The sequence below is a fragment of the Porites lutea genome, chromosome 9 (genome assembly GCF_958299795.1).
Source record: "Porites lutea chromosome 9, jaPorLute2.1, whole genome shotgun sequence".
NCBI classification, from domain to species: domain Eukaryota; kingdom Metazoa; phylum Cnidaria; class Anthozoa; order Scleractinia; family Poritidae; genus Porites; species Porites lutea.
In genome coordinates, this window is record NC_133209.1 from 32,685,842 (window position 1) to 32,828,908 (window position 143,067).

At 38.7% G+C, this 143,067-nt stretch overlaps 8 protein-coding genes, 1 long non-coding RNA gene and 2 other non-coding genes across 12 annotated transcripts in view; 10 read left to right on the forward strand and 1 right to left on the reverse strand.

The window, feature by feature from the left end:
- The first annotated feature begins 3,395 nt into the window (after positions 1-3,395).
- On the forward strand, positions 3,396-6,560 carry LOC140948511 (uncharacterized). The gene is made up of 4 exons (XR_012167051.1): positions 3,396-3,684; positions 5,331-5,355; positions 5,528-5,696; positions 6,319-6,560. It is a non-coding gene; the product is annotated as an uncharacterized lncRNA (long non-coding RNA).
- Positions 6,561-22,289: 15,729 nt separating this feature from the next.
- Positions 22,290-24,496, forward strand: LOC140948509 (uncharacterized). The gene is made up of 2 exons (XM_073397755.1): positions 22,290-23,006; positions 24,286-24,496. The coding sequence occupies exons 1-2, from the start codon at positions 22,485-22,487 to the stop codon at positions 24,457-24,459; spliced, it is 696 nt and encodes a 231-aa protein (XP_073253856.1). The 5' UTR covers positions 22,290-22,484; the 3' UTR covers positions 24,460-24,496.
- A 2,711-nt stretch (positions 24,497-27,207) lies between these two features.
- LOC140949210 (uncharacterized) lies at positions 27,208-34,432 on the forward strand. The gene is made up of 7 exons (XM_073398438.1): positions 27,208-27,386; positions 31,013-31,141; positions 31,460-31,630; positions 32,201-32,231; positions 32,482-32,623; positions 33,296-33,385; positions 33,808-34,432. The coding sequence occupies exons 1-7, from the start codon at positions 27,323-27,325 to the stop codon at positions 34,009-34,011; spliced, it is 831 nt and encodes a 276-aa protein (XP_073254539.1). The 5' UTR covers positions 27,208-27,322; the 3' UTR covers positions 34,012-34,432.
- Positions 34,433-35,282: 850 nt separating this feature from the next.
- Positions 35,283-110,169, forward strand: LOC140948510 (uncharacterized). 2 transcript variants are annotated; one of them, XM_073397756.1, is made up of 5 exons: positions 35,283-35,426; positions 36,388-36,414; positions 38,506-38,533; positions 77,246-77,411; positions 108,864-110,169. In XM_073397756.1, the coding sequence occupies exons 1-5, from the start codon at positions 35,363-35,365 to the stop codon at positions 108,975-108,977; spliced, it is 399 nt and encodes a 132-aa protein (XP_073253857.1). In that variant the 5' UTR covers positions 35,283-35,362; the 3' UTR covers positions 108,978-110,169. The 2 variants fall into 2 exon arrangements, 1 of the variants encoding a protein (XP_073253857.1); XR_012167050.1 differs by lacking the exons at positions 38,506-38,533; positions 77,246-77,411; positions 108,864-110,169 and adding an exon at positions 37,542-37,676 and having other exon boundaries at positions 35,313-35,426.
- On the forward strand, positions 42,652-66,385 carry LOC140948070 (receptor-type tyrosine-protein phosphatase F-like). Its single transcript, XM_073397291.1, has 8 exons — positions 42,652-42,863; positions 52,120-52,146; positions 52,650-52,960; positions 56,640-56,781; positions 57,968-58,273; positions 59,089-59,382; positions 65,579-65,860; positions 66,084-66,385. Exons 1-8 carry the CDS (start codon positions 42,785-42,787, stop codon positions 66,383-66,385), a joined length of 1,743 nt encoding a protein of 580 aa, XP_073253392.1. The 5' UTR covers positions 42,652-42,784.
- Positions 68,993-75,148, forward strand: LOC140948071 (receptor-type tyrosine-protein phosphatase kappa-like). The gene is made up of 7 exons (XM_073397292.1): positions 68,993-69,280; positions 69,530-69,633; positions 71,170-71,371; positions 72,168-72,273; positions 73,065-73,335; positions 74,087-74,138; positions 75,000-75,148. Exons 1-7 carry the CDS (start codon positions 69,247-69,249, stop codon positions 75,146-75,148), a joined length of 918 nt encoding a protein of 305 aa, XP_073253393.1. The 5' UTR covers positions 68,993-69,246.
- Positions 79,858-103,071, forward strand: LOC140948508 (uncharacterized). The gene is made up of 7 exons (XM_073397754.1): positions 79,858-80,106; positions 81,834-82,217; positions 92,852-93,007; positions 94,456-94,599; positions 99,769-99,793; positions 100,349-100,514; positions 102,397-103,071. Exons 1-7 carry the CDS (start codon positions 80,040-80,042, stop codon positions 102,520-102,522), a joined length of 1,068 nt encoding a protein of 355 aa, XP_073253855.1. The 5' UTR covers positions 79,858-80,039; the 3' UTR covers positions 102,523-103,071.
- A 1,257-nt stretch (positions 110,170-111,426) lies between the features above and the next one.
- Positions 111,427-121,295, forward strand: LOC140947756 (uncharacterized). The gene is made up of 8 exons (XM_073396938.1): positions 111,427-111,568; positions 114,655-115,047; positions 117,023-117,172; positions 117,774-117,914; positions 118,721-118,748; positions 119,294-119,441; positions 119,917-120,000; positions 120,815-121,295. The coding sequence occupies exons 1-8, from the start codon at positions 111,505-111,507 to the stop codon at positions 120,998-121,000; spliced, it is 1,194 nt and encodes a 397-aa protein (XP_073253039.1). The 5' UTR covers positions 111,427-111,504; the 3' UTR covers positions 121,001-121,295.
- Positions 114,094-114,166, reverse strand: Trnaa-ggc (transfer RNA alanine (anticodon GGC)). The gene has a single exon. It is a non-coding gene; the product is annotated as a tRNA-Ala (tRNA).
- On the forward strand, positions 114,372-114,444 carry Trnaa-ggc (transfer RNA alanine (anticodon GGC)). Its single transcript has one exon. It is a non-coding gene; the product is annotated as a tRNA-Ala (tRNA).
- A 3,493-nt stretch (positions 121,296-124,788) lies between the features above and the next one.
- LOC140948072 (uncharacterized) overlaps positions 124,789-143,067 on the forward strand; it is a 39,521-nt gene continuing 21,242 nt past the window's right edge. The window contains exons 1-12 of the mRNA XM_073397293.1: positions 124,789-125,196; positions 129,155-129,181; positions 129,697-130,007; positions 131,182-131,323; positions 132,515-132,820; positions 133,358-133,651; positions 135,583-135,864; positions 136,085-136,381; positions 137,224-137,508; positions 138,141-138,434; positions 140,735-140,838; positions 142,653-142,854. Coding sequence (XP_073253394.1) covers positions 125,004-125,196; positions 129,155-129,181; positions 129,697-130,007; positions 131,182-131,323; positions 132,515-132,820; positions 133,358-133,651; positions 135,583-135,864; positions 136,085-136,381; positions 137,224-137,508; positions 138,141-138,434; positions 140,735-140,838; positions 142,653-142,854 — 2,737 coding nt within the window. The 5' untranslated portion in view covers positions 124,789-125,003. The remainder of the gene's footprint in view (positions 125,197-129,154; positions 129,182-129,696; positions 130,008-131,181; positions 131,324-132,514; positions 132,821-133,357; positions 133,652-135,582; positions 135,865-136,084; positions 136,382-137,223; positions 137,509-138,140; positions 138,435-140,734; positions 140,839-142,652; positions 142,855-143,067) is intronic.

Below are 143,067 nucleotides of genomic sequence, written 5' to 3' on the forward strand. Positions count from 1 at the left end.
CATTTCATAAGCTCAGTTGAAGACAAAACGAATGCACATACTCCGAAAAAACGAACAGTACTTTTATTTTTCCTTAACCCTAAAGATACAGAGATTTTTCCTAAGCTACTATTTTGAAGCGACTCTTGAGTAACAGCTCCTGTGTTCCACAATCGATTTCTTGTTATTAATTTATATTTGATGATAGTAGTGATCCATTCAAAATAGAGAATGGCCATCACTCAATAAATCTAACTGACGATGTTGTTCACCTTCAAAGCCTGTTTAAACGTAAGACAGGAAGTTTGTTAACGGGGTGCACATAATGCTGCTTCCTCAAAAAATAAATACTAAAGGACCCAAATGAGCTGGGATGCGACAACAAACATGACACAAATGGATGCATGAATTTGTCTGTTATTAATGTTTCTGTTGAGAGCTTTTTACTGTATCCAGATGAACCCCTTATGTAAGTTGTACATCATGGAAGAATCATCAAGTAGAAACTGATGCATTAAACAAGAATGTGGTTCAATACAGAGGAGAAGCTGGTCTCAGTCAACATTCTTCGTGAATGAAATGTCTCACAAATTAGCATATCAACAAATGTAGTATCCACAAAATGGTATCATTTAGGAATAAATGCGATTTTTTTGCAACAGAAGCCAGGGCTTATTTAAAAGGTATATTGAAAACGTTTCATTTCGTGCTATTTTGGGGTTGGGGAGTTAGGCTAGATTTTCTTTAAAACGTCAAAATGTTATCCCATTTGCATAATGAAATATAAACAAACAGTGTAACATCAAAATAAGGTGGAAAAAATCAGAATTCAAACCGATTGCTGTAATTCTTTTCCTTTGTATAACTAAATGATAGAATATTCTTATTTTCAAAACACAATCTTACTGGCATCATTATATTGATTTAAATTTATAGTTAAAGTGCGTGTATTTTATTTCTCAACGAAGACGCACCGGAGAAGAAAGTAAAAATTACTGCAGAAGGCGATTTTTCACAGCCTTCATTAAAGCGCCATTCATTTGTGGAAGTATTCTTAATTTCATTAATCATTAACTTAATCTGGGGAGAAAGGCAAGATTTCGAGATAAACAAGCCAGAGAAAGGGTGAAAAACAGTTTCACGGCAGAATGGTCACTTAATTAACCACTGTATTCCTGAAACGATTAAGTTCGATTTTAGAGTTATACTATTGAGAAGAATAAAGTATCTATAGGATAATTGTTTAATAAAAAACTATCATACTGACCTTTTCCTCCCGCTCAAAAAATGTGCGCGAAGTGTTAGTTGGTAAGAACATTCAGCCGCCATCTTGTCTTCGATGTACTGTTTTACGAAAGGAAAGACTATCCTCTCAAGGGCGACAGCGAGGCTACAATAAACTCATTTTCATCATAGAAGTACCTCAATACCTTGAAGAACACGTTTGTGGAACGTAGCACCCAATACACATCATTCAGCTCCAGAAAACCGCCTGCAAATGCTGGTACTGAACGTAAACAATTCACAGCAAATGCCTCTGTGGCACTTCAACGGCCCACATTGACGCATGCGCATACAAAATGCCCTCCTGTTAATCAAGATAAGGTCAGCCCGCGATCGAGCTTTGCGTGGCTTAATTAATTAATTGCATTGTTTTTCTTTCAGTTAAGCCAGATGGCGAGAAAGCTTGTTCTTGTTACACTTTTGAAAGTGATCAATCAATGATATGGCGACAAGCAAGGGCTTATTGTAAATACAATAAGAAAGATCTCGTGGCCATGGAAACCGAAAGAGAGTGGCAGTTTATCACGAATGAGCTCAAGAATCGGACAACAACAAAAAATCAGTGGCACATAGGGTTGTTTTGGAATCTAATAGTTAGTAACTGGACTTGGGTCAATGGTAAACCGCTGACTATAAAGAAATGGTTGGATTCTGAACCTAGTAGAAACAGTTACTACGCCCTTATTGCTAAAGAATGGCCCAGAGGTTCTTATGGAAAATTTGACAGCATAAGAGGGGACATAAAAAGAGCTTGGATATGCGAGGAGGAAACAGGTGTGAATATAATTTTTATTTTTTATTTTTAGATTGTTGTGGTCGAGTCAACTTCGCAAATCTATAAGTAATGCATTGAAAAAACAAAAACAAAGCCATACGTGATGATAGGGTAAAAGGTCAACTTTCCCACTACGAGGCTCGGATGAGTAGGGGTAAAGAGAGCATTATCTTCATTTACTGGTTCAATGCAGTGCTTCTGCAGGGGCCAATAGTCGGATCGATGATTTATTGCGTAACTGTTAAGCAAAAAACAACAACAACAAAAAAGAACTGGCTAACCTTATTGAAGGGTGACTGCCTTAATTATATGACAAACCGTCTGTCTAACTAATCAAATAAAATGTCGGTCTTGTTTGCTTGTCTGTCTGTCTGTCGGTTGGTCTGTCTGGCTGTCTGTGTTCCTGCCGGCTGTATGACTAACTGATCGATTGAGAGTCGCTTTTGCAGAATGTGACTCCTAATTCAATAAAGGTTGCTTTGGCAATGGATCATTGGCAATTGGGCAAAGGACATTTATTAATTATTTGGGCATGCAGAAGTGACCACAAAACAATCGCCTCATAGTGCACACTTTCCCAATACACTGCCCAAAGCATTACCTTCATAGAAACAGGTAAGCATATGCCCGCAATAAATCTTTTCAGGTTTAAAAGCAATTTTAAGACTTTTTGACAGACAGACATTTTTAGTACAATCAACATCAGTCCTGTCACTTAATAATACATTTGCAAGAATCACGCCCCACGCCTAACACAATTTCCATACACCATTCATCCCCCGATGGGAATGCGTAACTGACCAAGCGACTTTCTCTTTTTCTTTCTCTCTCTCTCTCTTTCTTTCTTTTTTCTTTCTTTTTTTTTAACGCCAGACACCTGTCAGGGGGTTTGTATGCGTCATTATCCGTCAGTAACAACGATAGTAACACCACAAGTAACCGCTGCCACTACGAAAGAAAGGACAAGTTTCAGCATAGAAGATCCTACTAATTTTTCTTTAGGTTTGCACGGTTATATATATATCTTAGAATCTTTTATTCGTTCAATTCGTTGCATGTCTGTCCAAGATTCATAAACACTTACTTCCAAATACGTGGCAAAAGCCTCTCGTGATAAAAACAGTAACAATTATAATAATAAAACAAAATAGATGGATGGATGAATGGATGGATGGATAGGTAAACAACGTCATACATAAAACAACTAAATAAATAGAACAAATAATTACCATAATTCAATTCACTAAAGTTAATCTGAAAACATTTCAATGTGCCGCCGAAGGTCGGTAGTGTTCATTGCTCTCAAGCCTTAACTCTAAAATCCGAACGAAACTCTTAAGTCAAGTCTCTGACGCTCTCTTGAGGTGATCACAGTTTTCTATTATGAGGTTTAATGCTGTAAATATAAGCCCTAGAAACCAACCAACTACTCAGACATTGACTATTCTGTTCTCCTCTTTCGACAGATTTTACGACTTTGGTCAGTCCGTCGAGTTTGAGTGAGCAAAAAACTGCCAAAAAAGACTTGACGTCCACACTTGTCATTGTAGCAGCGTCACTAGGAACAGCTCTATTCATCGCACTGATTGCACTTACATTTGCCCTTTTGGTTTTGTTAAGGCTAAGAAGGCAGCATAGTTCCAAAGGTACAAATGCTTTTCTCATAACATTTATTCTGTTTATAGGCTAAGCTAAACAGTGACAGCTCTCTACCACATTTTTCCATCGCGAAATAAACAGTCTCAATGTGTCGTGTTTTATTACTGAACTTTTTCCGAAATTTTTATTGGCCTTAATATCTCCTCACTTATAAATAGTCGCCGAATTCCAGATTCATAGTTGAAGGTCTATAGATCTTTTCTCAGCCCTACATTAAATCGCTCTACTCAGGCTCCAGTTGTACACTTGATTGCGTCAGAAAACTTTAAAAAATGTCTTTTTTTCACGACAAAGATAGAGATTTACTTTTTGGATTTGATGGAGACCTCTTAACCGTCGGACTTACACGCAAATTCATACCCCCAACGTGGGAAGAAGGAGGAGGGGGGGGGGGGGGGGTGGATGGAACCCCTGCCCGGAGTTTTTAATATGTTGCAGTATTTCGAAATGACTTTACCTTTTAAGTGGAAAGCCTTTGATGTTTTTTACAAGATGAGAGGTATATTTTATGGGTGGTGGCGCTGCTGGAGGCCTGTGACGTTAGCAACGATGGTCGCCATCTTGGATTTTACCAAGAATTAGAAATCAGGGGTCAATTAATTTAATAAGACTTCTACAAGTGTAATTTACAAGTGTTGTAGCTCAAAACAATGGCTACTCTTGTAAATTACACTTGATGTAAAAGTTTTATTAAATTGACCCCAGGTTAAAACCGCGAGAAATGATATCATTTTGTGCTTAACATGAAAAATAACACATAAATAAGCACTTTGCATGATTTAAGCCACAAGATTTACTTTTATTGTTGAAAGAATTTGAACAAATATGTATTTTCACCCAAAAATGGCTTGACCACCCTCTACTTATGTAGTCATATCTCGTAACCATAGCTACTGACGATCAATGAACTTGTCTTGTACGTCCGACGGTTAAATAAATGAGTGGTCTGAATTAGGCCATAAAAAATAAATACATAAAAATAAAAAATCTAAGACCACCGAAACTCGTTTATAAGGCTGCACTATTATCAACAGCTATTTACAGTTAAAACGGTTTAACCGGTTTAACTCTTGATACTGACTTGAAACCTTGCATCAATTCATATCTTGTATGTTATATGTTTCATGGCAGACGATGTAGGTAAGTTAACAATATTTACATCTTTACCTACTTTAATATCAATTAAACATCAGTCTGGTAACAAGAATTCAAATTTGGAGTCAAATCCTTTTAAATTCGAGTCTCAACTTAACCGGCTCTTTCCAGAGCAATATTATGAAATCGATTTAAAAGAACAACAATAACAAACAAACAAACAAAGAAGATCAAGTGAGTATTCAGACGACCGTTGTTCATAAAATTAAAAAAAAGAATAGAGGAAATTAAAAAAAAGAATAGAGCTGCTTTTTTTTTCATCTTATTTCAGCGACAAAAAAACAAAAGAGCCGTTGAAGCTGATTTTGTCTTGAGATGTTAGGTATAAAATGTCTTTTAAATGTAAGACAGACGAGCATCCCCGCCCCTTTCATATGGGAGTTCCCCCCCCCCCTCCCCCGGGGTTTTGACCACAATGTTTGCTCCTCTTTTGTGGAATAACATGCAGATGTCCCTGTTTTTTTTTTCTTTCCTGTAGATTCAAGTAGTGAAATTGCCGAAAGGTAGGCAAAGAACTGGTCAAAAATCATATTGCGTTGTTGATTTATAAAAGTGGGCTTACTGCACTCTCTTTGTCGTCATTTTGAGAAAAAATTGTTTACAAACAAATTTGTTTGTATAGTTTCACTATTATCGAGAAATTCCATGGACTAAAATGCTGCATTTTACGTTCAGGATTCAGCTTGAAAATCAGGGCAGATCTTTGAGTGCAGCACAGTATACAGCCATAGAATCCAGCAGGATGTCAGGTGAAAACGGAGATGGAAGACATGAATTTGAAGCAACCACGCGACAGCCTCGCCGGACGGATTGCGAACACACCATGTTGAGTCAGTGTACAATGGTAAGTCCAATTTCTCGTGCCGAGGATTTACAACATAAACGACAATACCACAGCATAAAGACGAAGGGTCTTTTAAGGTTATCGTTGTATCTTTTCTGAGTTAGACGACATGGTCATCATTCATTTAATTGTTATAGCATTTAACCCTACTCGGACTGAGCTTTTATTCTTACTTCTGGTCCTGCTGCCGGTAATGTGGGGGGAGGTGCGGGGAGCTTCGGAAGCCCTCCCTTTTTAACCTTAGACCCGTTCATAATAATGTGCTCGGCCTTTTAAACATTAAGGTAGAGTTTGATTGAGACAATAATGTATAATGTGCATGATGCCGTCATTAGGTTATATTGTTAAAGTTATTGGCAGAACCCAAATTACATTCAACTCCAAAGTTTGAGTATCTCAAAAATCGCGCCGGTCTGAATCCAAGTCGCGAATAATTCACCGCATACTAACTGGGTAGCAGTATGACGGCCGGCCGGTGTGTTTCTTTGGCGTTAGCTGACATACAGTATGTCTACCCTTTAACTGCTTTTTATTATTACTTCATCTGTTATTATTACATAAACTACACTTCATTTTTAACATTTCCTTTTGTACCTAATTTTTTCCTCCGTTAATTTTTCAGACACCAAGTGAAAGAGTCTACGCGTCTCTCACTGCTGCTAGTGAATCACCGATATACGTCAATCAAATAGGATGAGCTTTTCCCCTTGGTTTACAAAAACATAACACGGCTTAGTTTTTAACACCTATAAAAAAATAGATAATAATGTTGAACTTTCGTTGGCGTTTCAACCCGAAAAGAATGTATGGTGTGCAATTTGTAACGCGCGATTTAGTCAGGGAGTACACTCGTTTTTATAAGAACCTTTTTTTAGTAGAACGTTCAGGCTGAGTTAACAAAAAAAATATGTCATAGATAACTAGGAAAATATTCAGACTGAGAGTCAATTAAGAACGGGTATCTAAGTTTTTGCTGTATGCTTCTCTTTGTACCACTGGAAAGCTGTACGGAAAGGCAATAACAATTTTAAAAAGCGCACAAATATGATTTATGACTGATCGCTCTTTATTTCTCTACTTACCCCAGCAACTGATCTCCTTATTGACATACTGTTTTTTGCATCGCTCTTCTTTTTCACTAATAACGCTTTTCCAAATGACCCTTCGCCGATTTTCTTCACCCGTACGTACCGATCCATCACTTCCGCTTGTGAGGACGTCCAAACGTCTTCTTTCCTCCAGTGAGCACTAACCTTTCCTCCATGTCTATAATGATGGGCTGAAACTAGAGTTATGGTAGTTCCTCCGTTGGTAATACAACGTAACGATGGAAAAAGTTTGTAAAGTGGCGCCCGAAAAGAGAAATCTCGTTACTTTTGAGCCTGCGAGAAAGAAAGATTACACAGCGGCTTATTTCATTGAAAGTTGATTTTAAACTGGACTATTCAATCAAGGACGCTGGATTTGAAATTCTTATTGAAGTAGGTGTTAAGGGATTAGATGATGTATACACCCTAAAAAAATTACAATTCAATCGTTCTCCATTCGCGCTTCGTATTATCATAAAAGAGAAACGAATCCAAACTTTGCCTTAGACAAGATGAAAAAAAAAATCATTCGATAACAGTCAATCGTCTCTCACGTCACAACTTTAAAAGTCCGGGCAATATTGAGCCCAAGTCCCCAAGGACATCAATGATATTATTATTATTATTATTATTATTATTATTATTATTATTATTATTATTATTATTATTATTATTATCTCGCGGTATAAAACTTTGGAATGCTGTCCATACTATGAGTAGTATAGGGCGCATAACGTAACCTACACCATTTGAGAAGCTACACTTAGAAGTAAAAAAAGGGCGGTGCGAAACCTAATACAATCCTAATATACATAATGATATGAATCTCTCAACTTAAGAAGCCAATTTAGAATATTATTAAATTCTTATACTCTGTAAAACCGACGCAAAGACATGATGATATAATTATCTCTACTAGAAGCCTGTTTAGAAAAGTATTCAGTTTTTATACTCTCATTATCTCTTATATACCTAACAAGGCCATCATAATATGGTTATCGCTAGTAAAAGCCTACTTAGAATAATATCAAACTCTAGTACTCTAAAAAAATCCTAGTAAAAACATCAGCAAACTTGTGTTTCTGGATTTCTAGAGGAAAAAAAACCCCTAAAAACTGGAGTCCTTAGCGCCCTAACTAAGTATTTATCTTAAATGTTCTGGCAATGTTCAAAGTGTTTGAGATGACCGACTTCTGCATCCGCTCAAGTACGCCCCGTGCTCTCGCTCCAAGTAGCTACCTCACCGACTTCTCTAGGTGTTTAGAGTAACCACCCAGTACGTCAATTATTACGTTGTACTGTACAACCCTCTAACCAGTGTACCTCTGCTTCAGCTCCCATATCATGGGCCCATACTTGAGTGTCTTTTCCTCATCTTTCTTAGCTCTACTCTCAATCCATGGGCAGCTCATTTCAATTGATTTCAATTGAGCAGACTTCTTTCCTCTCGTGGCTGACAAGTCGCGCGTCGATCCGATTTGCTCTAACTTCGTTGCTTCGGTCGTTATTATTATTATTATTATTATTATTATTATTATTATTATTAGTGGAGGAGGAGGAGAATGAACGCATTTTTTTCCTGACATCTGTAGAGTGGTATGTTTGCTTCCTTTCATATAATTAATGACTTAAACGTAGGATAATTTCTTTTTCTCTCAAGGCCACGCGCTCCGTTACGGCTGTTCCCGGTACACATTTTATGCTACATCTCGACAGAACTCACTTGATTTTGATAACAGAAGAAGCGCGTGCAAAGTTTATAGAAGTGACCTTGTTTCGATTGAAAGTAACGAGGAGTGGAACTTTCTGAAAGACGCTGTAAACAACTTTCCACAGAATGGAACTGAATACTACATTGGTTTAACGAAAGGCAATGGCGGACGATGAGGTGGATCAGTAATAACAGCACAGTGAATGAAACTTATTGGGCACCATACGAACCCAAAAATAGAAATGATCAAAGGTGTGCTATAATGTGCAAGGATTACAACAAGAACTATGGTTTGTTTGATGCTTTGCGTTGCACAGCACTGAAGCATGGGTATATATGTGAAAGTGAGTATCATGTCATATGTTGAATATACACTAACAAACTATGGTATGGCTCAGAAACAATACTCTGTGTGATTAAAGTGTTGTCATACAGTTGGTGCATTTCCTATACGACAAATTAATTGTATAAACATAAGAAACAATTACTTCATTGTATTTTATTATCAATTCGGTGTAAATGTATTTTGCCACGATTGAAATTAAACTTTGAGGTATATTCAGTTCGATAATGCGTGGAAATACAACGAGCTATTAGTTTTGAAGCAAAAAACGACGAAAGCACAATGGAAAAAGTAATATGCCTTCTAGAATTAAATATTACTTTCTATTCACTCAAAGTATTCCTTATTTCTACGCCCTGTACATGTTTTCATGCCCTCGTTTCGCCATACCCTTTCCAGGTGTTCTTGAATCAGCAAACTGTTCAACTGATACTACAACTGCGCCATTTACAAAGACTCTAACAAAAACTTCAACGACAGCTAAGTTGTTTCTAACTTTTTTTCTACTCACGTCGATACTTTGTACTCAGTTTTATTCTGAATAAATAGATCATTACTTTGAATTCCGTTCTTTGACACAGTAACAAGTAAAAAGTTTCTCCACCGTAGTTTCTGAGTTATTATTTCAGGTTATACATTGCTCACAACGTCAACCCGGGCACTTGCTCTTCTCAGGCTTGACTCGTCTAACAGTGCAATTTTCCTTCCAGAGTCAGCAACGAGTAAGCCAACAACGCAACGCAACACTATAGCAATATAGAGTTCAAGCCTTCAGTGCAAGAATTATTCATTCTTTATCTTTCCTCTGTGATGCTTGTCAAACATGTAGGACACTTATTTCTGATCAGTTTTTAGAATGAAGTGCCTTCCAGTCAAGAAGAGTCTAAAGTGCCTTACAGCCTCTATTATGGCCTAAGCTTCTTTCTCTATGGACGCGTGCTTTAGCTCACTTCCTCAGAGTGTTCGCGAGAAGAACGCCACGGATCTTCCATTTTGGTTGAGCGTTGCTGCTAGCACTGCTTCTGATGCATCTGCTTCAACTTCAAATGGAATACTCTCGTCGACTGCGGTGACTACGGCATCTTCTTAAGACTTTCAAACGCTCCAATAGCTTGCTGTGTCAGTGGGATAGATTTGCATACAGTAATAGGCCTGATTCGATCTGAGAATTTTGGAATCAATTGGGAGTAATAGGAGAGCAATCCCAGACTCCTATTCACGGACATTGAGTGGTTTGGAAAAGGAAGCTCACGTAAGGGTCGTAGACGATCAGGAGCGGGGCAATGGTACTCCATCCTCGATGACATATCCAAAGATAGGGAGGCGCTGGGTTTAGAAAATACACTTGTCAGTGTTTTAGCAAATGTTCTTGCGTTTGGAATCTTCAAGAAAGTGTTCCATGTTTACGCCATTTTCCTTCTGGTCCTTTCCACGAATAGTAATGTTGTCAAAGTAAGGAAAGGCAGCCTCGAGATCATTTTCCTCTACAAACTTCACCATCTTTCTCTGAAAACAAGATACACCATTTGTGACGCCAAAGGACTGAGGCGAGTGAACTTATGAGGTTGTTCCGAGCTTCAATTAAGGTTGTATGGGGCTTGTCTTATGGTCTGTGAGTAATCAATAGCTAGCCTCTTCTTGTGATTCTCATCCGTAATTACTACGACCTGTGCCCGCGATGGTGAGCGACTTGGTTCTCTCATGCCTTCTCTTAGCAATCTTTTCACTTCGCCATTAATGAAGGCAGAACTGATCTTCTTCACTGTATCTCCGAGACTTACTAGCAATTTTATGGCAATCCGCGGTCAGGTTTACAAACAGTTCAGGGGGATCTACATTCAGTGTACTAAGCCCATCGACAGGCAGGGGTGGTTCGGAGCCACCATAATGAAAGACGACGCTTGAATGCTGCGATTGGAAATCAATTCCCAGGATGAGGTCAGCGCAAAGTTCAGGCAGAACAGACAGCTTGAAAGCCTGGTACTTAGGACGGATAAGACTCTCGCTACTACCACTGTCGAATAGAGCCTTGACTTGTATTTCTTCAATATCAACAGTTCCTGATGACTTTGAAAGAGATGTTGGAGTCCCTACAGGTACTGTAGCGAGTGTGGGCGCCCAGGCCGTCCCAGAAAATTCACATTTGTTGACGACCCTTCTACTGGCCTCTCGTCTGACACTTTAAGCAAATTACATGACGAGCTGGACACTTCGAACGGGGGTGCTTATTGTTTCCACAGCAGTAGCAACTAGAGGCTTCAGACGTCTATTGCAGCTAGCGTGTTGGGATCTGGCTGGTCCTGCTCTGCCGCGAGGGCAGGGGTGGGATGGAATGCTGCGTTCGCCGATGGTGAAGGAACCGTATACGGTTCAGATCTGAGAGCTTCGAACATGGTCTTCAAATCTCTCCAATAATCTCTGGTGGATTAAATGAGACTATAAGCCAGTAATAACAGCATCCCATGTACTCTCTTGGCGATATTGTGCAGCTGTGACCCTTTGGAAATTACAGTCCTTGTTGAGAGTTTCCAAAGAGAGAGCTTGAAGCCGATTCGTCAAGTGTTCAAATGAGGCTGCCGGCATCGTGTGTCAAGAATATGACGGGTAAATATCTCTTTTCTGCACTTCACAAAAAGAGCTTGTAACATTCCAACGACTGCTTCATATTTTGAAAGATCGCGGGAGACACGAAATTCGCCAATACCTCAAGCTTGTCGAGACCCTCTCGTGGTAAGACTGCCGACACAAAGTTATCGAAGGTTAATCGTTTCCAATGAAGTCATTCTTTCGCTGTTCGGATCAGTTTCCAGATAGCTGATTAATTTTTTTTTATGTAAAGAAGACGATTGCCCTTTAAACTTAAGGCTTTAATCAGCTAATCTCTTACTAACAAGGATACAAGAAAACATGGCGGCAAACTGCAACAAGCTAGGTTCTTTACATACGGTCACTGAAAAGTCACTGACTGAGATTGCGGGCTCAGAAGCACAGGTACCCAAAAGTAATTAAGAACGTCAGATCGAACAGTTCAAGGTCCGTCCGGTTACGGAGTACAACAATAATATACTACTAGAAATACCTGAATCGGCAGAATCCTTGCGAAGGACTTCTGGAGAACGGCAAGAAGTTGAAAGAAAAATAATAGGACAAATAGAGCAACAGGGAAGAAAATTTATAAACTTAAAAAAACTTAATTTAAAAAAAGAACTATATAACTAAAAAAAAGACCATACGTAAGGAAAAAGAAAGAAAAAAGCGAGAAAACTCAGGTGCGGCCTTGATTCGAACCCGGGACCTTCGCACACCAGGCCGTTTCTTTACCACTACTCCACGTTAAACACATTACGATGACGTTGATAATATTTTATTAAAAGCCTTTTAAGATTCTTGTATGCACTATTATGCTCAGACAACACCATCTACTCATAACGCAGAATAGTATAACCACAGCGACAAGTTCATCTGCAAAGAAGAACCTGGATGTATCAAGTAAAACAAACAAACAAACAAACAACCGTCTGTCCTCCGCCTTTCTGTCTCCTTTCAGTTCATTCATATATTGTTCTATTTTTCTCTAAATAGTTAGAGAGCTTGTTTTGTTTTCAAGTTTTGTTTCTTTCTCTACAGAACGTAACAAAATTCATACAGTACCACCTACGTCTGTTGATGATAGAAGATGTGGTAACGAAACTGATTCAGCGTCATGGATAATGACAGTCTTTATCGAAGGAGTAGTGCTTGTTATGGCATTTGGATCTATTGCAATCTTAGTTATAAAATTACGGTGCGTAACTCAGACCAGAGACTGATCTAGAGGCAAGTTCGTGGAATAATTAAGGAAAATCATGATTCAGCTAAATTCAATATCTATATCAAGTTACAATTTGATAATCAAATAGGTCCTTTTGGCAATTTACAAAGAAAAAGCAAGAAAGACAGAGATAAGTTTGCAGTTTGGTTATGAGAGAGAACTTTTAATACTCACGTAAACTCAGAATAACTGTAAAACTGAAATTAATAGAAGTGCGTTCCTGTCAAAACTGAGATAAAAATGTCCCAATACAGCAGAAGAACTTCGCCACAGTTACTATCCCATTCATCGTTACTTAAAGAGTACGTATCATCAAGTTTAGCACGTCGTTTATAATTATTTCTGTCTGCTCCTTTTATGTAGATGCAAGAGGTGAAGGTTCTGAAAGGTAGGCAAGGGACTGCCCAATGCACGCGTTGCACTATCTTCATTTTTATCGCCATGTCATTGTTAAGAAAGATTTTTACTTGCCTGTATAGTTCCACCGAACTCTGTAAAGAAAATTAATTATCAAGGAATTCATGCTATAAAATGCTGCATTTTTATCCAGGATTCAGCTTGAAAATCAGAGCAGCTCTTTGAATCCAGCACAGAGTGCAGAGGCCATACAACTCAGTGGGATGTCAGATGAAAACGGAGAGAGAAGACTCGACCTCGACACAACACAACATCCACGTAGGACGGATTGTGAATACACCATGTTGAATCAGTGCACAATGGTAAGTCCAACTTCTTATGTGAAGGATTTACAACTTAGAGGGTGTTGACATTTGATGCCCTACAACCAGTGCCTGGGTATTGGCACACCTTGAGTACCCGATATGTAACTGTGCGCAATTTTACTCCATTTCGCCCTGTCAGACGCCATTTTGAAACTTGAGCTTAGCAGGGAGTAAAAACAGTGGATTACCCTGGAGCCATCAAAAACGACGACGAGCATACAGGGACCTGGTGCCCACTAAATTAGTGCCAGAGTACAGTACGCACTCGGGAACCAGCACCGTGCCTGAATTTTGGCCTTGCTCCTTGAAAAAAAAAAGGTTCACATTTATCCTCATGGCGAGTACTGACTCCGGCACCAATTGTGAACGCTGCCTTAAATAACAGTGATTGTAAGAAGAAGAAGACGCTTCTAAGTTCACTTATCATAATATCTTTTCTCAGTTACACTATATACACTTCAATCATTTAATAGTTATAGCATTTAACCCTATACAGACGAGCTTTGAGCTCTGGTCTGAATTGGAGTCAGTGAATTCCGGGGTGTCTCTCTTTCTGGCGTCTGACGGCATGATTATTAATCCGGTAATTATTTCTTCATTTAGTTTCCTTTTCTAACAAATTCTTTCCACCATTTATTCCAGACACAAAGTGAAAGAGTCTACTCGTCTCTTACAGCTTGTGAATCAGTAAATTAAGTAACCGCAGTAGACCCTGCAATAAATCACCGATAAATGTCAGTCAAGGATTTCCTCCTGGTTTTCACGACAACTGATGTTTTGAGTCTTAAATCGATTTTAACCCTATTGGAATAAATATTAAATAAATAACCGTTGTTGAGCTTTAATTTTGTTTACGTTTCAACAAGAAATGAATTTATTGTGTGCAATTTATACCGTGCAATTTGTTTTTATATTTTATGTTTTTAATAAGGACCCCTTTTCACCGTTTAGGCAGAGATAAATGAGAATTTAAGAACATTACATTGAGAACATCGTAACTCAGGCTGAGAGTCACTTAAGGACGGATATCTATCTCTCTTCTTTGCAGTCCACTTTGAGCGACTGGAAAGGAAAGGAAGAAAGAACTAAAGAAGTGCGCAATGAGTTAATAATGGAAAGAAGCACTTTTTCCCTAGCCATTTTCTGCGCTTCATGGAGTGTGCATGACTTGAATTTCTAATTCTGCGAAAAGCAAGTACCAACAGATAGGCCTTTCCCGATTGTGCTTGTAAAATGCTAGAAAGTTGCTCACTGGAATGCAAAAAAGTTGCTACCTAAATTTCAAAAGTTGTCACCTAAATTTCTTGATCATATTTTTATTTCAACGTTAATTTAAAGCTTTATTTTTCGTTCTTCACAATAATTACTAACATCGGTCAAGAAAAAAAAAAAAGCAAAAAAAAGACAATTTAAAAATTTAAGTTTTCTATGAAATCGTTGACGTTTTCGTGCTTGATATGTGCTCTAAACCTATATTTTGCTCAAAAGTTCCTCAGAACTGCAAATTATATTTGCTCGAGGTTGCTAGAACCGCAAAAAGTTGCTCCAAACCCCAAAAGTTGCTCAAAAGTTGCCGTGCGCCATCGGGAAAGGCCTACCAACAGACTAACCCTCTTTGTGTATATCGCACTTTGTATCGCAAGGTATTGAAGTATTTCCTTTAGTTCTTTAGCGCCAAATGTGTTCCATAAATTATTGGCTAAGATCCATTTGTCAACGAAGGTACTTGCAAGGCTTGTTTGCCTGTGTCATTCATTTTGTTAATACTGACAACATAGCTAATAGGAAACCTGATACTACCATAACTACCCACAGAGATGCAATTGTCACCTAAACGTTACTATAGGAATCATGTCTTCTGTCCTTGTGTGCTTGTCGGGCTTGTTTTTCTTGCTTCAGTTTGTCATCGTTATATTAGTAGTTGAAAATAGCGCTTCTAACAAATGTCACAAGACGTAGTTCAGCACCATATTATAGGGGGAGCAAATTCACAACAGTTTCCTTTTTTTCTTTCTTAGAATCAACATCCTGGTTTGCTCAAGTTAAGATTATACTGAGCTCAAAATAACTTTTTGGTTTTACTTAAGATTGTGGATAATTCTCTTGTATAACTTCCTTCACGGTTTCAGCGCTGAAATTGAACCCAAGTTTAGTGTAAAATTTTCAAATAAGCTATACGTAACATTTCAGGTCTGAATAAACAACATCAGTTTAAACAGAGATGTAAGCGCAAGAGCTGAGTCACTGCCTTAAAATACTGAGACCGTCACGTTAGTAGGGTTATTTTACTTTCGATGTTGACTTATGGCGAACGAGCGTTTGTCCTCAATCTCGGGCTTTATACTTACAGTCCTGTGTCTTCAAGTGCCGGGTTTTACTGGCATCATAAGTAAGACAACCTTTTTTGTTCTTATTTTATCATTTTATTATTATCATTTTTTTTTCAAAATATTCACGTAGTTTTAGTTTTACTAGACGAAAGACACGTGCGATTTAATCGCCATAGCTCTCGCTGGTGGTAATTACATTTCAGCTACTAAAACAATTCTGCGCACCAATATATGTCTTTGGTTATCGATATCAGGCCCCGAGACTATGGAGTCTACAAAATTCAAATAATTTCAAAATTTAGCTCCTCACTCATAACGCGCATTATTGTTTGTTTCTCCCATAAAAACTTTTGTTACTCTGACGTGGCGTGGTTATTAAAAGCTACATGCAGATAATTATCAAGTCAAAGCAGCTCTTAGTTCGGTTATAGTGACGCAGCAGTATACAATTTGGGACAAATAAGACTGACTTTTCTTTTTTAGCTTCAACGTACTGTTTAATTTTACCTTTTTGGTTCTACTGGAATTTGCACATGTCTTATTTATTATAAGCTACAATACGAAAAGTTTCAGTGCTTAAATTGAACCCAATTAGCGTAATATTTAAAAATAAGCCATACGCAACCTATCGGTCTGGAAAGGTTACAACAGTGTTTCAGCGGAGGGGTAAGTGCAAGAGCTTAGGCACTGCCTTAAAATACTGAGGGGAACATCTTGATCGTGTTAAGTTGCTGTCGATGTTATTATGACGAGCAAACTTCTTCCAGTAGATTTACTCTTAACAATAATGGGCCTGTGTCTACAAGTACTGGCCAAAAATGGTAAGATAAGATAAATATGGTCAAACAATAAATTCCCTATGCAGTCGTTTCGAAAGCTCGTAGCTCAGCAGTAAGATGCCCAAACCGCCCGCCCGATAACTATGCGCCAACCCCATTTTCGGTAGTTTGACGATAATTTTTGAGTTTCTAAGACGGCTGTAAGGTGCAAGAAACCTTGCCGTAAACACAAAATTGTCTTTTGAAGCAAAATATTGCCGTGACAATACAAGTCCTATGCTTCTACGTGTATTTTAAGGTTGGAAGCGTATAACTTGTATCGGCGGTGTTGACTAGTGCCCCTTAATATCATAGTACAAATTAAACCAGCGCGTGCATTTCACTCGGTATTTACCGGTAACAACTCAAATTTTGTAGTCTTGTAAAAATTAACAGTTCGTTGTCAGTACGAACCGCTTAGAAAAGAACTTACATTGTCATTGTACCCTTAACATTGCGTGCGTCTACTGGCAAATGGTAGGGAAACTCAGTCAAGTCTTATAGTTTTACAAATTATTGATTAATATTGTGGTCGAGTCAAGATAACACAAGAAGTTACTTAAAAGGTTTATACATTCCCAAGTTTGAAACTACGAACCATGTCGACGTTTTATATGGCCCTTTACTCTGCCTATCTGAAAATACGACAATCCACTAAAGAAAAAGATAAAAAAAAATTGATGTTAATCTTTCATTATTAAGATATTTACTAGAGCTTCATAATTCTAGTGTAAACCGACTTATCAGCACCTATACGCGAAGCCAATAATATACACTTAATGTCAGATCCCGAGGGAAACAGTTAGTTTTGCTTTCCCGAGAGTCCAGCAACAAAAGAATAACCGGAGCGAAGACCAAGCGAACAAAAACAGTCGATTCGGTACTTATAACAATACAAATTTAATTCCTTTAAACCACTCGATGAATGATTTACAAAGTACTTTCCTTATATTATCTGCATCTTTTTCCTCCACTAGCTGCTGTTTCTCTTCTGGGATGACTTTAAAAATCGTTGCCTTTTAGCTTGAGGCTTTTTGTTTGTGTTGTTGTCTTTATTCACGGAAAAGAAAACTGGCAGTGTTTTTCGCGCCTTCTGTCACACCACTTTCCACCATACTTTAAAAACGTGCTGTAATGTGTCCCTTAATGTATCACGATCGGGATACATTTGATTTTGGTCAAGGCCACGTGACCAAGAATCAACCAGTGGTAGTCCCTGTTTAGTTGAGTGAAGGTCTAGGAATATAAGAAAATGCAGTTTTCACTCCTTCCTGTTTTGTTTTTGGTTTTTGCATTATTTTTAGCAACGACGTCTATATTCTGCTGTAAGAGATATATTAGGCGTGAAATTTCCTCAGTTTTCTGAGTTTTAGCTCTTGGTATTCTTTTATCTTAGAAATTAGGTAAAATAACCTTCACCATTTTTTTAATTCGCAACTTCGTTTAATACTTCACATAACTTAACATAACACTACAATAAACTGCAGTTTTTAATATATTAAAAATTGCAGTTTATTGTAGTGTCATGTTAAGTTATGTGAAGTATTAAACGAAGTTGCGAATTTTTACTTTTCATTCAAAATATTTCTCAGTTTCGGATGGCCTCAAATCCCAGTTTAAATCCCTTATTAATAGCTAGCTTTGACCAAATTTGGAAGACGTTCGCGATATTCTGATCATAATAATACTAAACACTGATACTAAGATGATAATACTAACCCCCCCTTTACTTCCAACGCCCCTCCCCCCACCCTTTTATCCCCTTCCCTCTTTGGCCGATCAGATGCCTGCCTCCTCCACTGGCTTTCCCAAGTGTGAGTGGGGAAACTCGCGAGCACGAGAGACTGAAGCGACGAGCGACTGGGGAAGAGGCGGATCAGATGCATTCATTTGTAATTTACTATAAGTAAATATGATTATAAGTATGGCATTCCCTTTTTATCAAGGCCAGGAGATGATACCCCTTTGCTCCAGTTACGCATTTCATATGAGGTCCTCGATTTCCTGGGAAGAAAGCAAGAATATGTGTAAGGAAAGTGGCAGCACGCTCGTTTCCATGGAACGTTTGACGGCTGAGTTGAGCTTCCTGAAAAATCATTTAGAAACCCTGAAAGAGAACACTACTGAATATTACATTGGATTAAGGAAAGACGGCCAGAAGTGGATGTGGATTAGCGACAATAGCACATTCAACAAAACTAAAAAGGGGAAATTTCCTTGGAATACGAATGACCCATCAGGTACAGGGAATTGCTCTAAAATGTGGCGTAACGAAAAAAAAAAGTGGACTTATGTGTTCGACGACATTGATTGCTACTCCAGATATAATGTTGGATACATCTGCGAGAGGTCCTTGACATCTTCGGAATGTAGTAGTAATGGTGAGTTGCTCAGAGACAGTGAATTAGCGTAGATCATATATTTGAATGCCATTTTGCGCCTAATAAATAATAAATTATTATTAGTAGTATCATTTAGCTTTTTCAAGAAAGGTTGTCGACGGAATTTGAATGTGCAAGCGACCTCCCCAAAGTTAATATGGGATATGATGAAGCACTGTTTTCTGTCGAACCTATTGTTTTCTTTTAGTCCTCGCAAACATACGTCCATGGTCTCTCGTGCCATTCTTTCGATTTTTGAAGAACAGTGAAAAGTATAGGCGCTATATAAATATTTCATTATTATTTATTATTATTACAGTGAACTCAAAACCACCCACAATACCTTACGAGATTGTCGTGTGCACGTTTTCCGACAACCTTTCTCGAAATAAACTGTAACAGATAATTATAATTAAAACAGAAGAAAATCGTTCATATACACTCATAACAAAATATATAGGCTTGACTTCACCAGAGATATTTCAAATGAATGAATGGATCCCGCCGACAAGTTTCAAGTTATCACATTGAAATCTGCAATGATGGTCGTAGAGTCCCGTAAAATTAACTTTCAAGACATATACGCGAAACCGATAAAACCCAGAACAGCGCGGGGATTGTATATTTTTGCTGATCCGGTACTCTATATCCACGTTCGGCGGCATTTTCGTGTATGGTCCTTTGCAGTCAATAGTGAAAAGTTTCAACCCCATTTAACGAAACACGATTTGTGACGTCTTATGGAGCGTAAAATCAGGTGACGGTATATGCAGCCCCTTCAATGTATACGGTAAAGTACGTTAAACTTTATTTTTCACGACTAAAAAAAACATATTAAGTCTTAATTTATCTGAGATACTCGTGGATACTTTATAAATGATAGCCGTCTAGAATGTAGTCTTTAAGCGACTGAATACATTAATTCATTTTTTAGTTTTGAGATGAACAGCTAAAACTTTCCTTTATTGTACACTGTCGTGCACCGTCTCTTCTGCATTGCTTATGAATATACTGATTTATAAAATAACTAAGATAGTACGCGCGCTCTGATTGGCCGAGAGGAGTGTTTGCATCAGAGTATGTAAACATGGTTGTGGCGTCAAGTTGTTTGGCTTTTCGCGCGCTAATCACGCAAGCACAAATTTGAAAAAGTTTTCGAGTTCCAAACTCGACAAGTTTACTTTATTTACCCATTCCTTCGTCGGCTGAAACATGAAAAATCATGACAAAGAAGGCGAGTCAATTTTTCTTCGCTTAAGCTGACATTTTAAGCGAGAAAAATCCGTATTTTGCAAAGCATCTTTCTGCAAAACAAGAACTGATTACGCGTGCAAGACTTCGTGGACAAGATTTTGCGACTGGTAAGAATTTCTCTTTTAATCAGAGCCGTACAAAACGGTTTTGCTTTTTTTTCTCGGGAAAGTTATTTTATAAAAGCATTAGAAACCTTTTTTCCTGTGTTTGCATAGCCTGATATAAACACTCGAGGCGTTGGGAGAATTCTCGACGGTTATGCAAACCGTCGACTTCGTCTCGGGTTTGCATAACTGTCTCGAATTCTCCAAACCCCTCTCGTGTTTATATCAGGCTATGCAAACACGGAAAACGTTTTCTATTGCTTAAGCAGTTAATTTACTGACATCATGTCGAATCCATGCATTTGCTCGATTTGTCCCACAGAGCGTAGAACTTCGTCTTAGCAATTTTTTCTTCTTAGAGACAATGACTAAGTCACCAAAGCTGCTGAAGAGCACACCACCTTTCCCAATCGGTGGATCATCTCTTGCGACGGCCACAGTGCAAGGGTCTGTATCCTCTTCACAGGGTCAATCTACGACCAAGGTCTACACGCGACATACAAAGATGGGTTCAACGATATTTGTAACGACATTAAGTAAGCCCGAAAATACCATAAAGTTTATAAGTATATACTAGTAAGTCCTACTATTGGATACATTACACTGTTCTAACGCCACCTATACTTCCTACCATTTTTGCCTGCCCAAAGTCACTATAAGTATGTTGTTCGCATGCCGGGGAAAGAATTTGGTGAACTTACTCTTTGAAAAAAAATTTAAAAAAAAAAAACATTCTTGTTAGTCCTAGCGGTTACTAAGGGAGGACAATTTCTAACAGTCCTAGAAGTTTTTACATCCGACAACATATCTTGCGCGTGAACGGCTCTTTTTTTTTCTCATACTGTATTAGTAAAACCAACAAATAAGGCCACATCCTCAAGGATTCAGTTGCTCAGTGTTACTGAGTCAAGTACACTTCTCGTACCGACCTCATTCACAAAGTCCATCAAGCCTATAACCAGTGCAAACCTAACAGGTTAGTGTTTTTTGTACTTAACCTAAGGAGGGAAAGTGATTAAAAGCGACCCTACCCAGCCCCGCTTCCTTCTGAAAAGCAAACAAACAAACAAAAAAATAAACAAAATTAATCAGATTTCCCCCTTAAAGAATATTACCTGCCGAATTTGGGTCCACTTTAATGCTCATCAGTCATTCATTTGTACCCTTTGGGATATCACTTGTTTTTATGAACTTGTACTCTGACTTCAATGAAATCTATGAGAATGTTACAACAAAAGCTAACAGGGAAACAACGAAAAAAGGCTTTTCCAATTTGGCTTAACTTTGAATGATTTCTCAAAGTTAAAAAGGTTAGTCTCAGATTATACTTCATTTGTCTGTCTCCTTTTCCAGCGGCAGCTCCTGAGGGCATCATCTATGAATCTCCCGATATCACCACGATCATCTTAATCCTGCTAGCTGTTATCATACTGGCTGTTTTGATTGTATTTGTCCTCATTTTTTCTCGCCGACGTCGCAAAAACAAGGCAAAAGGTATCTTTTGTTATCCGCATATTGCATGTTTGGTTTCCAAAACTGCATGTGATCTAATCGCCTAACCGAATGATGTTTTTGATTAGACTGATGTGGACTGAAAATATGGGGAAATAATGTAAAAGTATATAAAAATGGCTTAGTCCTTTAAGAATCTATCTCTAGTGCAAAAATTTAAAACTTAAAGGAATTCGCAACAGTTTCGCTCTTAGCTTTTTGTCGTGTAAAACAGCTGTTATTTTAATCATTTGCGGTGGCCAATTCTCTTTCAAAAATTTATTTAATATAAAAACCACATTTTAAGCACCAGCTTCTGTTGGTCTGTCATTACCACAGTTTTTTTTCACATTTCTAAAGCATTTCTACTTTGGTTTGTAAGCATATCAAGAGTCTTTGCACTTACTAGGCTAAGTTTACACTGTACCAGATAGTGACTCTGCGCTCAAGAGATCGGTGCAGCGCAGCTCCAATTCGCGTTATTACAGAAATCGCACCCACTGAATTAAACCACCGCTCTTATATCCAAGTGAACCGAATAGAAACCCTATCCAGTATGGTTTTTGTGCCGGCGCAAAAGGTATCTAGTATAATGTGAACGTAGCTTATAATAGTTATTATGCACGTTAAGTTTTTCAATAGTTGTTTCTTTTTTAAGTTTCGTCTTCAAGAAAACTATCCAGTGACGAAACACACCACCTGCATAGCTCCACCGAACTTACAGTTCATTTCAGCATGTCACAAGCACGTGAAGAACGTTTGACCATCAAGACAGTTACAAAAAACAACGAAGAGGACGCCTATGCAGTTGTTGATGAGAATAAACGAAAATCCAAGTGTGATCAGGGAGGTCCATCCAGCTCCGAAGTAAGAGAAGTTCAACCGTCCTCAGAGGATGAGCACCTTGCTGCAGACCAATCAGCAGTGAAGGAGAGTACGGAGATGTGTGATAAAAGCAACGATCAGGAGGAAAAGGGGCGCCACGTTTACGCGAACGTGCTTGTTAAAGAAAACAAGGAAATGTTTTTTAAAACAGCAGTTTCTCGGGATGATGGCCTGGACGTTGCCTACACAAAAGGCAGCTCGGCTATGGGTAAGGATCCTGTGGAGCATTTGAATCGTTCATCTTTGGAACAAGGAAAGGAAATAAACAGCAAGAAGGCCACCAGTGAACAGGATCCATATAGCGCAACTGACTGCAACGATCACTTTTATGCAGCTGTTGACAAGTCAAAAAAGAAACGAATGGCCCCTAAGGTAAGTAGTTCTAAACCCCTACTTTATAATTTCCTATCGATCGCTTAGTTCAAATCTGGGAATGATCATATGTTCAACATTACCTTTTTTTAAGGATGCTAAGGGAATTTCCACACACTTTATTATATGCAATACAATATACAATGCAATCAATCAATTTATTTCTGCCATAACGTGGGGTAGGGTTGCCCCTAGTACCCAAGCCGGAGGCACATGTATAAAACGCATGACAAAAATAATAATAAATAATTAATACATTACATGAAAACTATAAAAATTTAAAAAGTTACAAGTATATAAGACAATTATAATAAACAGTAATGTATCCGGAAATGTAAGAGGTAAACAAGTACAAGGGTGTTGTACTTGTTTACCTCTTACATTTCCGGATACATTACTGTTTATTATAATTGTCTTATATACTTGTAACTTTTTAAATTTTTATAGTTTTCATGTAATGTATCCGGAAATGTAAGAGGTAAACAAGTACAACACCCTCCCTCATCCTTAAGAATAAATCGATGTTGAATATATGATAAGCTAAAAAAAACCCTAAGACAAACAATACTTACATTTGCAATTGGCCTTAAGGGCTTTTACATATAAAGCATAATGATTCGAAGATGCAAGTTTCTTGTTCAGTGTTTTGTTAATTCCTAATCACATAGACTTTACTAGACTACAATATTCAAGGTGTGGAGGTATATAAGCCTCGTACAAAATAAGTGAGATGTCAGCAGGCACCAGCTTTCTTAGTCGTCTCAAAGCTCCAACCTTGGCTAAAGGACAAATTATCGTCATCTACTTCGATAACTTGAGAGTGCTATACCCAGAATCAATGAAATCCAGACACATTAGAAGAAAACAAAGTTTTAAAAGCGTCATAAAGCTGGTCAAACATCAATTTTTCTAAGATTTCAGTATGATGGGATTGACACTTGTTTAACGATAATTACATGGAATGGTTATGAAGACCGTCAGACTCCTTTGCTATAGGTTTTTGCGGACTTGACAAAGCACAAAGTTCAATAGCATTCCTAGCATTTTGATGTGGTGTTTGATGCGGTTAACGACCAATGAATCAACAAATTGATAATATTCATTCATATTTTGCAAAGATTTTGCATCGTCAATGAAACTTCCTTTAGTTAATAAACTGCAGGACTTTTTTTTAAATCTTGTCTTGAATGTTTTGTTTTTGTTTTTCGATTCTTTTATTGTTATCATTATTATTATTATAATTATTGTTATTATTATTATTATTTTTTTTTTCATACAGAAACCTCTCCCTTACTGCAGTGGCCACCTCATGTATGCAGACATGAGCCACTTACCGACCAACAAAAACGGGAAGGTTCACAGAGCATGCGCTTCCACGGTTTACGCTGACATCAATCATTCGGCTAAGAGAAAGGTGAAGACCGGATTTAAACCAAGGCTACCAACAATGTGAAACATAAAGTACATTACGTTAACCCTTGGACGTACAGGGAAGCGGAGGGGGGGGGGGGGGGGGGCGGGGGGGAGAAGGTGGTTGCTACCCCGTCTCTGAAGTTTTTCTGAGATTTTTCCTAGACAATCAAACATCAGCATATGACGTTTTCAGTAGCTGTTCGTTTATACCTCGCACCCATTTTGAGTGAAGTTTGTTGATGGTCAGTTACTATGGTTACGAGATATGCCGTCATAAGCAGCAGGTGGTCAACCCATTTTTAAGTGAAAATGCATGTTTTTCAACTTCTTCCAAAAGTGAAGCTTGTGGATAACACGAGGCAAAGAACTTATTAATTTATGTGTTATTTGTTTTTCCAATTAGCAACACCATGCTACTTAGAAGTTACACGACACTTGAATAAAGTTTATTATAATTATCATTATTATTATTTTACATGTCAAGCACAAAAAATTACCAATCCCCACGGTTTTGATCTGATTTCTAATTCTTGGTAAAATCCGAGATGGCGACCATGTTGGTGACGTCACAGGTTTCCAGCAGCGCCTGACCACCCATAAAATATACCCTATCTTGCTGAGAAGATTAAAGGCTTCCCACTGAAAGTAAAATTGTTTCGACATACTGCAACATATCGAAAACTCTGGGGAGAGACTCCACCGCTTCCCTCCCTTGGAGGACATTGCGTGTACTGTCACAGGGTTAATATGATGATGGTGCTGTTTGGTAGGGCCATGCATATGCTTACATCAACTAATGTTTAGAACGCTAACCACAATTAATTGAAAACTACATATGTTAAAAGAGCAAAGACTACATGAAAAAAATTAGAAACAGGAGAACAATTAAAAACTATTTGAAATTCATGTTTGATCTTAGATTTAAAATCAGATAATAAAGAACTGTCGCGAGTGTATCCTGACTTTAGGAGTTCCAATCAAAGATGTCCTGATTTGAAATAAGAGGTTGTTTAGACTACGAATAGTCCCCATTTTTCCTCAGGGAGCACATCTCGTCTTTCTCGCGTGGGGTGATTTTCTCGCACGCTTGCGTTTCGCGCGCTCTACTACCCCTGAGGAAAAATGGGGACTACTCGTAGTCTAGAGGTCGTTTGACTCACTTTAATATTACACGAGGTGGGTGAAAATCGTCTCTCAACACTTGCTATTGTGAATCCAGTATTTCTAACTCTTGAAGATTGTTGTACAGTCACACCTTTTTTTAGAAAAAAAGTCTAAATGCATGTTGTATATTGGGGTTGTTGTTTGTGTTTAATATATTTCAACTCATTTGAGTTTTTGCTGGAAGTCGCTGTGAACAAGATACGATAAAATAAATTGAATTGTTATTAAAATATTTGAAGACATAACAATTTTATGGAGTAGTGTTGCTGTGTTGCATCTGGGATATTTCTAACTCTGGCAGAATCACCGTTTGAAGTAATAAATCGACGTTACGACACAGACACGAGATTTTCTAAGCACCACCAAGTTTGAGTTTAGCCTGTTTTAGGCGCTCAAGGCTGGGTTGTTCAATACAGGGTTACGATAACCCGGGGTTAATGTAAAATTTCAATTCAGATATGAAAGCTTAAAAGCAAATTCAGTTTTATTCTGTTTGTCCACAATTTGATCATTTGATGCTCTAAAACAAATCAAGAAAATTATCCTCAAAAATGCTTTTAAACAAAAGAAATAGAAACCTAGGTTAAAGTTTCACCCAGCGCTAATGGGATCCAAAAAATAATCAAGATTACTCCCATTACTCTCTTTAATACATCAGTAGGATGGCCCTTTAATAAAACCAACCTTTCTTTGAAAGCCTGAACTAACCCTACTTTTGACGAAATCGAGAGGTACTCTGATCAGAATTAAAGTGATGCTAGATTACTTTATTATCAAGATATGCCACTTTATAGTAACGGAAATAACAAGTACTACGTAATCTTCCCTTCCCACTGAATCCAGGCGGCTGTGCTGAAGCCAACGAATGTGACATAATCACGCTTGATTTTTTAATTTGCAAGTTGCGCGTCAGTAAATACTAAAAAAAGTCAAAGATTCAAAAAATTCAAAAATAAAATTCAATTATTAAAATTCGACTCGCGGTCGTGGACTGATAACTTAGTTATAATTCCACCTGTTATCATTTGTGCAAACCGTCTTATATGTTTAAATGATAACAAAGTAGCGAGTTTAAGACTAATGAAGTCTGGGAAACTATAGGCGGGGATTGGCGGACAGAGCACTTGAAACTAAAAGCATTTTTATTATAATGAGCATTTTTGGATTGTAAATGAATCAGACCAAATTAGGACAATTTTATCCCGTTTCACTTCCTTCACCGAATTACCTGTACAACTTCTGTAAGATATGCTAAAAATCTCAGCACTTAAGTTTCACTATGGTTTCGGTGATTGCTCATGTGAATTGAGTGATATACTTAGGAGAAAAATGAACATAACAAAAGACAGGTAAATCAAGAAATTTTACGAAGCTGAACTTGATATATCCGTGGTCCTCTGCTTTTTACGCTTCATTGAGTTGAGTCACCCTGCTACAAGCTTTGATCCTCGTTTGACAAAAGTAAACATTTTAAAAAGCCAGTTCGAAAATGAAGGCAGTAAATCCTTAATATGGAAAACGCCTTTTTCCAGTTGCGTTCTCCATATATAGAATATTCTAGTGATTCTAATGACGTTTTATTCGACTTCCGTTGTCGCCCTGCGAACGGCGCCGTACACAAATACCTACACTCCTCTATAAGACCGGAAGTAGCGAAGTCGTATTTCATACATGTACCTGAAAGATTTACATCCAATTTGAAGTATATTACTTCGTGGAAAATTGTAAGGAATTAGACGATGCACCTGAAGAAAGCTCCTGCACTGATTCTGTTGGTATGGAAGCTGATGTGCCTTGAGGCAGGCAAGTTCATCTTAATTTTATATTTTACTCCATATAATCGAACCATCTCGATGTCGAAGACGGTTATTGATGTCGGACGGTCTGTTCATTATTTAAGGGAACTTACACGCCAAGAAAAAACATGAACTCGACAAGCTTGTTGTACATATCATGCATGGTTAGTGATTCCTTTTAAGTAGGTGATGATGAATGAAAAACGAGTAAACTCAACAAAATTGAAAAAAATGAAGCCAGTAAATCTTATAACCTCTTAAGTCACCTGTAGCAATAATCAACCGACAAGGTGAAGCTTTATGTAGCTTCTTCATTCTCGTTTAATGAAATTTTGATTGTTATTACCATTACCTAAGAGTATTATTTTCACTTTCTAAATAAGTACTTTGATACGAATTGTACTTATACTCAAATGTAAAGTCACGCAAACGAGGTAAAAGAATCGCGTGACTATCCAGAGGCAATCATCTCGTTATTGGCTCTTCGCGTGATGCAGTGGTCTGCTTCTCATAGCTATGTTTACTTTGTCTTGGTGGAATCGACTAACTAGTGGTAGTTTTCTCTTCTGGTAAACAGGACAGTGAGTGTTACGTAGGTATATGTAGAATCTTTTCGTGGATGTTAATATGTAATTGTGAGAGACTGGTACAAACAGGCTTTTAATTGTCATTATAATTATAAAAACTTACAATGTGAAAAGAGATATCCTAAATAAAATACACGGTTTATAAAAGTCATTCAAAACTCATTTTAAAAATGTCCGCATTTCCTGCATTTACACTACTAAAATCGTCAAAAAAGTCTGCATTCTTGAAAAGGGATTCTAGATTCTAGGTCTTAGGATCATCTCAGGATATGAAATAAGCTATTCTTTTGAAAATTTTTTACATTTGATAGATCATACTTTTTATAAAGTATTCCACTTCTAATATTATTTTACACATAAATATGTCAATAGTCAATTTAAAAATAATCTTTGTGAAAAAGCAAAGCACACACGCGAACGCCTAACTCAAGGCCGGGGCGCGACATTCATTACAACAGAAATGGCCGTTTTCACACTAAAGACGGATTATTCGTGTGAGACGGGTTATCCGTTTGATGATTCGCGTCAGATAGGTAATACGTCTTAATTTGAAAATGGAATAGTTTTAAGTTTGCATGAACAATCCGCCTGACTTTATCCTTCAACTTCGACGGACAGTTTAAAGACGGGATTATCCGTTCCAGATAGCCTGTGTACAACCGCTCCTTCCCCTCAGAAAAAAAAATCGGAGAGGGGGTGTCTGTCGGGAAGGGGCGATTGTACACAGGCTAGTCTCAGACGGATAATCCGCGGCTAATGCGTTTCGGGTCACGTGGTCCGAGAGAGTTCGCCACCGAAATGCCTCGACCGAAATTGCGTGGGAAGACGCCGTACAGGGACTATGCATGGCAATGTCTACCGTAGCGTCTGAGAAAAACAGGGAAATGTTGTTTATCGGCAACTTGTTTTACAAACAGTAAGATATCTTCGTGTTGTTTCACTAGTGTTTCAAGGGCACGACCTCCTGAAAATCGCAAATATTAATCCCCAGCAAGAAGCCACCCTTTCGCTATGGAAAAAAAATTAGTTCCCCAATAGAGCGGCCGAAATGGAAATGGGTCTTGGTCAACACCTAAAAGGCGCTTTACCTAATGTGCGTACGGAGCCACACTAGCCGGGAAATAAAAAACGTAACCATAAGTGAGTTTAGTACCTTCCTTAAAAGTAGCAAATCTAGGGAACAATTTCTTTTACGGTTAACTTTCTTTTACCCTATTTACGGCTAACGGTTAAAATCTTTCAATTTTTACGGCTATCGACTAAATTTTTGGCCGTTTTACGCCTATCGGTTAACCCCATTGAGACCCTCCTTTATCTCTGTAATGTGTTTTCGGGATTTTTTCCCTTTCGAGCCAAAGAAGCAAAGAAGCAAAAAAAAAATAATAATAATGCCTGATTTCAGGTTAGTGTTTTAGCTGATCATTTTTTCTCCTTGGTTAATTGAAATTGAAACCTTCTAACCACTCAAACGTAAAAGTATAAGTAAATCAATCAATTAATTAATATTAACGTTAATTATTAGTATTAATTATGAATTTTAATTATTAATATTAATATTAATGAATGAAGTAAATAATATTGTTCGTATTGTCCGTTCCATCAGACCAACCCAATGGTTTTTATCTCTAGCCCGAAGTCTTTCCGTCATACTCACTCAGGCCATTAACAAATAAGCGACACTCGCAGCGACTCTACGCGCGTTCCTCAATTTCATTGCTTTTCACAAAGAAGCTTCGCTTGGGTGGTTGAGTTTAATTCAAATTATGTTAGAAAATTGTCCTCGCTGTTTTCTTCCATTGTCGGCAAATTTTTTAAACAGAAAGGGCAGGAAATAATAACCCATCTTATCACGTCATATCAAAGTAGAGATGTGACTATAAAGAAATGGAGGGATTCTGAACCTAATAGAAACAGTCACTACGCCCTTATTGCTAAAGAATGGCCCACAGGTTCTTATGGGAAATTTGACAGCATAAGAAACGACATAAAAAGAGCGTGGATATGCGAGGAAGAAACAGGTGTGATTATCAATTTTATTTTTAATTTTCAGATTCTTGTGGTCCAGCTAAGTTCTTTGCAGGTCTACACATAATTAATGTAATCATTTAATAAGGAAAGCGAGAAATGATGACGTTGTGCTTGCCTATATGTCTAACTGATCGACTGAAGGCCCTTTTGGCAGAAAGCTACACTGCAGCTGAGGAAAGTTTAAAAACAGTGCTTTCCAGTGCTTTAGGGATTCCATCACAGAATCTTTATCAAGTGATAGGATTCAACGTTTTTTCAGGTGATTCCTATTGTGAATCAGGTGATAAAGTGATTCGGTAGATTGCAGTTGCTCGTCACAGTCGTTGGCAACCGTACCATTCTGCAATACATACAAGTGCTATCACTTGTACACATGTACAGTGTACGAGAGTCACGCATCCCGAACGTTCACCAGTTATCGCGATCAGAATGTCTAACTTCTACACGAAAAGCTGTCCAGTATAGTGCGAACACGTAAATATCCGATATGTGACACTCCAATTTACAGATCGGCGCCGCGCGGCTTCATGCACAGAAATCACACTTACATTCGTTGTTATGTGTGAACAAAAGCCCTATATATCCGGTACGGTTTTCGTGCTGGCACAAAAGTTATGCAGTATAGTGTGAAAATAGCCAAAGTCTAACACAAAGAAAGACAATACGAGGTTGAAAAAAAACTAATCAGTTCAGCATCTCACAGAAATGGGCGTGAAGTACCGCAATAAATAGTAATATGAACAGGAAACATACATATCGAAAATTATATTAGGGTACGACTCCCAAATAAATGCCTTGTCTGTAACTTCTGGGCCTACTTTGTACTAAACTACTGAGTATCGAAATAATATGCCGGAGAATTTCCAACGACTTATTATGTATATTGGATCAGGTTAATTCAGCTGCTATCTTTGGCAAGAACATAACTAGAAACAGGGATCATGGTTTACCACTTGTATCCGTCTTCTAGACAAGTTATATTTCTTTTCGTTTAACTTTGTTTGTTTTTTAACGCAAGACATCTGTCAAGGGGTTTGTACGCATCACAATCCAGCTGCAACAACAATAGCAACGTCAGGAGTAACCGCAGCCACTACGAAAAAAAGGACAAGTTTCAACATAGCAGATCCTACTTATTTTTCTTCAGGTTTGCACAGTTATGTGTATCTTTAGTACCTTCACCGCATGCCAGCGTCCATGATTCACAGACACATACTTCAAACCACGTAGATGGATGAATGGATGGCTAGATAAACAACTAATCAAATAAAACAAAAAACTGATACAAATTAAATTAACTGATTTAATATCTGGAAAAAAAGAAGTATAACTTGCCGCCGGTGGTCCTTGACTCTGACGTAATCATTAGGTGATTTTCTATTACTGAAGTCTAGTCGTGCAATACGCCCTAGAAACCCAAGAAGTACGTAATCAGATATTAACTATTCTATTCTTCTCTTGACAGATATTACGACTTTAGCGAAAACGTCGAGTTTAAGTGAGCGAAAAACTGCAAAAAAAGATTCATCCACAGTTGTCATTGTAGCAGCGTCACTAGGAACAGTGCTATTTGTTGCACTAATTGCACTTGCTGCTTTGGTTTTGCTAAAGCGAAGAAGGCGGCATAGTTTGAAAGGTGTAAATGATTTTCTCATAAAATATCATCTGTTAAAAGGTTATGCCATCCGTATGATATCTCTATGCCATACAGTTTCCATCGAAAGATGTCTACCATGCTTGAATTAAATTTCAATGACTTTTTCCGCTCCAAAAAATTGGTATTACCTGGCTGCTTCCTTTGTAGTCGTCACTCAGTCCAGATTCATATTATAGTTAAACGCCTAGGCTATAAATCTTTTCTCAGCTCCATATTAAATCGCGTTACTTAGGCTTCAGTTACATTAGAGGTCTTTTAAAAAACTCCTTTCCCGACAAATAGAGATTTACATCGTTAATTTCACTATCGACGTCTCAAATAACTACGAATCGGAATGCAAATCTAGCGCTTATCGTGACTAGCCGGTGTAGCGAATCTCGCCGAGTCTAGCTTGGGCAAGGATTTTAAATCTTGCACCCTCCCGGTACATTTGAACAAAACATGACGTTACGGTGTAAGCGCTTGACGATTTTATGGGAAAATAGGGGACTGTGAGCAATCTATGCGCTGTAAATAATGGTCATTCTAGTCTGTTGTTTTTTTTTTCAGATTCTGAAGAAAAGCCCAAGAAAAAAGCCGTGTAAGCGTTATTTTTTAATCATGTATTTAAATCCTCGAGTTTTCAAACACGAGGAGTGTCTGTGTTAGCTATAATGTACTTTGGATTATCCTTTAACTCACGTCATGTTTTTTGACATTTTGTTCTAAATGTGCCATTTCACCGTAAGAATACCCACTTATGTGATTATTCAAGTGGCCCATAAGTGCGTTCATAATATAATGGTCTTTTTGTTTCTTCAAATCCTTTGACTCCCTTTGTTAATTCAAAGGAACCAACCAGAGAACTCGTACGAATCCATCGATCCTGTTGAGGATGCAAAGCTGCTAGGGGACCCAAATACCGGCAAACCTAGTCTTATAAAGACTGAAGAAGTAGAATACGACATGGTAAACAAAAAAGAGGACACGAAGGTATGCAACAATGCGAAACTCCTTAAAAAAACGGAAATGTACAAAATCATAAAAGAGGTTTTGTTTCACTGTCTTTCGCAATGTGGGTTAGCAATAATTGATCAAAAAAAAGATAAGACGAATTATTATGAAGTATTACGACTTAGTTTACATTTTTTCTGGAGAAAAAAATGTTAAAACAAGTGATGCTGTGGTTATTAACGAAATATATACTAATTACTGTGGTTCGTTTTAAGTAAATCGGTCCGTATCATAGTCTGTTTTTCCTCTGTACAGCTTAAACCCAAGAAAGCTTCAATCAAGAATTTGTTGCTCTTATATACAGCTATTTCGAGAAAGGTTGTCGAAAAAGGTGCACGCGACAATCCCGAAAGGTATTGTGGGTGGCTTTGAGTTCACTATTCTTCAAAGAAATTTGCAAGAATGGCACAAGAGGCCATGGACATATGTTTGCGATTGCTAAAGGAAAGCAACAAAAGTAGGTTCGACAGCTCAAGTGTCAGGAACAGAGTATTGATCATATCCCATATCACCTCTCGGGATTGTCGCGTGCACATTTTTTCCGACAACTTTTCTCGAAATAGCTGTATCTGGTCAAAAGTATTTTCAACAAATTTACCACGCATGATATAAGTCAACTTTTTTCTCTAACAAAAGAATCCTGTTTTACAGCAAAACAATAGAGATCACGTTGGTGTGACTAAACAAGCAACTCCCAAAATGGACCATAAGTACGCTGTGGTTAACAAGAAAAACCAAAAGGCAAGTTATGTTGTCAGTTGTCCGTCAAAAAGAATTCATCTTGAAATAATGAACCAGTTTCTTGTTGTACTAGTATTTGTATTGCCTGAATGTGGAGCAATTGATGCTTTACCTTGGAGCATTTAAGAAGTAAGAAAAACTTTCCCTTAAATTTGCGAGCAACGAAAATATTTATGCACATTTCAGCTACACCCCGTCGTCACTGATCGCCCGCTTCCAGAGGCAAAAGGCAAAAGCAGGTCACTAAGCCACCTAAAAAAGGACATAAAGGCTGTTAGGGTTGGACGCAAAAGACATACGTACCTTTAAGTCAACCTCTGTGACTTTAATAATGAGTCAAACATAGCTTTCCACTTAATGTATTTTCTTTCTTTCTTGTTTCTTCTTTTTAGTATAATTCCTTTTCTTATTTATTTTTATAGCAAAAGAAAGGAGATGTTGTATACGCCCAGCTTGATATGCCTCGGTTAGACGACGCCGGAAACAACACCAAAGTACGCAAACATGCTCTGTACGCGCCCACGGTATATGCTGACGTGAAACCGACAGGAGTGATAAATAAGGCGGAACCAAATTCAAAGCTACCAACATACGAGAACGTACAGAAAACAACCGTTGGAGTGTAAATATAGTTGAACACTATAAAATGTCCAGGTATCTTGCGAAATTAACCAAAAATAACGTTAAAGAAATAAATTTGATATTCTCAATTATGACAACCGTCAAGGACTGGCTCATCTCCAGTTCTTAAGGGAAAGCTTTAGGAACGAGCTCTAAAGTCGAACCGTCGAGTGGTCGAAGAGAAACGCCAAGGAAACGCACTTTGCTTAATTAACTCGTATTCTACCTCTTTAAAAAATGCCTCTGCTGTCCCCTCCCCCCCAAGGAATGTTGACCGTGTAGAAACAAAACTTGAATGTATAATGTCAACACTGCAGCGGGCGGGAAGGAAAGGGGGAAATGCGTCATTTTGAAGCAGCCTGGCATAAAAAATAATGATAATAAAATTTAGTAAAATAAAATTTGAAAGAAATAAATGGATACCTTATTATTTAGTTTCTCAGTCAACTGTGCAGCTGATTCCGTGGGGGAGAAATTCCTACAGGTACGAACCTGGCAAATGTAACAATCTCAGTCATTGGTCATGGTAACTTATGAAAATTCCATCGCGTATAAAAGAAAACTCCCTTGCCTTTCCGTGTCTGTATCAGGACTAGTTGTTCCAAAGGGGATTCAGTCCCAAAACCTTTAACCGAATGCATTAACCCTTATTGGCAGACCAGCGGGGGCTTTTGCCCCCCCCCCCCCCCCCAACCCCCTTCACTTTAAAGTTGCAAAAAAATTCAATGCGCGCCGTTCAAGCTATGACCGCCAAGCCTAAAATTTTTCTGGGAACATTGTAAAATCATCGTGACGTTGCCATGCTAAGCGAGTTTTGACAGCCTTGTTTTGGTTACATTTTTGTAGATCCAAGATGGTGGATGGTTCAAGTTCCTTCTAGACTACGAGTAGTCCCCATTTTTCTTCAGGGATAGTAGAGCGAGCAAAACGCGAGTGCGAGTGCAAATCACCCACGCGAGAAAAGGCGACACGCGGCGGGAAGAGAGAAAAATGCCGCCGCGTGTTGCCTTTTCTCGCGTGGGTGATTTTCACGCGCGCTCGCGTTTCGCTCGCTCTACTATCCCTGAGGAAAATTGGGGACTACTCGTAGTCTAAGTTCCTTCTTAGTTTTTAGTAATAAATGATGTTATCATGACATCGCTGACAACATTATTTGAGTTAAAAATTACCTTAAGGGCTTGAGCCAATAGGAAAACACATCCTTTGTGAATTTTTTTGTAAATGGGATATTGCGAATTGTTACAGTTACGATTTCGTGACCTGTGAAATCGAAGTAGCTTGTCGGATGAAACGGTGGGCATACTGAAAAAAAGAACGTGTTTCAACAGTTTACTTGCACACAGGTTATTTGCGAATATGTTCTCAGTAGAATTATCTGTGGTACTTGTGGTTGTTTGTGGGCTTCTACCTTTTGACACGGGTAAGTGCTGAAATCAGGCCATTCATATACAAGAAGGTGCATCATGTAACCTTAAAACTGTTTTTCGCTTTTATGATGTGCAATGATGATGACATTAATTTGTTTCAGTTTGGAATGCCCTGGTTTCTTCTTTCTGCTAAACCGCTATGCCCTCACTTCTAAATGTACGATGGATATTGCCTGAATCCGCAAATCAGTTTGAATTCGCCTATTATCTAAAAAAACAATGTTGACAAGCTAAGGAGAAAACTTTTTCACTTTTTCCCCTGGCGCGGGCTCCCATTACCGTCTCCAACGTATCATGATATTATATATAACTTTATTAAGGCAGATAATTTTTTCCTGTAAAAAGCTAATTTTTACACAGCGACCCTATATTAGTAATATTTTAGTAGAAAACACCCACCATGCTCATTATTACAAAATGCTGACAAGTTCAGTTATTCTAGACTGTTCACAGTTCCCTATTTTCTTGTTAAATCGTCAGGATCGATCGCTCGCCGATACGGGGGGGAGGAGGCGATCTTGATTTCATATGAAGGGGTGGGCGTCTTGGTTTAGTAGATTAAGACACTCATCCTGATCCAAGATGGTCGCCCGTAACGCAAAGTCTTTGATCTCGACGATCTTACGGAAAAATAGGGGACTGATCAGTCTACAGTCGTCATTCCTTTTCCTTTAAGATGACTAGCCCTTTATGCCTTGTTTTAAGGAGAATGGCTGATAAAATCGAGTGAATGAGGGCTATTTTTATTTAGACAGGATCGGCTCCTGGTTGAGACAGTCCAAACTGCTACAGAGTACATTAATTACATTAAACACGCCAAAAGCACTCCCCTCCCCTCCGGTCTCAAAAAGTTTAAACAAAAACACAACAAACCAAACAAACACTTTTTCGGTTTCAGCTGGGAATTTTCAGGTTCCGAAAAAATTACTGCACTCTTATGTTTTAATATTTTAGGTACACAAGCTTCTAGTAATTATTCAGGTACGTATCATTCAGTTATTGGTAAGGATTGTTTCATTATGTATTTAAGCTTGAAGTGGATGATGAAGAACTGCTGTCAGAGTGCCTGCTGCAGTCATCCTTCCTCTCTCAACTACTGGTAAGTATGTGCATGCTTTACAATCGAAAGCGTATCAGTGATTTGCCTGCGTGGCAGTTCCCCGCCCATTTTGACGCACCTTAGCCACGTGGGTTATCAATGGCAGATGTTACGTTATTTAGAAATTATTGTATGAGGTTGTTTATGATCTAAAGAATTATGCAGATCGAAGAGCGTGTCATCTGCCGAGTCGCGAAGGCCAATGGGGGCGCACGGATAACAAAGATCGAGAGAGATCTGCATAACTCTTCTAATCATGCGAAAGCCAAATCCAATTATGGTTTTATTATTCATTCATAATTTCTAGTTTAAAAACAAGCCGAAACATGCTAACCTCGATCGATGTAAAGTTATTGTCCTTTGCCTTCTGTTCCTCGGCAAATTAGATCATAATATGATGCCATATGCTTTGCGTATAGTACCCTGCTAGCAGAGTCGCTTCGATCTTTCCTACTTATCAGTACTGGAAGATCGAAGAAGGCTCTGTTCGCAGGGTATTTGCGTAGCAGATAATGTTCATATTGCTGATGCCATTCCTTGAGTTGTGTTTTTGCTGTTGTTGCCATAAGGCAGTAGTTCGGCTATCCAGTTTGAGAAATTTTCTCCTAAGAACGTTAATTGCAGCTTCAAATGTTTTTATAAAGTGTTTTATAAGCACCAAAACAAAACTATGCAGTCATTTTCCAGGATTTTCAGATATTTTTAGCAGGAGCCGTATGAAAATGGACAACATAATTTATTTCAGCTGACTGGCCTGGGCATCATTTACGTAGAATATAGTTTTCTGATAACGGTCGCAGAGTATTTTTCTCCGTTCTCGAAAGCTTGGAGACAAAGGGAATTTTCTTTTTTTTCATTGGTGCAGTTACATAAAACGTTAAGAATTATCAACAAGAAAGTTACTTGTGGTTTCGATTTACACTTTTTAACTTCACTATCAATACTAGAAAGACTCGCTGGAACTTTCTTTCTAAGTTTTTCTAATAAAACTTTATGTTCCATCTTCAAGACACCGATGAAGTGCAACAGAGCTCGGCCTGTTTAAATTGCTGGAAAGCGGTAGTTTTGGTAGAAGGAGCCTTGCTTGCTTTTTTAGCTGTCACTGTTGGGATTTTAGTGGTAAAAGGACGCGCCAAACGTATTAGAAAAGGTACGTATAAATAATCGAGAAAATGCATCTTTATATTTATTGGAAACCTATGTTAGCATATCGTACGTAACTTTAAATTTGATCATCAACATTCAAACCCTATGATTCGATTTAGTAGGCAATGAATAAAGTGCACCGGTAAAGTGTAAGTGCAGGCATTGTATGTGTTAATGCGAGGTTTTACCCTTTTTGCACTGTGACCCTATAGCGGCAATGTCAGACCGTAAAACATTGAAGAAACTACGATGGAATTTTAATTGGTTATATAGGAAGAAGCTAAATTCAATTCTTTCTACTACATGATAAGATGTTAATGAACACTGATACCAAAATCACGTTTTCTCTTCACGCTACAGCTACCATGTTTATTTACAGCAAGTGAAGTCTATTTCATGGTGTTCTGCCATGATGCATAAAAGGAACTCATTACATGTATTCAATTGATTTAAACGCCGACGCCGTATCTCACTAAGAACGATTACTTCCCTTTTTTTTCCTTTTAAAAATATTCTGGGACCCGAGCATTTTTTTTAGCTAAAGAAAAATCTCCCGTCCTTCCTATGTTAAAACTATAAGCTTTTAGGTTGCACTGAAGAGATTCAACCGGGGCTCGTTAATACGCCTTCGTTCAAATTGTGCTTGCATGCTGAGAATAATTATCATAAAGAATGAAAGCGATTTTAGCACATTGACAAGAAAAGACTTTTTATTGGTTACAGCTATATTCACCTAAGTTAGCGTAGAACATAGCCTGAGAACTAATAATCTTAATCTTTTTTTTTTTTTTAATTTTTTCTCTTTCTGTTTGTCTTTCTTTTTGTAGCAGCTGCAAGGGATAAAACTACTGAAAGGTACCGCTCCTGCCAAAGTACAGTCTCAGTGGAAATTTAATAAAATTTCTAGAGGTGTAATTTACAATTGTGGCCGCTAGTACGATTGTAAATTACACTTGTAAAAGTTTTATTAAATTGACCCCCGCAAGAACTTCATAGTTGTCAGAACAAAAATTAAGCGCAAAATGTCTGTATGTCCATTTACACCGACAAACCATTTTAACCCTAACCCTTGAGATTTGTCTGTGTTATATGTGTCGAATACCGTGAGCTGCTGAGAATCTGCAACTACATTTAAACAGCATTCTGAATCTGAATAGCGGCCATCTTAAAAACAAAAACAAAAACACTCTCAAAAACTGTTCTCCACATTAGCCTCTCCTTTACGCGGTTTCATGTCTCTCCATTGAGACATATGAAACTAAACTAAGTAGCTTTTACAAGAAGCCTGAAAAAAGTTGACGTTACACATTATAGGTCTGTACATGGTTTTATTTTTAGTACTGTACATATTCTCATATTTTTATATTATATCTCAGCGTTTTGGGGTTTCTTCTATTTTTGTTTGTGGCAATATCTACTTGGATAATAGCAGCGAAGATGCTTTCAATACTGTAATGAGCTAAGTGTATTAGACCACTTCATATTTAGTTAATTTTACTGAATACGCAATAAATCGTTTGTAATGTATTACTAATTATAAGATAATTAACTTTCGCTCAATATATTGTATGTATTTGTAAATTACTTTACTATATGCTGTTCTTTATTTATATAAGTATATTGATTTAATTAATAACTATTATATAGTAAGAACTAAATCTAATGTAAAGAGAGAGTCTCACCTATAAGCCTTCATGGCTTCTTGAGACTTTTTTTTCTCGCCTTCATTTATATGTAAAAAAGGCAAAAAACAAAATCAATAAACATCACTCAATAAGGGTTACCACTACTACGACGACGGCACTGAATTGGACGTCCTCAGTATGGACCCAAAAAAATTAATAAAATATACATTTCATCAGATTGGTTCCTGATTTCAGTACTTTTATTTAATTGTTCTTCTCCAGGACTGAGCTTGGAGTTAAGAATACCTCATTATTGAATGCAGCGGAGGATGTACGTAGACGACAGGCTGGTGTGTCTGATGAAAACGAAGAAGGAGGGTGCGAATACGAAACAGTACAACCTGGTAGGATGGAATGTGGATACGACACGTTGCGTCGTCTTTCAACAGTAAGTTGAATCATCTCTCGTTTGATTTCAGACTTTTCAAGAACTTACGCATAGATCAAAGAGGAATCGAAGAGTTATGAAGTCTCTTTGTCGCCTTAGTGCTAGGAAATTTCTAGCTGTTGACCAATCCGGGACTGCCTGTGATACTGCTCTGACATATCAGAACATACACATCCGTACCGCCGGCAACAAGGAACATGGCAGGTCTTTTCTACTGGCACGCTTGTGAAGTTGAACTCTAGTCAACTTCGCAGGACACTGGAGAATGGATTGGCCTCTGTTACCGGCGACTTCTGTTATCAACCCAGGCAGTAACGGCCGTAAAGTAGCAGGTAGCTCGGCTATTGAAAACCATGCCCAACTACCCACTTCATATTAAACAAAGTTGATGTGCTGTGTGGGTTTCCAAGGGGGGGGGGGGTGGGGGGAGGATTGCTTTCTTTTCGGATAAGCTTAGCTGTCCTGTGCGGAAGGAAATCTGGGTTGCGTCAATCCTGATTATTAACATGATCATTATCATTTTAAGCATTAATAACGCTCCAGCATTCAATCTATAAACACTCGATTTCAATGTTACTTTCTCAGAAACCAGGAGAAGGCTCCAACACCTCTCTTACAGCATACGACAAGGGAGCCTGCAGTGACTCACCCATATATGTCAATCAAGTGCCTTCTCTTCATTACACGTCGAATGGGTGATAGTCTGGCACTGAAAATCCGGCCTGCATAGATGGATGGATTAGCGGACGAGTGCTGTTGTTGTTGCCTTGGGACTGGGAGCAAGTCAAAAATCTATTCAAATATCTATACTGGTTTAATCATATATTTTAAAAGTTCGTCCTCCAAGAAATTAGCCTCTTACAAGATAATTAATATTGGTCGATCATTTAGTTATTTTTTAGTTAATTCATATATTGGAACAAGTTGTAGATCGTTGAATGTCAAATATATAATTCAAAATAAATTGTAATTGATAATGATTTTTTATTGTCTATAAAGTAAATACCTCTTATTAGCCGAGTTTTCGGTCTGTACGGTAAATTACGGACCGAGTTTTTTTTCCATCGATTTATGGCCCAAGCGCGAAGAGTGCGGGCCATAAATCGATGGGCAAAAACGAGGACACAACTGGACATTGTGTCTGGCTCGGAGTCGCTTCTATCTTTCTTTCGTTGGTCTTTGGAAAAACTCTGCAAATGACAAAGAAGCTCGTCAAGATGATCGGGTGCAGGCATGTTTGTTATCATATTTGTCGAAGGAATTATTCATTTTTCTCTTAGGCAAAACATCTCGAATCTCTGCCAGTCCATTTTCGTCTTTTTAACTGTGTACTACGATAAAATTTTCAAACACTGACTAGAATCCTCTTCGATAAGATTACGAGTTAGTTTCTTCATCGCCTTCGTTCACAAATAAACACAGTTTAAAATGTTGAAGGACAAAGTGAAAATCTGAGTCCTCAAGGTTGGTAGACGTCTTGTAACTTAATTTCAACCTTTTTTTCCGAGGTAAAGAGATTTTAAGCTCCGAAATGAGTATTTTCTTTTAAATTTTGGTCCGTATAACAAGTTACAGACCAGAAATTGACCAATCGCATGGCGACAACAGACTCTGCCATATAATAAACTTATTTACTGAATTTTAATTCAGTAAATAACTCATTATTAAAACAATGATTTATTTCAGACCACACAATTAAGTGGATGCTGATTAGGAAGAATTGTAACATCAAAAATATCAGTCCTTGTCTCTCTACTAAGCAGCCTAACATTTAGCCCTTGAATTAATGGTTTTCAATGTCACGCTATCAAAAATTATAATAAAGTAATAATAATAATTGCAAAACTTTGGTTTTCCACCATGAACAGCTTCTTGTTTTGTTCAGTTCTTCTTGCTTTTTTTTTTCTTTCTTCCCGCTTCTTTAACGATAACAAAGATCTACAGTTATCAAGATAAAAAGCTATTTACATGATGGCGTTATTTTATGATCACTACGACCAAAATCCTTCAGGGTATTGCTTTCTTGTGCAAATTAGAGTTTTGCTTATTTGAACCTCGCTTAGCCTGCAAGCAAACCCTCCATTTGGGGGAGTTGCGAGAAGTCACACGAGAGCTGCACGCTATAGGAGACGCGAGTGCGAGGGGCTTCGTTCGCCATGATTGGAGAGCTTGCACGTAGGCTAAACCTTGCTGGGATTACCAAATTTGAAGATGAAAGGAAAAACGAAAAGAATTCTGGTAGTAGTAGTAGTGACGTCATCGTGCAAATGGCCTATTAAAGCAAAAAGAGAATACAGGTAACATAAAACTGTAACGAAATCGAACGAAAAATACAGTTGCTGAAAAATAGTACGTATTTAATTGTGCTGTTTCGTTTTGCAAGACACATGTACAAAGCCAGTCTGAAAACAGTATTCCTTATAGATTAACGCATTATGTAGCTGATGAACTTAGCTATCACGCCAGCTGATGTTTTTCATAGGAATTTGGGAAGGAGCCAGCACTGCAGGACTGAGATCGGGGCATCAGTCACCCAGGGAAACTCTACAAAAGCAATTTCAATCAGGAATTTAATACGCAGAATACACCTAAGAATTGTCTGATATCTATCAAAACATTTGCTCGTAAATTTTACGAACGATTTTCCCCTAGACCTCGACACTTTCCCCTTCAAATAATTAGCTCCCCAGGGAAGTGCGTTTATTTCCTTTGGTTTAATGTATTTCCAGGAACACCAAACAACCCGGAATGACTCTAAAAAATTCGCAATGATAGGTCAAATGTCTGAAAAAGACAAACAGAAACCTGAAATTTAATCTGTCATTTGTCGTATCCCCAAGTGTTCCGGAGTACGTGCTTTCCTCTACCGAGTTTTGGTACATGCAGATATTGCTATACCTCATTATTTATATCAAGAGAGGATTTACATTAGGGCAACGCCTATTTTTGGCGTCATCCCAGCTGCTCAAATACCATTTAATTCATCAGTTGTTAGTTTTGGCCAAGAAATTTTGTTTGAGCCTCTGTTGCAGTATGAGCAGCTTAATCTTAAAAATTATGTTGAAGCTGATAATGTTCGCTTCTCTTCAGCTTGATCTTATGTACGCCGAAGGTAAGTTTAAACAATTATGGGTCGTATAGTATTGCCCTTCTAGAAGGCCCAGGGTTCTTCACGAGTATAGCATCACTACAATGATTATTTGTATTGCAGTATAGAAACGCTAATTTGAGGAAGTGATTCATATCCTGAACAGTTAATATTAGTGATAAAAGCAATTCCGTAGTAGTCTTTGCCACTGCATCTCTGAATACTATACTGGAAAGCAATTTAGGTACGGAGGGAATGCGGATGATACGAACACAGAGTCTGACATACTTCTTTATTTGAAACATTCGGAGATGACTTTCACTGGCTATTTCCTATCAGTTACTACTTCAGTCCTGGCAATCATAACCTTCTACTCCGAACAATCAAACTATCGTCGCTGAAAATTCATGCCATTCGTATTCAACGCGTAAAAGCACTGAGAGGAACGAAATCGTGTTTCAGAGTACGTGTATTTGTCGGAGACTTTTAAGAAGTAACGCAATTTTCAATATCATGGTTACTTGTATTTCGAAGGGGCTAATCGGATAGAATGTTCGCCTATGACTTTCTCGAGCAACGTGGCTGAGAATCGCAGAGAGAAAAAGAGCGAACAAATTAAAATAAAAATATAAGGAAGAAAAACTATGACCAAATGTAGGCTTCAAAGGCGGAATAGGCGAACAATTAAAACTATTGTTGGCTATTTTCAATTTGGCAGATACGAGCAATATCTCGGGGTCTAAACATTACCTATAAGCTTCAATCAGTAGATTGTAGAAACTGAAAGAGATTATTTGACTGACAAATAGAATTTTTATTGTTTTCTCCCTGGCCTTTGGTGGCTTAATATTAGCATATAAATGGTAGTCTCTCATGAAATCTGCTATGTACCAATGATTGTTATGTAATACCAGAAGGCACGTGGCGGTCACGGGTCAGGGGTATGGGAGATTTCATTTTATTGAACCCCCACCAAATTGTGTCACGTTCATGACTTATTACATTACTTTTTAAGCTGCCATTCATTCCTGTTCTCTTTGTTGAACACGTTTGTTTCAGGACGTTTTTCGCAAAATCCTTTCTTCACGTGAGTTCGGTTGGATGTCTAAAGCTTTCAATTTTATCCGGCAAAATGAGCATCTTTCAAGAAAGGCGTGAAGTTTTGAAATATTTGTTTACATCAAACAGTCCAAAAAGTGAGACTTGAAATGACTACTCATGTACAATCAAATTAATAAAGAGCAACGGTGAACACAGGCGGCCCAAACTCACGTTACGAGGGAAGGGTGTAATGTAATTCAGTTAATTCACATACCATAGGTGACGCGCCGGTGTCGCGTTACATTGTGATAATTAGCACTTACACGACGGGTGCCAGGTCGGAAATGACACGTCAAGTAGGCTCTCGCAGTGTGAAAAAGCGAGTGCTTGCACCCGTCGTGTAAGTGCTAATTGTCATAATTCAAATTAGTTGGTAGGCGCAACGAAAAAATTTTTTATGGGATCACTTTCTTGGGAACCTGGCTGAAATCAGCAACCAAGCCTCCTGATGGGTTGAACGGCCTGCGCTAAGATCCCCTTAACGGTTAGAAGTGTGAAAGCAGAGGTACTGGGTACGGAATTTTTTTAAACTTTCGCGGGAAAGTTATCTATTAACTTTTTGGTTTTTTTACGCGGGAAAGAAATTATCTCATCGAATGTCGCTGTATGTGTACACGAACGTCCTGTCTTTGCGTTACTCTTTCTTCTTCGAATTAAAATTTTTAATTCTGACAGCAGTCGCTTCCGAAATGAATCCAAAGGGAATTTCCAACCTCGGGAATACTTGCTTTTTGAATAGCGTCCTTCAAGGTCTCCTGTCAGTGACATGTTTTGTAGAAGGACTCGGTGGCGTGAAGCACAATCGCAAGAAGTGCAACTCATCGAGAACAGGTATTGAAAACCTTCATTGTCGTAAATACATACATTGTCATAAATACATGCATGCATATATAATCTTTATTTAAACACGATAGTTTTTTTTTTTTGGGGGGGGGGGATAATAATATGATGTAATTATATCTGTCCAAATATCATAAAGTCAATGATGTTGTAGTTGTTATAGCTTTTAAAGCTCTTAAAGCTTGTGGGGTCGTGTATATCACCTCAAATTAAATTTGAACTCCAATCTATACAGATGCCTATAATTTTTCAACAGTGATTGAAAACAGCTAGTCTTAGTTTGTCAGGATCAAGGTTATACAATAGCGCAAAAAACTAGAACGTAGAACTTAGAAGTTTATTATTATATTTTAAGCTTATTTCATGCTTAAAAGGGGTGGAGCAACGCACATTGTAAATTTATCAAGCAAAAAGAGAAGAGTTACAACTTCAAATATTAAAACACTGCCTGCGACTTACCATTCGGTATTACATGTAAAAGTTTCCAGCTTTACTGCAATAAAACCTCCAGTCGGCTGCCAGCTAAACTTGACCGAACATTGCATAGAAATGGCTCAGAAAGGATTGGAAACTAAATGGGAAGGCTTGGTTACTATTCTAAGCTTAGTTTCCAAGCTCCCAAGGAAGCGATCCCCCAAAAAAATTTTTGCCCGGCGCGTCACCTATGGTAAGTAATTCCCTCGTGACGTGCGTTTGGCCCGCCTGTGCAGTGAACGTGACAAGCAAGCAAGCACAAAAGACGATAACAACAACAACAAAAGCAATGATGGCGTTCCTTTTATATTACAGTAACGGTTGAAAGTTAAAATATTTTATTTACTCCTAAAATTAAAACTAACACATGTGGATAAATAAAAGATAATTTGTGTCGTACACTGGGCAGTTTCTGTTCCACATCACGACCGCCCAATCAGTTGGTAGGGCAACAATGCGCCTGCGCTCGTTCCTCCGAGGATGCAGAACTTCATAAAAGAGCGAGAAATTAAAGCTCAGGGCTAAACCTCCAACAAATTCTTTCTACGCCACCCCATCCCCGCTCCCTCGAGATGAAGCAACCTTTTCTTTTACATTACAGAAACGTGCCCATTGAAAAACGTCGCCCGTGAAAAGTGGGGTACCCATTAGGCTTTGCGAGCAAAAACGAGGTTTCAAAGACTACCGTCGTTTTCGGTCTCTTATGAACTTCATAGCGGTTAACTATTCTCACACTTTCAAGAGACAATGCAGAAACAATAGAAGTAGGTTCATTGCTACAAAGAAGAAAATGTTTAATATGCAAAGAGAAGCAAGTTTTCTTCCTCGTGCACTAACATAAAACCCTCGCGAATTCGGTGGTCTCGTGCGAATTGTTTCGATGGCAAAACAGTTAAAACTAATCAGAAACCAAAGTATTCTTCACTTAAAAACTCATCTTCACGAAAATCATTCGATAAGATTGAATCAAAATGTTTGCAGCGTTTATAAATTTTATTATCAGAAGCCGTATTGTAGTTGTTTTCAAAAGACGGATTAGATCGCTGTTTAGGCTTGGCCATTAAATATGTAGTTATAGCGTTCCTAAAGAAAGTATCGCTCTTAATTTTGCCTTATACTGTGCTAAAATCAATATCTTAAATGAAAAATGTAAGTGAGAGTGCTTTTTCGTCGAATTTGCCCGTAAATTTTAAGGTTTATAATATTATCCAAAACCCGCGACAAAATGTAAACAAACTATTAACGCATCGGTTGCGCTCATATTTCATCGATCGATTCGAACCATGAAGTTTGTAAAACGTAAAAATTCGTTTTAAGTCAGTGCATTGAATTATTTACGGCAAAATCAACAACAATCATCGAGGATTTTTCAATTTTGAAGCGTTTAACAGCAAAAAGACACATGCTAATTCGGAGTAAATTTAGACAGTTTTTAAACAGACTGAGCTATTGTTAGACGCGTGAAGTTCTATTCTTCATCGAAGACATACGGACATACGGCTTATTTGCCTCCTTCAGAAAAAATGTCAAGCTGGCTGAGTCGTGTACTGACGCACTTCCTTATCTTTTTTCAGAAAGGAAACAAAAAATAAAAAGACATTTAGTATCATTAGGGTGCGTTAAAAATAGTTTCCTCCCTCCTCAACGCCCAGATGGAAAGAAAGCGCAACGGGAAGTGGATAAAAACTTCCGTCAGAACACGCGCGTGTAATCTGATTGGTCGATGAAATAATGCTCGCTTCAAGTCACGTGTCCAAATAGTCACCTCCCGTTCATCTGATGGAATGACTTTTTTCCGTCAGCCCAAAAACTTGAAAGCAAAAAATGGCCTTGTTTGTTCGTCAAGGAGCTTAATCATGGACTTTATTTCTTCTTTTAATTTACACACTTACTCAAGTAACAGGTAAAATTTTCATTTTTGTATTAATGTTAGAATGACTTTAGATTTTCGCTGTGCTTTAGCTGGTAAGACTAATCTGCAGAACTGCAGACCGCGGAGCCGCGGAACAGGCGGAACCGGCGGAACCGGCGGAACCTAAAGAAATGACTGTTTTATTACAACTGCCTTTGGCTAACGTGATAAAATAATTAGTTACAATTATTTTTTTACAATGACTGAACAATTTCCCACCCGCTGATTGGCCGAGAGCTTATAGGATGATTTAGCATCAGGACGGAAACGTCAGTTGATGACGAGAAAGCGCACGGAAAGGATTAAACACGACTTCCGGTGCCCAATTTGCCGCTCTGGCATTGGTCAAGCCGGTTGTTTCATTTGCGCGCGCCGTCGTCCCGACTGACGTTTCTGTTCTGTTGCTAAATCAGCCTGTTGTCAATAACAGTACAGACCATAGAAAACTTTTGTCCATTACGGTTTAGTATCAGTTTAGTATCAGTTTAGTATTACTCTGGTTCCAAAACAGGAAGTCCTCGAGTCGCAGACTTCCGGCTTGTTAGTAGTCGTCGGAAGGAAACGAGCGGTATAGATTTAAACACAGAACGATGAGAACGATGAGGATATTATTGGCGCCTGCCGTCACTTCAATTGACCGCTGTACATCCACCATACACAAAGAATCTTTGAGACCTCCTCAATTTCATTCTCACTATAAACGTATTATTCCATTTACCTAAATACCCTTCATCCCACTATTAAATTTATACTGGTCAAACTGCTCATTCAAATCTTTCTCCTTTCTCTACGGAGGTGTCCCTCCATGATGGTATCGATCATTGAAATTGTTCTTTATACTAAACCTACAGCCGAACATCAGTACCTTTTACGTTCATCATGTCACCCCTTACAGACTAAACGAGCTTTTCCATTCAGCCTTGCCCTGAGAATACGACGCATATGTTCCTCCAACGAGACATCCAGTCTCGGTCTCCTCAACCAGGAGATACAACGTGTTCATATATACTATCACACACTCTCACTCAAGCGACTTACCCACGCGTATTCTTCTAGTTGTCGGATACCACCCAGCCATTCGCTCAATATCATCTGTATTTCACAAGCGCGTTTACATTCTCTCATCCTCCCAACTTTGTGCTACCTTGTTTAAATATATGCCTCTCGTTTCCTTCCTACGTACTTAGAAGCTGGACATTCGCTAAGTGGACTTCCCGTTTGGAACCAGAGCTCTCGATTAATGTTATGGTGTTATACTCTGTTCAAAGTCCTCTATTTTTCGGCAAGATCGTCTAGAAAGAACGCTACAGGCGGCCATTTTTACCGGGTCTAGCTTGAACTATACTTAAAGGACGGGCGGACGATTTGGGAACCCCGAAGCCCGAGGGTTTCCCAGGGGTTTGGGGGAACAAGGGAAAAAGGAAACATGAGCCTTTTTTTAGGGAACAGGGGAACAAAACTGTACAAACTAGAGGACGAAAACATTTTGATATAAGAAATAAAGAGCGTTATTTCTGAGAGAATATTTATGGTCATTTATGCTCCACTGTCATTGGTTTTGTCTACTTTATTCAAGAGATCACAAGAACTCAAACAAAGTCAAGGCTCTCAGTTGGGAGTCTGGGTACAAGGTTACGAGGATCACAAGTTGACGGGAATCTGTTGTCACAGTTGCCAAGATGGCGGACAGATCGTTTGCCAATCGTGTTGTGCTGCCTGTCACTGATGCGACTTATAGAGATGGCGAAGAAAAACAAGCAATGCGTTGGTCCTTTGAAATGGGAATAGGGGCAAAAGTGACAAGATGTTGTTTGATTTTATTTTTCGAGTTAGAGAAGGATTTGGTATTGCAGATCAGTGTAGCCAGCTAAACATAGCGAGATTCAGAGTGACGATCAGTGTAAAAGACTTTCAAGTCACAGCGAACTGTCCAAAGGGCAGAGTATTTGCGATTGATTCCCAAGAGCAGTGGAATGCAGCGATTTCCAAAGTGATAACGAAGGAGCAGAAGTTAATTGAGAGGTTTCCCAGATCTGGCTTAAGATTTTTATTTATGATCATTCATTACCCGTGTCCAAATTATTGTCGAGCGATTCCAACTTAATTTTTTTCTGTGTCAAAATATGTGCTAACTGGTCATTTCCCAAAAATGCTATGGTATCTGTCTTTGTAATATAGTGGAGGTGTATGAGATTGAGTTGAAAGCTGCTTATACCCACATCAGCAATTCAGCACAGGCGAAGCGGGCTGGCACATCTGTAGATGGAAATCCTATGCCGACAGTGCCTTCGAAAGTAGCAAAGTCAGCAAAGCCTGGCTGCCCAAAAGCAGCTCATAGGATTGAAGATGAAAGGCTGTACAAATATTTATTTAAATCTCTTTTTAACAGAGCAGCCTACAAGTCAGTCATTTGCTTTCGGTAAGATTGGAGAGGTCCAAGGAGAAACGACAGAAACAGTAGTTACCGCAAGCGGAAGGGAGAGGGGACGAAAGGAGGGGTCAAGTGATCTTGTCCAGTCGTGTGGTAACATCTTTATCTTGCCTCAGATGCTTCATCTTGCAAACTGAAATTGTATGTAAGATGTAACCACTGCTACCAAAAAAACAAGGGCAATTTTGATTTTGTGCTTTGATGCCGATGTGTTCAATCGGTTAACTTTCACAGGAGAGGCGGAAAGGGAAATAAGTGTTAAGGACATATGGGGTTCTTTGAAAGAAAGCTTCGTTAATGAAAAAATCATTGAAAAGACTGAGAACGAATTTATACATCATCAATCTCACATAATCGGTCATTTGGAATCAGTCACCATCGAAGAAGCCAGTGAATGTGTAGGGGAAGACGAACAACAAACAAATACCCCATTGAAAAGATCAAGACGAGCAAGGAAGAAGGCAAATTTTGACGAGTTTATGTACAAATGTATTATGATGATTGACTTGGAAAGTTAAGGTTAGTTCTAATGCTCATCCCACTCTGATGGATTGTGAATTTCGCTCGAATGCTTGAGATGATCACACAAATTGAACGTCTCTCTTCTTTTATAAGTTTTTGGCGTCTTTTTTTTTTTTTTTTGCGGGAGGGAATTGAGGGTGTTCATAAGTGGTAAGCAAATTTATTACATTTAAAAGGGGAGCAAATAAGGAAAACGTGTGGGAACATGGGAACATCGGGCAATTTTGGAAGGGAACAAGGACCCCACTGGGAGACCCTCATTTGAATCCAATTACAAAATGGCTGCCAGTGAAGGTGAGCGATCTCGACGACCTTACGGGAAAAACGGGACTGTGAACAGTCTGTCAATGTTATATTTGATTGTAACTAATTATTTCATCACGTTAGCTAAAGGCAGTTGTAAATAAAACAGTCATTTCTTTAGGTTCCGTAGGTTCCGCCGGTTCCGCGGTCTGCAGTTCTGCAGATTAGTCTTACCCTGCTTTAGCGTCTTGTTGATTTCATTTGTGTCGCTTTGTCTGTTGTGTCCGTCCGGTTCTGCGAGCAAAAATTTTTTGTTATTTTGAATTAATGTAGGACTTGCATGTCTAAAGTCTGTGAGGAAGCTAGACATTCGTAACTACACTTGCACTGTAATTGGCTGGAATTGACATGTTCATTATCATAGCCTCGGGCCTTTCAAACAGTAATAAATATATGACATTTATTGCCAGAGATTATTCATTTCGAGGTAAAAGTAAGCTGTAATTAAGTCAAACGTTGTTGTCGTTTGCATGTCATGATAATTCATCAATTTAGAATAATTATAGTATTTTCCTACTGACCATTATTGACAAATCCGAAGTGGTTTTCACTTTGAGGAAGTAGTTTTATTAAATTATTCTCAGTGTATATTTATTGTATGTGCGACAATCAAGCTATAAATTGAAGTAGGAAACCCTGAAATACCTTTTGGAACAATACCGTACATATTTTTAGTACATTAGCTATGAGGAAAATAATGTGTGATATAAAGTTTAATCAACCATTGAAATTCTCTTGGATCTTTGATTTCCAAGTGATGCTTATTTATAATTATTGACTGCCTCAATTTCTAAATGCTTAGTAGCCTGTCCAAAGACTTTTTTTTTTCTTTGACAAGTTTTCCCGGAAACTGCGGAAACTAGTGTAGCGTCAGTGCAACTAAAAAACAAAGTAAAAACAAACAAAAAACGAAGCAAAAAACAGTTTAGTCAACTTCAAAATATATTCTAATGTATTTACAAGTTATGAATGAGTTCAGTAATAGTCATGCATAGAAATTGCAGGGAGACGTATTAATAAATGAAAATTGTATGGGAGGATGAGACTGCTGTTTTCCTTTTATTGCCTGCTCTCACCTTCACAGCGTATAATTATACAGTTGAACCTCCTCAAAGCTACCACCTCAAATGCCAAGATCCAGTGGTTTCTCACGTGAGGTACAGTCACTAGCTACAATAATTGAGATGAGCTAGCCCTGAAACCCTCTTTTCTGAAGATAATTTACATTGTTTTGCATGCAATTTCTTAGTTTTTACTGTATGATATGCAGTTCTATGACATCAACAAAAGTTCTTTGTATGATGTGAGTAGTATCGCTGTGCTCTGTACAGAAAACATACACTGTACTTGATCGTAAACTAAACACCGTGCGTAAAGTGGAAATGGTTGCTTACATGTATAAGAGTTTAGAAACAATGGAAAACTGAGACAGGTGAGGTGTACAAAAGGTTCCAAATGAAGGCTTTAAGTGGGAAAAAAATTGTGCTTTGAATAGGTACTTAGTTGCTTAAGGTAAGTGGCCTGCATGTGGAGGTAGTTATAAATAATTAATTAATTATTGTGTTCAATATTCTTTGATGCAATCATTTTTTAAGTATTCTGACATCTTACTCTTTTCAATTTTGCTAAAGTAGCAGGGTCCGGCAAAAAATCGCTTTACAATGTTCTCTAACACTATTTTTTGCATGTTTTCATAGGTACACAGTCTTCTAACACCCCTTCAGGTATGATTTACTTACTGTTAATGATATGGTATCCTCTTAAAACATTAATTGATAATAATATTATTTCAATAACTATTGTAAAAGAGCTGGATCCACTAAGTCTAGGGTTTGAGGGTGCGTTCTCTGGGCAAACCTCAATAGGAATCAGTGATCCTACAATAGATTACTCGGATCATATCACGCCAAAGGAACAGACCAATCCACTCTGGGAATTAAGGATTCATTAGTTCATCGGATACCATGACTACTCTGACTGATCCTGATCTGGATCATTCCAAAGGTACACACACTAAGTAAACATTCATCGTGATTTTAAGTAAATTTGTTCATTATTGTACATTATATGATTAACAATGAATATGTAAAATACCTTTAAAATGTCACATGGTTTGCAATGGAACAATATAGTTTTAAACAGTTGTAGGTCTTTTGATTTTGTTATTGTTATGAAATTCTTTTAACTGTACATTAACAGTTGTTTGTGTGTCAATTTTTACTTGCAGGTTGTACCACTGCCTCCAGTTTCCTTGGCATGACAAACAGGAAAATTCGTGACACTGATATCACAGCATCCTCAGAATTAGATTCAAATTCATCAGCATCAAATGCAAGACTAAATAACACAAAATCTTGGGTTGCTGATACAATTGATACACAACCTTGGATACAAGTGAATTTGGGAAAAATTATGAACATTACTGCAATCAGTACTCAAGGCTTTCCAGGTTCTGGCTTTGTTGCATCATTTTACTTCAGTTATGATACCAGTGAAATGGAGTGGATGAACTATACCATTCATGGAGGATTAGTTAAGGTAATTATTTGTAAACTACATGTAATTGTTTAAACTTTCCTTGTGCACTACATAATATAACAAATTCTGCCGAGAGCAACTCAGTAGCTTCTTCAGTGCTCTCCAACCTTCACAAGTGCATCCACAACTCGATATACGTACAGCTAAAAGCATGAGCAAATTCTTTCACAAAATAGCTGGCAAAAATGCTTACTTTTTGATTAACTGCAAAATTCTCGTAACACGCGACACAAAAAAACAAACGCTTCTATTGGTTACTTACAAACACGCCACAATCGTCTAGTTTGAAAGAAAATTCTTTCTGTGAAACTGAGTCACTGAGAAAGAAAATTTACTTCTTTATTCGTTAACGATCAATAGAAACTAAGCCGAAACAAAGGAAAAAGAGTCTTAAAGTCCACCTAAAGTTGACATAGTCATATGTTCGTAAGAAGTCGTGGAGTATGGTTTGGATTCCCTAAAAAGATGATTTATGTTTTGCTCGGAAAAATCTGGAAAACTTGTTTTTTCGTGCCGACGACTCTCGTCCTATTTTATTTTTATTCCTTTACGAAAAATGGCTGGTCATTACGGCTTCTTGAGAATACCTGTCAGCAGTGGTTTTTGTGAGTAATAAATTTATGTCTTCTTAAATGTGTAATTTGTCTTGTTATTGCAAGAGAAATTTCCCTGCTTCAGTCGGATTGTTCGGCAATAACAAAAGTGCAAAATTTTTCGCTATTAAGCTTACTTTATAAGCTTATAATTAAATGTAATTAAGTTGTCTTGTAAAGGATAAAGAAACGTTAAAAACAGGGGACACTTTATACAAATTGGATATTTCTTTTCCACCTGATTGTCAGTCCTTATGGCAGACTTTTCAACGAACAGGCTCTTTTATTAATTTGCAAAACATCTTCACCACTTTTGCTGTTGTTTTGAGTACCTAGAAGCTCAATTCCAAATATGCTAGAAATTTTTTTATCACTGCCGTCAATTTTTGGGTACTAAGTACTAAGGAAAAGATACGAAAAACACAGCTGAACACGTCATCATGAAAAAAATCTTTATACGCAGGGGTATGCGTAAATAAAAATTTAGGGCAAGCACGCGCGCTATGTTATAATTAAAGTTTTAGTATAAAGACAGAAGTCAAATGTTACTTTAGTTTCAGTACTGGTACATTGAATTTAGTGATCCTCAGTGTCTGAAGCTGGAGAGTTTATACTACGCTATACATCTTAATACTTTCTATGCTTTCTATTTTTTAAGCTGTACATGTAGATTATTTTGTCTTGGTCTCTGTCTGTAGTCTTAGGTGTTCTGGGTTCAGAAGACCAAAATATTACTTACTCACTCACTCACTCACTTAGTCACCCGAAGGCGGGAACCACTAGATCTTTCCACAGCCTCTTATCAGCCAACAGTACAGCAATCTCACTTGCTTCGAATGCCCCAGTATCCCTCTTAAGAGTGTCAATATAGGTAGTATTCGGTCTTCCTCTCCCACGATGACCATGTGTGGGCTACCATGGGACTAATTTCTGGGTACTTAGCTCTGGATGGCGATAACAGTGTCCCGCAAGTTGTAGTCTACGAGAGGCGATTTTGTTGCTGACTGCTGGTAGATCTCCGTACAGTTGTTGGTTTGGTATGTGGCTACTCCAGTGGATGTTTAAAGCTTTTCGCAGCATCCTAGTGTATGTTCCATCCAACGACTTTTCTTGTGCTTTTGACAGAGCCCAGCTCTCGCACCCAAAAAGTAAGATTGATTCGATGGTGGCTATGAAGAATCTGATTTTCAAATCTTTACTCATATTGGACTTCCATATTTTCGTCATACCATTCAAAGCTCTCCAAGCCTGTGCTTTCCTTTTGCTGATGTCTTTTTCTGAGTTATCAACCCATGACCCTAAATATTTGAAGTCATCCTTCCATTCCAGATAAGTGTCATCAAATGTATGTAATGGTGTTGGATCATCAATGTTATAAGCAACTGATTTTGTTTTCTTAGCATTCAGTACAAGGCCAACCTTCTTGCACTCTTTTTCTACTGTTAGCAGTAATTCCTGAGCTTGAGCTATTTCATCCGACAGTAGTGCTATGTCGTCTGCGAAGTCTAAGTCAGCAAGAACTACTTTGGGGTGTCTTCTTGATCTTCGAGGGGTGATGGTAAATCCCAACTCTTCTTCTTTCCCAGCCATAGCTTTTCTCATAGCATAGTCAAGCACGATTATAAACAGGAAAGGAGCTAATGTGTCGCCCTGCAGTACACCGGTTGTGATGTCGAACATCTCTGTTTCTCCATCTGGAGAAAGCACTTTGGCCTTTGTATTCGTATACATCATCTCAATAGCTTGCAATAGGTTAGGTGGAATCCCATAGGCTTTAAGAATATGCATCATTTTACCCCGATGAATTGAGTCGAATGCGTTCTTGAAGTCAATAAAAGTCATGACAGCTTCAATGTTATTTGCTTTAACTCCCTCGATTATTCTTCTGAGTGTTAATATTTGGGCCACTGTAGATCTTTTGGGCCGGATGTCAATTACACTCCTGATTCGGTTTAAAATCAGGCGATTATACATCTTATAATGCAAATCAGGCTGATTCCCCTGTAATTATCGGTCTTTGACAAGTCCCCAGATTTAGGTACAGGGATGATATTCATATAGGACCACAGATCAGGTTTGTCATTTTTTATCAGAGCTTGATTGCAGAAGTCTAGACATATGTTGTCAAAGTCACATAACTTGAATACTTCAGGTGGTATTACATCCGGGCCAGCTGCTTTACCGATTTTTAATGAAGATTTCACTTTCTTGACCTCTCCTATAGTGAACAGGCCGTCATTGATATCAAGGTCCTCAAAGATGTTTGGTATTTCTTCGTCCAGATCTTCTACCTCAGGGGGATTACCCAGGAGTTTCTTAAAGTGGGTGAGCCATGTGGTCACTCGTTCCTCAGGGCTTGATCCCTCTACTTGACCTTCTTTAGCTCTTTTCCTTCCAGTAATCTCATTAACTACCTTCCATGCCTCACCATATTTCTGGGCTTCATGAGAGGCTTCGATGGTTCGTATTTGTGCCTCTAATTCCACTTCCCTCACTTGGTCATATACTTTATACAGATTACTTGGGGCTTGAGACCAGGCTTCTTTATCTTCCTCGGTGTTGGTGCATTCATACAGACTCTGCGCCACCTGTGCTTCCTGGCGGGCTAATACGACTTGTGCGTTTGATGATCGGAGGGATTTCCTTGCTTTTGTTTTCTTAGGCAGGCATTCTTCCATAGCTTGTCTGTTGGCTTTAACAAACTTTTCATACTTAACCCCATTACCTTCATCACTCAATACGTGGTATCTATTCTTGACAGCGACTGTGTATTTCCACTGTAGGTCAGGGTCAGTGGAAAACTGCTTCCAGTCATATTTCATCTTCTTGGCTGCTTTAGATATTCTAAGACTAAGCTTGATTTTAGCACAAACTACCCGATGGTCAGATCCCACTGTGCTGAAGTTGTTGTAAGCTTCAGCATTCTGGACGCTGTTCCTCCACTTTCGGCGCACTAATATGTAATCGAGTTGCCGCAACGATCCTGTGCTACCCATGAAGGTCCACAATTTTCCTGGTCGTTAAAATATTAAAATATTATATCCTGTAGCTTATAGTGGAATATACATTTTTAATGTTTTTTTTAGGTTTTTCAGGGTAATACAAATGATAATGGTACTAAGAGAGTGTTGGTCAATCCTTTGGTGACAGCCCAGTACATAAGATTACATCCAACAAACTGCTCTGGACACTGTGCACTTAGAATGGAGTTCTATGGCTGTAAATCAGGTATTATTTAATATAATTATTGGTCAGTGTAAAACGCAGACTGCGGACTATTGTTTTCACCATGCAAATGAGTATGTGACAACAATAGTCCCATTGTTTTCTAACCCTAAAAACAATAGTCTGCAGTCAGTGCGCAGCCTGCATTTTACACTGTCCCATTATTTAAAGCCATAATTGGTTAAGCCTAATAATGATCTGAAGATTATGGAGATACAATGTAGAGGTACAGTGTACTAGAAATAGTACATGTATGTGTATCGCAGAATCTCGCGAATTTCGGGGGAAGAGGCCCGTAAAGTGTAACTGGGGAGGGTGGGTTCAACAGCGGCTGTAATATTGGAAGCAATCTCCTTTTGGTTGGAGCAAACTTGAACCAATTGCCCTGGCTTTAAATAGGATGTGGGATTTAAATGGGGTTGCTGTTGTATTAAGGCAGCGTAGGCAAAGTTATGAAGGTGTCGTGTTCACCCTATTTGATCATCCTTCATATGTAGTCGTTGTCAAAAGGAAATGCAGGTGTGACAGTGGATGACTGCAGGCTAATATGTGGTGGGATTTGCTAAAATAACAGCTAACGTGTGCCATCTCCTACAATGTACAATAATATTGTAATAATTACAGCTGTACCTCGTGACATCACACTGGAGGCAGATGCCAACTGGAAATGACCAATATAATTATTGTATATTTAAACAAACAAATATACCTTGATGGCCTAACAGAGTTTGCAAGCCGCTAAGACCACGTGCGCCCCACGCGATACTCGCGCACTTTGCACATGACGAGATTCTAAACTCACTCGCTTCACGAGAAATAACATCTTCCAAGATGTGCATGATTCTTTAGATATCACACGATAGCTGAATGGAAACTAAGAAATGGAATTTTGATATTTGAAATCACGATTTAAGCAATCATGAGGCTGCAGTACATGTACATGGATGATCTGAAAATTGTTTCATGTAGATCATACAATGAGGTGAACAGAAATCCAAAAATATATGTTTTTTTAATTCTTTGAAATTATACTTTAAATTATGCTAAATAATGTGCCTAATACATTTAGAATAATGCTTATTATTATCCCAATCAGTATTATGTTGCAGTTACATCTGCACAACATTCATTATCTGGTTCCTATAAGCAAACAAGTAATCTAACTGTGTTTTACCCTGATACACTGCAGATCCAACTATAGGACTTCCTGGTCAACCACTTTCCCTGAAACAGATTTCTATTTCATCATCCATGATCAACATTACATGGGATCCACCTATTGACATTGGTGATGGCATAAAAGGTTACATTGTGAAATGGCAGGAAGTAAATGGGACATCTGGCTCAATGCAAAAAGTTGTTCCACCTTTAAGTTTCGATTCAGCATCACTTACTGTTACACCATACACATGGTATGACATTCATGTGCAAGCCTACAATGACGAGGGGATTGGCCCTTGGTCTAAACCTTTAAGAGTACAATCAAGTGAATCAGGTGAGTTTAATACTAAATTCTGTACACATGGTTATACTTTAATTGTTATTTTCTTTTGATCAAGATGCATGATTCTTGAGGTAGTTTAGGTTCTATAAATTTCCACTTAAAAGTCAGTCACATCACATCTCAGAATAGACCATTAATTTACTTGTTTCAATGAAAACCTCCTTTGTTTTATGACAATGATGCTTAAAAAAAATTACGTTTTGTAGTTTAAGAATAGCACTATTTACACAAAAAAGGAAGGGTTGTATCAACACAAGGTTAACACCAGCCTTGTTTCCATTTATTACTGTAAAGTGACCTGTAGCCTTACAAAGCTGGGACATTCAATAATTACATTCAATGTGTTAATTCTTCTGCAGTGTTCTTACCAGACCATGGCATTGCGGCATTGCTGCACTTTTTTGGGACATGCCCCACTATAATAAGCCCAAGGGGTCCCAAGGGTGCAAAGAAGGAAAAATAACCTATTACGAAACGTAAGAATACGTACTCCTACGTACATTTCATTGTAATAATTATAATCCAAACTTAAATTGGTTATGTTGTCTTAAGAAAACACCATCATTATCTAAAAATCAGATCTGTGAAAACTTTGAGTTAACTGTATCTAAAAATTGTGAATTGCGTTTCTCCTTCATGACCCCCCCTTAGCTTGTCTTTGGGTCCTGTGGTTCCCAATGTACGAAATCCTGGTAAGAAGAATGCTTCTGACAGTATAAATTTTGTCTGATGTCTACATGTACATGTGATAATCATGCAAACCTTTCATGATATGATGTAATGGCTGTAAGTTTGTTTAATTTCAGTACCCTCTGCTGCACCAGCAAACTTCACTTTAAGCTCCAGTTCTTCTCTTTCACTAACTGCATCATGGGATGCCATACCTGTCAAGCAACAACAAGGAAAGCTGCTGGGTTACCAAGTCTTCTACAAGAAGGAGGGATCTGGGAATGAACGGAATGGGAGTGTTGGACCAGATCAGTTCAAATACACAGTTAAAGACCTTGAGTTTGCAAGTTACTCTGTAAGAGTAGCTGGGTTTACTGCAGTCGGTATTGGCAATTCCACCGTGGTGTTGACAAAAACACCAAATGAAGGAGGTTAGGAAACGCATATTTAAGTTTGCTGATGCATGTTATTGTTTTGAATAGACCATTTTACAGTAATGAGCTTAGTACCGTGGCCGCTGATTGAACGTGAGGCTGAGATTGACCTTGTTTTGATACAAACCTCTTTCCTTTTCTTGTGAAAATCAGAGCTAGAAATACTAGTTTGAATAAGAATAACATGGATAAACATAATAAAACAGTAGAGTTGTATCAAAACAAGGTCAACTTCTGTGGCATACGATTCCTGCCAAAATTCATGGTTTGTATTTTAAATTGCTCATTTAAATTCCAACTTCAACACTTGAATTTTACAACTGAATTCAATATTTTACACTCTTCCTTTAGAGTTCAGATCATTGGAAAACGTTTTTACACTTGTCTTTTAGCTTTTGAACTCAACTTTTTTATTTGACCTTGTTCGCTGTACATTTTCAACTCGACAAACAAATTTTTATACACTGCTACTTTTTATTAGTTTTGATGCCTGAACCAGTACTCTACATTTGACTGAGATGCCAAGTTTGCATTCAATACTCACTCGCAGCATTTCGCCAGTCACCGCGTCAAATTTGAAACTCAACGTCGTATATTTTCAACTCAACTTTTGAACTTTTGTTTACCCTTCAGTGAGCGTTGGTCGAGACAAAAGAAGCCTTTGTGGAGATGGGAGATGGCGACCTATTGACCTCCTCCGCCGGCTGTTTTGTCAGGCAACACACGACTTCCACCTCAAGCCAAAATACTGCTTGCTCTGTTAAAACGTAAAGCTTTTTACCTCAGACTTTCTTTTGTCCGTGAATGCGATGATTTCCTGCAATGTTTTGTCACGCCCAGGTCCTTAGCGTTCTTTGCAGAATGTTAAATTCTCATGGATAGTGATTTATACATCCAAATTTTATATGCAGAAGAATGAATTGCAGGCTTAAAATGAAGCCACATCAACTATGGACAATATGCATTGTGTAGTTTAAGAAACTATCCATACTTCCTCCCTCCGACAGAGGCACTTTTGCTTCAGACCTGTCCACCCCTTGGAATTTGCCTTCCAGGGGTTTCTTGTCAGAACGCCACACCCCCAGGAATCTCTGTAATTTTCCAACTTGGTTAGGCACCCCTTGGAAATAATATTTCCGCTGTTGCACCATACTGTTTTCCGGTTTTCCGACAGAACAACAAATATCACAAAATTCTGATGCTCTTTAGTTGGAGAGACCTGTTTCCTTTAAAATTTTAGTTGTATTTCAATTGCTGTAAGAATTAATTTGTTCAGGTACTAAACTGTATACAATCAGAAACTCCTAAGGGGTTGAAACGTGTAACTCTCATATGTTTTCTTTGTCCGATGCTCGTGATTATTCATTTTAGAAAGTACCATATTTGGAACGAGAAGAAGAGATAACTGACCAATCAAACTTCGTAAACAACGTGACTTAATTTTCCTTCAGGTTCCCGCGCCCGCTTAAAAAAATCGCCGACAAACGGGGGAAAAACTCCCGAAAGCCGAGAAAGCTTTCAAAGGTTGAAACCAGGAGTATTACCGAAACACTGAACAGGATATTATTGCCTTACCATCCGGGCCAAACGTAACATTATGAAACCCATTGACGGCCTCGCAACTTCTTGAAGTTATCACTTCAAAAAACGATGCCTCGTTGACCCTCTGCACAGTAAACTTATACTACAAATAGGCTTTTAAAATTCTTATGTTAAAAGTCTAGAATAAACAGTGAAATATATTTTCGAATAAAATTCATTAGCTGCGTATCGAAAGTGTCCAAAACCTGAACCTGACATCTTCGCAAAAAGTGATGCGTGTAATGAATGTGAGAAGCATTTTAAAAGCTTACATTAAACTTAGATGTTGTAGTCACGATCGTGTTTTGAGCTAATTTTATGAATGCACAAACTCAAAACAATAGACAGAGAAGCCGTTTCTTGAAAATTTTTATTCAAAGTCCAAAAAGTTAATCCTTTAAAGCAATTCGGAAAACACTATCTGGATCGTGGATCCGTTCACGCAAGTGACATCGGCAAAGCACATGGCAAAATTCAACACAAAATCCATCTCAAATCAGGGCACATTTTGTAATTTTTCTTTAGCGCCGAAGAGAAAAATTTATAAAACGTCTATGAAACATTTAAAGATACATAAATTCCCTTTCAAAAGCGTAATTGCCTTGGCCATAGAGTGCAAAATGTACCTGAAAATTCAGCAAAATCTTCGCTGACTTGGTTGCATTTCAAAACAGACCATGGGCTCCGCCGTGAAGAAAACAAGGTTGAATTCTTCGAAGGACGATTTCTTGATGAAAAGCTTCCCTTTCTCCACAGAAAGAAAGCTGAGCATTCTTTTGAACTTTCTCTTTCCATTTTTTGTCTTTTAACGGTGTATTTTTAACCTTGAAATGCAGAACTCTTGTCTTAAAACATTTGCATGGTGATCGCTCAGCAGCCATTTTGCTGAAAATGGATATCCGTCACTAAGATTTCCAAATATGGTCAAAATGAATATTCACAAGCATTGAACGCGAGTTACATGTTTCAACCCCTTATGGGTTTCTTATACAATACAATCAGCTGGACGAGCTTGACTAGCAGTCATGTGATAATCGGCTGTGTAACCTAGCAGTCATGTAATAATCGGCTGTGTAACCGTTTTTATTGTCGTCGGAGACTCCCCGACGACACTAAAAACGACTGTGTAGCAGATTACTTGACCAGCGGGTAGATTATGCTTTGGGGAGAGGGTTTTAATTTTTGACTTAAGTAGCAAATTTGATTTTGGCCGCTTATCTCACATTACCAGTTCTCCGGTCTTCTCCATTTGAAAGCCTTGGAGATATAAACAACAAAGATCCATGCGAGGTCAATACAGGGGACTCCGGGGGGGGGGGACCTCATTGCAGAAACAGCCGTAATTCCATGTATTGTGCTATTTAGTGACATTTTGATCTTATTTTTAGCTTACCAAGAAATAATAAGCCCGGTGTTTTAAGCGCATTCACATTGTCCGTAGCCCTCGTCTTACACCTTCAGAGTGTCCATGTTTTATAACCCATCCGCAGTGCGGTCGTTATACTGACCCAGGCTACGAAGTTAAGCGCAATCCCAAATGTTCCCCATATATCGGTCAATTCTCCCTGAAAAATATTCCTCCTTCGAAATTTGTCAGCAAAGCTCTATCATTTTGGCCGCATAAGGTCGCATAATCTTAGAAAAACAAGCTGAAGTTTATCATTGCGTAAAGAACAATCTTGACTAGCCTAGTCACAATGCAATTGTCCATAGCTGATGTAGCTTCATTTTGAGCTCCAGCGTAACAAAACATTGCAGGAAATCATAGCATTCACGGACAAACTAAAATCTTAGTTATGCAGATCCAGAAGGCACTTTGGAGTAAATTACAAAACCTTAAACCCTTCTTTAGCTGCAATAAAATGAGCTTTACGTTTCAACAGAGCAAGCAACATTTTAAAACATTTTGGCTTGAGCTGGAGGTCATTTGCTGCCTACCGACTCCCTTTTTCAGAAAGCATGACGGACGAAAGAGCCGGGGGAGGAGGTCGATAGGTCACCATCTCCTACCCCCACAAAGGCTTCTTTTGTAGAGTACTGGTTCAGGCATCAAAACTAATAAAAAGTAGCAGTGTATAAAAATTTGTTTGTCGAGTTGAAAATTGCATGGTTTGACTGTGTAATTTGACAAAGCGAGTGGAAAATATACAGCGAGCAAGGTTAAATAAAAAAGTTGAGTTCAAAAGCTAAAAGACAAGTGTAAAAACGTTTTCCAATGATGTGAACTCTAAAGGAAGAGTGTAAAATATTGAATTCAGCTGTAAAATTCTAGTTTTGAAGTTGAAAATTTAAATGACTAAGTTAAAATACAAACCATGAATTTTGGCAGGGATCGTACGGCATAGATTTACTCGTTCGCTTAGGAAAACTGGCTTGTTTGTGAACGGAGTCTTACATTCTCGGCCCAAAATGATTGTTTTGTGTCTGACAAATTGAAATAGTTTGCAATTAAGAATTTGTGAATAATAAACTCGTGTCTGGCAAATCCTGAAAGTACTCACCGTAAATGACGAGGTAAACGCCCAGGGCGTCCATGTTATTTGAGGGGTCCAAGCGGGGGCGTTTAAACCTCGAACGCAACCCCTAATTTGTGTTGGGTGTTCTGTGCATTATTGGGTGTCCTGTGCAATTAATAAGGATTTTTGAGATTGCATTTTCGTCATCGACACACATTTGCCTCGCTTTGAGGCGCTTGCTTACGTTTTGCCTCGGGCTTTGACGCGCTAACTTATGTGGTGATTCTTGTGTCTGTGGCGTTCATCTTTCAAAGGTTTGCCGAGGTCTGATATTCTGTCTTCGTAAAGCGTTTATCTTTTAAAAAGTTTGCTGAATCTTCGTATAGCGAACGTCGATCTGTGTTTGCTGAATCGTCCAAAGCGTTTATCTTTCAGAAGTTTACTGTTAAAATTTACTTTGGATTGAGCCTTCATATTTTTCAGCACGGCGGCCGTTGTGCCACAAAGTAAATTTACCGAGTTTTGTAGCTCGGCGACCGTTGTGTCACAAATAGCTCGGCAGTCGTTGTGCCACAAAGTAAATCTACCGAGGTGTGAAGCTTGGCGGCGCCATTTGGTCATGACTTGTGATATTTTCGGCACCGGACAAACGAACACTTTAACTCTATGTTATTTATTAGGAAAAACTTATAAACCAGCCCACAGTAGCGCCACTCTCGAGTCACTGAAATCAACACGCTCGACCAATTTACTGGAAAAGTTATTGACGTGAGCCGCACACACATTCCATTAAAGGCTTTGACAGGGTTAGTGCGAAGTTTGAATTCAGATGTGAAAGCTTTTAAAACAGTAAATTCAATGTAATTGATTTTGTCAACAAGTTTATGATTGGATCCTCTTAAAAATAACAGAGAAAATTATCCGAAGAATTGTTTTTGAAGAAAGAAAAAGAATCCCGGGTTAAGCACTAATCGGCCTTTGAGCAACTGCGCCCTGTAACTCGCGCCAGTAAAACAAAATTTTCTATGTACACGCCCGACGCACTCTGGCCAATGTCTCCTCCGATTACAAGCACTTGACACCGAACCATACAATATTTTTTCAAAACCTTATAATGATACACAGTTTGAATAGAGGTTTTGCTGTACGCAACCCTTACGTTCAAAATATGCCATAATCATATTTATCTATATCGCAACCACCCTTCCCCCTCAACTGCTACCTGTACGCCTAACAAACATATCGAACGTACTCTCCTAAAGCTCCGATTACTCCTAGTAGGTAGGAGGCGTTCATATTAAAAGAGAGAGGCGTTTATTCTCATATTTACCGTAACAATCTCAACAAAACTAATATGCTTTCGACGAAAAATTAATATCAAGGAAGTTTAAAAATAACGGAATATCTACTCCATCAATTGATACGCCCAGGCCGTCTAGAGATCCATATCGCTCTATTAAATCCCATCATTCATGTCAGAATCCTCGCGCATTGTTGTTGGCCGTTTTCACAGTAAAGACGGATTCGGATAATCCATCTTCAAAATCAGTCAAAATTGACGGAAAAACAGCTAGGTAAAGTCCGACCGATTGTCTCTCCAAAATTAAGACTGTTCCATTTTCAAATAAGACGTAAATTATCTGTCTAACGCGAATTATCCAACGGATAATCCGTCTCTAGTGTAAAAAATAAATACGGCCATTGTGTTGCCATTGTTAGTCTATCCTCATTTTAAACTTGACATCGAACAAGATGAAATACGCCAAGCCTTCTTTAATCAAGCATGAAACTGAATGAATTGAATGATTTGGCTCCCTTTTGCTAGATCCTAGTATTTTGGACCTATAAATCTCATTGGAGGCATCTATTAGACGGGGGCTACTTATTAGAGTGGGCTGTCTATCCTTTTAAAACAGCTGCTTCACAGAATGCACACACGTAACGCATATAAAGAGTATCGAACTATGACTTTATAGTGACTGTTACAAAATCAACCCAAGCGGTCCCTTTGGGAAGATAAAGCAGTCCTTTTTTCTACTTTGTACTGCATGGTGTATGGTATTCAAAAGACAAGATAGACTAGTTAGTAATCTTAATAATTAATGTTTAAACTGTGTAGTGCTTAAAAATTTTGTTTTCTTTTCTAAACCACGCAGCTCCTTCCTCTGTAAGGAACTTGCAACTCGATGTACGTTCATCAAAATCAATCATGGTGACGTGGAAACCACCAGTAACAATGAATGGAAATTTCAAGCGTTATGTAGTGACATATGGAACAGCAAGGGACGATTTGGATGAAACGAGATATTCTCCCATTGAAGTCAGTTATCAACTAACTGGTCTGGAAGAATTTACAGTCTACTATGTTCAAGTATTTGCTGAAACTTCTGTTTCAGGAAAACTCTCAGAAATAGTTGATGCAAAAACATTGGAAGATGGTATGGCCTGTAACTTTGAATGTTTTGTTATGTCATGTTACTTACTTTACACTTGAACAGTTATCTGGGACGTCAGTATACAAATGCATCACCGGCTGCCACCATTGGTCCATTTGTGAGGTTAATGTAAACCTGGATTTTGTGATCAGTGAAGTGATTACAAATGTACATGTAGACTACACCATCTTGTTTCCTTTCTTTTCTTTTTCTATTAAACGTACAGCTCCAAGTGCTCCCCCGGTCATCGATAAAGCGGATGCTGAAGATGCTCACACTATTAGAGTCACGTGGAATGAGATTGTTAAGAAGGACCAAAATGGTATCATAATCGTTTACACAGTGGCATACAAAGTGGAAGATCAACCTACACAGTTAAGCCTCAATACAACTGAAACAAGTACAGTTATTGAAGGACTAAAGCCATACACAAGCTACTGCTTTAGATTACGAGGCTATACTAAGATTGGACCTTCAGCTTGGTCTCCCTGTACTACAGTGATGACGTTACAATCAGGTACGGTATAGTTCCCCAAGTTTGATCACTTTGAAGACACAAACCACAAAGAGATAAAAAATACAACGAAACAAAAACAAACAAACAGAAAAGCCAAAGGAAGGTGTTTGTGACAAGGAAGCGCGTTAGTTAAGTTTGAAGGCAATTTTATTGAACCTGCGTCTTTTAGATAATGGCCTTTTGATTTATGTGTTTGTGCGTTTGTGTAATTCTTTATATATATTTTTTTAATCGTATTTAATTCTTTAAAAAGGCGAGTTTGTCTTCCTGGGCGGCCTAGGACGAGCGCTTGTTTTTGCGCGAGAGCGAGGCTAATGTGGGTCACCTCTCACCAAGAAGACAAACAAACATGTGAAAACTGCAGCTGAGTTGGAGAAAAAAAGCAAAATTTGAAACGTTAAAAGGTTTTGGAGGCCTCAAAACGTACTTACAGGCTTGAGAAATCATTGTTTCAAACAGCACAAGGAAATTCAGCTCGTCATCCGGCACTAAGAAATACAACGAGCATAACCAGAAATTGACCGAAATAGTGGTCGGTGAGTGAGTTCAATAAAAATGCGAAGATGGTTTCAAAATCCTTAAACAAGGTAACAACCTGAAGCCATTTTAATGTTATTTTCAGTCATGTTTAAAACTTCTTTAAGCCATATTTTTTTCCATTGGAGTGTACGTACCTGTCGAAAGCTTGTAAGTTAAACTGAAACCCTCTTTTTAGTTGACATTTTTTCTAACGGAGCAAATGCAAAATCTTGTGTATTTGGGGAAAAAAAACTCGACAGGGCAGACGTTCTGCATAAATTCCTTGCACTGTAAGGGAGTTAAATCGGTTTTAATGAACATGACTTAAACAGTATAAGTTTATTTGTACATGTATAAGGTTACATTTAGCTTACATTATTTATCAAAATTTTCAGTCACATAAAGAAAAACGTACGCACATTTCACTCGACACGTACTCGAACACAGAATTTTATACAGAAGATATACTGAGCAGTTTAAACTCCACTTTACAGATATACACAAGAGTAAAAAAGAATATTAAGAAGTAAGATAATCAAAGGGAATAAAATACTGTCATTTTAACAAATTTACCCTGTTCAAGCTTTAAAAGTTTACTTCTTCTTTTGGGCTTCGTCGCTTTTTTCTTTCTTCTGTTAAGTACGATCAGCTTTTCCCACAATTTTGTTGTTTGCAACAGATATATCTTTTAAGATTTCTATTGTTTTCTAGTGTCTCAGCGGGAAATTACTTATGCTTGTTTTTTTCGTCTTTGCAAAGAAGTTCACCCGCATTAGCCTCGTAATCGTGCTCGTCCCAGGGCCGTCGGGAAATACGAAAGTTGCCTATTTATCTCCACTTCTTTTGAATAGGTGCTTAGTTTTGCTGTAGTTTCTTTGTCAAGTGAATTGTGAATATCCCAAAACGTTCCGACGAATAAGTGAAAATGATAATAGACGAAAATTTTGTCCGACATTTTTTCCATTCGAATATCTGTCACCAGGATGTTTTCGTAATCTGCAATTGTATTACAAATATTTAGGAACCGTTCTAGGTGATTTTGTGATATATTCATTACAACTTGACTAGAGTTTTGGCTATGAAATGTGTGTGTTTGCTTGTCGCAAGTATGTCAGTCAGTCAGAACTAAAACTGGTTGAACGGCAAAGGAATGATAGTAAAAATTACTAACAAAGGAGCTAAAACTGTAGGTCCAAGTCGTCCACTAGGTGTTTTCGTGAAACCTTCTTCATCTACAACCATTGATGTAAAGTGGAGCGCACCAGCAGAACCAAATGGAATCATACAAAACTATTTGATTGAATACGGGAAAGGCCCTGATCAGCAAACCACTGAGAAAGTCGTTACAAACCGCACATTTGAATTCACCTTAACTGGATTAGAAAAATTTACAACCTATTACATCAAAGTCAGGGGAAAAACAAGCGAGAGAGGGAATGCTTCAGGAGTATTAAATGCTACAACGTTTGAGGAACGTAAGTATTGTTATTTATTTATTTATTCTTTGTGAATATTCGGGTGTCATAGTTATGCGTATTGTTTAAGAACTGGAGCAACCATAATCTGAGTTTTTCACACATAAGTGCCGATGAGGCTGTCAAACGCATTTAAAAAAGCCTTCCCTTAAAACTCCCCGTTGCATAGCGTTTCTATGGCACTTGATTAAGCAAATCCGGCAGCTAAGGCGGTAGAGCATCAGTCTCCTGTGGCAGTTTAATTTTGAATCCTACCTGTTCTGCAGTATGACATCAGTCTACTTACTACCTTTGGTGAGATCACTGTTGCTGTGGTAACACGTTAGGGTTTCTCTTATTCAGACAATCTTTGCTTGACCAATGAATTTGAAGCTGTCGGCCGGCTCTTCATTTTTTCGTTTCCGAATTCAAATGGGGGATGTGAACCAAAATGTTGCTCTTGTTGGGGATGTTGGGATTTTCAACACACTCAACCACTATGATATAAGATTATAATATGCAGTGAGCCCTCCGAATAGGGGCACCAAGGTCAGAAGGCCAGGTGTTTGAAAACAGTACTACGACAACTAGTTGTTTACACCCCTGCAATTTATTCATTTTCGTTCTCCATTTCTACAGGTCCTAGTGCCCCAACAAAATTTAGTGGCAGAGTCTTATCGGACAAAGAAATTCTCATTACATGGGAAGAACCTGTTAATGCCAATGGAATCATAAGGTCTTACCATATTAGAGTTTATGACACTAAATCTGGTCGAGAGGCCTTTGGAAAAATCGTAACTAAGGAAGGCAATAATGGACAGAGCCTACTCGTATCCAACCTTAAACCATATACCAACTTCACCTTCACGATACAAGCCAAAACCATTGAGCCAGGAGAGATGGTTTACTTCACAGCAAAGACATTAGAAGGAGGTACATCTGTTTTTGTACGGCAACTTATGCTTCCTTTTTCTTCTTTATTTGATTGGAAGGCTTGTTTGTTTATGAAAGTCAATATTCTCCTTTTTTTTTAACTCCTTTTCAAGACCTGCGCAAGTTTAAAAAAAAACAACACTTTTTTAAAAATCTTCTGGTGGAACCGAGATTCTTAAATAAAACTGCGTGTAGCAGAATAAAACTATTACATCAAATTGTTATTTGTGAATTTTCTTTATTCTGTAGTGCCAGATAAGCCGGCGGTTATCAGGGCCAAGTTAGAGGAAGATAATATCAAAGTGTATTGGGAAGAACCAGTTAATCCCAATGGGAAAATCGCAAAATACAATGTAAGTGGACGATGTGTGTGGATGTTTTTTTATCTGTTTAACTGTCTCCCAAACTGACCCCGAATCAGCTCCTCATAATTGTCATGGGCTTATCTTAAGATGCATATGTGTCTCAGTACCCCTTTAGGAAGCCGTAGCTCTTCAGATAAGGGAACATCCTGGTGGCAATGCAGTTTTCACCAAAAACGAAATCGGGGTCGTAATCGGAAGCGCGAGCCTTGTAATCTGAGGCGATCTTTGATTCAAAATCTGCTTTAATATCTCTTTTCCTTACAATCTATGGAAAATAAGACTGCGAAGTTACAAGGAGAAACTGAAGAATAAAAGTAATCGCGACGCTTGAGGACGAGAATTAAGATTTTTTTTTTCTGCCTCTCACCTCATTCTAACCCTGACAATCTGTTTTTTGAGGATTACTATTAAAGCGACTGTCAATGATAAATGATAAACGAATTTCGCCGAAAGAAGATGGAAACATTCCGTGAGCTTATGAATTCGCTTATGACTCCATTTTTCTGATTTTCACCACTGAGTAATCGTGTAAGCGCTCTTCCTACTCGCTCACTAGTTAAAGCCAGCAGCTCTGACACGTCTACCACGCTTCAAGCCTCTATAAGCTGTCCTGAGGATATAGATATTGCTGTCATAAAAACTAATTTAACTACTCAGCAATTTGTTTACAATTAAAATTTTATTTAGTATCCTCGGTTACAAATTTAAGTATGACAATGTCACTGCCGGGGGAGAGGAGAAGGTGTTGCTGAGGCCCTACAAACTAAAACTGACCCTTGATGAAGGCAGTGAGTGCATGATCTACCTGTATGATTTATTATAGGTTCTCGGAGACCTAAATAGAAGAGGGGTTCCAGTTCATCTAGTACCAATCTATTGAATTTCTGCTTGCGTCAAACTTTGAAAAGATTGAATAAACAATTTTAATTGTTTATTCAAAAATAGCTAGACGTCTTGGTCAAGAAAAGAAACTTTGAAATTGCGGTCCAACAATTTACTCCTCGATCTGGTTTAAAGCAATTCGTGTCTTTAATAATTAGGACTATAGGGCTGGTTTTTCAGTAGCGACGGAGTCGGAGTCGGATTTGGAAGCAGAAGTGGAAGGATAAACCAATCAGAATGCACGTTCCCTGACGCTTTGTGATTAGTTTAGGTTTTCCGCTTCTGCTTCCGACTCCGACAATCTGGTTTTCACTAGATCATAAGCGGAACGTAAGCGACGGAGTCGTACGCGGTATCGGAATGCTGTTTTCACTAGATCAAAAGCGCTACGCTTCTGATTACGATTCTGACTCCGACACCGTCGCTAGTGAAAACCAGCCGAAAGTTTTCTAGCTTGCTTTGAACCTGACATTGCTATAAAGTCTTGATCCGTAAGTGAAGTGTATCTCGAATTTTTCACATCATGCAAACGATACTATTTATTCTAAGATAAGACCTCTGAAAACGTTTTTCAAATTTTATGTAATACATGCAGGTAGAAAGTGATTTTATATTATGCTATGTTCACCCTTTTCTGTTTAGGTGTATTTCAAGGGAAGAAGAGTTTATAACAACTCTTTCAAAGATGATTTACTGCTGGTGGAATCTAAAGCGTCTCGGAATACGTCTATCGAGGAGGACAAATTGAAGCCTGGCACAAAATACACTATACATGTGACGGCGTTTACTGAGAGAGGAGAAGGTGCGCCAAGTGACACTGTTATAGTGAGCACACTGGCAAAAGGTAATAGTCAACACCATCGTTCTAGACCTGATTGGTTTAAAAAGTTTAGGTTACTAGCTTATCCTACGCTAGTTTACAGGCACTCCACTCAAATAATCAGAACCAAATAATCTAAACAAAACATAACAGGATTAAAAACCCCAACTGGAAGGAGGAAAACAGTTGGTTATTTACAAGAGTCGCCTCGGATTTGAACTCGGGAAAACCGAGAACAAATCCAGCAAGTGACCATAGCAGGGTTCGAACCCGAGGCGGCCAGATTGCGAGTCCAACGCGCTGACCACTCGGCCACGCTGCCTCCTCCCGTTTGATGATTAGCTTTGCATTACAATCAGTGTGGTTTGGCTGCAGAGACTCCAGTGTCACGGCCTGGGCTAATGTCTCATCCCCGCAAGAGACATCTCCATTAATTACTGCAATCAGCTGCACCTGCTTCCAATAAGTCAGGATCTACCTTTGCGGAAATCATGTCCTTCTTGCACACATCTTTGTTACGTATGGTAGCATTGGACGACCTAGTCGTCTTGGTCGATGAAAAGAAGAGCAGTCTTCATTTCGAGTACTGGTGGGCATGAGATTTAAAAAAAGCTTTCTCTTTCGTCCTTGAGACGTTTTCAGTGCCATGATAATTTCAAGAGAAACAAGCTTGCTATGAAAAGCTTAAATGCCCTTTGCAAAAATCATAAGGTCGTAAACTAGCAATTTTACCCCTGTTATCAGCTATGCTACTCTTATACTTATACTAGCGTTAGTATCATATATTTTAATTTTCGCTTGGAATATATTTTTCCTGCAGCTCCATCCGCACCTCCACCCCCACAGGTTCTCCATGGTCGTGATGTCACATCTAGTACAATAACGATCTATTTGTCGTCATCTCCAGATAATAATGGCAGAGTAGTGTGAGTCCATATCAGTAAAGATAAAATGAAAATATGACATTAAAATCAATTGCAACAAATAGTTTTTAATGGAGGACAAATTAAATTTAGAACATATAAATTTGCTATTTTGCACTTGTCTAAAACCCCCAATTAAATACAAACTTCGCTTAAGCCCGTGCAAACGGACGCAACATTACTGGATGTTAGATGTTGGATCCGTTTGCGCACCCTGTTGCATGTTGTTGCGTGTTGTTGTGAGTAGTTATATTAAGCAAAGTTTAAAACCGGTCAAACTTTTAAGCCAACGACTACCAACATTTCTTTGGTTCCGTGATCGCCAAAGTGTAGCACAACAATGTTAGATCCTTTGCACAGATCTTCAAACATTTTTGGGACCACGCACGCACATTGCACATGGTCTAGAAAGTATTATGGGTTGTATCCTTCCCAAGATGCGCTGCAGGTTCCCAACATTGTTGGGAGGTCCTTTCATGCGATATAAGATTATGACTTTAAGCACTCTTTTGGGTCTGAAAGTTTGCGTTGGGCCAAATAATACGCAGTATAATGAATGCTGAAGATACAGTTGTTCATGCCTGCCGCTGTTGAGTGATATGAAAGTGCGCATGCGTTTGTTCCCGGTCATACCGGAGAGGTCTTTGTTATACTTATCTGGTCCTATGAAAGAAGATTTCCACTCATCCACTTGTTCCTACAAATATTTATTACCGTACCTGGAGTCATAACAGAGACCTTTTCTGGAATCAGTCAACATCCAAGCAAACCTTTCTTACTGCTTTTTTCTACAGTGCACATGAGGTTGTAGTAGAAAAGATCGAAATAGCCAGCAGTTGTTTAACATCCTCTTTGCCAGACAATATCCTTGGCTACAAAGAGGCAATGGCCAATGGGGATCGATATTATATTGCCGCCAGATTTGAACGAGATAAAGAACAGGTTCCTAGAAAATTTGTTGTTGGCGATGGAGAAATTTATGGTGACTATCTGAATGCTCCACTGGAACCTTCATGTAAGACAGTTTACAAAGCTTATGTTAGAGCAGCAACTGAAATTAATGGGGTAAGAGAACACTCGTAACAATTCCCCCTGCTCCCCTCATCCAATTACCTGTCCTGTCGTATCTATGGGGTAACTTTATTGATGCTGAGGTATGTAGAAGAACTAGTAAAATTCTGCCATTTTTTATAACAAATTTCAAAGACCTTTATGGCCGATAATGACTCGTTGTTGGGCAAGTTGTTTATAATGCATTTACTTGCCGTGGGTGATGAAAAAAAGAAGAATGATAAAATCGCTTTTTTCTATTTAAATGACTACAACACTATCCAGATAGCAGAGATGTAAGGGTTGCGAGTTTCTCAGTGGATAGGGATTTAGCATCTGACATGTTTAAATAAACATATTAAAGTTTTGGTATTAGTAGCCTCCTGAAAAGAGCGTGTTGGTTACCGACGGTTTGTGAAATGAGAAATTGAGATTATGATGCTCATAACCGAGCAAAAGTGTTCTTTAGACCAATAGTAAAGACCATAAGTACTCAAGTGCAAACCGCGGACCAAACATAACCCCCCCCCCCCCCCCCAAAAAAAAAAAAAAAAAACATCTGACACTGTGCCACCAAGATATGTTCTTTTAAACTTGTAAACCATTAACTGACATTACCGCTTAATCAGTTTTTGTCCTCTTTGGTGTGTCCTATTTTATGAACTCCCTGTAGATGGAAATGTTTATGCTTATTGCTTAGAATAAGTCAGTGTCACCAACTCTCTCCTAACGCCTTTTTGGGGGGCTGGGGTGGGGTTCGTTGCAGAAATGGGTTTACGGGGAGCCTGCTGCAGTCATCCCTCCTCTCTCAACCACTGGTATGTATGTGTAACAGTGCTTTAGAATCCAAAGACGTATCGATGTTCTGCCTGCGTGGCACTCTCCCTCCCCTTTACACGCAACTTAGCCACTCGGGCTATACGTTATTTAGACATTATTGGAGGACGCTGCTTGTTATGATCTAAAGAATTATGCACATCGAATAGCGTATCATCTGCCCAGTCGCAAAGGCCCATGGAGGCTCGTGGATAACACAGAGATCTACATAATTCTTCTGATCATGCGAAAGCCAAATCCAATTATGGTTTTATTATTAATTCAAAATAATTCCTAGTTTAAAAACAAGCTGATAGATGTTAAATTACCGTCCTTTGCCTTCTGCTCCTCGGCAATTTTAGAATATGATGGTGTATTTTGCGCAGCAAATAATGTTCACATTGCTGATGCCATCTTATTTTTACTGTTGTTGCCATAAGGCAGTAGTTCGGCTAACCTGTTTAAGAAATTTTCTCGAAAGGAAGTTAATTGCAACTTCAAATCTTTATATAAAGTGCCGTACAAGTGCCAAAACAAAACTACGCAGTCATTTTCCTGGATTTTTTAGCAGGTGCCGTATGAAAATGGACGACATAATTGGCTTTCAGCTGACTGGTCTGGGTATATAGTTTTTCTGATAGTAGTAGCAGGAGATAGTATTTTTCTCCGTTCTGGTGAGCATGGAATTTTTTTTTTTTTCATTGGTACAGTCACACAAAAAATTAAGAATTATCAACGAGAAAGTTACTTCTGGTTTTGATTTACATTTTTCAACTTCACTGTCACGACTAGATAGACTCGCTGAAACTTTATTTGTAAGTTTCTATATAATAAACCTTTATGTTTTATTTTTAACATTTAAGACACCGATGAAGTGCAGCAGAGCTCGGCCTGTTTAAGTTGCTGGAAGGTAGCAGTTTTAGTAGAAGGAGTCTTGCTTGCTTTTTTAGCTGTCACTGTTGGGATTTTAGTGGTAGAAGGACGTGCCAAACGTATCAGAAAAGGTAGATAAATAAACGAAAAATGCTCTATTTAAATTTTTATTAGCCAACTCAGATTTTAGCATATCGTACGTAACTTTAGATTTGATCATCAACATTCAACCTCTCTGATTCGCTGAAGTAGGCAATGAATAAAGTGCACGTAAAGTGTAAGTGCAGGCATTGTATGCGTTAATGCGAGGTTTTATCCTTTTCGCACTGTGACCCTATAGCGGCAGTGTCAGACCATAAAAGATTGAAGAAGCTAAATCTGATTCTTTCTACTGCTTGATAAGATGTTAATGAACACTGAGGGATGCCAAAATAAAATTTCTTCTCACGCTACAGCTACCATGTTTATTTACAAGTGAAGTCTATTTGGTGTTCTGCCATGTTGCATAAAAGGAACTCATCACAATTATTCCTTTGATTTAAACGTCGATACCGTAACTCACCGAGAACGATTAATTTCCTTTTTTTCCGTTTAAAATATTCTGGGCCCGAGCATTTCTTTAAGCTAAAGAAAAATCTTCCGTTCTTTCTATTTTAAAACTATAAGCTTTTAGGTTATACTGAAGAGATTCAAGCGGGGCTCGTTAATATGTCTTCGTTGAAATTGTGCTTGCACGTTGAGAATAACAATTATCCGCATAACTGGAATGAAAGGGATTTGAGAACATTGACAAGAAAAGACTTCTTAGTGTTTACTGCTATATTCACCGACGGAAGATAGCGTAGAACATAGCCTGCGAACGAATAATCATAATCTTTTTTTTTTATTTTTCCTCTTTCCGATCTGTTGTCTTTCTTTTTGCAGCAGTGGCAATTAGGGATGAAACTACTGAAAGGTACAGCTCCTGCCAAAGTACAGTCCCGGGGGCAAATTTAACAAAATTTTTAAAAATGTAATTTACAATTGTGGCCGGTAGTACAACTCTAAATTACACTTGTAAAAGTTTTATTAAATTGACCCCCGCAAGAACTTCATAGTTGTCAGAACAACAATCAAGTGCAAAATGTTTGTGTGTCTATTTACACCGACAAACCATCCTTCAAAAAACGGACTTCAAAATCCAAAACGAACCCGCCTTAAAGTTTGTCTTTTTCTAAGGCTCTTTTGTGACCGGATTCAGTACACATCATGTTGAATCAGTTACAAGACGACCACTAAGAGTTGTGTTAAAGAAAGGATCATCCCTCCCCACCTCACTCATTCCCTAAGTGACTTAAGGTAGATTCAAAAGAGGCTGTTTATCGACCCTGATCAAAAACTCATAAAATCCAAAATAATTAAATGTAACTTTGCGGTAACCATACACATTTTGTAGTTACAAAGCTCCTCTGTCGTCCTTGAGATATGTCGAAAACCGTGCGCTGCTGAGAATCTGCAACTACATTTAAACAGCATTCTGAATTTGAATAGCGGCCATCTTAAAAACAAAAACGAAAACACTCTCAAAAACTGTTATCCACATTTACCTCTCCTTTAAGTTTCATGTCTCTCCATTGAGACATATGAAACTAAACTAAGTAGCTTTTACAAGAAGCCTGAAAAAAGTTGACGTTACACATTAAAGGTCTGTACATGGTTTTTTTTTAGTACTGTACATATTCTCATATTTTTATATCTGGACAACCTTATCTAACCTGGATAATAGCAGCAGCGATACTTTTAATAATGTAATGAGCTAAGTGTATTAGACCACTTCATATTTAATTATTTTACAGAATACTCAATAAATCGTTTGTGATTTATTACTAATTATTAAATAATTAACTTTCTCTTAATATTTTCTATGTGTTTGCAAATTACTTTATTATATGCTGTTCTTTATTTATATAAGTATATTGATTTACTTAATAACTGTAGTAACAGCTAAATCTAATGTAAGGAGGGAGTCTCACCTATAAGCCTTCATGGTTTCTTGAGACCTTCTTTTCCCTTCATAAGTTATATGTAAAAAAGGCAAAAAAATCAATAAACATCACTTAATAAAGGTTACCACTACTACGACGACGGCACTGAATTATTTGAACGTCCTGTATGGACCTGCAAAAAAATAAATAAAATATACATTTCATCAGATTGATTCCTGATTTCAGCAATTTGTATAATTGTACTTCTCCAGGATTGAGCTTGAAGTTAAGAACACCTCATTGTTGAATACAGCGGAGGATGGACATAGACGACAGGCTGGTGTGTCTGATGAAAACGAAGAAGGAGGGTGTGAATACGAAACAGTACAACCTGTTAGGATGGAATGTGGATACGCCACGTTGCGTCGTCAGTCAACAGTAAGTTGAATCATCTCTCGTTTGATTTCAGACTTTTCAAGAACATGAGTATAGATCACAGAAGAATCGAAGAGTTTATGAAATCTCTTTGTCCCCTTAGTGCTATGAAATGTCTAGCTGTTGACCACCCCAGGAGTGCCTGTGATACTGCAGCTCTGACATATGAGAAAAAACACATCCGTACCGCCGTCAGCAAGGAACATGGCAGGTCTTTTGCCCTGGCACGTTTGTGAAGTTGAACTCTAGTCAACTTCGCAGGACACTGGAGAATGGATTGGCCTCTGTTACCGGCGACTTCTGTTCTCGACTTAGGCAGTAAACGGCGGTTAAGCAGGTAGCTCGGCTGTCGAAAACTATGCCCATCTATCCACTTGTTATAAAACGAAGTTTATGTGCTGCGTGGGCGTCCAAGGGGGGGAGGGGGGAGGGTTGTTTTCTTTTCGGATAAGCTTAGCTGTCTTGTGCGGAGGGAAACCTGGGTTGCGTCAATCCTGATTACTATCATTATCAAGTTTAAGCATTAATAATGCTCCAACATTCAATCTATAAACATTCGATTCAATGTTACTTTTTCAGAAACCAGGAGAAGGCTTCTACACCTCTCTTACAGCATGCGACAAGGGAGCCTGCAGTGACTCAACCATATATGTCAATCAAGTGCCGTCGAATGGGTGATAGTCTGGCACTGAAAATCCGGCCTGTGTAGATGGATGGATTAGCGGACGAGTGCTGTCGTTGTTACCTTGGGATTGCGAGCAAGTCAAAAATCTATTAATATATCGATCCTGGTTTAATCATATATTTAAAAACGTTCGTCCGCCAAGACATTAGAGGTTTATAAAAGAATTAATATTAGTCGATCATTTAGTTATTTTTTAGTTAATTTCATTTATTCGGACAAGTTCTAGATCGTTGAATGGCAAAAATATATTTCAAAATGAATTGTAGCCTGTACCGCGCACTCCACGGACTTTGAAGAGGAAATAGGGGGCCACGGAGGGTCTGTGAACAGGATAAATAAATTGTAATTTATACTGATTTTTTATTGTCTAAGTAAACTTTGCAGCTGAGTCGGTCGAGCTGAGGAGTAAACACAAATTTGGATTTTTTTACTGAACTAATAGGAAGAAATTGAAACATCAGAACTATCCTTGTCTCTCGATCTACTACGCAGCCTAATTTTTAGCCCTTGAATTGCTGGTTTCACTGTCACGCTATCAACAATAATAATCAAGTAATAATAATAATAATAATAAAGTCAAGAATCTGGGAAAGGAGATTACTTATGTAAAGATCCTCGCAAGGATTCAGGTCTGTCGTACTAACTAATGCATAGACCTTCATCTTGTTTCATTTTTATTAATATAAAAGATCATAACAATATTCACTTGCTTGACAGTCTTTTTACATCAGTTATCAAATATAGTTTATATATTTCCTTTTTCAATTCAAAATCAAGGACGTTGTCACACATTAACACATCTATAACTTAACATTAAGGGCAAAATTATTCACAACTCTCCTGCCCCACAAGAAAATGTTCAAGAATGTTACTTGAAAGTGATGAGAAGATACTGAATGAAACCCAAGTGAACGCACGTACGTTGAAAGCAGTATTGATAAAAGGAGATTGACTGTGTTAAAAATTCACTTACGAATACCCGAAGAGATCTGAATTCGATTTCTCATATAGTAGTAAGCTGGTGTCTCTCAATGGCCCCGACCCCTCCTCCCCCCTTCCCCCCGCCGACTCCATCCAAGCCCCTAGCTCTAAACTTTATTTATTGTAGTATCCAGTCTGGACGCTACACTTCGATGAGAAAGAAACCACTGCGAGCAACCGTTTCCTTTTCCATCGAGCATGCGCGTCCACGTGATGACTAAGAATGTCCAACGACAAGACGGCAACGAAAACTTCAACAAAACAATAGGTTTAATAAGCAAAACATGCAACAACTTTGCACGTGCATCACGCTTTTATTTTTGCATTTCTTTGCCATTTTTGCACGACTACGACGTAAAGATGCTTAATTTTGCGTTTTATGGATAACATAAGCAAGCAACGACGAAATTTATTCTTCTTTTCGCTCTTGAACTTGGATATGGTCCCTTGGAATTCAACTCCATTTGGGTTCGCCTACATTTGACAAAGTAAGTAGATAGAAATAAATAATCCAAAGAAATACTGAATATCGCGAGAGCCTAAACTTGCTTTCAAACAGGATTTACACGTTTAAAGTTGATTTATTCGTCCATAGCGTTGGACGGCGGTTCGATCAAAGAAGCAGACGGATGCACGCAGTGGTTTCTCTCCCTTCGTAGCGTAGCGTCCGGCCTGGAGAAACCACTGCTTGCAGGGTACCCCCAAATTGGTGATGGCCAACCCACGCCAAGCCTCAACCCCCTTGACCCTCCCCAACCCCCCCCCCCCCCGCCACTGCTCCCCAGCCCCATAAATTATGAACGCCCCCTTTTCTATATTCTTCAAGGATACATAACTGGAATTCCATATGTAGAATTTTGCCAGACGTGACTCACTATCAGACGGGAAGTTGAATGCCTCAAGGTTGATTTTAATATTGAGCGGAGCATTGTTGCTGATTTCATAGTGTTGGAGTCACGATTTAGATGATGTATTTAGCGAAGCCATATGTGCTAATAGCTCTTGTTCTATGGCTACTACGTTTCGAAACAGGTAAGGATCTGTGTTTAGTAGTTTTTAAATTTAATAATTAATATGAAGTCGCTTTTATAGGTCAACTTTGCTACTATTGTAACTCCTGTTTGATCATGATCATTATCTGTTTACATTTCTCGTTTTCGCTTGCAAATTACCTTACAAGAGGTACATTTATGCGTCGTAATACATTAGGTAACCGAAAATAATTCAGTTTTGATATACTACAGGGTTATTTCAATCCACGCAAATTTGAATTTGTCTACTACTTTCATGAAGACGGAAGTGCTCCACAAAATGAACTTAAATTCAAAGAATAACTAACATTCAGAGTTTATTTCCCAAGATGGCGTTCGCCTATAGTTTATTTCCTTGCCGTTTAAAAGTCTTGATGTATTTGCCACAACAAGAGGAGGACGTCAATGTTTTTTCGTGACTTTCTAAATTCTTAGATGAGTAAGGGAATCGTGGTGGGCGAACATAGTCACGCAACACAATGTCATGCAACGTGTACGTATATTTTGTTCCCCAGGGAAGTTATGTAAGAAAGGAATCAAAGCTGTTGTTGAAAGTCTTGAAAGGTACATTTGACGTTGCTTACGCATCCAGCCCGAAATTTCGAAAATTCCGGCCCAAACGAAAGCTTAATTTTAAAGTCATTTTATCACTCCTTTCGACGCCAACTAAATACGCGTTTACGTCACGCCGGAAGTGTAACTTTTTGAGGACTGATGTACCACACAGGTTAAAAGAGAGCAGGCCAACTGTGAGTCCGTGATATACCCGAATGTGGCCATGGAAATGTGAAACAAGACATATCCTCGTAGTTCATTAGTTTTAAAAGTAAACAATCAAAGCAACGGGTATATAATATAACGGACTCACTTGAACAGCTCAATAGGCCACTTTCAATAGATTCAAATTCTGTACTGAGAGGACACAAACACAGAAAATGAATAAGTATGTTTATTCATTTCCCTTTTTTGTGTGTGTCCTCTAATTTATCTAATACTCGTCATTTGAATGTGGAATTTTAATTTATCGAAAGTGGCCTATTGCAAAGAGCGTTGCGTCCGGTCATAGCAATTGTCATTATTCGCGTCCCGTTTTTTTTTTTCCTTCAGGTCAGGTTCTTTTTAAACGGCTTAGGTTGTTCCTTCAACTGCGAGGATTCACCCACTTCCATACATCTTCTATCATTGGAATTTCACATATATGATTTGTTTCACGCATTAAATTCAGATTCTATGTCAACTTTTATCCTTAGTGATTCGTACATACATTCAAATATTTCTCATCATACCGACCAGTTTCTCGAAGCCTATTTCTTTCCAGTGTAACTGGCCTCACTCCCCGGCGGCCTGGGATCAATTTAATACAACTTCTTCGCAAGTGTACCTATTGCTTCAGATTCTAAACCAATGGCTACACTTATTACACTTTGTAAACGTTTTATTAAATTGACCACTGGACTACGTTAAACAAGCTCCGTCATGTCTCTTGTGCCAACAACACACACATAATAAGGTTTAGGGAGGGACAAATTAGAAAAGTGATAGGGGTTGGTTTGGGTTTGGCTTGCAATAATTCTTTTTCCTGGCCGATTGCTGGGGACCATCACTTTTTAATGGTCAGTCTCCTGTTATAAGGAATGCAACGAAGCAATACTATGTGTATGTGCTTTGTCTAACACACTATATTAGGTGCTTTTATAATCGACATATCATTTTTTTGCCTTTGCTTAGAGGGACAGAAGGCTTGTTCTTGTTACACTTTTGAAGGTGAACTGACCAGCGGAAGATTGAACTGGGAAAGGGCAAATGAATCTTGTGAGGCTACAAATAAACACCTGGTTGTCATGGAGACTGAGAGAGAATGGCAATTTATTACCGACGAAATTGGGAAGCTAAATACAAAATATAATGAGTGGCACATAGGTTTATTTAATGCGAGTGGAAACTGGACCTGGGTCAATGGTAAACCTCTGACTTTAAACAAGTGGCAAGAAAAGGAACCTGACACTAGGGACCTTTATGTGATCATTCATAAGGACTTTCCTAGAGGTTCTCATGGGACATTCAGCGGCAATAAAGGAGTTTCAAGAGATTATATTTGCGAGCAAGAAACAGGTAAAACTAAGTCACATTTAGATGTACTCTAAAATGTGCTTGTTGTTGACTTAAAGTCAGTGAAATTATCCTTATTTCATTTCACCTTCAGACAAAGTGGCCCCTTGACAGACGGTCAACCAGAGTAACGTTTAAGGGCTTGTGGTGTTCTTATTTTATTCACTATAACTACAAGCGCAGTAATGATAATTGCCACCCAGTTCCAAGCTGTGGTTGCTCTAAATACCGTGAAAACGATGTGTCCTTCACTAATTAATTATTTTAACCAAACTTAAAGGGGTTATGTGACGCACTGACGCTATTTTGCTCAAAAAAGCTTTTTCTTTCGTCTATTGAATTAATAATAATAATAATAATAATAATAATAATTAGTGTATACTAAAACAGTGGATAGTGTTTTTCCCGCGCTCTTATTGGCTACTTAATCAATGAATATCCTGCACTATTCACTGATTCACCTCTAGTTCCTCCGAGCGAGCGACGCCAAACTCGCGTAAGTTGCGAGCAAAATGCCTTCCCGGTTTGCTGCCGTAACATTTAACCAGAAAATTTCTCAACTAATCAAGCAAGCTGTTCCCGAAATACACGAAGAAGGTGAGGAAATTCGGTGAGGAAGTTTGAACAGGTAAAGCTTTGTCATTTTGACTTGAATTTATCGATAAAACCGGTGAAAAAGTTTTCTATTACCAAATGCAAATTACGCTGAAGTCTTGCGTTACTTTATTTAGTTGACTTGTTCATAAATAAGCTTAAAACTACATTTAATAATCTTTTTCACAAAACGATTTTAAATACAAAAAGAATTCACAACTCCTTTTGTAAAAATTTCCCCGCAAGAGCTAAACAAATGCTTCAAAAGTTTTATTTGTCGGCAAGAAAAAGCGACGACGGCCGTTCGGTCATTGCGCGCCAAAATGTAATCGTTGGCAACAGTAAATGAGTTAAAAATCATATTTTTGTGCTCAATTATCTCACTGTTTTAGTACATACTAAATATTATTATAGTTATTATTATTATTATTATTATTATTATTATTATTATTATTATTATTATTATCAAATTAATTCAATAGATGAGAGAAAAAAAGCTTTTTTTTAAGCAAATAGCGTATATTTACTTCGCCGCTTCGCGGCCTCGGTAATTACCCGCACCACTATAGCCACCTCCACTTCGGTGAATAATTAAGAGCCAATGTCTGTAATTTTCGAGAATCGGTTGACAGTCGTGAATTTTTGAATTTCTTCATATTTTGCCCACATAATCTCTATAGTACACTTATTTCAAAAATCGCAGTAAAACTTGTAACGGCTTTTTATTTTTTCCTGAATCGGGCAAAGTTTGAAAAACGCCAAATCGGCGCTCTTTCGAGTATGAAATTAGCGAAAATTAAGCATTTTCTTCGCGCTCGTACATAAAAATGGGATGATATCTCTAAATGAAATCAAGTCACAAGGAAAACAGAGACTTGTACTTTATAATTCTGCAATTATCTTTAGACAAGCTGTTTAAATGTGACTGTGTTGGCCGCAAGAAGAAACACGATTTCGGCTCTTTTCAAAAATGGCAAATTTGACCTAACTTTGCCATCGAAAAAAACAACTGATACATGGAATCTCAACATGAAACAAACACTATTTTAAAGCATATCCTTTGCCGTTTCTTGTGTTAAGAAATTTTTGGCGGCATTACAAAAGTGCGTCGCTGAGACACCGAAACGTGCAGCGTAGTTTCGCACGTTGGAACGCTGAAAACAAGCTAGCCGCGAGTGTAGGCACACAAAAGTATTTGCTAATTTACCTTGTTTTACAAGGGGCACATTACGGGAAGCTCTAAAAATCTTTTGAAAAACGATTTTCAATTTGATAGTCATAAAAAAGAACTAAGTAGATTAACACTGCATTTGATTGAACGCAAGTAGCTGAAAAAGACAGCGCTGTTAAGTTCTCGTGGACTTTAAATATTGACCTCGAGTTTCTGCACCTAAAATAAAGCCGCTAGAAACGGCGTGCTAGCTCTAAATGGGATTCGACATCTCTAAGAATTACTTACCACAGTCGTTTCAACCGCAAGTGGCCGCAGTTTGCCGAAATCTTCCCTCGTTTAGCCTCGGACTAAACGCTGTGATGCGTGATGAAAGCCCGTGTGTAATTTGAGTCTGGTCACGCAACTGTACAGACAAGGATAAATCATCGCACGAGTGTACAATTAACACTGTTTTTTTTAGTTTTATGTTTTATATTCCCAAAACATGTCGAACTTAACTTGATTTTAGGATGTCACCAGCCGAAACTCAAATAAAGAAAGAAAACAAATAGAGTAAGCCGAGTCTGAAAAACTTTTCAGACTAGTTTTCTTTTATTTGCACTAAGCCTTCTGTGCCTTTGCTTGTAATAAACTAATCTTTACCCCGCTTAGCGTATAGACTTCTTTAATGAATTGAGGGATTTAGGTACACACGTATGCCATATGCAACATGAAGGTAGAGCAGGGAAATGGAAACGAGTAAAACTGTTTAAAGAAAATTGGCCAATGCTCCGCAAAAGAACATTCCTGAAAAACCAGAAATCGAAAATGGACAATGGACACATTTGATGAGCGAAATACAAGTATTTAACATGTTTAAATTACTGAAAGTAGTATTGCTTTGCTCCTCTTCAGCAAGGGCAACTTCTGGCGAGACCTCAACCAGCTGTTGACGAATTGTACTGATCCCTCGCCCCCCGAAGAGAGGCCCTTAAAGGCCGGTCTACACAGTATGGGGTAGACCAGAATGCATGTACTGTTAGCTCCCGCCTGAAAAAAAAAGTAGTCACCTGGGCCCGGTTGTTCAAACGTTGGATAGCGCTATCCACTGGATAAATCACTATCCAATGGATAAGTATTTGGGAAACCAATTGCATTATCCACTGGATAGTGATTTATCCATCGGATAGCGCTATCCACCTTTTGAACAACCGGGGCCAGGCTCTATCCGCCACCATCCCCCCCCGGCACTTGTTCGCAGGCTAGAAAATAAACCAATTCACTGACAAGTTCTTTTTCATAACGTCAAAGTCCGTAGCGTAAATGAAAAAATGCTTTAAAGTGCCTCAGACATTTTACTTACTATCTTTCAACCAAATACGTTGCGGAGAAAAGAGATAAAAGGCTGAAAACAGCCTTTCATTTCGATTTAAAATTTCAGATGGAGAATGCCCTTTTCCTAGGTCTGCACCTGCAGTGACTTGTGTGCTAAAACTACTTCGTGGTGGTATCTCTCAGGCAAAAACAACCGCCTAGCGGAGAGGAGCGAGGTGAGAAGTCCGTGGCCATTTTCGAAAAGAAAAAGAAGTGTAAAGGCAGCACCTTCGTCGCTCAGAAAACGTCTGCGTATATAATTTTCTTCAGGCCGCACAGAGTTATCAATTAATGTGCCTTTACAGACCCCTTTTTAAATGAGCAGCCAGCATGGCCAGTAGGCTGTTCTGAAACGGTACAACGTGATTTGTTCTCCGCCACCCGGAACCAAACATTTAGCGGTGGTGAGGAAAAACTTTTATTTTTATGCGCCAATTTTGTGGATCAAACAAAGTCTGCTAGCTCTAAATGTAGTGATAAAGACATGAATTGTTGTATGTGTAGGGTTGATCCTAATGGAGAACCCAATGCCAACCAACCCACCCATCTCCTCCTCCTTCCCTAAAGTAGACTTTTCATGACGTTAGCATAATCACCTGAGACATCTCGTAAAGTTCACTAAAATAATAGCAAGCACCTTCGTAGCCTGTTCACAGACCCTCTACTTTTTCATTAGAGATCGTCGATCTATTTTCTCTTTGAAGATCGTCGATTTTGCGTATGAAAATAAAAGCCGCGGGGGATTTATTGACCAGTAGAGCAAGGGGCTCTCTCGCGCGCGCTCGCTTCGCTCGCGTGCTCGTCTATTTTCGAAACGAAAGAGGAGTGTAAAAGCTGCACATTCGTCGCTCAGAAAACGTCTGCGTATATCATTTTCAGTTCAGGCCATACAGAGTAATCAATCAATGTGCCTTTATGGACCCCTCTATGAGCAGCCAGTAGGTTGATCTAGAACGGTACCACGTGATTTGTTGCACCGCTACCCGGAACCAAACATTTAGAGGTGGTGAGGAAAAACTCATATTTTCATGCGCCAATTTTGTGGATCAAACAAAGATCACCTAACGTAAATGCAGAAAATCTTACTTTTATCATTAGCATGGTCGGGTCGATGTTTGGTTATTGCCCTACATACTCACGTGACTAACAAGTCAGGAGCATACCAAGTGACTCACGACATCTTTTCGATGATCGCAATACATTCAGCATTACTGGGGCCACAGGCGCCACAAACCAAGTTTGAATATGTGCGCGATTCTATACGAAGATACAACAAAGACTTGCACCGTAAAACACTTCTACCAGGAATTTCTTTTCCGGCGCGTTACGCGTCACGCAGTTCCGGAATGTCATCTTCCCTCGTGTTGACAGATTGAAAACATATACAAACTTAACTTCGATTCTGCCGTGATGCAGAATTTAGTTAGCGGTACTGTGACCCCGTCTAGCATTTAAATTCAAGTAAGTAAATAACTTTTCTGATATTGAGGTTTCAATACGATTAAAACTATAGCAAGCGAGTATTTCAAAAATATTCCCCTCTACTAACTGTGATTTGAACTGCGTATTCGTCTCTTCATTATGGTTTATCGCAAAAATCAGTTGAAAGGAATCATGTTAAACCGAACAGAAACGCCGAAATATAATCTGAAACCGTTACAACTCTGACTAGGATTTAAATGTCGAAGTAACTTAGGTTTGCGAAGGATTAATATGCCAAGCGTTGAAACTTGCTTGTTGCACGCGCTTTCCTGGTGTCAAAATACCCTTCAGGTTTTGGTCTCTCGACAGTGCGCATTTGGAATGCCGCCAGAAACATTTTAACACAAACAACAGCAAAGGATATGCTTCAATACAGTTCTTGTTTCATATTGAAATTCCGTGTACCAACTGGGTTTTTACGATGGTGAAGTTAGGTCAATTTGCCATTTTTGAAAAGTGCTGGAACCGTGTTTCTTCTTGGGGCCGGTACAGTCACATTTAAACGGTTTATTTAAAGTTAACTGCTGAATTATAAAGTACAAATATGTGTCTGTTTTGTGACTTGATTTCATCTACAGATATTATTCTGTTTTTATGTCCGAGCGCGAAGAAAATGCTCCATTTTCGCTAATTTCATACTCGAAAGAGCGCCGATTTCGAGTTTTTCAAACTTTGCCTGATTCCTGAAAAAATAAAAAGCTGATACAAGTTTTAACGTGATTTTTGAAATTAGTGTACTATAGAGATTATTTGAGCAAAATATGAAGAAATTCAAAAATTCACGACTGTCAACCGATTCTCGAAAATTACAGACATTGGCTCTTAACAATTAACGAATGAGGCTGAGTATTTTATGAAGAATTATGGAGATCGAGGAGGGTGTTAGGCCGTAGACCGAGGCGGATAACACCCTCCGAGATCTCCATAATTCTTCATATGATAAGAAAGCCGAATTCAATAATTGTTTTATCATTCATTCAAAATAATTATTTGTTTAAAAACAAAGCTAAAACATGCTAACCTCCATCGATGTTAAGTTCACCTCCGATAGTGCACGTTTAGGGTTGTTCAACTCCGCAAATATTCTCCAAATAGCAAATGTCGCCCTTCGAGTTGTGTTGTTGCTGTTTTTGCCATGTTTTTAGCTGTAATTTCACCTAGTTCTTACTCTTGATACGAGTGAAATGTCCGCCATTTTTTGTTTTCACAACCAAAACAACTCAACCTCGTCCCCAGGTCTTCTCGGTTAACGGTGCATTAACCTTCAAGAACGCTGCATTTTTGACGTCATTTCCTCGTTAAACACAAAATTCTTCCAAATTTGGTCATCAGAAACTGGTTATGGTGAATTATGCGTGTGCTTTTAGCCAATCAGAACCGATGAAATATCTTGAATGAATAATAATTGTTATTTATTTACTTATATAGCACTATATCCATAAAAATAATGCCCCATAGTGCTTCCCAGAGATAAAAACCTGCCTTACAATATAAAAATGGTTTACAAATAGACTCTAACTAAGGATCAAAGAGGCTGGAAAAACAAAATTTACAGCCAATGTTATTAAAGACTAAGACTAAACCCTAGAGCTAGAAAAGGTTAAAAAAAAATACAACTATTCAAAAATGTTTCAAAATTAAATCTAAAACTACAACCTAAAGCTAAAAAAAGGCTAAAACAAAAAGGAAAAATTTACAGCTGTTAAGAAAAGTAATTTAAAATTTAAATCTAAAAGCACTGAAACAGAACGTACATTCTTAATTCCAAAATTAATGGACCATTTTTGTTATGCAAGATTATATTTAGGCCGTTCAATCAGAAAGCTAAGCAAAAATCTTTATTAACATATGACCAATTTACATTTCACTATCATAGACTTAAATTTTGATGAAATAAAAAAATTAAAAAGAACCTAAAATAATAACTTACAAGCTCACGCCATTATCACTTTCTAAAATTAGCGGACACACGCTTGGCTAGCGTTTGAGCGGCAGTCATCAATGAAATCCCCTTGTGGAATTTTATGGAAGGGTGTCCTGGAACCTCTTACGCAGGTGCGTACCGACCTTAAAATCTCAATGTGATAAGGTTCCTCATTTTTTTCTGAGAGCCTCTCGGCTAGGCGGTTGAAAAAGCAGTTGCAGTCGGCTCTCATCCCACCGTTGGTTCCAAAAACTAGGGGAGTGAAAGATCCCATTTCAACGTCCAGCACCCTCTGTTGGTACTTCCGCTTTTTCTCTTCCTGCTCCTTAAAGATTGTGGATGTTGCTTTTCCCTGGTTACACTTGGAGTTAACATGCGTTACTCTAACATCAAAAAATGCTGTCACTCCGCGAGACCAAAACCCCCCCGCCTTCAAGACCAGTCTTGCCTCCGGGCGGTATACTTCTCACCACAAACACACTTGCATGGTAATTCGGACAAGGGCATATTATACCGTAAACGGAGAGCGTCTCTGAATTATTGTTTATTCAGCACTAAATCTTGATCGACAAGAGGCACTGCGGTAAGGCATGAGCTCGCACCCTTGTCTCTCGATCGATTGGTTAACTGACCGCAGCAGTTCCGAGGGTAGAGTGAAATCAATACTTTCCATTCTCGATTTCACCGACGCAGTTTTCAAGGCTTGATGTTGTCTTTGTAACTCGTCCGTGGAATTCTCGCCTGCCACCATGAACATGCTCTGTGTGGTAATAGAATCTACGTGCGGTGCTGTTATTGACGTATTTAGAAGCAGCAAACTGCTTTGGAGCTTCAGACCGTAAGTCGGGTACGCCTAGCCCTCCTTGAGCGGGTGTTAACGTAACGAGCTGACGCAGTTCACTAGGGAGAGGCTCCGCTTGACCGAATAGTGTTGGGAGAAGTAAGTCGTCGATCGCCTCGTGGATAGGGTCAACGTAATCTTCAAACGACTCTATTGTGTGCATGAAATCGGAAAACTTAATTGGATTTGTAACCCTTCATTCAAACTGTTTCCAGTCGTCTTTTGCAACGAATGACAAGGAAGGACATTGATTTAAACCTTTTTTTTAATACTTTGCCTGCAAAAATCACCAAAAAAGTTAATATGGTAATAATAACAATAATAATAATGATAATAATAATAATGAATAATAATAACAAGAAGGAAAGAAGCTGAACAATAAAAGACATCGCTTGCCTATTTGACCATCGAGTTAATCTTAAAGAACAGGAAAAAATCGAAAATAAAAAGAGAGCTGAAGCGTCTGTGGAATAAAGAATTTGTGCTTGTACCGATCATCACTGGTGCCCTAGAAACAGTCAGTAAAAGATTCCATCTTTATCTAAAGAAAGCAGGACTCGACGGAAGTATTCTGCCAGGCAAAAAGCATGTTTACTGGGAACAGCAAGAATTATAAGAGGGTCTCAATGGAGTGGTGGCCTTTACGGTTATCGGCTAACGTTTTGGCTCTTTTACGGCTATCGGTTAATTTTTCTCAGTTACGGTTGACAAAAAGTTAAAAATTGATTTCTTTTGTTTCAAAGAGTTGAATATTAATAAACCAGTATTATTGGTATCTTCAAGCAAAATAAAGGTCTTATCATCTCGGGATAAAATGAAGTTATTCTTTTGAAATTTTTAACTTTTGATAGATCATACTATTTATAAAGTATTCCATTTTTAATATCATTTTACGCATAGAAATGTCAATAGTCAATTTAAAAATAATCTTTGTGAAAAAGCAAAAGCAGACACTCGAACGCCCAACTCCAGGCAGGGAGCGCGCGGGGGGGGGGGGGGGGGCGGCATTCATTATAACAGAAATGGCCGTTTTCACACTAGAGACGGATTATTCGTGTGAGATTGGTTATCTGTTTGATAATTCGCGTCAGATAGGTAATACGTCTTAATTTGAAATGGAAAGGGTTTTAATTTTGAATGAACAATCCGCCTGACTTTATCCGTTAATTTTGACGGACAGTTTGAAGATAGATTATCCGTTTCAAAAAGGCTGTGTACAGCCGCCCCCTCCCCTCAGAAAAAAAATCGGAGAAGGGGTTTCGGTGGGGGAGGGGGCGACTGTGCACAGGCCAGTCTCAGACGGATAATCCATTTCTAGTTCTAGTTTGAAAACGACCAATAACAAAATTCCCGTGTCCAATGTTTTTAATGATAGCGAAGGACTGTACAGAAAGACTGTCTGCCGTTGCCTTGTCCATAGGCCTCATTATTCCGCCCGTCTAACGCGTTTCGGGTCACGTGGTCCGAGCGAGTTTTTTTCTCAGATACGCCACCGAAATGCCTTCACCGAGGGATTGCGTGGGAAGACGCCGAACAGGGACGAGGCATGGCAATGTCTACGTTAGCGTCAGAGAAAAACAGGGAATTGTTGTTTATCGGCTGCGTGTTTTACAAACAGTGACATCTCTAGGTGTTATTTTACTAGTATTTCGACGGGACGACCTCCTGAAAATCGCAAATTTTAATCCCCAGCAAGAAGCGAGATTTTCACTATGGAAAAAATTAGTTCCCCGAGAGAGCGGCGGAAATGGAGTTTAGGTCTAGGTCACAACTAAAAGGCGCTTGGCCTAACGTGCGTACGGAGTCAAAATAGCCGGGAAATAGATAACGCAACCATAAGTGAGTTTAGCAGCTGCACCTTCCTTAAAATTAACAAAGCTAGGGAACAATTTCTTTTACGGTTAACTCTTTTCTACCCTATTTACGCCTAACGGTTAAAATTTTTCAATCTTTACGGCTATCGACCAAATTTTTGGCCGTTTTACGCCTATCGGTTAACCCCATTGAGACCCTCTTATAAGAAAGGTGATGGATACCTAAGGTGACGGGAGGTCACCTGGTACCAGGGAATGATCCGGTTGGACGACCAAGAAAACTGACAATATATACTATAGTAATAGTTCTCATTACGCATTTCGCATGCGCCTCAGTACGTTTACAAAAGTGTTACTAGTATTGATATTAAAAATAGCTACGTTGTAGGTACAAGTATTTTTCTATGTGTATTTTAAAATAATAATAATAATAATACTTCTTCTGTGGTTTATAACAGGCAACTAACAAAATGCTTGTTTGAACAGGAAAGTTTTTAAATTAGACTTAATAAAATCTGAGTTTGGGATATGTCTTGGTAGTTGATTTCACAACCGTGGTGCGTCAGTTGAAAAGTCTGTCTCTATAAATATGTAGTAAGATTAGATCTAGGCATAGCTTTTGTTAGTGCTGTTTGATAGCATTTGTCATTTTGTGTATGGGTCAAAGGCACTAAGTATTAACCTCTGCACTCAATTGACCTAAAGCGTGTTCACTGTACAGCTATACCTTTGTGACTCGCCCGTTTAACTTTACTGGCTAACGTCTTTGCATAAAGGTGGTCGCAGCGGCCAGCCGCTTAATCGCTTAATTGAGAGGATGCTGCTTGATCAAAACTCACTTAAAAAGTCTGGAAGACATTTGGTCCTTATGTTGTTGTTGTTTTAATTGACTTTATTTTTCCCTTACAGATAACTGTAAAGGAAACAAAGCTGACAATAAATCTGTCTGTTTGAGACGATTATCGTTGCAAGTTTTATTCAAGACTAAGTTCCCGTATAAGTTATGTTTTGAACTTTACGTATGAAAATATCAAACGCTTTTTGTAGCCGTCGTAATACACTCTCGCCGTCAGTAAACTGTGCCTGTTCAAAATACCATCACCGTCCTTCACCGTTTCCGGGAAAACAATTAAAAGCTATTTCTACGGTACAGATCTGAAAAATAAAAACGGTTCCTTGCATCCTTACGGTGGCCTACATGTTAAACATAAACTTGTTTTCGAGAAAACCTGGCAAAAGTGTTGACCAATCATAGCGTGCCATTTACAAAAGTACGATTTCAAAATAAAAACAAACGACCGCGTTGCATCAAGGTTGGCAATGGGCCTTTAATTAACTTTATTTTTTCCAAATCTTTGTTAATGGCGACGTAATTTATACTCCAACTTGTGAGGTATTGACCCTAAAAAAACTCTATCGAGCCACCTTAATTAACTTTATCGTTTTCCCTTACAGATAACTGCGACATAACTGGCAATAAAAGTGTCTGTATGAGACATGATAATGTGACGAAACCTACTAAAACACCGCAAACCAGAACAACCTCATCACATGAGTTCACCACCACAGAAACAGACAGTACAAGTTCAGCTACTCAACCACCGGTGCCAGGTTTGCCAAGCACCATGCTAATGCCTTTTCATTCAAAGTTGTTGCCGAATTTGATAGGGAAAGTATCGTTTGCTTCGAAACGCCGGAAAAACAAGTTTGCCTTTTAGAAATATTTTCTGAAAGGGAATTTATGTCTTTTTTTTTTTTTTGAGAACGTTAAGGTAATTTTTTCAACGGAACACCTTATTCTTTGGTTCGAAACGGCTCAGCCGGAGACATTGGAGCTGAGGGACTTGTCAGAAATTAGCAGGGGGGAGGAGGGGGTGGGAATTTTAAATGTGGGTTCGGAAATGAGGTGACCCATCCCTGCAATGGGAGGGAAATTTGCTAACCATCCCCCTCACCTTGGCCTAAAATATCATGACCCCCCCCCCCCCCTCTTATATAAATGATAAAATCTAGTTCTTGCAATACACTAGGGTGAGTCAGTATTATGAAAGCTCAAAATATATTTCTAATCTATTCTTTGTAATGCCATATACATACATTTTAGGTGACAGCATTAAGAGTCCGACACTCATTCTGACAGCTGACCACTCGACTCTCCTATTTCTCCCAGGTTTTTTTTTTTTTTACAAAATAAAGAACTTCTTATTTCTTCTGTGAGTGAACCTCTACATGATCACGAACACATATTTGCATGACCCTCCCTCTTTTAACGGTCCATTTTTCATGACCCCTCCCTTTATTTTCTGCAGTCTCAAAAAGTTGTGACCCTCCCTCTGTTTCCACCCCCTGCTAATTTCTGACAAGTCCCTGAGTAAAATTCATTCATCATTTTTTCAAGTTTCATCATCAAAGCAAATGAAAAGGGCTAAAAACTATGGGGGGTACATGGAAAGCTCGAAAAAACTGAAAAGTAATAAATAGAGGAATGTTTCAATTGCAAATTTTTCAAGCCTTTTTCCACTAAGAAATACTTTTAAAAAATAAATTAAGCATGCGGCTTGTAACGAAGGTCCCTTTTCGGTCTGAAGGGGGGACTTGAATAGTTGAAAACGCTCGGTTTTAGTTTTTTCTTTTCTTCCTTTTTTAAGGTTTTGAACCTTGCAATGAACATGGATTTTAAGTTAAATACGCGAATAAGATGGACATACGATTTACTGCGCTTTTCACAAACATGCGAACTCTAAAGTTCAAAGCCGCCTTCAGAATTGCGTTTTTCGCTGCCGTCAATCATAATTACGATCACAAACAACGAACCTTGAAACACAGAAACACACAAAACGCATCAGAATCCACCAATCACAAATCACAAACCTTGACCTTTTGAACCCGTTAAAGTAAAGTTTTGTTTCCTAAGAGGTCCGTTAAGATGATTGACGGCAGCGAAAAACGCAAACGTCAGTTGGCTTTTGAACTTCAGAATTCGCATGTTTGTGAAAAGCGCAGTAATGTATCGCGTGTATCGTACTCGCTTATATCACATTTTTGTTTGTTCTCTATAGCATATTCAAACCCACGATTAGGCTACGAGGATAAATATGACACAATGGTTGTAGTAGCGGTAACGCTGGCAGCATTGTTATTCATCGCACTGATTGCACTTGTTGTAGTGTTGTTTCTGTGGCGCAAAACAAGACAATCAAACGGTAACTTAATCGTACAACTGAATACTGTGTCATTAATTGATGTTAATAACTTCAATTTAGACTATTTCCTTTTAATTGTTAGCTGTGTTTTTGAAAGGAATCAGAGCCCGAGGAGACTCCTTTGTAGTAATGATACAATAAATCGGTTGCGGATCTGCTCTTTGGAAATTATATGATAGTGCCTTCTATTCCGATAATTAGGTTTTAATTAAACAGCTCTTCTTTTTTTTTGTTGCTTTTTTTGTTTATCTCAGTAAAGCTAGCTCTAAGCAATACATAATACCTAATTGGGTTTCCGTCTGATAAGAAATACTGTAAGTGATACCCTGAAAATGTACATTTTTTTATATTACAGTCTATACCCTTTACTCTGTGACGTTATTATGTCACGCACACAATTCACGTGACTTAGTTTAGCCAATTGTGTCAGATTATTCCCGGCACACTTCACTTGCAAGTTGTTGAAGCTTGAAGCTTCGCTTTCATCGACGTCTTGAGATTCCAAGTGCCTTTTGTGCCGTTTATTTGAACTGAATCTTAACATGCATGGTGTCAGAAGTGGGATGGTGCTCTTTTTAATTCAAAAGAATTTTCAGCCTTTGCCACAATGTCAAGTTTGAACACGTTACCAGTCTTCCAGAGTATACGCTGAGTAATGGCAAAAAGGAAAATGCAATTAAGACACAGCAAAAAGTCTGATAAAGCGAGGACCAACTCAGATATCAATCCAGCATGCTTTACCTGTCAGGCTAGAAACCCCAACCAAAGGTTACGAAGAGTTAGCCTGCTTAAGGGATGTTTGGTAGACGCACCAGAACAGCGTGCCGACCTCAAGAGAACTCCTGAAACCCAAGTTATTCAGAGATGTCAGAGAGAGGATGCTGGAAAGGAAACAAGTCCAGACACGCTATTAGAACCGAAAATGCGAGCTTCACGAAGCAATTGATGTTCATGCTACGTTATTGCGAGCTTTGGCAACCACGTATAGCTGCAAATAGCATTCGTCGAAAAGTGTGACAATAGCCTAAAATTGTTGGATACTTTTCGATCTGCTGAAGCAACCAGCGCTCACCTCAAAGCGATTGGCGGGAATCATCACATGCAGCACAGCATTGGAAATGTCAATTTCTTAAACAAGCCTGGAACGTCGAATGTGCTACCCACGCAGCAAAGGTCAGAAGCCCCGTTAAAATAGCCCCTACAGGAGCCTAAAGAACAACTATTTAAATGCTGTCAACATTTCTGAAGAAGTCACGTCAAGCAGCGCACTAAATGTCCCTCGTTTGGAAAGTTGTACGGTAAATGTCAAAAGCCAAATCATTTCTCAGAAATGTGCCACAGTGGTGAGGGTAAATTAAGGTAGCTGTCCTTGGAGCGGTGTTAACCCGGTCGATTCAGAAAATTCCTCCGAAGGTGAATTACAGTCCTTAACCTTTCCCACGAGTAGCGGTAGAGGGATGATTTGGGCCGTTTTGGTGTCTAGTAAGTGTCTAGCAAGGCCTAGTGAATGACGTTACCTCATTAGTAAAACATATGTGTCTATAGTCACTGTCTTCCTGCATACTAATTACTGTCAAACTCAGAAAACTGTGAACACCTGAAAAATTTCAGGAATGCTCATTGTGTACTGGTCAATCGAAATAAAGTGAGTATGTCTAAATGTCGCGGGTCGCGTCTCGCGGGTAGAGGCAGCGGGTGCGGGTGCGGGTAAACATAAATCACCAAATTTAACATTAAATTATCAATAAATTAAAGGAAATTTGATTATGTTTCAAAGAAGATTTGCAATACTTTTTTTTGTTTTTGGTCAACAGGTCATAACGAGGAAGCCTAGTTATTTAAAGCTAACTAAGGGCGATACAAAGGAAAAAGACACTAAAGAAATATCCACATGATTAAAACTACATTGGCTAGTTAAATTTGCACTAAGTAACCGAGCTACTGGCGTTTGGCCGGTGGGATTTGTAGGGGAGAAGGTTAACGTTCTGATAGAGATAAGAAGAGTATCTCTGGTTCACGTTCTCTCCAAAGCTTGAATTTGGTTATTTTATGTAGTTGTTTTGCAGACTGCATGACTTTTTCAAAAGTCATTCAGTGTTTTTTATGGTTCTGGTATTGCGCAGGAGCTCCCGCTCGACGCCAAGTTTGGATTATGTGATGACTTATCTTGGTGGTTGATTCAAAAAACCTTCCGGGGATTACACCCACTCCCCTACCTTGTACGCCCAAGGGTTTAAGGTTACTTAAAGTTGCAATATTACAAAAAAGTAGTTGGCCCTTTGCTGACCTCTATATTACCTATATGTAGCAGCGAAGTGTATTGAAAAGGGAGTGTAAAAATTCAGTGCCCGCTTTAAACAGACGAATTCCCATTAGACTGTAAAACTTACTTTAACTAATACTTCTTTTTTTCTTTTTTCTGCAACTCAAGACAAATAAAATTATTTGGGGGGCATAAATGCGTAATCTAGCAGTTGGGTTTTTATCATCACCATGTTGCGAGTGATCAGTCTTAAATCTTATTTCCTCCATGCCTAAGTAAATACGCCAACAGTGTTGCTCAGTTTTTCGAAAAATCAAAATTTCGTCAAGACCCCCTTCCCCCCCCCCCCCCCCCCCCAAGATTTGAAAATTGGCAAGTGAAACGAGGGTTTAGCGCTGTGATAGGTTAGACAGAAAAGAGTTAGGGGGTAATTACATGAGATCGGGACGAACTCAGGCCGGTACAAATTGTAATTTTTGCAGTCGTTTACATGAGACCGAGACAAAACGATACGTTGATTACAAGAGACCGGTACAAGCTCAAAAACAGGAGATTCTTGGATCTATATAACTCTCTTAAGTCGATTATTTAACATATTATTCGCTGTCTGTCCTAACTGGTAAAAATTTACGTCAATTACTACAGTGAGTAGAGAAGTGAGATTTTACTGCTCCCAGAAAATTGTAAACTTAGTCTAACGCTCATCTGGTGGCATGTTAAATGCACAGCATCTCATATTGGAGCAATCCCTTAATTAACCGAAGCATATATTCAATTGAAGCTACTTCCAAGTCTTGTTTACAGTTATTCATAGCAGTGTTCTTATTTTGCGCGGAAAAAGCAAAAATGATAGAGCCATACCAAGAAAAATTGCTATTAATGGACACGGTCAGAGATTTATTTCCGTTTTACATGAGAACGGTACAGCCTCAGACCGGTACAAAAGTAAGACCTGTTTCGAACGTCGTGCCACTGCCGTTGTAAGACTGCAGCAGGACACTAGCACAACTTGGTTTCAGACGTCGAATTTAGTTCAGTCGAATAGAACGGCTGTTGCCACACAAAAAAAGAAACGGTGTAGCAAACTTTTATATGAATTGAGTTAGGCACGGCGGTAGCACGACGTTTGAAACCAAGTCGAGCTACTGCCGTGTGGCTTGCCGTGCTACACGGCAGTAGCACGACTTGGTTTCACGTTAGATTTGTGACAAACAACATCAGCCACACTAGTAACCTGTACTACTACAATCAGACAACGGGAAATTCGAAATTTAATGTTTTGACACCATTAGACCATTTTTTTCCCCGACTTTTTAAGGGCTCAAAACATGGTTCGAGTTATCAAGGGTAAAATTACATAGAAATGATCTGAGGGAAACAAAAACTACTTCGAGTCATTGACTAGACCTTGCTAGACACTAACTAGACACCAAGCGGCCCAAATCATCCCTCTACCACTACTGACACGTTAAGGAAAAGAGAGCCTTGTTGAAAAGAAAATCTTCGCGACAATGGAAATCGCAGAAGAAAGTGTTCAGACGCAGATTGACACAGGCGCGTCATATCGTGTGTTGCCTGACACGTTTGTGCCTCCAGGAAGAATGATTACTTAGTCTGACCGTACTTTGAAGATGTCATCATCATTATCTCAATTAGGTCGATAAGCCGGTTAGGTATACACCAACCAGTTTCAATCTGAGGAGGTTTGTTTGTGATTTCCTTGTATAGCTCATAGGGGCCTGACTGTAGCCTCTGCACTAGTATCTGCTTTGATCTGTACATCCATCTCAGCGATTATGAGATCAATTAAGCTCTAGATTTTTTTCGAGTACCGGAGACACTATCCAGCTCAACAGATCCAAAACAGGTGTGCACATCAATGGGGTCTCATGTTCCACGGCTGCAACTTGTTAACCTTCAGCACTTAAGTCTTTGCACACCTTCTTACATTTGTTGCATTTTTTCCAAGTGAAGGCCTGGCAGCGAGATGATTGAGTAAATGGGTGCTTGTTACCACAACACTTACAGGAAGCGAGCAGTTGTCCTTTCTTCAACCTTGAGGTTTCTAATAGAGTGAAGTGAACGTTCGGTACGAGCAACTTTTGGTGTGTTAAACTTGTACTTCTGGATGTACGGCAATAATTGTGAGTAGCTTGTCGCGTCAAATCTGGCACTCCCTCAGCAGTTCGCCTCGCAATTCATCTGAAAAAACTCCTCCCAGGATACGATCATGACACCAGTCGCCCAGTAAATTACATTTTTAGCACCCTGATACAATTCCTTTAACTTGTGCATGACAGACATCTTTGTTTTTGTCACCAGTGAACCCAAAGTGGCTGTATACTCTTTGATGGCTTCCGGTCCAGCATAATGTAATAACTTATTCATCTTCAGTTCGTCCGCTTTATCGTCTTTGCCTTTATGACAAGGAATGTCTTAAATCCGCCAGTTCTCAGCAGCATTAGCGTCAGGCGCCGAATTGACCATGATCGAACGGACATCCGTGATTCTCGATTGGCCATCATGAACACTCCGAAACAACTCAACAAGAAAAATGTTTGTCCTATCAACTCGTTCTATACTTTTTCACAGTTCACTAGCTGTCATCCCACCTCTTGCCGAGAGCTACTGTATTCCACTTAGCAAGTCAAAACACAACGCGCATGGTCACCTGCCAGTCAGGGGCTCCTAAAGGCGATCCCCGAAGGTTCCAATGCTACAACACATGCTGAGTATAGTTATTATTATAAAGATTGAAAGGGATTTGAGCAAATTGACCAGACAAGACTTTTTATCTTTAGACTACAGAAATTTCCACTGACATTAGCGTACATTATAACCTGCTGACCCAATATTGTTATAACCTCTTTTATTTTTCTTCTTTTTATTTATCTTTCTTTATATAGATGCAAGGGACAAAACTGCTGAAAGGTACAGTCCCTGCCAAAGTACAATCTCGCCTGAACTTCATAGTTGCAAGGACAAAAATTAAACGCAAAATGTCTGGATGTCTATTTACGCCAAATACAACCCACCACTGCCCCTTCCCAGCCCCCTGCCCCCAGCAACAGCAGCCACTAACACTACAAACACGAAAGTAAATCTAAGTAACGGGCTGCTTATCGACCCGGAAAAAGAGCCAATAAATTCCACTTGACTCAAACTTTGCATTTTGTAGAGACAACCCCATCTGTTGTCCCGTTGAGATTTGTCTGTGTTTAAGCATCACGGCATCATAGCTAAACATAGCGTGCGTGCGTTCAATAGTGCTTCTCCAGATTCACTTTTCCTTTACGACGTCAAGCACAAGTAATATATTTCAGCAATTTAGAACTCACAAAACTTTATATTTCTATGAACATCGATAAATTACAAGTACAGACTACCTGCAAATATCGAAGCTCATCGAGCTAGGTCATGGAGACGTATCACTTACCCTTAAATTAAATCAATACAAACTAAGAATGTTGCATTGTACTTCTCCAGGATTGAACTTGAAATTCAGAATACCTCATTGTTGAATCCAGCGCAGGGTGCCCATAGACGACAGAATGGTGTGTCTCATGAAAACGACGAGGAAGGGTGTGAAGACGAAATTGTACAATCTGGTGGGACGGAATGCGGATACGCTACCTTGCATCATCCTTCAAGAGTAAGTTAAATCTCTCATTTAAATCCAGACTTTTCAAGAACGTACTCGTTGATAGTGAAGGAAACGAAGAGTTGTAATGTCTCTACTATTCTTTATTATTATTTTTTATACTTTAGTACTAAGAAATTTCCAGCTGTTGGCAATTATCTTTGCCCAATTGTTTGAGACTTATATCATTTACCTATACCGACTCAGTATTTATCGTACCTAACTGTGACGTACAGCATGCATATAGTCTGTAGCGACTGTGATACCGTTCTGAAATATGAGAGGTCTTTACTGCCGGCGTAAATGCGAAGTTGAACTTGAGTCAGTTAATCGCAGTCATCATACGGCCATTAAGGATGAAGAGTGGATTGGTCCATGTTGATGGTCACTTCTGTTCGTTCTTTGATGTAGGAATAATGCCCCAGGCAGTTAATGGCGGTTAAGTCGCAGGTGTTTCGGCGGCATGTGAGACCTCAGTACAATACTCGTCAAATTTTGTTAAAACAGTAGAATAAAATTGGGGATTTGTTTTTGTCACGCCATCTCAACCAACTTTTTAAACGTTTTTCTGAGTTCACTTCTTCTCTTCTTCCCCAAAGTTTAATTCGTGCATATTTGCAAATGGGGACACGTGAATCAACATTCGGGATAGCGTAACGTGACAAGTGTTTTAACAATTGTGACGTGTAGGTTCAACTGTCCAGTTGATATAACGAAAATGGTGTGCCACGTAGGTGTCGAAGTGGGGAGAAAGGGTGGTAAAATTGAACGCTTAGCCTCCATCTGAGTGGAAGGAAATCTGGGTTGCGTTAATCCTGATGATCATGATGATGATGATGATGATGATGATGATGATTACGATCAGACTGCGTGCAATGCATTCCATTCGTTCTTAGTGGAGCTTCAAACGAAGCTGGCCACATAATACGAGCCGTGCATGCGTGTTAGCATAGAATATAAAACGGCAAATCAGTTTGCCGTTTTACATTTTATACAAGTTGTTGTAATATTGTACTGATTACAGCTGCTAGATCCGGCACCACTCAACGGTTTGTCGCAGTGGACTTAATGATATTTTATATTATGCGTATCAGCAACCTGGAGATTAGGATTGCGGGCTCCTCTTGTTGCCCGCCATTATTATTATTATTATCATTATTATTATTATGGCAGTACAAACGTCTGGATGTCCAGAGTAAAAAATAAAAGCTTTGGCAGGGCGGCAAACTGTAACCAGCAACAGCATAGACTAAAATTAAAATCTTGTCTCTATGCCGATGTTAATGGTTTTCTGAATCCTTCAATAATAACTGGTGAAAATTATCGTCCAGATCTTCTTTTCCTAATTCAGTCCAAGTGCCTATATGTTGTAGAATTAACAGTCGGTTTCGAGTCTAACCGTAATAACAATGCAGTGCGTAAAAAATAAAAATAACTGAACTTGATCAAAGAATTCGAAATGAGCAGAAATTACAGATGTTTGAAATTTGTTATCCTCTCCATAAGCTCCCTTGGCGTTTTCTCCGACGAATGTTCCACGTTCTTAGACATGATGAATGACATTGGCATTGAAAAAAAGCAGCAACATTTTATATTAATCAAAACAATGATAAATATAGCCATTAGAGCAACATATTAAATCTTTTGTTGTAGAAATAGGAGTTGGATAGCCTAGTCTTAATGAAATTTTGATTTTTGAATAATTCAATCTCAAACAGCCAATTGTAAAGTGCCTATACGTAGTGACATTTACAATTGTACAATCAAAAAGGCAAATAAAGTTTCCATTATTATTACCATTATTATCATTATTATTTCAAACAATGATGCTCCATAATTTGATGAATAAACCACCTAAATTTATACTTTATTCCTTTTGTTTCTATCATTTCAGACACCAGGCGATGGCCTCTACACCTCTCTTACGTCGTGCGACTCAGCGAACAGTGACAGAGGAGCCAGCAATGACTCGCCCATATATGTCAATCAAGTGCCTTCTTCGGAATACGTGAATGGGTGATTTCTGGAACTGCAAATCTGGCTGCTTAGATGGCTGAATTAGCGGGTGGTGCTGTTGTTTTTTTTGGCAGTGTACTTTTAGATCTCTATAATTGCTTTCTAAGCGGCGCTATAAAATTTGTATCCGTTCGGTCATCCTAGACGAACTTAAGTCTTTTCGAAATTACGAGGGATTCACAATTATTTTCCCGAAAATTTTAGATGCAATTTAGCGTATTACAAAGGGGAGAATTTTTCTTATTCCTTTTTCCATCACATTTTGAATCCGAAAAAATTAGGTTTCCTTTTTTTCTACGAAAAATAGTTTAACCTGGGGAGTGAAATCTTAGGGAATTTATTAGATGAGCTTCGAAAATTGTACATAAATAAAACGGTCATCTAGAAATTTTTAGCCGTCCTCAAGTAATAGAAATTCTAGGCAATATTTGCTTCTCCGAACAGATATTTTACAGAAAACAGTCGTTGGGTGCCCCTGCACTGTACCTAGAAATAGATAGACCTTTAATTATCTTGTTTCATTTTTATATCTATTAAATATCAATAACAATTAGTTTTCACTTGCTTGATATTTTCTTTTTACATAAAGCCCCGTGCAAACGGACGCAACATTGTTGGCCAACAACTCGCAACATTGTTGGATGTTACATGTTGCGCCCGTTTGCACACCCTGTTGCATGTTGTTGGATGTTGTAGCGTGTTGTTGCGCTAAGTTTGAAACCGACCAAACTTTTCAGCCAACAATTCCCAACATTTCTTTTGTTCCGTGATCGCCGAAGCGTAGCGCAACAATGTTGAATCCGTTTGCAAAGCTCTTCCAACATTGTTGGGGCCACGCACGCTCATTACGCATGGATTACAAAGACTTATGAGTTTTATTCTTCCCACGATGCACTGCAGGTCCCAAACTTGTTGGGAGTTGTTGCATCCGTTTGCACCCCACTGCCAACACGCACCCAACAACTCCCAACATTGTTGGCGGAACAATGTTGGGAGTTGTTGCGCCCGTTTGCACGCAGCCTAAGTTATTATCATCAAATGTAGTATGTATACTTTCGTTTTTAAAATACAGGACATTGTCACACATACACATTTATAAATTAACATAAAGTGGCAAAAGCAATGAAATGGCAAATTATTCACATTTTTTTCTGCCCCAAAGGATGAATTTCAAGACTATTACTTGAGAGTAACAGCTGTTGTCATGCGCGGTTATGGCGGCCCTTCGGCGGCCCCGCTAATTTTTGTAATTTTTTGTAGTTTTTGCTTTGGTTTTCCTCTTCTTTTTGGCTTTTTTTCTGTAATGGTACCATCCTAATCTAAAGAAAAAAGATGGATTGTGATCCGTCGAAACTGTTAAAAGACATCGTTAGGACAGCCCTGGACGAAATGCTGGAAACAAATTAAGCTAGCTGCACTGCTGGATAAGAAACTAGAACCCTTACATTCATTGACGAGTTTTATAAACTAGAAATTCGAGGACATGAAGAAGAATATTTCTACTCTGGAAGAGAGAAATGCGGTTTTGATAAAGGAGAATAATTTCCTCAAGTAAGAGAGCTCCCGTATGGCAAACGCGATGAACCAAATGAAAGCTGAGTTTGACGATCAGGAACAATATATCCGGCGTGACTGTTTGGAGATACGATGGATTCCCATGTCAGCGAAAGACGATACAAATCAAATTATTAAAAATGTTGGGTCAATCGTTGATGTTCCTATTGAGGATAACGACATCTCCATATCCCACAGAATGAAAGTGAAAATGCGGTTCCTCCCATAGTTGTCAAGTTTACTCCTTGGTCGTTCATGTGTCAGGGATGCTCTTTACAAAGCAAAGTCGAGGTTAAAGAATTTGACTATCGAAGACATTGGCTTGGGCAGTCAAGGTCGTTACAAGATTTTTATTCAAGAAAGTCTTATTCCAGCAAGAAGGGAGCTATTTCACAAGAAGAAATGCAAACTTCGATGTATTTGATCTTTCTATGGATTTGTTTCGGGACGACCGAGAACAAATCCAGCAAATTGCCTGGGGCCCGTTTCTCGAAAGTCCCGATAATTAACGGATCCGTAAAGCTGTTGTTGTTTACATGAAAGATAGAAGTTTCAATAGTTTTGCATCTCACATGATAAAACTATCAGTTAATGAAACAAAATGTCGTATTTTGCTATCCAGGACCCGCGCTCTTATTCCTTTTATTTGAATTACAATATTTGATTTCGGGCCCTAAAAGTTATCGGGACTTTGCAGATACGGGCCCCTGAGCGAGACTCGAACCCGGGACTGCCAGATTATGAGTGCAAAGCGCTGACCACTATTCCACGCTGTGTCCTCCCGTTTGACGATCAGCTTTGCATTACAATCAGCGTGGTTTGGCTGCAGAGACTTCAGTGTCACGGCCTGGGCTGATGTCTCATCCCCGCAAGAGACATCTTCGATTACTGCAATCAGCTGCACGTGCTTCCAATGAGCCAGGAGCTACCTTTGCGGAAATCATGTCCTTCTTGCACACATCTTTGTTAAGTAGCATTGGACGACCTAGTCGTCTTGGTGACTGATAGGAAGAACAGTCTTCATTTCGAATACTGGTGGGCATAGGATTTTTTTAAAAAAATCCTTTCTCTTTCGTCTTTGAGACGTTTTCGATGACATGATAATTTCAAGTGAAACAGTCTGGCTATGAAAAGCTTAAATGCCCTTTCTGAAAATCATAAGGTCGTAAACTAGCAAATTTACCCATGTTATGCTTTGTTATGCTAGCGTTAGTATGATATATTTTAATTTTTGCTTACAACATATTTTTCCTGCAGCTCCATCCGCACCTCCACTCCCAAAGGTTGTCCATGATCGTGACGTCACATCTAGTACAATAACGATCTATTTGACGTCATCTTCAGATAATAATGGCAGAGTAGTGTGAGTCCATAGCAATAAAGATAACATGAAAATATGACATTGAAATAAATTACAACAAAATAACTTTTAATCAAGAACAAATTAAAATTAGAACATATAAATTTGCTATTTTATACTTGTCCAAAACCCCCAATTAAATACAAACTTCGCTTAAGCACGTGCAAACGGACGCAACATTATTGGATGTTACATGTTGCATCCCTTTCCACACCCTGTTGCATGTTGTTGGGAGTTGTTGCACAAAGTTATAAACCGGTCAAACTTTAAAGCCAGCGACTACCACTTTTCTTTTGCTCCGTGATCTCCGAAGCGCAGCACAACAATGTTGGATCCGTTGCACAGATATTCGAACATTGTTGGGACCCCGCACGCACATTACACCTGGTCTAGAAAGTCTTATGGATTGTAGTTCCCACGATGTTTTGCAGGTCCCAACATTGTTGGGAGGTCCTTTCATGCGATTTAAGATTATGACTTTTAGCATTCTTTTAGGTCAGAAAGTTTGCGTGATGCTAAATAATACGCAGTAATGAATGCTGAAGATACAGTTGTTCATGCCTGCCTCTGTCGGGTGCGGCATGCGTGTGTTACCGGCCATACCGGAGAGGTTTTTGTTGTACTTATCTGGTCCTATAAAAGAAAATTTCCACTCATCCGTATGTTCCTAGCTAGGAACCTTTTCTGGAATCAGTCAACATCCCAGCAAAGCTTTAATTATTATTGTTTCTTTCTACAGTGCACATGAGGTTGTAGTAGAAAAGATCGAAATAGCCAGTATTTGTTTAACTTCCTCTTTGCCAGACAATATTCTTTGCTACAAAGAGGCAATGGCCAATGGGGATGGATATTATATTGCCGCCAGATTTGACCGAGATTAAGAAGAGGTTCCTAGAAAGTTTGTTGTTGGCGATGGAAAAATTTATGGTGGCTATATGAATGCTCCACTGGAACCTTCATGTAAGACAGTTTACAAAGCTTATGTTAAAGCAGCAACTGAAGTTAATGGGGTAAGCTTAAGAGAACACTCCTAACAATTCTCCCTGCCCCCCTCATCCAATTACCTATCCTACTGTATCTGGGGTAACTTTACTGACACTGCTGAGGTGTGCAGAAGAACTAGTAAAATTCTGCCATTTTTTATCACAAAGTTCAAAAACCTTTGACATAATTGCCAAGAATGACTCGTTGTTGGGCAAGTTGTTTACAATACATTTACCTCTCATGGGTGATGAAAAAAGGAAGAATGATGAAATAGCTTTTTCTATTTAAAAGACTACAACACTATCCAGATAGCAGAGATGTAAGAATTGCGAGTTTCAAGTGGATAGGGATTCAGCGTCTGACATGTTTAAATAAACATATTAAAGTTTTGGTCTTAAGTAGCCTCGTGAAAAGAGCGTGTTGGTTACCGACGGCTTGTGAAATGAGAAATTAAGATTATGATGCTCATAACCTGAGCAAAAGTGTTCTTTAGACCAATAGTAAAGACCGTAAGTACTCAAGTGCAAACCGCGGACCAAACATAAAAAAAAACCAAAAACGAAAACAAAAACAAAAATCTGACACTGCGCCACCAAGATATCTTCTTTTAAACTTGCAAACCATTAACTGAAATTACCACTTGTTAATAATCAGTTTGGCTCTTTGGTGTGTCTTATTTTATAACTCTCTGTACATGGAAATGTTTATGCTTAGGCTTAGAATAAGTCAGTGTCAGCAACTGTCTCTTAACATCTAATTTTTGGGTGTTGGGTTGGGGGTCGTTGCAGAAATGGGTTTACGGGGAGCCTGCTGCAGTCATCCTTCCTATCTCAACCACTGGTAAGTATGTGCATGCTTTAAAATCGAAAGCGTATCAGTGATTTGACTGCGTGGCTGTTCCCCGCCCCTTTTGACACACCTTAGCCACGCGGGCTATCAATGATAGATGTTACGTTATTTAGAAATTATTGTATGAGGTTTGTTATGATCTAAAGATCGAAGAGCGTGTCATCTGCCGATTATATTCGTATTCGCGAAGGCCAATCGGGGGGGGGGGGGGGGGGGGGGGCGGATAACAAAGATCGAGAGAGATCTGCATAATTCTTCTAATCATGCGAAAGCCAAATCCAATTATGGTTTTATTATTCATTCCTAATTCCTAGTTTAAAAACAAACCGAAACATGCTAACCTCGATCGAGGTAAAGTTATCGTCCTTTGCCTACTGTTCCTCGGCAAATTAGAACATCAGTATGATGACATGTGTTTTGCGTAGTAGAGTCGCTTCGATCTTTCAGCTACTTATCTAGGGACATCAAAGGAGACTCTGTTCGTAGGGTATTTGCGTATCAGATATTGTTCGCATTGCTGATGCCATTCCTTGAGTTGTATTTTTGCTGTTGTTGCCATAAGGCAATAGTTCGGCTACCCAGTTTGAGAAATTTTCTCCAAAGAACGTTCACAAAAATAACACTTGGCGTCGTACTTGCTTTATTGTACAAACGACCGGTTTCTATAGACCGGCGAGGTTACGACAACTTCGACTTAAACTGATTTCACGGGTTGTCAAAGAGTCTAGCGATTCCCTTTTCCCAGGTGAGCGCCGACTCATTTTGCGTCAGTATTCAGGAATGCTCTCGATCTCTTTACGCTGAATTGGACGTCCTGTATGGACCAAAAAAATTACATCAGATTGGTTCCTGATTTCAGCGCTTTTATATAATTGTACTTCTCCAGGATTGAGCTTGGAGTTAAGAATACCTCATTGTTGAATCTAGCGGAGGATGTACATAAACGACAGGCTGGTGTGTCTGATGAAAACGAAGAGGGAGGGTGCGAATACGAACAGTACAACCTGGTAGGACGAAATGTGGATACGACACGTTGCGTTGTCTTTCAACAGTAAGTTGAATCATCTCTCGTTTGATTTCAGACTTTTCAGGAACCCACATATAGATCACAGAGGAATCGAAGAGTTTATGAAATCTCTTTGTCCCCTTAGTGCTATGAAATTTCTAGCTGTTGACCACCCCAGGACTGCCTGTGATACTGCTCTGACATATGAGAACAAACACGTCCATGCCGCCGGTAGCAAGGAGCATGGCAGGTCTTTTCCCCTGGCGCGTTTGTGAAGTTGAACTCTAGTCAACTTCGCAGGACACTGGAGAATGGATTGGCCTCTGTTACCGGCGACTTCTGTTCTCAACCCAGGCAGTAACGGCGGTTAAGTAACAGGTAGCTCGGCTGTTGAAAACCATGCCCAGCTACCCACTTCATATTAAACGAAGTTGATGTGCTGCGTGGGGAGGGTTGTTTTCTTTTCAGATAAGGTTAGCTGTCCTGTGCAGAAGGAAATCTGGGTTGCGTCAATCCTGATTATTAACATTAAGCATTAAAAACGCTCCAGCATTCAATCTATCAACACTCGATTTCAATGTTATTTTTTCAGAAACCAGGAGAAGGCTCCTACACCTCTCTTACAACATGCGACAGGGGAGCCTGCAGTGACTCACCCATGTATGTCAATCAAGTGCCTTCTCCTCAATACACGTCGAATGGGTGATAGTCTGGCACTGAAAATCCGGCCTGCGTAGATGGACGGATTAGCGGACGAGTGCTATTGTAGTTGCCTTGGGATTGCGAGCAATTCAAAAATCAATTCATATATCGATCGTACTGTTAAGTAAGCTAAATAATTTAGATGTTGACCCCCATCTTCTTAGGTGGGTTGCTGCTTTTTTAACAAATAGGAGTCAGCGGGTTAGGATTGGGAATTCGGTATCTCCCCCTGTCGGGCTCAATGGCTGTACACCACAGGGTACCAAACTCGCCCCCCTGCTTTTCTGCATCCTAGTAAATGGAATGGCAGCTAAGTGTAAAAGCAGAGTCAAGTATGTAGATGATGCTACTGCTTTGGAAATCATCCCTAGGTGTTCGCCACGTTACCTACCTTTTACAGTATCCGATATCCATACATATGCTTCCTTAAGAGGCATGAATCTTAATTCAAAGAAATGTAAAGAAATGATCATTAACTTTATGCAGTATAGTCCATTCCCCCCCCGCCTCCTTACCGTTGAGGGGTTCTGTTATTGAAAGGGTTGTGTCCTATAAGCTCTTGGGTGTCTATATCTCTGATGATCTTTCATGGAATGTCCACATAGAGCACATAGTCAAAAAGGCCAACAAGAGTTTGTACGCATTGCGCGCGCTTAAAAAAAGTGGCCTCACTATCACGCAGCTAGTGCAAGTGTACCGTAACATTGTAAGATCTGTACTTGAATATGCCTGCCCTGTTGGGGCTGCCCTGCCAAAGTATTTAGAGGACGCTATAGAATCTGTACAGAAAAGGGCCCTGCGCATCGTTTTGCCGAATTGTCACTATGACGACGCCCTAATTCAATCTGGCATCACTGCCCTTTCCCAGAGAAGGGAGGAAGCTTGCATAAATTTTATCAAGCGTGACTGCCTGTCGTCTCTGGTACTCAAGCCATTAATTCCTTGTGTGTCAATTGACAGGCCATACTGCCTCCGTTCAGGCGAACGTGTTCCGGTGCGCCTTGTCCCCAAGACAAAGCGGCTCGCAGATTTCTGCACCATTAAGTTTCAAGACCAGTCGTAATCCTGTGGTCTGTTATTTTTTTTCTCTGTTATGTAGTGCTTTTAATCATATTTACATAATTATCTATTTGATTTTTTTTGTATTGTATTATCTTCTGTTATTGTCACTGACCTTCCTTGTAATTCAGCCTTTAGGCTGCGAGAGGGATATCAATATATAAACTATTACTTATTAACTATTACTTACTTAATACTTTGATCCTGGTTTAATCATATATTTTAAAAGTTCTTCCTCCAAGATATCTGAGTCTTGTAAGAAAATTAATATTAGTCGATTATTTAGTTATTTTTTAGTTAATTTCATGTATTGGAACAAGTTGTAGATCGTTGAATGGCAAAAATATAATTCAAAATAAATTGTAATTGATAATGATTTTTTATTGTCTATAAAGTAAACTTATTTACTGAATTTTCATTCAGTAATTAAATCATTATTAAAACAATGATTTATTTCAGACCACCCAATTAAGTGGATGCTGATTAGGAAGAATTGTAACATCAGAAATATCCTTGTCTCTCCGGCTACGCAGCCTAATTTTAGCCCTTGAATTGCTGGTTTTCACCGTCACGCAATCAAAAATTATAATAAAGTAATGATAATAATAATAAATAATAAATAATAATAATAAAGTCAAGAATATGGGAAAGGAGGTTACTTATGTAAAGACCCTCGAAAAGATTCAGGTCAGACGTACTAAGAAATGGATAGACCTTCATCTTGCTTCATTTTTATATTAATATAAAAGATCAATAACAATATTCACTTGCTTGACAGTCTTTTTACATGAGTTATCATATATAGTTTATATATTTTCTTTTCAAAAAATCAAGGACGTTGTCACTCAGACACATCGATAAATCAACATTCAGTGGCAAAAGGAACGAAACGACTAATTATTCACAACTCTTCTGCCCACAGGAAAATTTCCAAGAATGTTACTTGAAAGTGATAAGAAGATCCTGTATGAAACCGAAGCCGGAACGCACGTGCATTGAAAGCAGTATTGATGAAAAGGAGATGACTGTGTTCAAAATTCACTTACAAATACCAGAAGAGATCTGAACACGATCTCTCATATATTAGTAAGCTAGTGTTTCTCGATGCCCGCCAACCTCCTCCCTCTCCCCTCCCCCGCATCCAACAACTTTTCCAAGCAGCTACCTTCAAAATATATTTCCTATAGTAACCCCCAAATTGGTGATGGCCAACCGACGCCTTAATCCTCAACCTTCTTCACCACACCCCAACCCAGCTGCTCCCAAAATTATGAACGCTTCCTTATCAACTCTTCCAGGATACATAACTGGAATTCCATATGTATCAAATTAGACTGACTGTAATGAGTAGAATTTGCCAGGCGTGACTTTCTGTCTGACCGGAAGTTGAATGCCTCAAGGTTTGATTTTAATATTGAGTGGAGCATTGTCACTGATTTCTTAGTGTTTGAGATATTGTCACGATTTAGACGATGTATTTAGCGAAGCCATATGTGCTAATAGCTCTTGTTCTATGGCTACTACGTTTCGAAACAGGTAAGGATCTGTGTTTAGTAGTTTGTAAGTTTAATAATTAATATGAAGTCGCTTTTATAGGTTTAACCTGATCACAGTTAACTTTTGCGATAATTGTAACTCCTGTTTGATCATGATCATTATCTGTTTACATTTCTTATTTTCACTTGCAAATTACCTTACAAGAGGTACCTTTAAGCATCATAATACCTTTAGTAACCGAAAATGATTCAATTTTGATATACTAGAGGGTTATTTCAATCCATGCAAATTTGAATTTGTCTCCTTCTTTCATCACAGGGCTCCCACACAATCTGTTTGTGTAGCCGATTGTTATTTTATAGTAAATGTACTGGATTTACCGTTTGCTTCACCTATAGCGATATGTACTATCGCTAACTATGTATATAAATCAATGATAAATAAACGTTGAATTACCTTACCTGTGGTATATAGTCGTCCTTTTACCTCAAAAGCCGTTTTTTGAGCGATTTGGAAGGAGATTGATTTCGCCGTTGACTGTTCCTAATAATCAACGGCGAATTCAAACTCCTTCAAAATCGCTGAAAAAACCGCTTTTGAGGTAAAAGGACGACTATATACCACAGGTAAGGTAATTGAACGTTTATTTATCATTGATTTATATACATAGTTAGCGACATATCGCTATAGGTGAGGCAAACGGTAAATCCAGAACTTAACATTTACTATAAAAAAAACAATCGGCTAGACAAACAGATTGTGCGGGCTCCTTGTGCTTTCATGAAGAGGGAAGTGCTCCACAAAATGAACTTAAATTCAAAGAATAGTTAACATTCTGAGTATTCTGAGTTAATTTCCCAAGATGGCGTTCGCTTTTAGTTTATTTCCCTGCCGTTTTAAAGTCTTAATGTATTTGCCACAACAAGAGCAGGACGTTAATGTTTTTTCGTGATTTTCTAAATTCTTACTACGAGGGAATCGAGGTGGGCGAACACAGTCACGCAACATAATGCCATGCAGCGTGTCCGTATATTTTGTTCCCCCAATCCCGAGGGAGGTTACGCAAGAAAGGAGTCAAAGCTGTTGTTGAAAGTCTAGCTTGAAAGGTACATTTGAGGTTGCTTGCGCTTCCAGCCCGACATTTCGAAAATTCCGGCCCGACTGAAAGCTTAATGTTAAGGTCATTTTATCACTCCTTTCCACGCCACATAACATGTTCCTTTACGTCACGCCGCAAGTTAAAATTTTTCGGGGAGTGATGTCAGGCTGTTAGAGAGGAGGCCAACTGTGAGTCCGTGATATACCCGACCGTGGCCATGGAAATGTGAAAGAAGACATATGCTCGTAGTTCATTAGTAAACAACTAAAGCAGCGGCTAGCGGGTATATAATATAACGAACCCACTAGATCAGCTTAATAGGCCACTTTCAATAGATTAAAATTATGTAGGTCCACTTTGATAAAGAAATTAATGTAAATGTATATCGTCATAGTCTCTGGGAGTATTCTAAACGTTTCCACTGTTCATTAATTTGAATGGCATTTGGCACCTTATATGACGTTATCTATCGAAACCTGTATTAGGCAGACACCCTGTATTAAGCAGACACTATAGCATTCCCCAAGGGTGTCTGCTCAATACATGTTTTACTGTATATTGAAAGTGGCCTATTGGAAAGAGTGTTGCGTCCGGTCATCACAATGGTCAGGGTTCGCCTCCCGTTTCTTTTTTTTTTTTTTTCCTTCAGGTCAGGTTCATTTTCAGCAGCTTAGGTTGTTCCTCTAACTGTGAGGATTCGCCCATTTCCATACATATTTTGTCATTGCAATTTCACATTTATGACTTGTTTCATATATGAAATTCAATCTATGTCACCCTTTATCCTTAGTGATTCATACATACATATGTTTATTTCTCATTAGACCGACCAGTTTCTCGAAGCTTCTTTCTTTCTCTTTTTTTTTTTCAGTTTCTTGCTCAGTTTTTTAAGAACAGAGAGGGGCCATCAGTGTATTAGCCCCACTCCCCGTCGGCCTGGGATAATAATAATATAATAATAATTTATTATTTATAAGGTGCAAAATAGCATTCAAATATATGACCTAATGTGCACAAATGGGATCAATTTAATAAAACTTTTATAAGTGTAATTTGCCAGTGTACCTATTGCTTCAGACTCTAAAACAATGGCTACACTTGTAAATTACACTTTGAAAAATTTTATTAAGTTGACCCCCTAAACTACGGTAAACAAAAACCGCCATGTCTCTTGAGCAAACAACACACGCATCATAGGGTTTAGGGACAGACAAATTAGAAAAGTGGTGGGGATGGAGTTGGGGGGGGGGGGGGGGGAGAGTGGGCTCGCAAGAATTTCTTTTGGCCGATTGCCTGTGCAAAATTTATTTTTTCCCACCTTCACCATCACTTTTTTAATGGTCAGTCCCTTACTATTATAAAGGATGCAACAAAGCAATAGTATGTGTATTGAAAGTGAAGAATGATCATCGCAGTAAATTTTCCAATTTAAGCAATTGGAAAGAAGAAGCCTGAAAAAAAATCAGGGCTTCAACGGGATTCGAACCCGTGACCTCCGCGTTGCCGGCGCGTTGCTCTACCAACTGAGCTATGAAGCCACACATTGGGAGCGAGGTCAATTTATTGAGTTCATATCTCCCGTGATCATTCTTCACTTTCATCTACAACCGCAGTTCAAAAATGAATTATTTCATATACTTCATTATTTCATATACTTCATCTACAACCGCAGTTCAAAAATGAATTATTTCATATACTTCACATCATTTCACTCCTCATGGGAGATATGAACTCCCAATGTGTGGCTTCATAGCTCAGTTGGTAGAGCAATGCACCGGCAATGCGGAGGTCACGGGTTCAAATCCCGTTGAAGCCCTGATTTTTTTTCAGGCTTCTTCTTTCCAATTGCTTAAATTGGAAAATTTGCTGCGATGATCATTCTTCACTTTCATCAACAACCGCACCTCAAAAATGAATTATTTCATATACTTCACATCAGTATGTGTATTGTGTGCTTTGTCTCATACATTATCAGTTGCTTTTATTATCGACATATCTCTTTTTTCCCTTTTCTTGTATTGCTTAGAGGGACAGAAGGCTTGTTCTTGTTACACTTTTAAAGGTGAACTGACCAGCGGAATATTGAACTGGGAAAGGGCAAATGAATCTTGTGAGGCTACAAATGAACACCTGGTTGTCATGGAGACTGAGAGAGAGTGGCAATTCATCACCGATAAAATTGGGAAGCTTAATACAAAATATAATGAGTGGCACATAGGTTTGTTTAATGCAAGTGGAAGCTGGACCTGGATCAATGGTGAACCTCTGACCAAGTGGCAAAAAACCAAGTGGCACGAAAGTGAACCTGCCCCTGACGACCGTTACGGTCTCATTCATAAGAGCTTTCCTCCAGGTTCTAATGGGACATTCAGCGGCAATAAAGGAGTTTCAAGAGATTATATTTGCGAGCAAGAAACAGGTAAAACTAAGTCACATTTAGGTTTACTCTAAAACTTGCTTGTTGTTGACTTAAAGTTGAAAATCCTTATTTCATATATTTCACCTTCAGACCAAGTAGGCCAAGTAGCCTCTTGAAAGACAGTCACCGAAGCAACGTTTTATCCAGTACTAGCGCAGTAGTTATAATTGCTACTTAATTCTAAGCTCTGCTAGTTTTAAATGCCGTGAAAACGATGCGTCGTTTACTAATTATAATAGAAACCAAACTTAACTTCAGTTTATTGGATAACTTCTTAGCACGAATAGGAGCCGCAGATCGCATCCACTTTGAGAAGAGGACTTGTTAAAAAAGTCATTATATTACTGTTTTTCTGTTTTCAAATCGACTTTAAGGTGGCTCGATGGGGTTTTTCAGGGTCAATACCTCCCAAGTTTAATCATAAACTACGTCGCTATTTACAATTTGGAAAAATTCCACCGCAGATATAAAAGATGAAAATTTGTTATAATCATAGCCTGAGAAAACAGCCGACATTTCACGACGCCACCACTGGTTTCCCCACCAAATGACGTCTGAGAAACGAGCGCAGAAATTCCATACTGATGACGCGTCACTACCTAGATCTGGGTAGTGCTTCTGATTGGTCGTGCCGCGTGGGAAATTTGCTTCAACCAATCAGAAGCACTACCGGGATCTGGGTAGTGACGAGTCATCAGTATGGAATTTCTGCGCTCTTTTCACAGGAGTCATTTGGGGGCGGGGGGGGGGGGGGGAGAGGAACCAGTGGTAGCGTCGCCAAATGTCGGCTGTTTTCTCATGCTCTTATAATCAGTTGTCATAGCAACGAAATGAAGCCATTATTACCTATTTTACTTGCAGCTGTATTTCTCGGCATTGGAAACTGTCTTTCCAAAATCGTTCACGGGAACTTTTCCCTCCAATAGCTGACTCCATGTTCGTGAAGTTTAAGCGAATCTGTGAGAGCGTTATCGAGATATTTTTGGGGGTGAAGTTTTTATGTCTAGAAATACATATACGGCAAAAACTGGACAATCTTAGTGATGTTGGACCCTTATCGGTAGAAAACGAAGCGCTTTTGAAATGCAGTTTTACCTCATAATAGTTTCAATCTTTTAAAAACGATCATGGCGATAGTTCTAGCGAATTGCTGGAATTAGAAGGATTTGATTAGTATGTCTCGATGCGATTTTGTTAGCGGTTTTGTAAACATTTTTGTCTACTTCTAAACAGAAAAGTGAATAATTTTTAAACCGCTTGATAAATTTTTTTCAAAAAATTGAGATTCTAGAGATTAACCGTCGTTTTATGTGACCTTTGAGTTTCAATATTAGTGATACAGTCAACTCTCTTTAAGACGGACACCTTTGGGACCGGCACTAAGTGTCCATCTTAGAGAGGTGTCCATCTTATAGAGAGTCAAATAAAAGGATTAAAGAAAGGCAGGGACCAACTCTAAGTGTCCGTTTTACAGAGGTGTCCGTTAAGAGAGAGTCGACTGTATACTGTAAGGCAGTGTAATAAGGGCTACAATTCGCTATTTTTTTTTCTTCAGAAATTTCCTGTTTACCAGAGACAGCCTGTCATTATTCAGTGGTGTTGTTTCCAAGTTTCATTTTCACGTGAACAGCAGTAAATGACAATGCATTTGAAATATGCAGAAATGTTAGCTATTGTTGTCCGCGAAAACATGACACTAACCATAAAAACTTCTTTTTCAAACATCGCGATAGCGCTCTTACAGATTTCGCTTAAACTTCACGAACATTGAGGCGGCTATTGGAAGAAAAAGTTCCCGATGTCATTGTTACCCTGTTTATAACAAATTTTCGTTTTTACCTAATACAGCTGGGGTGGTAATTTTTCCAAATCTTTGTTAATGTAGAGGTAGTTTAAGCTCAAACTTGGAAGGTATTGATCCTAAAAAACTCAATCGAACCACCTTAATTAACTCTAGTTTATTTTTCCCTTACAGATAACTGTGACAAAGCTGACAATATAAGTGTCTGTATGCGACATTATAATGTGACGACACCTACTAAAAGGCCGCAAACGACAACAACCTCATTACCTCAGTCCGCCAACACAAAAAAAGACAGTACAAGTTCAACTCCTCTAACCCCAGGTTTGCAAAGCTAGTCCATGTTAGTCATACTTATCAATAATTCAAATTCGATTTAATCAGAAACTATTTGGCAAGCTTTTTAAGGCAAACTGAATTTGTTACCGCATTTGATCATAGCTAAGTACTGTTTGCAATCGGGAAAACAAGCACTTATATGCCTTAAAATATTTTTCTCAAATGAATCTCAGCTATCATCTCTCAGCTCTAGGGTCTATGGATGATTTCCTCAAGGGAACACAATTGTACTCCACTACAATGGGGTAAAATTCCTTTATCGTTTGTACTCCCTTTATAAAGAAACCGAACAAGGCGAGGAAAAAAGAAAGGAAGAAAAACGAAAGCGGGCACAAAATAGACGTAACAAACAGAAAAACCTTCCAATTTTTCAAGGCTTTTTTCCCACTGGGAAATGCTTAAACAAATAAATTTGCTTGTAGCGAACGGCCTTTTTTTATCTCAAGGCGGGACTTTATTAATCGAAAACGTCCAGTTTTCGGTTTAAGTTTTTTGTTTCCCAAAATAAAAGTTTTTAACCTGGACACATGATTCAATGTATCACGAGTATCATTCTTCTTATATCACACTTTGTCCCTTGTTTTAGGTTATTCAAACCCACAATTAGGCGAGGATAAAGACGACACAGTAGTTATAGTAGCGGCGACCCTTGCAGCAGTCGTATTCATTGCAATAATTGCACTTGGTGTAGTTTTGTTTCTGAGGCGGAGGAAACGTCAATCACATGGTAACTTACTTGTAGCAACAGGATAATGTAATTGATGTAAACAATTTTTATTCAGACTGTTATTTCCTTTTGTTAGCTCTGTGTTTTGGAAAGGATTCAGAGCCCGAAGAGATTACCTTGTAATACTGAAAAAGGGGTTCTGGATCTACCCGTCGGAAATTATACCCCCAAATAAAACTTGCCTGGGTACGACAGGCTAAATTTTACCCTGAAATGTCGTCTTCAAAAAACAGACGACCAAATAGGAAAAAGACTGCGTTTTATTATGAAAAAAAAGTTAAGAATGCCTCATCTTCCTTTTCTTGTGCTTTTTATTTTATTTAAAGATTATTACTCTCTTAGTAAGATGTTTAACTGAGCTCTATGCAATACCTAAGTGAGTTAAACTATTGCACGACCGTTTCCATCTTATATACCAAAACTGATACCCGGGAAAAAAGACATTTCATACCCCTCAACTCATTTGGGAGTCCTGTTTACTACGAGAATCAGTGAAGTTTTAATTGAACTCGTCGGACATTTTAATATTAAGAAACAAAACGTAGCATAGAACATTAAATGTGAATTTTTTAGGGTTTTCCTTCAAATCAATGACTCGAATTTGTAGCCAGACATACGTCCGGGTTATAGAAGTCCATTTTGGACACGCTCGGATTCGATCCGATCCCTTCCTAATAATGTTAACTGAAAAACGAGTGTTTAGCTGTCAGCCTTGAAAAAATTGCTTCGCTTCTTCAAAACTCTAGAAAAAGAAAATGAACGGAAAACAAGGTCTTCATTAAATTTTAATATTGTTTTCCTTTTAGGTGCTCATGGGAAAGTGGATAAGTCGTTGTAAGCATATCAATTAAATTGCTTATTTATTTGTTTGTAAACTTCGCCGAAAGGCCTGGATTACTCACAGAGCAAGCTCCACTACGCGGTCCAGAAAAAAAAAGAAAATTAGTAATACAACTAACAAGAATGACAATAATTTGGAAACGACAAAAAAAAAACAAACAGAAATGCAAAAACAGAATTGGGGAGGACACCGATAAAAAATCAACAGCACATACGATCGAGCATGCTGTTCAATGGCGGACTAGTGTGGCACTTAATACACACACTCTTAAGGGTCTGGGGGGTGTCGACGTCATAAACAGACTAATAAGTGAGATACAAGTAGTAATTAAAAGGATATTTCTTGAAGTGCGCTGCTGGAATAACTACATTTTCTCTGACGTGATTATTGAAGATCTTTTTATAAATGAAACGTTTTTTAGTGATAGGTGTATATTCCATTGCGCCACTTTTAAATCACGCACCCAGTGTCACGAATCACAGGCTTTGACGTACGTACACCTATTGACAACTATTTTTTGTCTCGTACTTATTTTAAGGAGCCATTTGAGCCAGCCAGAGAACCAGTCCGAACCCATCGACCCGGCTGAGGCCGCAATGCTGCTTGGGAAAACGAATAGTACCAACAGTCGCCCTGAGAAGGAACAAGCTGAATACGCTATGGTGAAGAAAAACGACATCAAAGAGGTGTGTATTGAATATCTAATCAAGGTCTTGCTGCAAATGATAACGCAAAACTGTTGTAGGTACAGGTAAGCTCTCCAAAATGTCGTCTAACAACATTAAAAGTAGCTCCATGATTGGTGAGTTTTAGAGAAACACTACAATTCTCAGTATTGTGATGAGTAGGATGAAATTGAGGCTGAATCGAAGCAGTTTCTTCTGGGTTCCTTAGAAAACGATATGTACATGTTTTCGTCTCTCCAAACATGATTGACAGAAGATGTTAATAAAAAAGTTAAACTGAATAACATCATCAATTTCATTGACTGGTTGCAACAGTGCAAATCGGCTACATAGCTAGAAAACGCGCTCGCGGCTATGATGGGTGCGCGCGGTAGCTAAATCAACTTGCAACCTCACCTAATTGTTTGTCACAGAGTATGAACATTATTGTCGTCATCTTCAACGCTCTTATAAATTATCTTGCCGGTATTTTTAGCCAACAAAAGAAGATACGACGCAAGAGTCTCCGTCTCCTGAAATGGATCATGAATACGCTGTAGTGAACAAAGCCAAGAAAAAGGTACCTTATTAGTCCGATGGGATACTCCCACATATGTGCCGCCTGATAGGGTATGGCTTTTAAGGGGCTCCATCCTAAGCATCATTTTTGCCCTTGTTGGCGTTGTGTTCCGGTGGATCGGGTTCCGTTTATTTTTCCAGCTATAAAATTTAACTGGGTAAATGCCCAGCTACACGAGAAACAACTCATCTCACCTTAGGAAAGAGTATTAGGAAAGAGATCTTATGAAGATTTGGGTGTTCCCATTAAATTCTTAGTTTTTGTTTTCCCCTTGAATTGGGTCTCTCTCTCTTTTTTTTTTTTTTTTTTTTTTTTTTCTAGGTTTGGGCCTTAAATGGGGTATCAGCTTTTGTTCTTATCCTTAAAAAGGGCCAGGGTTTAAGACCCCTGGGCGGCACTCACCGGGCTTCTTAGTTGTTATTTTCAATGTTTTTACCGAAATTAAGATTGAAAGGTATCGTGCAGCATTCGGCAAGGTTTGAATATGTGAGGCACAACTAGTTGACTCAGATCGCCATTCATATAAAATTCCTTCGCCATGAAATCTCTCATCGACTACGTGCTTTTAGTAAATAAACGTACCTTAAAGGGTGTTATAAACTTCACGGCTTTAAAACCTTTAAAGTTTTCGGTTCCACGTCCCTTTTACGGCTAGATTTCTGTTGCTTCTCCCGGAAGAAACGTAAGTCTAGCTCATAGTTAGTTTCCATCTGCACACAACACAATTGCACAGCGGTAGCGAGAACGCTCATATGAATACTTGGGCGCCAATACGCAGGTTTAAAGTTGTTATTCGTGCTCGTTGCGTTTGCAGAAAAAGGAAGGAGATCTTCTTTATGCTGAAATCGACGTGGCTGAGTTTGGCGAAACCCAGAATGACACTGAAGCACACAAACCGTCTTCATATGAGCCCACGGTATATGCTGACGTAATGGTTGACACGGCGGATCCGGATTCCACGCAACCAACTTACACGAATGTTCAGACTACCGGAGTGTGAATGCACTAAACGTTTACCCTGATATAAAGAGACCAAACTGTATATTCATGTAATAAGGATGTGAATCTAGTGCCGCTAAAACAAATAAGTACGAGAATGTTAATGGGAAGATTACCCTGCCAGTACTAACTCTTCGACTGTCGCAGGTTGAGAATTTATAGAAATAGATTAAATATTAATTATCGAGGTAAACTTTACCATATTGTGTAACTTATTAGCCATTAGAGCTCAAAGTTTTTGGTTATTACAACTCTTATTTGTAATGTTTTACAATAATAAAATTGTTAGTAGGATATTTCAGTTTTGTCTCATGATTTGGTAACTTGCTGATCTTCATCAGGAGATGAAGACAATGGTTACTTGTCACTTTATAGAGCACGATGCTCCGCAGTTACCGGTATTGTTAACAGTGGGATTGGCGCATTTCGATCCTCGCTGTTTCGGGGAGTTGTACTCCCAGAAGGTCCGATTTCATGAACGCGGCTTTGCTGTTCTTTTGCTAACCTTGTGTTTCTTGATCTATGCTTTTGGAATTTCTTTTCCATTATCATCTTGATGTTAAGGTTATGTTTAACCTAATTGTCTCGTCAGGGTAGACTTAACCACATTACTATGAATAGGGAACGCTGGCCTGTAAAGCAAACCATCTTGTTTTACTGGACCCGGTTCGTGCAAGGGAATCCGAGACAGCCTTGGATTCTGTATTTTAGTCTTTGTTAATGGAACTTGGATTCTGGATTCCAATCTTAAGTAGTACTCCGAATTCCTTGAGCTGAATTCCGGATTTCAAAGTCGCGGCCAGGATTCCGGATTCCACAAGCAAAATCCTCCCGGATTCCTGATTCCACATGAAAAAATTTCCCGGATTCCGGCATCCGTATTCCCTTACATGGGGAGAAGTGGAGGAGCAGCGTCCAGGGGGCGTCCATGATCTTATGCAGCACAAGACAGAATTGTTCGAACAAACCTTATAGGGTATAAAAACCGCAGTGGATTTGAACTCGCTACCACCACTGACTATGTGAATCAAAACACTTTTTCGCATTAGGTGCCATGGTAGCTATGGAGGATTATGTTATACTTGTTACCTTTTGATAGTTAAGCAGAATTCGCTTGTATTATTTTCGAACCGGTTGGTGAGAGGCTATCGACGCCTCGGCGATCTGAGATGGTGAAGGTGTCGTTTGCGTAACGTTTCCAGTTTCTTGTCTGGTAGGAAACCTCAGACACGGACTATCCATTGCTTCTCCTGTTTTCTCATGACAGGTAAACATATCTTGAGACATACGGGAGCAATGCAAGTGATCGCGCTTTTTGGTACACTTCTTTGACGTCGACTCAGCTACCGTCGTCTTGGTGGCTGCTTTATAAGTTCCCTAATACATGTACTTTATTATTACCAATATCTTGACAATGAATAACACTAAGACAGCCGATATCATTTGAGTTGATGCTCTTGTACTGTTGCTGTGTTACTGTTGAACTACCGGTTCGTCATCGTGCAAATGGCGTATTAAAGGGTAAAACGGGAAAACAGGTAACATAAAATTGTGAAACGAAATCGAACAAAAATACAGTTGCTGAAAAAAGTAGTTACGTTTTGCCAGACACATGTACAAAGCCAGACTGAAAACAATTATATTCCTTATAAATTGGCGCATTATGTAGCTGATGAAGGTGATTAGCCATTACGCCAGCTGATGTTTTTCATAGTTTGAATTTGGGAAGAAGCCAGCACTGCAGGACTGAGATCGGGGCATCTGTCACCCTGGGAAACTCTACAAAAGCAGGAATTTAATACGCAGAATACACCAAAGAATTGTCTGATATCTATCAAAACATTTGCTCGTAAATTTTTCAATGTTTTTTTCCCCAGACCTCGACACTTTCGACTTCCTAACAAGTATTCAGCTCCCCAAGGAAGTGGGCTTTTTCCCCTATGGTTCAATGTATTCCCAGGAACACCAAACAACCCGGAATAACTCTAAAAAACTCGCAATGATAGGTTAAATATCTGAAAAAGGCAAACAGAAACCTGAACTTCAATCTGTCATTTGTCGTATCCCTGAGTGTTCCGGAGTGTTCCGTCTACTGAGTTTTAGTACATGCAGATATCGCTTACCTCATTATTTATATCAAGAGAGGATTTACGTTAGAGCAACGCCTATTTTTGGCGTCACCCCAGCTGCTCAAACACCATTTAATTCATCAGTCGTTGGTTTTGGCAAAGGCATTTTATTTGAGCCTCTGTTGAAGTATGAGCAGCTTAATCTTAAAAGTTATGATGAGGCTGATAATGTTGGCTTGTCTTCAGCTTGACTTTATGTACGCCGAAGGTAAGTTTAGGTAATTAAGTCGTATAGTATTGCTCTTCTAGCCAGGGCCGAGGTTGTTCATGAGGTATGTAGCATCACTACAAAGATTATTTATATTGCAGTAGAGAAACGCTAATTTGAGGAATTGATCAGATATCCTGAACAGTTAAAAGCAATTCCGTAGTAGTCTTTACTACTGCATCTCTGAATACTATACTGGAAAGTAATTTACAGGTACTGAGGTAATGCCGATTATACGAACACAGACATACTTCCTTATTTGAAACATTCGGTGATGACTTTCCTATTTCCTATTTTATTAATTCAGTCCCGGCAATCATAGCCTTCTACTCTAACAATCAACTCTGACAATCAAACTGTCGTCGCTGAAAATTCATGCCATGCGTATTCTACGCGTAAAAGCACGGAGAAGAACAAAATCGTGTTTCAGAGTACGTGTATTTGTCGGAGACTTTTAAGAAAGTAACGCAACTTTCAATATCATGGTTATTTGTGTTTAATGAACAAATAAGGTCCAATTTCTATGGACTAATCCGATAGAATGTTCGCCTATGATTTGCAACGTGGCTGAGAATCGCAGAGAGAAAAAACGCGAAAAAATTAAAATGAAAATATGAGGAAGAAGAACTATGACCAAATATAGGCTTCAAAAGCGGAATAGGCGAACTAACTAGGCTATATTTAATTTGGCAGATACAAGCAATATCTCGGGGCCAGTCTATGGTAAAAAATAAATATGACCTATAAGCTTCAGCTTCAGATCGTAGAAACTGAAAGCAGGAAGTTTTTGACAAAATCCTTTCTTGACCTCAGCTCGGTTGGATGTCCAATAGCTTTCAATTTTATCCTGCAAAATGAGCATAATTGCAAGAAGGGCGTGAAATTTTGAAATATTTGTTTACATCAAAAAGTGAAACTTGAAATGCCTACTCATGTTAAATTAAACAAAAACAACAATCAAATTAATAATAAGCAACAATGAACAAGCAAACAAGCACAAAAGACGATAACAACGACAACAAAAGCAGTGCTGAAGTTCTCGTCATATTACAGTTTATTATTTACGCCATACATGAAAACTAACACATCTGGATAAAATAAAAGATAATTTGCGTCGTAGCCTCGCACATTCAAGTAGTTTCTATCTGGTTGAGCAACAATGCAACTGGCTCGTTTTTCCGAGGATGCAGAACTTCATAAAAGGGAGACAAATTACAGCTCAGGACTAAAACCTCCAACAATTTCTTTCTTCACCGCCTCATCCCCCCCCCCCCCCCCCCCCCCCCCCCACTCAAGATAAAGCAACCTTTTCTTTCATTCTGGTTTGTTGACTTGACATACGGGTTACGGCTTATTTCCCTGAAGCGCAACGGGGAGTAGAGGTAACGTTACAGACACTAAGGCCACCAATTACCGAAAAAGAAAAGCCATATTATCTCTTATCGGCTACCATGGCAACTCCTCAGTTAACAATCACTACCGGAATAGCTGTACTTATCACCAAACAATCAGAACTCTCAACTACTAATCAAAAGCCACTACCAAAGATAACTGCTACCAAGGTAACGCCTCAGTCGACAAGCACTTCCAGAATAGCTGTAGTTGCCACCAAACAAGCAACACTAGCATCTACCAATCTAAAGCCATCACCAAAGGCAACTGCTTCCATGGCATCGCCTTGGTTAACAATCACTTCCAGAATAGCTGCTGTAGTTATCACTAAACAATTAAAGCCAACTGATACCATGGAAACATCTAAAATTATCTCTAACCAAGACACAAAAGCCATTTCTACTTCAGTATCTAGCTATTTTAACAACACTTCAGCTACATTATCATCATCTACTTTTACGATTTCAGGTAAGTTTTTGTTCGAAAGATGTGAAAATAATAAAGGAAATAAAATATTAGTCGAAGAGAGAGGTGGCGTCAAAGTCCGTATTTATTCTTAATTTTATTTTATTTTAAGGGGGAGGGGACGGCTGTGACTAGACACAGGCCGCGAATCAGGAGTCAGCTAAAGAAGACCTGTGCTTAATAGGGTTAGATACATTATTCTCGACAATTTGAGCGTTATTCTTTTGAACCTCACCCTCAAAACAACAGCATTATGCTTAAAAGTATGCTCGAAAAGTGGCATTATGCTCGACTGCCCTTGCGGGTTATATTTGATGCCCTTTTCCATGCCTGCAGACAAAAAAAATACCTCCATAAGCTTGACACACATTATAATTACAAATTGACAAGAAATAAACGACAAATAATGCTAAAGAAGTACTCAAAATGTCTTCTTTCAATGGCTTTCCATCTTTACGATACGCTCTGATCAGTTTGTAGCCTGGCATGATCATGCAACGGCGCTACCAGGCCTTGAAAGTAGCAACCAAGCCTTTCTGATAAGTTGATTTCTTACAATTTATTCAGTGAAGCTGAGCGCTTATTAAATTTTCACCATTTTCAGCAAGGTTTAAATCTATAAACAATAAATCAATTAACAAACCCCGAAGATGTACCGAAGCAGAATTTTATCTGTTTATAAAAAGTTTCTTTAAAACACTAAGAAACATCGTTCAATTGTGTGAGGCCATGCGAGGAAGTCCTGGGCTCAGTGCTCCATTATGGCTCCTGGTGCTACTAAGTCAATACCCAGTTAATCTGAAGCGAATTTCGAGACAAAAGCGCTAACAGAATGCTCCCAAAAGCCAAATTATAACGAGCCTTCATGGCTGCAGGTGAAGCTCAGGTGAGGAATCTTATACCTAAATATCAACAGGAAAAACTGTTTGAATGTAGAGGTCCACGCAACGCGTAAATAAAAGTGACTGAGTCCTCTTGCCGAATCTCTAATTTGTATTTATTTATTTGCCACATGATTACAGTCACAAAAAGATGCCAAAAAAAAAAATGTAGGAAGAAATGGCGAGGAGGCCTAAAGGAAACTATAAAGCTTATGTTAATTAGGCCTCCTCAATTACAATTTTTCGAAGATGGCATAAAAATTACGGCGACGGATACAAAATAATATCAGGTGGAAAATTAAAATAACAATCAATATTACTGAAGTTTACAAATGTTGAATATGAAAAGGCTTTTTCCCAAGATTTTTGTTGGAGTATACTAATAATTAAGGAGAAACTATAGCCAGACGTCACTTGATGTGTAAAATGAAACAAAACTGATCATGAATGCAAAGCTAACTCTACAGGCCAAAGGGCCTTTAATGTGCCGTATTGCCAGTCTTGTCTTGAGTTTTGTTAAATAACAACAGCTGCCACCCCCGCCCCCGCCCCCACCCCCCCCCAAAAAAAATGTCAAGCTGGCTGAGTCGTGTACTGACACACTTCCTTATCTTTTTTCAGAAAGGAAAGGAAAAAATAGACATTCAGTATCATTAGGGTGCGTTAAAAATAGTTTCCTCCCTCCCCAACGCCCAGATGGAAAGAAAGCGCAACCGGAACTGAATAGAAACTTCCGTCAGAACACGCCCGTGTAATCTGATTGGGCGATGAAACATTGTTCACTTCAAGTCACGTGTCCAAAATAATCACTTCCCGTTCATCTCATGGAATGACTTTTTTCCGTCAGCCCAAAAAATTGAAAGGAAAACATGGCCTCGTTTGTTCGTCAAGGAGCTCAATCATGGACTTTATTTCTTCTTTTAACTTACACACTTACTCAAGTAACAGGTAAAATTTCCATTTTTGTATTAATGCTAGAATAACTTTAGATTTTCGCTGTACTTTAGCGTCTTGTTGATTTCGTTGATGTCGCTTTGTCTGTTGTGTCCGTCCGGTTCTGCGGGCAAAGATTTTATTTGGTATCTTGAATAATGTAGGACTTGCATGTCTAAATTCTGCGAGGAAGCGAGACATTTGGTCATTCAATTGTTTGGGCATTTTGTAGAAAACAAGTCACAGTTTCTCACCGCAAACCATGCTGCAAATCTTGCTTTTATTGTGAAGTGTCACTTTCTCTCGAAATCTCACGCTCTTGCGAAAACAAAACAGGTATTATCAGGGATTGAAAAAGCAAGTCCTTGATTCCATGCTTGCAATTTTCTTTCGTCCGGGCGTTGTACAAAAAATCCAGCTGTGTTTCGCCTATGCTATGACGAAAATACAGTATATTTGCGTTTACACACGTTCCGCGTGAATGGCTTCTCTGAACAGCTTATTCTTGCTTTGTAAAATACTACAGCTTACTACGACTTCGTTTTATTTGGCAGTCTTCGGTAGATCATTTCTAATTACGTATTTTTCTGTTTGTGAAAAGTGAGTAAGATATTACTTCTAAAGGCTGAAAATCGGTTGAAGAACTTTGTGTTCGGCGGATAATCCGGATAAGAATTTAATACATGTAACTGGGCTCTTCGTTTACTCTATGTAGACCAGATGGAACACGTAACTACACTTGCACTGTAATTGGCTCGAATTGACATATTCGTTATCATAACCGCTGGTCTTTTAAGCAGTAATAAATATATCACATTTATTGCCAGAGATTATTCATTTTGACGTAAAAGTAAGCTGTAAGTCATTGCATGTCATGATAATATTATTCATCAATTTGGAATAATAGTATTTTTTGACAAATTCAAGTGGTTTTAAGTTATTCTCAGTGTATATTTATTGTCTGTGCGGCAATCAAACCATAAGTTGAAGTAGGAAACCTGAAATACCTTTTTTGGAGCATACCGTACATATTTTTAGTACCTTAGCTATGAGGAAATTGATGTGTGATATAAAGTTTAATCAACCATTGAAATTATCTTGGATCTTTGATTTCCAAGTGATGCTTATTTATAAATATTCGCGGAGACTGCGGAAACAACTGGAGCGTCACTGCAACTAAAAAGCAAAGTAAAAACAAACAAAAAAATGAAGCAAAAAACAATTTTGTCAACTTTCAAAATGTATTCTAATGTATTTACAAGTTGCATGTATGAATGAGTTCAGATGTAGGGCCAAAACATTTAAAACTGTGGTTCCTACTTGATCAAACATCTGCATATTCACTGCATGGTTAATGATGTCCTCAGAGTAAATCCCACATATGTTGTCACCAATAGTCATGCATAGAAATTGCAGGGAGATGTATTAATAAAATAATGAAAATTGTATGGGAGGATGAGACTGCTGTTTTCCTTTTATTGCCTGCTCTCACCTTCACACCGTATAATAATTTTATACAGTTGAACCTCCTGAAAGCTACCACCTCAAATGCCAAGATCCAGTGTTCTCACGGGGGTACTGTCACTTTCAAGAATTGAGATGAGCTGGTGCTGACATCCTCTTTTCTGAAGATAATTTACATTGTTTTGCATGCAATTTCTTAGTTTTTACAGTATGATATGCAGTTCTTTTACATCAACAAAACTTCTTTGTATGATGTGAGTAGTATAGTGTGCTGTACAGAGAATGTACACTGTACTTGTTCGTAAACTACATGGCTGTATACACTGTGCGTAAAGTGGACATGGTCGCTTACATGTACATGTACAAGAGGGTAAAAATGGTGGAAAACTGAGAGAGGTGAGGTGTACAAAAGGTTCCAAATGAAGGCTTTAACTGGGAAAAAGTGTTTTGAATAGGTACTTTTAATAGTTGCTTAAGGTAGGTGGCCTGTATGTGGAGGTTTGACTGCACATATAGTTAGAAATAATTAATTTATTATTATATTCAATGTTCTTTGATGCAATCTTTTTTTAAGTATTCTGACATGTTATTCTTTTCAATCTTGCTGAAGTAGCAGGGTCCAGCCAAAAATTGCTTTACAATGTTCTCTAACACTGTTTTATATTTTTTACATGTTTTCATAGGTACACAGTCTTCTAACACCCCTTCAGGTATGATTTACTTACTGCAGTTAATGATATGGTCTCCTCTTAAAACATTAATTGATAATTTTAATAATTATTGCAAAAGAGCTGGATCCACAGTCTAGGATTGGAGGGTGCGTTCTCTGGACAAATCTGAATAGGGATCAGTGATCCTACAATAGATTAGTCAGATCATATCATGCCAAAGGAACAGACCAATCCACTCTGGGATTTAAGGATTCATTAGTTCATTGGATACCATGACTACTCTGACTGATCTCAAATCACTGATCCTGATCCAGATCATCCCAAAGGTACACACCCTAAGTAAACATTCATCATGATTTTAAGTAAATTTGTTCATTTTTGTACATTGTATGATTAACCATGAAAAGGTAAAGTGCCTTTAAAATGTCACATGGTTTGCAATGGAACAGTATAGTTTTAAACAGTAGTAGGTCTTTTGATTTTGTTATTGTTATGAAATTCTTTTAACTGTACATTAACAGTTGTTTGTGCATCTTTATTAATTTTACTTGCAGGTTGTACCACTGCCTCCAGTTTCCTTGGCATGACAAACAGGAAAATTCGTGACACTGACATCACAGCATCCTCAGAATTAAATTCAAATTCATCAGCATCAAATGCAAGACTAAATAACACAAAATCTTGGGTTGCTGATAAAAATGATACACAACCTTGGATACAAGTGAATTTGGGAAAAATTATGAACATTACTGCGATCAGTACTCAAGGTTTTCCAGGTTCTGGCTTTGTTTCATCATTTTACTTCAGTTATAATACCAGTGAAATGGAGTGGTTGAACTATACCAATCATGGAGGATTAGTTAAGGTAATCATTATAAACTACATGTAACTGATTAAAATTGCCATGTGCACTACATGATGTAATAAATTCTGCCGAGAGCAACTCTACCTTCGTCAGTGCTCTCTAACCTTTCCAAGTGCATCCATAATTCGATAATTATATACGCACAGCTAAAAGCACGAGCAAATTCTTTCATAATATAGCTCACAAAAATGCTTACTTTTTGATTAACTGTAAAATTCTCGTAACAAGTAACACAGAAAGACAAACGCTTCTATTGGCTAGTTACAAACAGGCCACAATTGTCTAGTTTCAAAGAAAATTCTTTCTGTAAAACTGAGTCACTGAGAAAGAAAATTTGCTTATTTATTTGTTAATGATCAATGGAAACTAAGCTGAAACAAAAGTAAAAGCAGAGTCTTGAAGTCCACCTAAAGTTAAAATAGTCATATGTTTGTAAGAAGTCATGGATTATAGTTTGAATAATTTCCGTATTGGCTAAAAAGATGATTTATGTTTTGCTCGGCAAAATACGGAAAACTTGGTTTTTAGTGCCGACGACTGTTGTCCTACTTCATTTTTATTCATTTACTCTCAATGGCTGGTCATTATGGCTTTTCGACAATACCTGGCATCAGCGGTTTTTGTGAGTAATAAATTTAAAGAGAAATTTTCCTTCTTCTGTCGGATTGTTCGGTAATAACAAAGTGCATGAATAATTTTTAATTTTTTTTTTTTTTGCTATTGAGCTTACTTTATAAGCTTATACACGTAATTAAGTTGTTTTGTAAAGGATAAAGAAACTCTAAAAATGGAGGACACTTTATACAAATTGGATATTAATTTTCTTTTCCACCTGATTGTCAGTCCTTATGGCAGACTTTTCAACGAACAGGCTCTATTTATTGATTTGCAAAACATCTTCACCGCTTTTGCTGTTGGTTTGAGTGGCTAGAAGCTCAATTCCAAATACTATGCTAGAAAGTTTTTCATCATTGCCGTCGTTTTTTGGGTATTAGTACTTAGGAAAAGATACGAAAAACATGGCTGAACACGTCATCATGAAAAAAATCTTTATGCAGTGTATGCAGGGGTTAGGGTTAGGGTTAGGGTTAGTCTTAGGTGTTCCGGGTTCAGAGGACCAAAATATTATATCCTGCAGCTTATAGTGGAATATACATTTTTAATGTTTTTTTAGGTTTTTCAGGGTAATACAAATGATAATGGTACTAAGAGAGTGTTGGTCAATCCCTTGGTGACAGCACAGTACATAAGATTACATCCAACAAACTGCTCTGGACACTGTGCACTTAGAATGGAGTTTTATGGCTGTAAATCAGGTATTATTAATCGGTCAGTGTAAAATGCAGACTGCGGACTATTGTTTCACCATGCAAATGAGTATGTGACAACAATAATCCCATTGTTTTTTAACCCTAAAAACAATAGTCTTCAGTCAGTCTGCAGTTTGCATTTTACATTGCCCCATTATTTAAAGCCATAATTGGTTAAGCCTAATTATGATCTGAAGATTATGGAGATACAATGTGGAGGAGAGTGTTTCATGTACAGTGTACTAGAAATAGTACATGTACGTGTATCACAGAATCTCGCGGAACTCGTGGGAAGAGGCCCATAAAGTGTAACTGGGGAGGGTGGGTTTCAACAGTGGCTGTAATATTGGAAGCAGAGATATACTCAATCTCCTTTTGGTTGGAGTAAACTTGAACCGAGTGCCCTGGCTTTAAATAGGATGTGGGATTTAAATGGGGTTGTTGTTGTATTAAGGCAGCGTAGGCAAAGTTGTGAAGGTGTCGTGTTCACCCTATTTGATCATCCTTCATGTGTAGTTGTTGTGAAAAATGCATGTGTGACAGTGGATCACTGCAGGCTATTATGTGGTGGGTTTTGCTAAAATAACAGCTAAGTTGTGCCATCTCCTACAATGTATAATATTGTAATAATTAGAGTTGTACTGCGTGACGTCACACTGTATGCAAATACCAACTGGAAATGACCAATATAATTAATGTATATTTAAACAAACAAATATACATTGATGGCCCAACAGAGTTTGCAAGCCGCTAAGACCATGTGCGCCCGACGCGATACTCGTGCGCTTTGCACACGACGAGGATATAAACTCACTCGCTTCACGAGAAATAACATCCTCTAAGATATGCATGATTCTTTAGATCACACGATAGTTGAATGGAAACTAAGAAATGGAGTTTTGATATTTTGAAATCATGATTTAAGCAATGAGGCTGAGTACATGTACATGTATGATCTGTAAATCATACAATCAGGTGAACAGAAACCCAAAAATATATGTGTTTTTTTTATTCTTTGAAAATAAATTCATACTTTAAATTATGCTAAATATATAATGTGCCTAATACATTTAGAATAATGCTTATTATTATCCCAATCAGTATTATGTTGCAGTACTTACATCTGCACAACATTTATTACCTGGTTCCTGTAAGTAAACAAGTAATCTGACTGTGTTTTACCCTGATACACTGTACATCCAACTATAGGACTTCCTGGTCAACCACTTTCCCTGAAACAGATTTCTATTTCATCATCCATGATCAACATTACATGGGATCCACCTATTGACATTGGTGATGGCATAAAAGGTTACACTGTGAAATGGCAGGAAGTAAATGGAACATCTGGCTCAATGCAAAAAGTTGTTCCACCTTTAAGTTTCAATTCAGCATCACTTACTGTTACACCATACACATGGTATGACATTCAAGTGCAAGCCTACAACGACGAGGGGATTGGCCCTTGGTCTGAACCTTTAAGAGTACAATCAAGTGAATCAGGTGAGTTTAATACTAAATTCTGTGCACATGGTTATACTTTAATTGTTATTTTCTTTTGATCAAGATGCATGATTCTTGAGGCAGTTGAGGTTCTATTTCCACTTGTCAGTCACATCACATCTCAGAATATAGACCATTACTTTACAGTTGTGGGCTTATTGCCCCAGCCTTTGAGTGAGGTTGAGGTTGATCTTGTGTCAATAAAAACCTCCTTTGTTTTATGAGAATTGTGCTTAAAAAAATTACATTTGTAGTCTAAGAATAGCGTTATTTGCATTTAAAAAAAGCAGGAAGGGTTGTATCTTTTTTCTTCTAGTTTAGATAGTATATATTGTAATATTTTGACATGTCTTTTGCATACAGCTGTAGTTAGTATATTTGGTAATTTTAGATTATTATGTATTTATTTAACATAGTTTAGCAGGTCCACATCAGCTTATGATGCCATCTCTCAACGTGCTTTATCAAATAAAGCATGTATGTATGTACACACTGCAGTATAAGTTAAGCCTGCAATATAAGTTTGTTCTATTTCAGTACCCTCTGCTGCACCAGCAAACTTCATTTTAAGCTCCAGTTCTCCTCTTTCACTAACTGCATCATGGGATGCCATACCTGGAAAGCAACAACAAGGAAAGCTGCTGGGTTACCAAGTCTTCTACACGAAGGAGGGATCTGGCAATGAACAAAATGGGGCTGTTGGACCAGATCAGCTCAGTTACACAATTACGGACCTTGAGTTTGCAAGTTACTCTGTTAGAGTAGCTGGGTTTACTGCAGTCGGTATTGGCAATTCCACTGTGGTACAGACAAAAACGCCCAATGAAGGAGGTTAGGAAACGGCGCATTTAAGGTTGCTGATGCATGTTGTTGTTTTAAATTGACTTGATTAAACAACTAACTGTAGTTATCTTAGAAGCTTCTAAAGATACATGTACAGTGTATATATGCGTCTTATTATTTTACTAGTTATAGTTGACTCTACAACTGCCCCCACTCTGTATTGATTCCGTCATTGCAGCCTTCAGTCTTTGTGTAGCTCTTTGAAATTAACCGTTAATGTTGAGAATTTTCACACATAAACAGGCAACAGGGGGAACGCAAAGCAGGAAACGCAAGATTTCATTTTAGGCCGATCAGTACGCAGCGTTGATCAAAACACTCGGTGTTTCGACCATTTTTTCACACACATCCTAGTCTAACCCTAACCCTAACCCTACTACGCACTTCACTCACACAGCAAAAATGTAGCCTCTGCTCCCAGGGTATATATCGTTCTGCTGATAAAAACTACATTGTTAGCTTGATTTACTCGTTCGCTTAGGAAAACTTGTTTGTTTGTTTGTTGAAATCGTTTCTAATCAAAGATTTTTGAATGATAGCGGAACTCCACACGCGCGCGAAGCGCGCCCGAACGTAGTCCCACGTGGTAATCTACCCACCCGAGAAAGTTTGGTAATCACGTGACCTTACGCCCGTGTGCCCGCCCGCCGTCCGTCAGCACCACAGAAATACCAATGTAAAATAACTCAATCAACTGATTTGGCAACCCTAATGCAACTCGAGGTTATCTTGGCGGGAATCGCATAGCCACCCTCATCTTGTGAAACAGAGACAACTAAAGAGTCAATAAAGACGAAAACGGAAAGCGGAAATTGTTTCTGTATCCGTGTTGTCTAAGTATTAAGCTTACACTAAATGTCATGTCCACAAATATGGAAATGTTTAGAAAGAGAAAGAGAGAGAAAAAGAGAAAGTAGGCGACAAGCCGGCGAAGCTTAACGAGAAAAAGAGCGACAGAAAGCTAGTGCGAGAGAAAATAACCAAGGAGACATTTTTTTGTTGGAAGAACAACGTGAAAGTTTTGTAGCGCCGGTGAGAAAATGAGAAATGCTAGCGGCCACCAAAGTGAAAGTAAGCGGCAGTGAAAAAAAAGTGAACAGGAACACGGGCTACATTCGACATTTCCTCCATAAAACGTGTAACTACACTGTAGGAAGTTTCTGGAAGTTTTACGTTGTAGTCGTGCAAAACAGCGGCCAAGAAATGTAGAAAAAATGTGCTGCTCGTGTAAAGTTGGTTTTTTGTTTTAAATTAGACCTATTAACGTATTTTCACCGTTCTTGTTGCCTTCGCCGCTTAGCATTACACGATTTTATATTCTGTTTGAGCAAACTATAAATATTATCTAGGCTTCGCTTTTAGCACTGGCTAAATCTGTATATTAAACTCGTGTGTCGAAAATCCTTTAAGTGCTTACCGTAAATGACCTACATTGTAATAAATGCCTAGGGCGTCTATTTCTTTTTAGGGGTCCAAGAGGGGGCGTTTAATAGATAGGCCGCGGCGTTTATTATCATACTTACTGTAACAATCTCAACAAAACTAATATGCTTTCCGCGAAAATATCAAGAAAGTTAAAAAATAGCGGAATATCTACTCCATCAATTGATACGCCTAGGTCGTCTAGAGATCCATATCACTCTTTGAAATCCAACATTGATGTCAGCATCCTCGCTCATTAGTCGAGCTTGCTTAAGCAGAGCGAGACTCTCTCTCTCTCTGAGGATGCTTCCTCAGGATTTCGCCTTCTGGGCGAAATCCCTGCGAGGGCAATAAACCTGAGACAGAGCAGTTCGTTTTTCTGCTTTTCGATGCATGTTGTATGGTATTCAAAGGACAGGATGGACCAGTGGTAATAATAAATACTGATTAAACTATGTAGTACTTAAAAATTCTGTTTTCTTTTGTAAATCTTGCAGCTCCGTCCCCTGTTAGGAACTTGGAACTCAATGTGCTTTCATCAAAATCAATCTTGGTGAAGTGGGAACGACCACTAAAAATGAATGGAAATCTCCGGCATTATGCAGTGACGTATGGAACAGAAAGGAGCAATTTGAATGAAAGGAGGAATTCTCCCACTGCACTCAGTTATGAACTACTTGATCTGGAAGAATTTACAGTCTACTATGTTCAAGTATTTGCTGAAACTTCTGTTTCAGGGGAACTCTCAGACATAGTTAATGCAAAAACATGGGAAGATGGTATAGCCTCTAACTTTGAATGTTTTGTTATGTTATGTTACTTACTTTACACTTGAACATTGATCTCGGAGGTCAGCATACAAATGCTCCAGCGGCTGCCACCATTGGTCCATTTGTGAGCTTAATCCTTGGATTGTGTGATCAGTGAAGTGATTACAAATGTACATGTACACTGTAGCCACATGTAGACTACACGATCTTTTCTTTTTCTATTAAACAGCTCCAAGTGCTCCCCCGGTCATCAATAAGGCAGAAACTACAGCTGAAGATGCTCACACTATCAGAGTCACATGGGATGAGATTGTCAAGAAAGACCAAAATGGTGTCATACTAGGTTACATAGTGGCATACAATGTGAAAGGTCAACCTACACAGTTAAGCCACAATACAACTGAAACAAGTAGAGTTATTGAAGGACTAAAGCCATACACAAGCTACTGCATTAGAGTGCAAGGCTACACTAAGATTGGACCTTCAGCTTGGTCTAACTGTACCACAGTGATGACGTTACAATCAGGTGAGGTATAGTTCCTCAAGTGTGATCAGTTTGAAAACACAAACCACAGTAAAAAAAAATGTAACGAAACACAAACAAACAGAAAAGCCACCGGTGTTTTCTGACAAGCTAAGGAATCCTTTTGTTAAGTTGAAAGGCAATTTTATTGAACCTAATAATGGCCTTTTTATTAATTTATAGGTGTGTGCGTATGTGTACCTCTTCTTATTTAATTCTTTAATTTTACGTCCGTTTCTTTTGAATAGGTGCTTTGTTTTTCTGTCATTTCTCTATCACCTAAATTGTAAATACCCCAAAACGTTCGGACGAAAATTTTATCCGACATTTTTTCCATTCGAATATCTGTCAACACGATGTTTTCGTAATCTGCAATTGTATTGCAAATAATTATTTAGGAACCGTTCTAGGTGTTTTTGTGTTGTGTTTATGACGTTGACTTGAGTTTTTTCTACGAATTGTGTGTATTTAACAATTATTCCTCGAGCCCGAATGGGCTCTGAGTCAATAGCCCATGAATAGGTGCTTTGTTTCTCTGTCATTTCTCTATCAGCTAAATTGTAAATACCCCAAAATGGTCGGACGAAAATTTTGTCCGACATTTTTTCCATTCGAATATCTATCACAACGATGTTTTCGTAATCTGCAATTGTATTACAAATAATTATGTAGGGACCGTTCTTGGTGATTTTGTGATGTATTTATTTCATTGACTTGAGCTTTGGCTATGAGATGTGTGTATTTGCTCATACAAGCCAGTATATGTATGTCAGCTAGTCAGAAAACTAGTTGAACGGCAGTGGAATGTTAGTACAATTTTACTAACAAAAGAATTAAAACTTTAGGTCCAAGTCGTCCGCAAGGTGTTTTCGTGGCAGCTTCCTCATCTACCACCATTTATGTAGAGTGGAGGGAACCAGCAGAACCAAATGGAGTTATACAAAACTATTTGATTGAATATGGAACAAGCTCAAATAAAAAACCCACGGAGAAAGAAGTTACAGCCCGCACATTTCAATACACCTTAACTGACTTAGAAAAATTTACAACTTATTACATCAAGGTCAGGGGAAAAACAAGCAAGAAAGGGAATGCGTCAGAAGTATTAAATGCTACAACGTTTGAAGACCGTAAGTATATGTTTTTCATCGGTAATGTACAGATGTCTTGGTTATGCGTTTTTTGGTACTTAATCCTTGAAGCAAAGCTTATTTATGGTACTTGAACAAACCCGACAGCTTAGGCGGTAGAGTACCAATTTGATTTGCGCGAGGTCGCTGTTTTGAATCCTACCCGTACTGCAGTGTGACATACGATCAGTGTAACTATATAATGTTAGGGTTACTCTAATTCAGATAATCGTTTGTTCCAACACGCGTGACTTCTATCCTTATGAACAACGCGACTCACCAAAAGTCAGATTGCAAGAGAGAGGGAGTGGAGTGGAGACTTAAGTTGGAGAGGGTAACAGTTGAGTTCTACTCTAAAAACTGATATAAGCTCCGTTCACACAATTAATTAACTCGATTCTTGAGGACGGGACCTTATAAAATATACAGTGAACCCTCCCTAACATGCACAACATTGATAGGGTCAAGTGTCCGCTTTACAGAGGTGTCTGCAAGGACAGCTTCGACTGCGCTGTAAATAATTTTGGAGAATTAAAAGGAACTGGCGCAAAAATGGATATTTAAATAGTGCTACGACAACAAGAAGTTTTACACCTCTGTTATTTATTCTTTTTCGTTCTGTATTTCTACAGGTCCTGGTCCCCCAGGAAAATTTGTTGGTAGAGTCTTATCAGACAGTGAAATCTTCATTACATGGGAAGAACCTGTCAATGCCAATGGAATCATAAGATCTTACCATATCAGAGCTTATGAAACTAAAACTTGGAGAGAGGTTTATAACAAAAATGTGACCAAGGGACCCAAAAAAGAAGAGAGCCTACAAGTATCCGAACTTAGGCCGTATACAAACTTTAACTTTACGATACAAGCCAGAACCATTGAGCTAGGAGAGATTGCTTATTTCACCGCAAAAACACAGGAAGGAGGTAAATTTAAATTATATTTGTGCGTACCCTTGTACCCCCCTTTTTTATAGCTTAGTTATTCTTTTTTATTCGTGCGATTTTCCACGTGCACGGCGAAAGACCAGTGTACTATTCCTTGTAGTTACATGTATTTAATTTTGTTTGTAAACACATATAATGTATTCGCCCGCAGAGGATTTTGGTGTTGACTCTTTCTCTGGAAGTTAACAAATTGAATCAAATGTTGAGGCCGGGGATGCTTCATTCGAAATAGACAAGTTTTCGCAACTAAGAATCGCCTTAAGGTGACTCGACCCAGTTTTTTTGGGGGGGTACCATCCTACTTTGAAGCTCTCTGGTATCCTCACCTTTACTTTTATCGTAAGTCTAACACATACAATGGATAACATATAGATCAATCTACAATATAACATAAAATTTTTGGCGATCGGAGTACATGTCACGTGGTTATAATGCCACTCCCCTTTGAGGTCTGAGTCGAAAATCTGCTGTTGCCGGCATTTTTTCGTGAAAATCTCTCGGCTACACATAGTGCGCATTAGTGCCTTGCGCTGAACAGAGTTTCACCAAAATCGCAAAGACCCAATTCGAGAAATTTAGCGGTTTCCAAATTTAGGTCATAATTTATGCGAAAATGATAAGCAAACTTTACACGGATTATATCTAATAAACCCAGAGATTCATCCCTTCATTTTGGGCATCGTTATAACAGATGGGTCCTTGCAAGTCAGCAAAACGCTTTAGGGCCTTGTAAATGCGCGCGATTTCGAGCAAAGCAAACATATAGAAATTATAGTTTTCGCTATTTGTTGACGTTTGTCAGCGTTCAAGAGTCCTTCTCACGAAAAAATCATTTTCTTAAAAATTCGTATTTTTTTTTCCTTCAAATTTTTTCAGGGCCACAATTGATTAACTAACTACCCGGACTCTGAATTTCATGGTCATTGAAAAACTGTGACATTATCTTCTATAAGCCCAAACTTGAGTAAACATTGAAGATTTTTAGCGTTTCGGCTGAGTTTGTGCTTTGGGAGTTGTCTATTGTTTCTAGTCTGTCGTTATACAGCATTCTTGTTCAGCACGCGTGCAATGACCGCGCTTGGCTGACTTCCGAATGCTCACCGAGATATGATAGTTTTGGTGCAGTGAGACAGGCCATCGCGTGATACATAGAGGTTTAACTAACAATTTTTAATCAATTCACGTGCTTCTTGTGTCTTTGCAAAAAAATCAAGAAGTGCTACACACTAAATCTACTTACTATTACAAAAATATCATTTTTTCATAGGTTTAATGCAAGCCAATAATTAAACCAACTCGTGACGGGAATATCTCGGTGAGCATTCGGAAGTCAGCCAAGCGTGGTCATTGCACGCGTGCTGAACAAGAATGCTGTATAATGACAGACTAGAAACAATAGACAACTCCCAAAGCACAAACTCAGCCAAAACGCTAAAAATCTTCAATGTTTACTCAAGTTTGGGCTTATAGAAGATAATGTCACAGTTTTTCAATGACCATGAAATTCGGAGTCCGGGTAGTTAGTTAATCAATTGTGGCCCTGAAAAAATTTGAAGGAAAAAAAACTACGAATTTTTAAGAAAATGATTTTTCGTGAGAAGGACTCTTGAACGCTGACAAACGTCAACAAATAGCGAAAACTATAATTTCTATATGTTTGCTTTGCTCGAAATCGCGCGCATTTACAAGGCCCTAAAGCGTTTTGCTGACTTGCAAGGACCCATCTGTTATAACGATGCCCAAAATAAAGGGATGAATCTCTGGGTTTATTAGATATAATCCGTGTAAAGTTTGCTTATCATTTTCGCATAAATTATGACCTAAATTTGGAAACCGCTAAATTTCTCGAATTGGGTCTTTGCGATTTTGGTGAAACTCTGTTCAGCGCAAGGCACTAATGCGCACTATGTGTAGCCGAGAGATTTTCACGAAAAAATGCCGGCAACAGCAGATTTTCGACTCAGACCTCAAAGGGGCGTGGCATTATAACCACGTGACATGTACTCCGATCGCCAAAAATTTTATGTTATATTGTAGATTGATCTATATGTTATCCATTCTATGTGTTAGACTTACGATAAAAGTAAAGGTGGGGATACCAGACAACTTCAAAGTAGGATGGTACCCCCCAAAAAAAACTGGGTCGAGTCACCTTAAAGGCAGGTATTTTCACGCGCGATTTGAAATCGCACTTTGGAAACGTGGCATGAAGAATTGTGTATCGAAAGAGGTATTATATTACATCAAATTCTTATCTGTCAATTTTCTTTAACCTTTAGTGCCAGATAAGCCGGTGAATGTCAGGGCCAAGTTAGAGGAAGATGATATTAACGTATTTTGGGAAGAACCAGTTAATCCTAATGGAATAATCACAAAATACAATGTGAGTGGAAACTATGTTTACATGTCCTTTTATCTATTTTTGTAACCCAATCCCCGCGCAATACCTCCTTTGTGACCCTAAGCGAATAGTCTATTGGCAAGAGACGTAATCCGGGGGGGAAGGGGTACTCCCTTTGATAGCCCATACGGGGGGGTTCCGCCCGAAAGGGGTATCTTTTTCGGGCCTCAGGTGTATGAAAGGGTTGGGATTCCACTCGTTGAAGTATATAAAAGGGTAGGGAAATCTGTCATTTGGGCTAACAGATGAATTTTATGGCTTTAAAAAGTCGAGAAAACGTTTTATATTTGTGAATGATTCCTATTTAAAAGACAGTGCATTTACAGCAGTTAAAAGGGATGCAAAGTTCTAAACAAGGTATGTGAAAAGGGTATGCCATTTGTCAATAGAAGGTATACTAAAGACGTACCTTTTTCGTGAAAAATGGTGTTAAAAAAGGGCGAGGGGTTGGAGCTTCCCTGTACATACATACATGTTTTTTATTTGGAGTCTTAGGCCCGGTTCATACGCCGAACTTTTTCATGAGCCGAACCTAATACATTGAATTAAGTACATGAAAAGTTCGGTGTCTGAATCAATTAGGAAGGCCTGTTTCAATTTGGAACGGCTCAGCCGTTCTTTTCGCCTAGCGCGCCTTTGGAGCGACTTTGGAACGGTTATGATTCAGACGCCGAACTTTTCATTTACCGAACCTAATGCATAAATTATTATAATGAATTTTGTAACCAGTTTGACCGAAATGAGCATTTTTCGCGTTTTGAACTTACTTCAGCTGCAATTAAGATCGGCTTCTGAATCAATTTAGCCGGTCTTAATGATTTGGGTCGGCCTTGATTCGAATTAGGTTCGGCTCATGAAAAAATTCGGCGTCTGAACCGGGCCTTATACAATAAATAGTATATCAACTATTTCCAAATGAAAAACATTTGTTAAGTACCCCCCCCCCCCACCGCCCCCCGGGAAAGTAATCAGAAAAGCAGAACCTTTTCGTCTTGTTGAAACAGAGTCCCGCTTCCACTTACGTCTCTGAGTCGGAAGGAGAAGCGGAGGAACAAACCCAATTATTGTGTCGGCGATGCATAGGAACTGGCATTGCGAATGGTTAATGGAAACGTTATGTTCACACTATATTGGATAGCTTCTCGTGCTGACACAAAAAGCTTTCCAGCATACAGTATGAACACCATCGGCACAGAACTGGAACAAGTCGTTCGCACGTATCGATCAGAGCATCGTGCCAGGGCGGTTGGCCGTGAAGGCTAAGTTCTCTACTGGTCTATAGAACAGTAGTAGTTGTAGTAGTTGTAGTCTGTGGTCTTGTTTAACTCGAGGGATCTTTAGTGACGTGGCTTTTTTTTTCTCACTCCTATTTCTCAACTAGTCTTAGTTTTCATTCAACGGTTTTTTTTTTCTGCGAACTTTGAAACCGCTCTCCATTGATCATTTAGGAACAATTTCCTGGCCTGTAGAGCATTTTCACTCACATGATCAGCAGCGTTGTCATAAGAAAAGAATTCAACTCCCACAGGATTTGTATGGGACAACAAATTTGCTGGACCGGGCTTGGCCTGGGTTGTCTGCGTGGCATACGCTCTATACACCATCTGTATACAAATGGTTTAGACGAGTGCGTGGACCGGCTGCAACACAGGCAAGGCCCGGGCGGTCTTATCGGTATTTTGGCATCAACACAGTGGACGTGAGGTCATGTGAAAAGGTTTATAGGTATGGAGAGTGAAAATGGTAGAGGGTGATCGTGATCTTATACTGTGATTTGTTTTTTGTTTTCTGTTTAGGTGCATTTTAAGGGAAGAAGACATTATAACTCCACTTTCAAAGATGATTTTGAGCTGGAGGAACCTAACACGTCTCGGTATACGTCTATCACGAAAGGCAAATTGAAGCCTGGTACAGAATACACGATATATGTTATGGCGTTTACTGAGAAAGGAGAGGGTGCGGCAAGTGACGCTGTTACAGTAAGCACACCGGCAAAAGGTAATAGTGAACATCATCATTGCGTTTTAAATAGCACTTTGACATTGCACCGAGTTTAAACCCTGATTGTTCATTATACAGTGTTGCGATACTTCGTAGCCTGACACCTTGGAGTGTCAGCCGTCTCCTTTACCCCAATCCCCACTCCTTCAAGGGGGGTAAGCTTATTTTCTTGACGCCGTGATCGACTTTCTTTAGTGTCCGTGAATCATA

Bases quoted from the DNA above. Each gene is read 5' to 3' on its own strand.
- LOC140948509 (XM_073397755.1), top strand. From the start codon at position 22,485: ATGTCACAAGCACGTGAAGAACGTTTGACCATCAAGACAGTTACAAAA. The intron at 23,007-24,285 runs GTAAGTAGTTCT...TTTTTCATACAG, and splicing joins AGAAACGAATGGCCCCTAAG to AAACCTCTCCCTTACTGCAG.
- LOC140948508 (XM_073397754.1), top strand. From the start codon at position 80,040: ATGATGTATTTAGCGAAGCCATATGTGCTAATAGCTCTTGTTCTATGG. The intron at 82,218-92,851 runs GTAAAACTAAGT...TTTCCCTTACAG, and splicing joins TATTTGCGAGCAAGAAACAG to ATAACTGCGACATAACTGGC. The intron at 93,008-94,455 runs GTTTGCCAAGCA...TGTTCTCTATAG, and splicing joins TACTCAACCACCGGTGCCAG to CATATTCAAACCCACGATTA.
- LOC140948071 (XM_073397292.1), top strand. From the start codon at position 69,247: ATGGTTTACTTCACAGCAAAGACATTAGAAGGAG. The intron at 72,274-73,064 runs GTGAGTCCATAT...TTTTTTCTACAG, and splicing joins GATAATAATGGCAGAGTAGT to TGCACATGAGGTTGTAGTAG. The intron at 73,336-74,086 runs GTAAGAGAACAC...GGTTCGTTGCAG, and splicing joins CAGCAACTGAAATTAATGGG to AAATGGGTTTACGGGGAGCC.
- LOC140948510 (XM_073397756.1), top strand. From the start codon at position 35,363: ATGTTCTCAGTAGAATTATCTGTGGTACTTGTGGTTGTTTGTGGGCTT. The intron at 38,534-77,245 runs GTACCGCTCCTG...GTACTTCTCCAG, and splicing joins AGGGATAAAACTACTGAAAG to GATTGAGCTTGAAGTTAAGA. The intron at 77,412-108,863 runs GTAAGTTGAATC...TTATTTTTTCAG, and splicing joins CGTTGCGTCGTCAGTCAACA to AAACCAGGAGAAGGCTCCTA.
- LOC140949210 (XM_073398438.1), top strand. From the start codon at position 27,323: ATGCACCTGAAGAAAGCTCCTGCACTGATTCTGTTGGTATGGAAGCTG. The intron at 31,142-31,459 runs GTTTGCACAGTT...TTCTCTTGACAG, and splicing joins TCCTACTTATTTTTCTTCAG to ATATTACGACTTTAGCGAAA. The intron at 31,631-32,200 runs GTGTAAATGATT...TTTTTTTTTCAG, and splicing joins AAGGCGGCATAGTTTGAAAG to ATTCTGAAGAAAAGCCCAAG.
- LOC140947756 (XM_073396938.1), top strand. From the start codon at position 111,505: ATGTATTTAGCGAAGCCATATGTGCTAATAGCTCTTGTTCTATGGCTA. The intron at 111,569-114,654 runs GTAAGGATCTGT...TGTATTGCTTAG, and splicing joins GCTACTACGTTTCGAAACAG to AGGGACAGAAGGCTTGTTCT. The intron at 120,001-120,814 runs GTACCTTATTAG...TTGCGTTTGCAG, and splicing joins TGAACAAAGCCAAGAAAAAG to AAAAAGGAAGGAGATCTTCT.
- LOC140948070 (XM_073397291.1), top strand. From the start codon at position 42,785: ATGAGCAGCTTAATCTTAAAAATTATGTTGAAGCTGATAATGTTCGCT. The intron at 52,961-56,639 runs GTAATTATTTGT...TGTTTTTTTTAG, and splicing joins TTCATGGAGGATTAGTTAAG to GTTTTTCAGGGTAATACAAA. The intron at 59,383-65,578 runs GTTAGGAAACGC...TAAACCACGCAG, and splicing joins AAAAACACCAAATGAAGGAG to CTCCTTCCTCTGTAAGGAAC.